This window comes from Canis aureus, chromosome 33 (genome assembly GCF_053574225.1).
Source record: "Canis aureus isolate CA01 chromosome 33, VMU_Caureus_v.1.0, whole genome shotgun sequence".
Classification (NCBI taxonomy): domain Eukaryota; kingdom Metazoa; phylum Chordata; class Mammalia; order Carnivora; family Canidae; genus Canis; species Canis aureus.
In genome coordinates, this window is record NC_135643.1 from 34,103,543 (window position 1) to 34,226,501 (window position 122,959).

Below are 122,959 nucleotides of genomic sequence, written 5' to 3' on the forward strand. Positions count from 1 at the left end.
GAGGTAATATCTCAGTGTGGTTTTGATTTGGATTTCCCTGATGATTAGGGGTGTTGATCATCTTCTCATGTACCTTTTGGCCATCTGTATGTCTTTGAAAAACTGTCTATTCAGATCTTCTGCCCATTTTTATTGGGTTGTTTGGGTTTTTTGCTTTTTGTTTTTTTGTTTTTTTTTGCTAATATGAGTTGTGTAAGTTCTTTATACATTAGCCCCTGATAAGAGGCTAATGTCCAAATTTGCAAATATTTTCTTCAATAAGTTGCCTTTTCACTGTGTTGATGGTTTCCATTGCTGTGCTGATTTACTTTGTACTTTAAACATCAGGTTTTAAATTATTTATTGACCTGTAGGAAAAACACAATTGATAATGTCAACTAAGAGGATTCTGTAACAATGGGAAAGCAAAGTAGGAACATTAATGTGAGCATCATGAGGCACTGCTGTGTTTAGTGAGTAATCATCAGTCATATAGCCCAGGTTTTCTCTCTGTGTCTTCCAGTAAATTCTTAATTGATTCAGAGGATTACTAGATATCTCTATTCCTTATTTTTCTTTCTTGCATAAATGTGGAAAAAATTATGGTCACCATCATGTTTGGTAAAATAGCTATCTAGTTGTTTTGTTCTTATATTTAAACCCATCAGTAGGAAGATTCACTCAGTATTCCCTTAACACATCTGAGTGTTTAATGATTCATTTGATTCAAGAGTGCAAGTAGCAATATGAGTTGTAGCTATCCTACGTATTTTAATTGATACTTTTAACTTTTGACTTTTAAGCTATGAAGCACCTAAATGACTTCAGAGTAATGAATAAATGATTTTTGCCTCCTGTTTTTAGTTGGAATATAGTGATACAATAAAGTATATCCTCAAGTCATAAAAAATGTTCATATTTATTTTCTAGTAGAAAAGTTTATTTTAAAATAGGTTAAAGTTTGATCTCTTTATAGGAACAATACAGTTGCATATACTTCTTTGTGTTAATGACTAAAAGAGGATACTATCACTGTATTATTAATTTCTCCTAATACATAATATAGTATCTATATGATTATGACCTCATGGTCATGATTTTTGTCTTTATGTAGGTCTTCTATGCTTAAGAAGAAAAATTCCCACTCCAAGACTACTGGTGTTAACCAACTGCTCTGCAAATTTGAGGTCTGGGTTAAAAGAGGAGACTATGGATGACATATACTCTAGAATGTATATCATATTATTCAGATAAGCAGAATAATACGTGGAAGTACCCTGAGTAAAATTGCACCCCATAAATCTGTAAGAACACACTGCCAGTTTTAAGAATGATCCATGTTTCATTTCAGGGGTAGTGTGCTTTACAATACAGATTACATACAGGTAGGTAGAGGCAATATGTGCAGTAGCATGGCTCCCAAACCTGGCTCATTGTTGAAATCTCTTGGCATAGCCCTTGCAACCAGTAAAATCAGAAGTTCTAAAAAAAAAAAAGAAGTTCTAGGATATATCCTCAGAATCCTATTTTAGAAATCTTTCTAGTATGGGAGCTACTACTGTATTGGCCAGAAGTCTAAGACTTGAAGTCTAAGAAGAGAAACTAAGGCTAAGTTTGTGGAGTCTCACTTTTCTCATCATTAAAAGGGGGGAAATAACCTGCTACGTAAATTAGAGTAAATCATATGTATAACCTGCTGTGTAGATTAGAGTAAATCATATGTATAACACCTGCCAAAAATTGCTACTCAGAAGATAATCACTATTTTAAAAATTGATGATAGATCTTATAGGGCAAGATGAACTTCAGTCAATTGAACAGGATTTGCCAAGTAGGACTAGACAAGAGTTCAGAAGCTAAGGGTTAAGAAATAATGACAAAGGAAAATAGTGCATGAGGAAGCAGATGAGCAATTCAGTGTGATGCGGGAAGCACCAAAGTGGGCTGCAGAAATAGCGTAGATTGGAGCCATGAAGAGAGTGAGAACCAAATTGCCAAATAATGTTGATGGATCAGATTGGAGAGACAACTAATCCAAAACCTAGGGAGATAGGCCCTGAACTCTAGCTCCAGGAACCAATGCAGAGACTGGGCACCAGGGATCAAAGTCCAAGGAGAACCAGCCACCTACATGAGTGTAGCACACAGTCTAGCATTAGGTTACTGTTGGAGCAGCCTTCTTAGATTTAGGGGATAGGAGCTGGCAGTGAGAAGTTCACAATTATGGATCATGGGTAAGCACAGGCAGTTGGACCATGGTGTCTATGATGTCACAATACTTCCCCATTTGCTTCCCATTCTGTGGATATGAAGAAACTGAACAAAAGAACATGGCAGTTGAAATCCTTCTCATATTTGAAAAGAACACGAAGAGATAGAAGAATATGATGCCACATTTTAGCTAATTAGCATAGTAGGTTTTCTTTCAATGCAATGGTTGGGAAAATGGGGTGGCTTTGGATCTGAGAGAGAAAGGCAAACACTTGCCTTGTGAGGAGAGCATGAACTGGAACATGGAGGTAGGAATGGCAGTGTCCTTTCAGAGAGAAAATTGGTCAACCGACAGTTACTAATAGATTGGAAGTGAAGGAAATGATTGAAAATAGAAAAATTAGAATATTATTGCTATCCTGATTTGGGAGTTGCACTTACTGAAATTTTACTAACTGAAATTTACTAACTGAACTGGCAGATCATAGGAGTATTATATATTAAATTATGCTTTTGTGTTCTTTCTATAATTTTTTGGTGAAGGAAATTTTTTGAGGTTTTGTTACATTGTTCATATGATTTTAACCCTGCTACTTAATTGTATTTCATTGTTGTTTACTCAAAGTGTTTAGGAATGCCATTTAAATGTTTAGCATGACCATTTAAATGCTTTCATAGAGTCTAGGAGCTCTTAGAGATTTGATTCTCTATTACTGCATATCAAAGATATTAATATGCTCCCACATTAAACATTATTTATATTAAATTGGTTTTCAATGCAGTTGAATAGTTTTATATAATGTACTGTTTTGTATACATCTTATTATCAATTAATAACTATGATTTTTTTCATACTTTTTAGCCAATGAGCTTTTTAAGGGTCTTGAAAATCTAGCAAGCCCAAGATGTTGTGCTCTTAATGATTTATGGAAAAATAATTAGTGTAGGAGTGAGATTATTTTACACATGTAGGATACTCTTAGAAAAAAAGTCTTAAGATTCATTATAAAAGAATATAAGAGAATGTTGATCTTTCAAATGTCCTATTTCTCAAAATAATAGGAATTAGTGATTAGTTTTTGGTTTATTTTACATTTATGTGGTTTCTCCCCTAAAGTATCTTGTAAACTTTTTAAAGGCACACTCTCCTTTTTAGACCATATTTTATCCTTAAGATCGGTCCAGTGATTTCTGCTTAGTAAGAGTTTTTAGATTAATTGTTCCTTCAGATCTAACTACCTCCTTTTTCAAAAAAATAAGTTTACTAAACTTTTGCTTATTATTGTAAGTAAAGTTCTTATGGTGGTGCCAACTGGCAGAAATCATGAAAACATGTTACCAATAGATTGATTGTGTAATATTTTAAGAATTTACTGCTGATTTTCTATGTTCTGGCCAACAGAAAAAATATTAAAAGGTCAGCATATGGGTTTTTGTATTAAAAATACCTCAAATTTTACAGTTTTGTATAATATTATTCAGTTTAATGCCAGCATTGAACAATATGTAAGAAAAGAACATCTGCCAATTCATAGACTTGCTAATAAAGTTCTGTTACAAATTAACTGGTTCATTTGTACGTATTTTCTTGTATGAAGACAATTTATCTTATAAACATGGTAAAACATAACATATATATATGTATATATATATATGCAAGATCTAATCTCAGTCTACTTTTTCTTTTCAACTAAGCAAATAGGCTATATAAATCAATTGGTGTTTTCAGGCACTGTGCCACATCTGAGCCTGAGAATTACCTTAGATCTGTAACTTGAGTGGAGGTGTGAAAACAAACCAGTTCACAGCAAGTCTATCGTGAAAAGATCACAGGGACCACTCATTTCATGATTCTGGGCAGATTCAAAAAAATCACTGAGGCTACAACATTGCGTCTTCCTTAGGGTCAACTGAAAAGACAGCATTTATAAAACAGTGGAAGAATGGAATGGGCAAAAAGGGCATAAATGTCCTAAATCATTATTATATAGCAGAACTGATTTTCATTTTGAAATGGAATTTTTTTCTATAACCAATTTGTTGTTTTATTTATTTTTTATTTTTTTAAAGATTTTATTTATTTATTCATGAGAGACAGAGGCAGAGAGAGAGGCAGAAACACAGGCAGAGGGAGAAGCAGGTTCCATGCAGGGAGCCTAATGCAGGACTCGATTCCAGGTCTCCAGGATCACGCCCTGGGCCAAAGGTGGCGCTAAATCGCTGAGCCACTTGGTCTGCCCTGTTATGTTGTTTTAAAGGAAAATTGTATTACCTGCTCAAATGTCATCCATTTGGAAAAATATAGAAAATATCTATAGATACCATTTATATATACCAGTAGGAGAGATTCATTCAAAATTCTATTCTATTATATGGCAAAATTTTATCCTACTATATTTAGGAGCAAGAGAACATTAAAATCATTTAATAGTTTTTGAACTGACAAAAACATATTATGACAAAACAAGCAAACACTTTCAACCAGATTAATTCATTAGAGATTCTTATATGCCTTTTTTTAAAATATATTTTTTTAATTTTTTTATTTATTTATGATAGTCACACACAGAGAGAGAGAGAGAGATCGAGAGAGGCAGAGACATAGGCAGAGGGAGAAGCAGGCTCCATGCACCGGGAGCCCGACGTGGGATTCTATCCCAGGTCTCCGGGATCACACCCTGGGCCAAAGGCAGGCACCAAACTGCTGCACTACCCAGGGATCCCTCTTATATGCCTTTATTCCTGACAAAGAAATACAAGCAAATGAATGTTATAAAGGAAGAAATAGAGCATTTTAATCATAGCTTTTGATATATTTCTTTAGTAGGTTTTGGTTACATCTAAATATTTCTCAATAGGAACAACATAATTCATTAGATTTTTGCCTGAGTATGTGCAAGAAAATATATATTTTTTTATTCCTTGGAGAAAAGGAAAAGAATGAAATAAAAAAATGCAAAAAGAAGCAAGAAAAAAGGTATCTGTGTGGTCTTATAGAATAATGTGATATAGAGGCCTGTGGAGAGAGAGATCCCTATGGACTTGAGAAAGTACTCCTTTCTCCTGAAAAGAGCTTAGTCTAAGTAAAATAAAGACATTCCCAAATATGGAGGCCACAGAGTAGGGTCCCAAAGTATATTTGTTGAGCTTAATTGAATAGCTTAAAATGTATTAGAATATCTGGTTCATGTTTTTATTTTTTTTTAAGTACAGTTAAAGAAATCTGTAGCTGCTGGTCTCCTTTTCCAAAGCCGCTGCCATGGAAACTACCACTTCCATGCAAGTATGACTGTTTTATTCTTATATACTTAGTGAAGTCTTTTGGCCATTTTCAACATGGTGGCTTTTCTTTCCTAAAGATTAAAGCCAAACCCAGACGTAAAAAGTCCTGTGATGAAAAACAAATGTTCGTCAACTACCCGGAATCAACGTTGAATTCTTCTGAGCAAAGGGGAAAGAATTTGAAACTAAGGACTGAAGAATTTTGCTAGACCACTATTTATGGTTGTTTATTTGTGTGCGGGTGCTCTGCTTTGTTGAAAGGAAGATTTCTTCTAGCTACAAGTTAGAATTTTCTAGCAGTAGGCTGGAAAGAATAATGGTAGGGAAGAAAATCTACATTGAAATTTTTCTTGGTAGCTAACTTTCCAGAAGAAGCATGATTTCAGTGAAGGCATTCTAGTCCTTAAGAAACCTTAATTCAGGTCTTAGAAACTTTTGTTAAATAGAGATAAAAATACTTAACCTTTCTTTCTGTGTAGCTATGAAGATTAAGTAAAATAGTATTTTTAAACTAATAATCATAATAATACTAAGAATAACTGTCATGTGCTGAATTGTATTCCTCTCACAATTCATATTTTGAAGCCCTAATCCCACTGCCTTAGAATGACTGTATTTGGAGATAGGGCCTTTAAAGAAGTAATTCAGTTGCGAAATGAGGCTATTAAGGTGGGCCTTAATTCTACTCAACTGGAGTCCTTATAAAAAGAGGAAATTTGGACTCAATAGAGAGACATCAAGCATGCTCCAACAAGAGGAAAGACCATGTGAGGACACTGAGAGAAGATAGCCACTTCAGACTAAACAGAGAGGCCTCAGGAAAAAAAAAATCAAACATGCCGATGCCTTTGTCTTGGACTCTGAGTCTCCAGAACAGTGAGAAAATACATGTCTGTGATATAAGCCACCCAGTCTGTGGTATTTTATTATGGCAGCCCCAGCAAGCTAATATAATAATGAACACAGACTGAGAATTTACTATGGTTTTTATAATTAGTACTATTTCTTGGGAGAACTGCTGAGTTAATCTGGAGAATGAATGAGGAGGATAAAGAGAGCATACTTCCACCTTTACCTATAACTTCCCAGAAGACCAGCTGCAGCTTACGCAATTTATTGTATCAGTATTATTATTGCAAGAACAAAGAGAAACCATCTCTGACAGTAACTGACAGGGTCCTTCACAGTTTATGTTGCTTAGTTCTGAATGGAATTGACTTAATTATCAAATGAAATATGTATATTTTATTAAAGTATTCACCATTTTCCCCATGGACATGTAAATACACAAGGGAAGTTCAGATTTTTTTTTTTCTTTCAAATATTGTGATATTTTGAGCATGGAGTGAATGAAAATGAGCATCCATTCCATAGGATATATTTGTTTAACATATTCTTGCAAGGCATCCTTTATACTGGCCTGACTTAGAAGGTTTACTACCCTTTGCTCCCTGTTTAAGTGTAGGTACAGTCAGTTTTACTTCCTTACATTTTGATATAAATTTCTCTATTCTCATGAATATGGATATGTTTATTCTTTCATTCTTGACAATCAGAAAGAAGTCTGAATCCTAATTCAAAATGCAAATTTAGTCAAAAAGGGGGAACCCACTAAATAAATGCACAATAGTATTATGATGCTCTAAGAATGCCATTAAAATTTCTATTGGTTAAGATTTCTGCACGTATATATATTTACATATGCATATATATCAATTACATATTAGAGATAAGCCATACTGTATGTTTATCTATTATCTATTTTCTATTGTATCCATTTTAACATAGGACATAGATATAGATTAGGTAATGATTAACTCTACAAAAATTAATTTAAATGATAATTCCTTCAATGAGGTCACACATATCTAAGGTTGCAGGTACCAACCTACATGTTGTTTTCACTGATCTTTTCCTTTAAAGATCAAGTAACATTACCATTTACTTTTTAGGCAGTTACTTCACTAATATCTTGGCTCACTTACCTAATAGAGCAAAGAGCAAGAATTGAGAAACCCAATGAAAGGCACATTGACTATAAACTGTGGTAATGCTAGAATTCCTTAAAAAATCAACCAAGTAAGGCTTAGTTATACACGTTACTAATGCCTAGGGACATCTTAAATTTGCAGTATGTGTACCCTAGTTTATCCGAACTTTAATTGAATAAGGCGTACTTTGTAATCTGCTTGTTTTGGTTGCTGTTAGTTTTTTCATGACCCTTCTAGTTTTTTTTCCATGGTCTATTAGTTTTTTATGTTTGTTAAAACACAGGTTTAATCTCAAAATTACATCATTTAAACCAAGGAACAGATGTCTTTCATAGAATATTCTAGTATACTAAAATTGTGGCAATTTTGTGTTGTCTCTACTGTGTAAAATAAATTTTGAAAAACCCCTAAATTCATTTTTTCCTTCTACTCCCATATATTTATTTTAAAATCAGCTATTGTTGCTTATATACCTGGGTAGGATAGTAATTTTTGTGTGTTAAAGAGTTGGAGAAAAAATTAAATATTTTTGGCTTGGGATTGGAATAAACTATTTGGAAATATAAATCAGTATAAACAAATATTTTAAGATCTTCTAGGTATTTAATGCATAATAGAATTGTAGTAGTATTTGTTGGATGAATAAATGAGCACTAATTTTAAATGTAACTATCATAATTTAGACAAATCCCAGATTTTCAGTTTATCATTTTTAAACAATCATATATGGGGCCTACCACATTTAAACATGTTTTGTCTGGTAGATTTTTTTTTCAATTAATAGCTTATTTGTAATATCGTGGTGAATGTAGCAGTTTGTTGAGAAAAAAAAAAGTTTCTCTTTTTTAAGATTTTTTTTTTATTTGGGAGAGAAAGACAGAGAAAGCATGGGGGTTGGAGGAGGAGACAAGAGAGAAGGAAAGAGAATCTTAAGCAGACTTCATGCTGAGTGCAGAGCTGGGCACAGGGGCTTGATTACATGACCCTGAGATCACCAACTGAGCAGAAACCAAGAGTCTCATGTTTAATTGACTGTGCCACCCAGGCATCTGAGAAAAAAGTTTTGAAAACTACTCAAAAGTAGTTGAGTCACACACTGTGACTTGTATCTACATTCCATATGAAAACAGATAAACTTCACTCTTATTGAAAATATTTGCCTTGAGGATCTAAGAACACTGGATCTGCCATTCTTGATCTGTTCATTCTGAGTCTACTAGCTAATGACAGTAATTGTGGTGGTCATATGGAAGAGTGTGTTTTTTCTTTCTTGACCCCATCCTCAAAAGTAGAAAACTAGGGGATCCCTGGGTGGCTCAGTGGTTTAGCGCCTGCCTTCGGCGCAGGGCATGGTCCTGGAGTCCCGGGATCAAGTCCCACATCAGTCTCCCTGCATGGAGCCTGCTTCTCCCTCTGCCTGTGTTTCTGCCTCTCCCTCTATCTGTGTCTCCAGTATTCCTGATGAACATGGATGCAAAAATTCTCAACAAGATACTAGCCAATAGGATACAACAATACATTAAGAAAATTATTCACCATGACCAAGTAGAATTTATTCCCGGGACACAAGGCTGGTTCAACACTCGTAACAATCAATGTGATTCATCATATCAGCAAGAGAAAAACCAAGAACCATATGATCCTCTCAATAGATGCAGAGAAAACATTTGACAAAATACAGCATCCATTCCTGATCAAAACTCTTCAGAGTGTAGGGATAGAGGGAACATTCCTCAACATCTTAAAAGCCATCTATGAAAAACCCACAGGAAATATGTCTCCCATGAATAAATAAAGTAAAATCTTAAAAAAAAATAAAGTAGAAAACTTGCTTCAAATTCCTTCCTTTCTCCATCTCTTCCTTCCTTTCTCTTTTTTCCTAGACAGCATATACGAATATCATTTTATAGATTCATCATTGTTATAAATACATACACAAAAACATTATTTATAAGAAATGTTTTGTTTTAATATATTGAAAGCTTTCTGATACAAACAATTGTTTCTTATTAATTTTGTTCCCTTTGTGTGTCTATTACAGGGTTCAGAATTAAAAGCAGATACTAATATCTGTTGAATGAATCACTGGCCTGAATATCCTTCTGAGATGAAGTATTCCATTATTAGCTGTATGTGGTAATGCTTAATTTGTTTTAAATTTATGCCTTCAAATTTTTAAGCATAATTCCCTAACCCAATATTCTAGAATTAGGTAACATACCCTATAAGTACTATTTATGTGTTTTTAGGAAATCCATAAATATTTGACTCTATCTGGAATTGATCATATTAAATTTCTTCTATTAAGAAAAATGGGCAAAGATTGAGTGTAGTTGTGGAAAAATAGAAATGCTATTTGTAGACCTTAATTTGCAGTTTGACAGATGTACATCCTAAGGATAAAATGTGGTACTGCACTTTATGAACATGTTAAATACTTGAAATAATAAGTTGCATATATATGCGACAATTCCTAGAGCTAGTTGATATGTGGTTAATTAATGAGAAGAATGGTGCAGATAGTAGTAAGTGCCCTAGGAGTTCAAATGCTATAGTCTGGAGAGGTAAGAAAATTTTCACTGAAGGAGGTGGGACTGAGAAAAGTTGTGAAAAATGCTTAGAAGCTGATGGGACGTTATATGGTTCAAATTCCTGGGAAGTTGCTACCAGCCTGGGAATACTATCAACTACCCCTAGCCTTGAAGCCATGGAGTCTTTGACTATCCATGGTCAAATTCTTTCGAGCCTTGTGGGACTCTTATCTAACAAGCTTCCATATCACTGAGGGTAGTGTTTCTGTTCAGATTAATAGTTCTCGTTGCCCTTCTTTCTCCAAGACATAGATCAACGCTATCATATGTCATATCCCTGTTTAGCTCAGTCATAACTAGAAATTTGATTACAAGACATTCATGTTCACAAAAACACAAAACTCCATGCTGGTCTGACCAGCTCTTAATTTTCCTCCTACTCCCATCCTATTTTCCTTTAAAACTTTTGTTCTTTATCAGAAAACTACCATATATGTTCGATCTCTTCTAGGAACATTCTTTATATTATTGTCTTATCCAAAAAACTGCCTGTCCCTTTATACTGTTAGCTTTAATGTGGGCCTCTCAAAATAAGGCTGCTTTGTTCTTTCTCATACTAAATGAGGTATAAGAGGTTGGGTTGGTGTCCTCTTTTATTTCTGTTTCCACTACTTCCTCTTTATTCCCCCTCCTTCAGACACCTACTACTGTTCTTGAGGTTCATGCCACTTGATTATATCCCTCCTCCATTTTTTTCTGTTATTCTTATCTATTTGCCTACCTACTAAAGCTCTTTTATTCAAGAGTATAGATTCCTAAATCCTGTGTATTTGTGACTTCAGTATCCACATAAATAAATCATTCAGAATGCTACCTTTTGGGTTTTTTGGTCTTATCTTCAAATTTCTTTTTATTTCTCTTGGACAGCCATTTTTATACTGTTTTTTGTTTTTTGTTTTTTGTTTTTTTCAGCCCAGAAAATATAACACTTCTGTAACCTTGGTTTTAAATATCTCGTTTTCCCATACCACCATCTATTTTTCTGACACTTTTATTCAAGTTTCTCTATTGTCACAATTCTTCAAATATATTAAGACTGTAGACTCTACCTACATCTTTTTAGTGGTCAATATATGTCAATATGTCAAAATACCTTATTGAAAAAAATAAAGTCAAATATTTTCCATATGGTTGGTTCATGGAATTTGTGAGAAGTGATATTTTTTCTTTTTTTTTAGTGCATAGTCATCAATTGTTAGATACCACTTATTTTGCTGATGCCTCACTTCTAACAAATGAAAATTTAGTTATACTATCTTTTAAATTGCATAAATAACTTTTAACAGTTATTACAGTAATCTTAAAATCTGTATAATTAAATAAAATCAGGGTGCCTGTGGCTCAGTCACATAAGCATCTGCCTTCAGCTCAGGTCATGAAGAGGGGAGGGGTTACGGGTAGAGTTCCTGGGATTGAACTCTGCCTCAGGCTCACCACTCAGCAGGGAGTCTGCTTCTCCTTCTCCCTCTGCCCTTCCTCCCATTCAAACTCTCCATTTCTCTCTCAAATAAATAAATTATTTTTAAAAAGTTGTAATTAGGGATGCCTAGGTGGCTCAGTGGTTGAGCGTCTGCCTTTGGCTCAGGGCGTAATCCCAATTTGGGAATCAAGTCCCACATCCAGCTCCCTGTAAGGAACCTACTTCTCCCTCTGCCTATGTCTCTGCCTCTCTCTCTCTCTGTGTCTCTCATGAATAAATAAATAAAATCTTTTTAAAAATTGTAATTATGTTTAGGAAAAGAAAATAAGAACCTAGAAACCTCTATACAGAAAAACAAAAAAGAATACTTTTAATATTGCATTTGTCCTGCTGAGCTCAATTATAATAATGTGTATGAAAATAAATTATATAATTTATACAAAATACAATAAACATTATTATTGCTATTATTTAGGTCAAGAAGAAATGCAAACTTAGGTAAATTAAAATAGAAGTTGAATAATTTAGCATATTAAATATATAAATCATATTTACTGGCATGGTTGTGTGTGTACGCATGCATGTGTATGTGTGTGGGGTGTGCGTTTGTGTACTGTTTATTTATTTATTTTAGAGAAAGAGAGAGCATCAGCAGGGGTAGGGCCAAAGGAAGAGAGAGAATCTTAAGCAGGCTCCACTCTAAGCTGGACTCAGGGCTCCATCTCAGGACTCTGAGGTCATGACCTGAACGAAAATCTAGTCAGACACTTAACCAACTGTGCCCGCCCCCCAGGCACCCTTTCTTTGCCTCTTAAATATAAATATACTTTTCCTAGGTGATCTCCTCATTTGGCATAGATATAAATTCAATACTTATTCTGATGACTCTCAAATGTTTATACTTATCCCTAGGTTCTTGAACTTGTATTTCGAACTACTTATCTGACACCACAATTCAATTCTTTATATACCTTTCAACATACCTATTATAAAAGCAGAAACTCATGATTTTCCAATTTTAGTGTATGTGCTGCTGAAGTGAGCACAGAAACTCATGATTTTCCACCCTAATCTCCTCCTTAAACTCCTCTCCTTTGTCACCCTAGCAAATGGCAGCAAAATCCATCTAGCTGTTTCTTGTGTTCCCAACCTTTCAGTAAATTCTGATTACTGTATCCTTACATTATTCTCCAAATCTGTTTACTCTCCATCTCCACTTTTTTTTTTTTTTTTTTTTTTTAATCTCAGTTCAGTTTACTATTCTTTCTTGCCTGGAAAATAGCTTACTAATTTGTTTCTTTAGGTCTGCTATTATCCCTTTCATATCATTCCCACAAAACAGCAAGTACGATTTTAAATTAAATCTGATTATACCATTCCTCTGCTTAAAACCCATCAATGTCTTCTAATTTTACTAAGAATATCAAGCAGCCTCATTTTCATGAGCCACAGATCACACACATTCCAGTCCCTGCCTACTTCTTTAAATCCATTGCAGGCCCCTCCTGAAATGGTTCACTATGTTGTTGATAGTCTTTCCTTTTAAAAGTTTAATGAGCCCATCGAGTTTTTTTCCAACCAGATTATTTGTAGTCCTTGTTGCTTCAGCATGGAAGTCTTCTTTTGGTAGGTTTCAATGTCAATGCCATTAAAGTTGCATTTTTGTCTTTCTTATTCATTGTTGATTTCCCAGAACCTAGAATGATACCTGTTACACTTTAGGTGTTCCATATGCATTGGTGAATTAAATGCATGATTACATTTCATCCCTAAGGTCTTCCCTTAGGGAAGTGAACTTAAAGTGATTCATTTCCTTTCCTCAGATGGGCTTTTCCTAAATACTGTTTTTAAGGTTCTTCCCCATCAAGATTAAATTGCACTTTATCCCTTATCGTTTGAATGATATCCCATACCATTTTAATTTCCTTCACAACAGTTTTTATAATCTGCAATTATCTTACTGACTTATTTCTTTGCTTATTGTCTACATCCATCAGTAAAATACAAAATCAGTGAGGGCATCTCCTGTTTTGTTTACACTGAAACTTTAATGCCCAAGACACTATCTGTACACATTAATCCTATATCATAAACCCCAGTAAATATTATGAAACAAAATTAACAAATAAATAAATGAACAAAATGAACAATATAGAAAAAATTCTGAGGAAAAAATTAGGGAAGGTGAAGTCAAAGTGATAAACAAAGCTTAGCAAGTAAATATAAATGATATGCTGTTTACCTTGTTAAGATTATTTTCTAAAAATGCCAAATTGCACAGGTTCTTTTTTTTTTTTTTTTTTTTTAATTTTTATTTATTTATGATAGTCACACACAGAGAGAGAGAGGCAGAGACACAGGCAGAGGGAGAAGCAGGCTCCATGCACCGGGAGCCTGACGTGGGATTCGATCCTGGGTCTTCAGGATCGTGCCCTGGGCCAAAGGCAGGTGCCAAACCGCTGCGCCACCCACGGATCCCTGCACAGGTTCTTATATTAACTCATCTGGAGAGTATAATTTGCTCTTCCCCTGTCTTTCTTCTCCTTGTTCTGAGCCAATTTCCTATCCATGACAAATGTTCCTCTAACCCCTGGTCATCTTGGTAGAATTTGTTTTGCAGTCTTTGATGTGGAAATTTTCAGTGGTTTTTGGAAATTTAAATAGCTTAGATTAGTCAGACAGTTTTCCTCTTGATAAGCCAGGAAGGTATTTCCCCTCTGAATTTTATCAAAATGTTTCATATGTTTGAACTTGATTCATAGCTGTCCCTATGGTTTCTATGGTTGTCAAACATTTCTACAAAAAATATTATCTACCATGGTTTTGAGTCTTTTGTGTAAGATATAATCCACTTATCAAGAAATGCACAAAATATGAATGTAGAGATCAATGATTATCCGCTTTCCAGATTAAGAAAAAGAAAATTACAAGCAATAAGAAAAATAGAAGGAAAATTACCAGCACTGCAGAGTACCTAACCCCTCAGCATTTCCTATTTCTATCCTTTCCCTCCTTCACTATAGTTTGGTTTGATTTAAAATTTATATAAATGGAATCATAAAATATGTATTTTTTGTGCCTGACTTGTTTCTCACAATGCTATGCCTCTAAGATTCACCTGTGTTGTTATGAGTAGTAATATTTTATTCTTTGTCATTGCTGGTTTTTGTTACGCTGGACAGAAGTATCACAATTTATCTCTTCCTTTCACCGTTGATGGAAATTGGATTTGTTTCCAGTTTTTAGCTCTTGTAAATAATGCTGAAAGTTCTCCTACATGCCTCTTGAGATACATGTGCAAGCATTTCTACTGGGAATATCTTAGTAATGGAACTGCTATCTTATAAGGAATGTTTGTGTGCAGTTTTAGAAGATACTACTGAATAGATTTATAAATTCTTGGTATCAATTTAACATTAGCCAACAGAATATGAGAATTAGTTGCTCCGTGCCCTTGCCATATCTTGGTACTAAAAGTCTTTTTGATTTTACCCATTCTAGTGGGTGTGCAATAGTGACTTATTATATTTTAATTTAATTTTCCTGATGATTAGTATGTTCCACAAATTTTCATAGGTTGTCATTTGACTCTGTCTCTTGACCTTTTTTTCAGTTATGTGTTTTATTCCTTATTAATTTCATATGTATGTTTCATTTGTCCTGCATATAAGCCGTTTCTCAGTCATATGTGTTGTAAATACATTTGCTCCTTTCTTTGACTTCTTTTTTAACTTTCTTGATGCCATTTTTTGATGAACACAATTCCTACATATTAAAGTGAACTGATTTATCACTTTATCCCTCGTTGTTAAAACTTTTTGCTTCCTGTGTAAGAAAGTTCTACTCAGCTCAAGATTGTGACTGTATGATTTTATATTCTTATCAAACTATGCTGATTTCCTTTTCATATTTATATCTACATTCTATTTGAAATTGTTTTTTTTGTGTGTGTGTGGTGTGAGGTAGGGGTTAAAATTCAATTTTTTTCCACAGAGTACCCAATTACACAAGTACCGTTTATGGAAAAGTCCATCCTTTCTCCGCTGTGCTATAGGGTCACTGTGACAAAAATCAAATGTGTATATTTATAGTCTCTCTGTTCTGTTCAATTGTCCTATTTTTCTATGCTTTGTGCCAATACAACATGGTGTAAGTTATTCCAGCTTTATAGTGTTTTGATTTCAGTAGAAAAAATTCCACCTTATTTTCCTTCAAAAGTGTTTTAACTATTCTTTTCTTTTAATACTGTTTTTTAAAGATTTTATTTATTTATTAATGAGAGAGAGAGAGAGCGGCAGAGGGAGAAGCAGGCTTCATGTAGGGAGCCCGATGTGGGACTCGATCCTGGATCTCCAGGATCAGGCCCTGAGCTGAAGATAGTGCTAAACAGCTGAGCCACCCGGGCTGCCCTATACTTTTTTTTTTAGAGCAGTTTAGGTTTACAACAAAATTGAGAGGAAAATAGGTTTCTCATATCATCCCACCCCACACATGCATAGCCCCTCGTGTTATCTACATCACTCACCAGAATAATATATATATATTTTATTTATTTATTTATTTATTTATTTATTTATTTAATTATTTATTTTACCAAGAATGAACTTAAAGTGATTCATTATAATCATCCAAAGTCCATAGTTTATCTTAAGGTTCACTCTTGGTGTTGTACATTCAGTCAGTTTGGACAAATGTATACTGACATACACTCATCATTATAATATTACACAGAGTATTTTCACTGTCTTAAGAATTCTTTATGCTCTGCCTACTAATCTATTCCTTCCCTTCCCCACCTTGGGAATCACTGATTCTTTTATTATCTCCATAGTTTTGTTATTCCAGAACGTCATATAGTTGAAATCATATAATATGTCACCTTCTCAGATTGGCTTTTTTCATTTAGTAATATGTATTTAAAATTCCTGCATGCCTTTTCATGGCTTGATAGCTCATTTATTTTTAGCACTGAATAATATTTTGTCATCTGGATACACCACAGTTTATCTACTGAAGGATAATCTTGGCTGCTTCCAAGTTTTCGTAATTATAAATAAATCTATTTTAAGTATCCATGTGCAAGTTTTTGTGTGGAGATATGTTTTTGACTCCTTTTGGGTAAAGAACAAGGAGAATGTATTTTCATTGCTTTATTGAGTGTGATTGAGATCCTAGGTTGGAAATAGGAGGAAAAAATTTAGCAAAGTAAATTTACCATTAAAGTTCAAAGAATGCCTGTAATTATTTTATTTGTGCAGGCTACCCCTTGCCATGCACACATCTCTAATTCTTGCACTGAATTTGAATGTTTAGATTAAGTATAAAAACAAGTCATATTTAAGTCTCTCTTTACCTTTGTCTACTTCAGAGTAAAGTTTCATTCTTCATTTTGTCTACTTCAGAGTAAAGTTTCATTCTTCATTTTTATCCAAACAATAAGTAACTTTTGACTGCTACCTATGACACAAGCATTATTCTACATGATGAAGATATAGCAATGACCAAAACAAAGTAAAATCCTTGCCTTCATGGAGTTCACATTCCAGGAGAAAATATGCCAATCTCATCAATAATGTTTTTTTATCAGAATATTTTTCCTGGGAACCCTGTACCTTATAGACTGGTGGGGCTTCAGTGCCAGGAAAAGTTTATGATACAGGGGATTGGGCCCCTCCTTCAGAGTCCAGGACCTGAGTTAATAATAAGACTAGATAGAACCTGAGGAGTCTGTCCTGTGTGAGTCTTCATTTTTACCATAAGGATTAACAAGACTAAATTCACAAGATTGTCAAGGGAATTAAATTAGATGATGCACGTGAAAAAATCATTTACAAATTTAAAAATTATATATATATTTATAAATCAACTTAGATCAACGTCTTTATAAAATTGACACTTTCAATATTATCATAGCATTTCTTTTCATTTTGTATATATTACTCAGCCATTAGAAATGACAAATACCCACCATTTGCTATCTTTTAAAATTTCTGTCCATGAAGATTAACAATTTTCTGTGTGGGGATATTGCACATATTTTGTACATTTATTTTGAGTATTTGTAATTTTTATGCTGTGCAAGTGGCATCTTTACATATTTTTAAAAATCATGTGGTTGTTTTTGAAACATAAATACAACTATTTCTTTATGGCTAAAAATCCCCTTTTTGAAAGTATAATTGTAGGCAAGTTTGGAACTATGTAAACAAGAAAGGTAATGCTGAATATATTGAGGATAAAATTCACATAGTTTTTTATGTTGTTTATGAATCATTCATTCATTCAAATATAATGACTACCTTTCATTTGCCATGAGAGTCAAGTGAGGATATAAAATAGTCCTGATATAATGTAATTATTTTGCAACAGAGGTATATATACAAAATACCCCCCCTCTATCTCTATCTCTATCTATATCTGTATCTATATATATAAATTATATATGTATCACTTTAAAGTATACATGCATATAAATCACTCAAGGGAGAAGCTGAAAAAAAATATCCTTAACTTTACATGGCCATATTTTTAAAATACAATCCATTTATCCACTATTTTCAAATTAGTGAAAAATACTTTAACTCCTTTTTGCATTTATGAGAAATTCTTCATTTATTTTTTAAACATTTTATTTTATTTTTTAAAATATTTTATTTATTTATTCATGAGAGACACAGAGAGAGAGAGAGAGAGAGAGAGAGGCAGAGAGAGAGGCAGGCTCCATGCAGGAAGCCTGACGTGGGACTCCATCCGGGGTCTCCAGGATCAGGTCCTGGGCCGAAGGCGGCGCTAAACCGCTGAGCCACCGGGCTGCCCCAAATTCTTCATTTATGCTGTACTATTAAACCTTGATTTCATTCTTTCCTGGTAATTCCTGGAAATTTCTGCTCCGCAGAGTATTTCCTGCATTCACAGGGACTTTTTAAATTTTTATTTTTTGCAAGAATTTTTGAAAGCTATCTTTTTACTTAGAGTTGAGAATCTTGAAGTGTCTCCTTGAAGATTCAGATTTTGTTTGTGTGGAAAAAGAAGAGAACAGGAAGAAGGAATCAACCTAATCCCATTGTGGAAAGGCTACTGTTTAATCTTCCTCTCCTCTTAAAAATAATAATGCAAATCCCCACACAAGCAAATTATTTTTTCACTTTGACCTTGAACGCATCATGTATTATCTATCACTCATTAACATTATTTGTCATCCTAGAACATTTTATAGTAACACTTACATTTGGTCAACTTCCTCTAGTAAAGATTTTATTATGTTTTTATCAAGATTGTTTTACTAATATGGCAGACACTGTGTCTACAAGTACAGAGATAGAATGCCTCAAACTTTTTTCTATAGGCACACAGGATGAAAGGCTGACCACCTCCATTCAGCCGAGAATTGATTTAGGAGAGGACTGTGTTGGAGTCTAAGGTATGGCTAAGTTCACTTCTGGTTTCAAACATCTCAAAAAGTAAGAATTCCAGTGTGCTGTTGTAGGCCTTTCTTGCTAGTGGGAATTTATTCTTTTTTTTTAATTGAAGCATAGTTGACACACAATATTACATTAGTTTCAGGTGTACAACATAGTGATTTGACAACTATGTATGTTATGCTATGCTCACCAGGTGTGTAGCTACCATCTGTCATCATGCAATGCTATTATAATACCACTGACTATGTTCCCTATTTTGTGCCTTTTATTTCTGTGAATTATTCATTTCATAACTGGAAGCCTGTGCCTCTGATTCCCCTTCACCCACTTGCCCATCCCCCATCCAACTCCCTGCTGGCAGTTAACCATTACTTTGTTCTCTGTATTTATGGGTATGTTTCTACTTTTTAAATTTGTGTTTTTTTTTTTTAATTCCACATGTAAGTGTAACTCCATGGTATTTTTCTTGCTCTATCTGACTTATTTCACTTAGCATAATACCCTCTGGGTCCATCCATGTTGTTTCAAATGGCAAGATCTCATTCCTTTTTATAGCTACGTAACATTCCATTGTGTATAGATATACACCACACACAAACACACACACACACACACACACCCCATATTTTCTTTTTCCTTTATCCATTCATCTCTCAGTGGATACCTAGTTCACTTCCCTACTTCAGCTATTGTAAATAATGCAGCAATGTACATAGAGATGCAAACACCTCTTTGAATTAGAGGTTTAGTTTTCTTTGGGTAAGTACCCAGTAGTGGAATAACTGGATCATTTGGTAATTCAATTTTTAATTTTTTGAGGAACCTCTATACTGTTTTCACAGTGGCTGCACCAATTTACATTCCCACCAACAGTGCATGAGTATTCCTTTTTCTCCACATCCTCACCAACACTTCTTATTTCTTGTCTTTTTGATATTAGCTATCATCTGACAGGTGGAAGGTAATCTCTTATTGTGGTTTTGATTTTCTTTTCCTTGATGATTAGTGCTGTTGAGCATCTTTTAATATATCTGTTGGCCATCTTTCTGCTGTCTTTGGAAAAACATCTTTTCAGTCTTCTGCCTATTTGATTTTTTTGGTGTTGAGTTGTATAAGTTCTTTACATATTTTGGAGATTAATCTCTTATTGGATATGCCATTTGCAAATATCTTCTCCCGTTGAGTACATTGACTTTTCACTTTTTTTATGGCCTCCTCTTCTGCGCAAAACCTTTTTATTTTGATGCAGGCACAATAGTTTATTTTTGATTTGGGTGGGGTTTTTTTGCCTGAGGAGTCATGTCTAGAAAAATGTTGTTAAGGCTAATATCAAAATGATAATTGCCATATTTTTTAGGAGTTTTATGATTCTTAAGTCTCACATTTAAGTCTTTAATCCATTTCTAGTTTATTTTTGTGTATGGCAAGAAACTGAAGGGTTTTGATGGATATAGTACAAAGAAAGTTTTATTCTTAAGTGAACTTACATTTTCTTGGATATATAGATAAGTAGTAATTGAGGTGAAAAACTCTCTTTTTTCCCCCCTTTATGCCGGGGGGTGGGGGAGATGTATGCCAATGCAGGTGTCTCTTTGCCACTGCTGTGCTATTGATAGGTTTGTTAACACAGTCTCACCAGGGACAAAGCATTTTGTACATGGAACAGAGATACTTTAATACTACTAGTTGAGTTTTCTGGGATTTCTAACACTTCCAGTTATATATAAAGGTATTTATCTGCCCTATGTAGGAATATTAATAGCAGTGGAATTAAACAACCATTGTTAGAATTTTTTTTTTTGAGAATATCTTTTGTTTTACTGAACTTCATTACAGAGGTTTCTTGCTTTATTGCCATTACTTTTTTAGGTTAATATATATTTGCACTCTGGTCAAAGGTAGCGAATGAGTTCCAAATTATATACAAACATCCAATGGGTAATATAAAGTATTTCAAGACAGCCTCTTGGGAAATGGTATTTACTGTTATAGACTATTTATATTCCCCCAAACTCATAGGTTGAAACCCCATCCTTTTTCTCTTATGTGATGGTATGAAGAGGTGGGTCCTTTGAGAAATAATTAAGATTAAATGAGGTCATGAAGGTGGAAAACTCATGAATGGATTAGTGCCTTTATAGAGTCATGACAGAGTTTGCTTCTTCTCTCTGTTCTCCACCATGTGAGAACACAGCAAAAAGCTGGTAGTCTATAATCCAGAAGAGGGCTCTCACCAGAACTCAAGCATACTGGCTACCTGATCTTGAACTTTCAGCCACCAGAACTGTGGGAAATAAACTACTTTTGTTTATAAGCTACCCAATACTTTTGTTATAGCAGCCTAAATGGACTAAGATATTTATTTGCCTTTTACTTAGCTATATTATGCCTGTTGTTATAAAACTGGGGAAAATATTCTTAATAAGTAATTCAGTGCATTTGAAGAGCAGTGTTATTTATCAGTTTCTTTTCATGTTTGAAATTGTCTTACATCTACCTTGATCAACATAAGTCAATGTTCTGTGGCCTAAGTATAGGCATAGTACACACCTGTTGTGGTATATACAGCAGGTGGGTCTGTACATGATGCAAGGTTCTATCTAGAAAGCTAAGAGTCATTGTGGATGTTTCCTCCAACCTCACACTACAGATGTGAACTGAAGTGAAGTGACTTGCCAAGGTCATGAGTATACTCAATGACAGTATACCCAAGCACAATATCATAAACACCAAAGTAATGTTTCTTCACAGTATCTTTGGTGTGAAGCTATAAAGAATTGCATAGGGGATGACAGGAGCAGATGACATTAATCTTTTTTTTAAATAATAAATTTATTTTTTATTGGTGTTCAATTTGCCAACATACAGAATAACACCCAGTGCTCATCCCGTCAAGTGCCCCCCTCAGTGCCCGTCACCCATTCACCCCCACCCCCGCCCTCCTCCCCTTCCATCACCCTTAGTTCGTTTCCCAGAGTTAGGAGTCTTCATGTTCTGAGATGACATTAATCTTGATGTAATTCTCTATTTATATGACAGTTGATTCCACTAAGAAATAAAGAGTGGTACCTGTATTATTATTAGAAGTTGTGTGATTTGTATTTCTTAAATACGTAGTTTTCCCCCCCTCATAATCAGGTACCTTTTACTGTCTAAGAATTGTAGAAATAAAGAGGAAAATGTACAATAACTTATAAAATAAGTGGTGATAATTTGGTAAAAATGTATCCTGTACTTCATTTAAGCATTACTCCATTAGATAACATATAAAAACAAGAGAAGTACAATAAACCATCTGGGTTGAGGACTGTAGGAGGAGACTTGGTTGGAAGCTTATACATTAAATGAAAATATTTGTACTAAAAGAGCTTGATTTTTGTATGCATGGTGGCAGGCAATTAGTTTCTTGGCTGTGCTAACTCATGTTTTTTAATTCAAAGCTAAATATCTGGCATTCAAAAGCACTCTTAAAAATGCAATATGTAGATGAGTCTACTTAGAATACAGCAAACTAAGGGCACTGGGTAAGTTATGAAAAATCTATGTTTGTGAACCACCCTGACTTCTTTCCCTGCCCAAAACTCCCTCCATCCTCTAATGTATTTCTGTAAGGGAATTATTTTCAAGCAATCATTTAATGAGGGGTTACTATGTGGTAGATATTGTACTAGGTGACTTATATAGATTATTACATTTAATTCTCAAAACAAACAAACAAACACAGAGAGAAAGTTGGTTGGACCTGCCATGAAGCCTTTTCTTGATGTAGAACCCACTTAGAACTGACAACTCAAACCTGGTATATGTTGTTCCATTATCTTTGTTAGATTAAAAAATAGGTTGAGTCAACAGCTATAAACTAGCAACTGGAGACTACAGTGATTTTTCATAATCCTCAATGGCAGATTAAGTTTGTGGTAATGCTCAGTCTCTAAGACCTATCAAACTTCTATACCAGCTAAACAGATTTTGAAATGGACATGTGGTATAAATAACTTCTCCTGTTAAAAATATTTTGTTATGGTGCTAATTTTTTCATTTGACCCAGGAATGTGGCATCACTTTTGAATTGCTGTACTTTGAGGAGGGTGGGGAGAGAAAGAGAGGAGGTGAAGCTTTACTGAAAGCAGAGAAAATAGCTATATGGAAAGGGCCATCTGACGGAAGTTGGGACCTTCAGTGAAGCAGGAGCCAATTCCCAGCATCCAACAGGGATGGACCTGGGAGGATATATACTGCCCTGAACTCATCCTCCTCTATCCTCCCAAAGTGCTGGTGCTTCCCACTGATCAAACCAACAAGAAGCCAGAGTGGGGGGATCCCTGGGTGGCTCAGTGGTTAAGCACCTGCCTTGGGCCCAGGGCCTAATCCTGGAGTCCTGGGATTGAGTCCCGCATCGGGCTCCCTGCGCAGAGCTTGCTTCTCCCTCTGCTTCTCTCTCTGCCTCTCTCTCTATCTCTCTCTCTCTCATGAATGAATGAATAGATAATCTTAAAAAAAAAAAATCCAGAGTGGGTGGCAGCTATGGGGGTATGCCACAGAAAACGGCCTCCTGGAGAACAAGCAGCAAAAAGAAAGATGGAGAGAGTATGATGAGTAGGAAAATTGATTAATGAAAATAGTCAAAATATAGGTCTTTTACAACTTAAGTACATTGCTGCTGGTTGTAAGAGGAAAATGAACAAAAGCTATAAAATTATCAAGTTTATAGGATCTCACAAATTTCTTTCAAACATGGATCTTATTCTATATTTTACTAACTCTATTCTTATATATCACTGGAAGCTCAGTTGAACTTCTGTCTCCAGTTTTGAATTCTTATAGTCTGAATCATCCCTTCCATTCTTTCAATTCTTTCTTTAAAGTGGGTCACTTGAAGTCCTTCATACAGCATGGCTACTTTTATAGCATTTAGGTTCAAAGAAACCAAAAAATAAATAAAATTAAAATACTCTGATTTGCAAGATTCTACTGGGTGAGTAAACATCATTCCACTGAAACTCTTCCTCATTAAAAAATGGCTCATGTCTGTCTTTTTTTCTCAAGCATTGACCAGGGAGTATTTCTGTTCTTTCCTTTGGTGGGATGAAAATAATTTAGAAGTACCTTATCTCAATCCCAGCCATTTTGCAAAAGAATTATATTTGCTTTTATTATTTTCTGTGTCATGTAATCAAATATGTACCCTCCCCACAGCAGCAACAGTTCTTTTTAAATCCATTGACTTGTTTCTACAATAGAGTACTTCTGACTAATTTTTTTTTTCATATCCGAAGTTGTGTATTTTACATTTACATGTTGAGAAGGAACTGGTGCCAACAAAATGGCTATGGAATGCAGATGTTGTTTTTGTTCAGTCTTGTGTTTCTGGGTGGGGTTGTTAGCCAATAGAGTTTGAAATACCAAAATCATATATCTGAAATCTAATGTATAATTATTTTGGAATCAGAAACAAGTTTTAAATGGTAAGTTAACTTGGGATTCCAAATATTTTAAGACACAATAAAATACTACCTCTTTAACCTTTCCATTTCAAAGAAAGCCCCTCACCAATCAAATGTTGTTTGCCTCACATTGAATTCTGAATAGTCCAGGGGAATTGACATTCCAAAAGAACTATAGTCCTAAAACTGGCAAGACTCCTCATTCTTTCCCAAATGTATATAAGATAGAATTTAGAAGTTTAACAACTAAATGGAAATGTAAAGGAAACTTTTTAAAACTTAGAACATTTATTTCCTCCTTCATTGTTTTGAGGATTTTGGACTACAAAAAAGAATGAAATCAGCCATGGTAAAACATCTGGTTGAGTTTTGCTGGTTTTTTATATTTTAAGCTTTCCAGCTTTTCTTATTTGAATGAATAATACTTAAGTGGGATAATTGTAACTGTTCATAATGCTGATCTTTCAAAAAAGAACATCACACTGTTTATGGAACCTTAGGAATGTGGGAAATTGTTTGTCCTTCAGTAAACTTGCTGAAACATTTCTGGTTAACATTGCCTACCCTAGCAGAAATGATGTGGTTTCTAAAGTGGATTTTCTAGATTTCAGTGATTCAGACTCTCTTCTCGACCATACTCCAAGTTCAAAGTGTCTGTCAGACCATGGAACTCTTGTCCAGTAAGTGCACCCCCTAAAGAAACGAATTTGGGCAAGGTCTGGCAGGATTGTAAATAAAACAGGAGTGAGTTACACTAAAATGGGCTCCCACGGGAATTAAATGCTTGCTTATCCCCTCAAGGAAAATCGCAATTATTAAATAAAATTTGGATTTGTTTTTTTAAGTGAAGAATATTCTTGTTTGATTTTATTACATAGGAGTTTGCTTTTACAAAATGTGGAACAAATGGAAAAATTCACTTACCATTAGGAGCAGTTTTTGCATATCTATTCCACGTGAAAAGTAAATAGATGATGAAGATAATTTCCATATTGCCAATAATGTGTATATTTTAGTGAAGATCAGTTGGTATTTTATTCTTTAGATAACAAAAGAGTACTTAAAAAAACTTTTTGTTATGCCAAATTTTAATTGTATAAATAAGTAGAGAGAATAGTATACTGAAATTCCATTACTCATTTACCAAGCTTTAACAACCTTGAGCAGAGAATTAATCTTTTCTATCATAGTTTAAGAAATTTTAAGACCTATGAGGTCCCCAAGGTATCAGCCCAATATTATGACAATAATTTACAGATGTAGCTTTTGAGGGCTAAAGAAATTAAGTTAGTTGACCAAAGTTATCTAGTGGCAGAGCCAAAAGTAGACCTCTGCTTCAAACTGACATTTTCGTAGTTTAAATTATAAAAACTTTTTTTTTTTGAATCCTGAGTTCTTAAGCTGGAAAGTGGGAATAATAATCATAACTCACTTTGTTGCTTTGAGTGAAAGCCATGTAAAGAGGCTAGGGCCAACCCTGGAAAGTAGTAGGTTTCTCTCTTCCTCCTCAGACTTAGTATCCTTGATCACACATGGTAAGAAGAACCACTCTATTCAGCCTTTGAGACCGCTATGAGATTAAAACCTTGGCTCTGGTGAAAAATCTCTATCAGAAATAATGGACTTCAGGGGAATAGTTGAAAAGCCAGATTTCTAAGCCCAGAAAAAAACAGAAACATTAAGGAATCACTAGGTCTCAGAGACAGGCTACCTGGAGTGTAAAGCCAAATCCCAAACAGCTATCTTCCACAGACTGACACTCAGACTGGGGCACTGTGTTGGTTTGTCAGAGGGGCCAGAAGCTCTGTGGTGGAATTATGGGTAGAGAAGAGCTGATGAAGTGAGTGACTAATACTGAAGGGGAGTATACATGCAAAAACAGAGGGGGTGAAAAAGAGGCTAAAATCAAGATCAGAGATCAATTTTTATTTCTCTCCTATGTATTTTTTAAAAACTGCTAACTAAAAGAGTTTTGGACTTTGATTATTGCCTTTTGTTTATGTATAAATTCCTTATGTATATGTTAGGTGGTGGTACATCTTCTTAAAAATTTAAAAACATATGGAAGCTAATACTGGCACAGGTTTGGAATCCTCACTGGGATTTTTATTCCAGGCCAGGGACCAAGGTTTCACTAAATGAGGCTTGCCTGAAACACTGAGATGCATACGTTGATCCGCTTTTACCTAAGTGTACAAGAAACAATTATCCATCGACTTCCTTTGAAGATAAGTTAGAGCTTTATGTTTCTGTTACAGAAATCCTCCTGCTTCTTTAAATATTACTTTTCTGGGTTTTTAATTTTTTAATTTTTATTTTTATGAAAGTGCTTATTAGGTAATAATCTGTTTGGCCTATTTTATGTCTTCAAATTATCTGATAGTATAAATATTGGATCACTTTTGGCCATTTTCTAACTCCACAAATAAAAAACATTACATTTTTAAAAATAATGTCACTCAATAAATCAAAATAACTTAAAATGTGACCAAATATTTTTGCTTAGTTCCTCCTGCTTTAACACATGTGTGTTTTATCAAATCTAAAATTCTGTAATAGTCCCTGGACATACATAAAGAATGCTTAATTTAGGCTGCTCTTTAGTCAATCGGTAGAAAAGATCTCACTATCAATGCAGTTTACGGTTTTAGAAATCCAAATCAGCATATAAACAATATCTCATTCAGAGCTGAGTCTTTTGCAGTACAGGAATACTTTAAATCAGACAACAACAGGACTTTTATGAGACTCAAACTATCTAAAGTGAAATTTCAACACTTGCAAAAATTATAAAAATTATAACCCTAATAGTTATAGTTCAAAATATACGTGAAACGATTGACAATCATGAACATATTTTTCTGGTGTAGGTATTCTGATTAGCCTCCTCTAATTGGAGAGTCACCTTAGGGAATTCCTCACAAAATGCTACATTTTGTTGGAATAGGACAACACATGAATCAAAGGACATGGATTCTATCAGTGCAGTTTAGCTGCACATTGCTCAGTCGCATCTGATGGGGGGAGACCTAGAGAAACACAAGTGGGTCAGGGATAGGAAAGTGAGGGTCAAGGATAGGAAGAGCATGCATGGTACATAGACAGACTTCACTTAATTCACGTTTGTGCCTTTGGCTGATCTTGTTAGGTTAGTAACATTTCCATGATTTCCTCTGTTCCTCAATTTGCTATTAAACAACCGTCGTAATCGAGACATTTATTCTAATGCTTAGTATGAACTTATTCTCGTATAAGTTTATATACTTTGCCATTTGCCTAACCTTAGGGGAACTGGTGAGCTACACATCACACTTAAAAACTTGCTTTCTATTCTTTTGATCCAATGCACTCACTTGCCTTACTCAACCTCATACCAAGACCAAATTAAAACTAAAAAAAAAAAAGATTTCTTTCGGCTACTGAACCACTTCCTAATAAGTACTGATGTTGAGGACAGGAGGTAAATTACATCACCATTTCTGTTTATTTTATTGTGCCGTTTCCAATGCAATATGCTTATTCATTCACGTTCAGTATGCCAAAAAGGAAGGGTGGTTCCATCTGTGAAAAACTGATAATCCAATCTCTTCTCAGACTAGATATTAATGAGTGAATGAAGATAATTCTGAATATTTATAACCACTGTATATTCTAGATTTTGACAGGTAGTTTGACTTAACACTTTCTAAATGACCAAGAAACCACTTGATGTATTAGAGTACTAAAAAGAGGAGAACTAAGAGTACCACTTTCAAAGAAAGCCACAGTACATGCTACTTCCATATGTCTTCCCCTACTCCACCCCTCGGGGAACAAATATTTGTCAGTCATTTCTAGTTTCACCAATTTAACATGGATGAATATGATGCCATTAAATGAGCATTTGTACACTGAAATACTATAATGTCATTTTATAATCTTAAATACTTAAAAATTCAACTCTAAAAATATGTAGAACAAAACTACTATCATTTTTCATTGATGTATTTCTAAATGTGTCATCTTTTTATCTTATTTTTTTAAGATTATATTTATTTCCTTAGAGAGTGACAGAGCGCCAGCAGGCAGGAGACCAAGAGAGAGAGAGAAAGAATCCCAAACAGGCTCCATGCTCAGTGTGGAGTCTGACACAGGGCTCAATCTCGTGACCTGAAATCATGATCTGAACTGAAATCAGGAGTTGGACTGTCAACAGACTGAGCCACCTGGACACCCCTAAGTGTGTCATCCTTTGAGAGAGCAACTAATAGATTTGGAAAATATATCGTTACTCTCTGTCCTTAACCTGCCTCCTCGAAGTATATTTGCATAAATGTGTATAAACAAATATGTCCATATACTAAATATAGTAAATATTCTATATTGTCAAGAAAATTTGGAGATTATTTTATGCTCTCAAGACAAAATATATTAAATATTTGAAATGGATTTTTAACATATGTGTAAATTTAGTGAAATCAGAGCTGAAAAGGACTTCATAGTGTAGGTAGAGTGAGTTCTGATCCTTCTTTGTCTAATAAGTAAAGTGTAGTGTTTCTATGGAAACTGCATTTGGAGAAAATAATTATTAAGTATTAAAATATCTATTGTATCACAATGTCAGTAGAATGATTTACTCTATAGTGATAGAAACACTTTAATATTTAAGAACTATTATGCATAGGATATATTTTATGGTTTGAAACTAAGTTTCAAGAGGAATCTTTTGTCATTAAAATGAATGGTAAACTCAATGCCCCTCCAAAAATCTATTATATATTATTTGTAAGGAAAATATTTGAGGGATCCCTGGGTGGCTCAGCGGTTTGGCGCCTGCCTTTGGCCCAGGGCACGATTCTGGAGACCCGGGATCGAATCCCACGTCGGGCTCCCGGTGCATGGAGCCTGCTTCTCCCTCTGCCTGTGTCTCTGCCTCTCTCTCTCTCTCTGTGTGACTATCATAAATAAATTAAAAAAAAAAGAAAATATTTGAACATATGTATAACATTGGTAGTACATTGTGAGAAAAAGTACCTTTGACCAAAATTGGCTGAGTGGTAACACCATACAAGAAACAAAACACAACAAAACATTACCACAAAAAAGACAATTTTTGATTAAGATAATTTTTATAGGTAATTTTTAACAGAATAAAATTGACATAGATGTTTTTATATAATTAAATTGTGTAGCATTTGGTCTTTCATTTAGTCAGATATTACCTATGCTCTGTTAAATTAATGAGATTATATTCATGAGGTACCATTGAAGTGCTCATGCAATATCTGTATCTTTTGTGGCACATCATGGAATATAAAGTAACTTTTTCAGAGTCAAAGCAACTGCATCTTTGCAGCCCTGCCCAAGCTTTTTATAGATCAGATTGCTTTTATGTCTGGGGTAGCCATGACTTCATATCAGACTTGAAGAAATGGGCTCTGGAGGGAAATGGGTAGCAAGTGACAGACATTTTTTTTTTCTTTTAAAATGTTTACCTCTCAAGGGTTGTCTAGATTTTTAAAAGTTGGGTGGAGTAGCATTAGCTGGCTGACAAAATGAGGAGAGGTTTGTTAACCAAAATTTGAAGGAGCCTTCCTTCCTAGGGTCTTTCACCAGTTTTGAGCTTTTAAGAAATCATTTTCATGTCAACTTTGTCCGAAGCCTTTAATATATAGTAACAATATACCAAACATCCCTTTATCTTTTTTTATATATTTTTTTTCTGCTTTATTGATAATGTGTTGGGAGAGGGGCTCTGCCAAATTCCATGAAGTATTGTCCCACTCAAAATAAAACTGACATCAAGGCATGTCACCACCCAAGCCTTTTAGGTTAAAAGGTTTCAAGCAAACCCTTATATTGTGACAAGAGACCCAACATGAATACCGATACTATGTGAGGCAACAATTCTCTGACTTAAAACATATCATCTGTCTTTGCTAAAGTAATTTTTAATGAATCACATGAGTTAGCAAGGCTTTATACCAAAATCACAAAACAAAACAAAGCAAAAATGACGTTAATCACTTATCTTCAGGAAGCTTACCTTGTAAAAATACGTAAGGAAGCTCAAAAAGTCTTCTTGATTTCTGAGTTGCAAGCTTTATTTTCTAGATCTGTGCCTCCTGATAAAGTGAGGTAGTTAGACTCTGCTGCTATTTGTATTTTAACTTGCAAAATAGAATATAATAAAAAAGCACATATCTCACTATTTTAAACAGTATATTATATATAGAAAATAAATCTGTTGGTATTAGAAAGTGCTGAAAAATATAAAGACAAATATATTAATTATCCAGGGTGTCCCAATTCAGAGGCAAAAACCTTTAATTTTTTTTTATATTATATGCACCATTATGTATCCTCCTTTTTTCCAGTTAACATTATGTTGTGAAGATGTTTTCATGTCATAATTTTAAGTGTATTTAAAAACTGGGTAATACTTCATTATATGTGTATTATCTTAACTTATCCGACCACCAATATATTATTAAATATTTGAATTGCTTCCGATTAGGGGTGGTTGGCTACTATGAAAAACACATTAGAATGCAGGCTATGTGAGGCAGTATCTGTATTTGTCTTGTTCTCTGCTTTAAACTTAGCACATAGAGCAGGGACCCAAATCATATTTAATAAATGAAAGAATGAACAAATACATAAACCTGAATCTCTCTTCTTGGAGGTTCTATAGAGAATAGATTTCTACCTCTCATGTTAAAATGAAGAAAGATGATATAAATTCATAGTATTTGCAACTCTAGGATAATGTCACTAACAGAGTGGAATAGTGCAGAATTTCTGCAAGATAAAATGTTGACAGGAATGAAGTGATGTTGAGACTCAACAAGGGTAAGAACTCACAGAGATAATTAAGAGGACACTATGATGTGGGAGTTTGCCAGATGGACTTTGGGAATAATTCCAAGGTCAGAGACTATAGAACCTGGGGAAAAGTAACTAATTGAATCCCACTCAATGTAGCTGATGACTACATTGGCACAGAGGTGATAATAGCACTCTGACGGCAGAATTCTGATAGGAAGTGTTCCAGAATGTGTGTGGAATCAGGTAAGCACATCTGGCCTCACACTGGAATCAACTTGAGGATTTGAATATTACTGAAGTCCAGCTTCCATGCCAGAAAATTCTGATTTAATGGTTTGGTGATGGCCTGAGTATTGGAACTTTTAAGTTTGATAATTATTGCTCTAAATAACTAATTTTGGGTTGTCAAGGGGCTATATAGCACCTCCACCTCAGAAACAACATGTCCACTTGGACATTGCATGTGGAAGGCTCTGGTAATCAGAAATGTATTTATTTCTAGTCTAAACCACCAGTGTTTATTTTATGAGTTTAAGAAACACATTCCAGCTATAAAATTATTTACTGTAGGCATATATTAAAAATTTTTTTTACAAAAATGAACAGAAAACCAAGAATCATTGAAGTCAACAAATGTCAATGAACAGAGTTAATAGAAGAAACAGAAGGTATTAAAATAAATAGAATATTCTTTGATAAGCATAACAGGACATACCATATCTATAAAATAAACCAAGAAACTAAAACACTTGCTTTGAAAAAAAATTACTAAAATGAAAAATGTGATTGCTTCAATTAAAAATACATCATCATTGGATAGATTAAATAACAGGAGAGTGGACACAAAGGAAGACTGAATTAGCAATTAGGAAGCTCATACCTGGGAAGTTTGTAGTCCATACAATGAAGAAGTGGAAAGTCTAGAGAAGTATTTAGAAATGTGAAGAATAGATACAGAAATTCCTGTGTTCATCTGAGGAAGGGCTTTCAAAAAAAGAGAACTAAAAAAAGAGAAAATTTTCAAAGAAATATAGGCAAAATATATCCCGGACTTGGAAAGAGAAATACATTTTTAGATTAAAAGGGCTCACCTAGTACCAGACGGTGTTAGATAGGCCTCCACATGAAGATAACCCGAGTAAAGTTTCAGAATTTTAAACCTAAAGAGAAAATCCTGAAAGTAATGAGAAAAACAAAGAAATAAATGATTATGTAAGATGCCCTTAAAATTTTTAAAGAAAATTCTTTTAAACTAAAATTCTTTATTATGCCAAAGAACTAAACTCTGACTGCAAAATAAAAATGTTTTCACATCAAGGCAAAACCATGAAAGGAGAGGAGGAATTTCCTATATTGAAAAAGATAGCAAGGGGATCCCTGGGTGGTGCAGCGGTTTGGTGCCTGCCTTTGGCCCAGGGCGCGATCCTGGAGACCCGGAATCGAGTCCCATGTCGGGCTCCGGGTGCATGGACCCGCTTCTCCCTCTGCTTGTGTCTCTCTCTCTCTCTCTCTCTCTGTGTGTGACTATCATAAATAAATAAAAATTTAAAAAAAGATAGCAAGTATGAAGATAATGTAGAAGAAATTGATCTTTATTCTTCTACTATAATTTCAAATTTAATATACTGTAAAAAATTCTAGAATTTGACAAATCAACAACTGTAGAAGGAGCTCTTAGCATACGTCCCTGGACTATGGCTCACTTCCCATGTTTGTGTCTGTTTCTTGAATTTCAGAAATTGTTTAATATATCTTTTCTATTGGTGACTCCAATATCATCTTCTATGCTCTTCACTATTAAGAATTGTTTCCCCTCTGAAAATTAACTTACTGTCTTATAATGTGCTCTCAAGAGGGAAGAAGTCTTGACCTAAAACTGAGAATTTTAGATATCTTAATCAGAACACCTGCATTAACTTAAGTACATCTGTGATTACTATCTGGCCAGAGCTCAGATTGTCACCTGCTCCTTGTATTCTTGTGTTACTCTGCTGCCTAATTTCAATATTTTGCTCTCAGAAGATGATGATTATCTTCCTGCATGGTACAACTCGTAGCCCTCATGATGTTGATGATTTTATTTTGGTAAATATTTCTTAATATGATGATAGTACTTTCCTTTGATTCATAATGCAATTTCACAATATAAAAAATAGACCAACGGTTATTACTGCACATCTTTCTATAAAGTTGAACATGCTATAGTGTTATTGGCACTTTTGAATGTAGAGGTTATGAGTGTAGTCATAGTGATGAGTAATGCTTTTAGATACGTTGGAAGATCAACTATTTTTGGTTTTTATTCTGTTATATCAACAATGAAACAAAGCCTTATGCTAATATTTAATCACGAGATTATCACAAATTTTTGACAAGAAGTCGTATTATGAGAGTTCATTCCTCAGGAATGGTGTTTTCTCAAGCATTTATAAGATGTTCAAATCTCTCTACACATATTAACTAATGTATAAATATTGAATGCTTTCTATAACATGTCCCATGTGAACTATTTTACTGATAGCCTCAAACAACCTTGTAGAGAAGGTGCAGTCATTATCCCCTCATCTCAGATGAGGAAACAGAGGCTTAAGGATATTGGGTAGCAAAGATGGAACATTAACCCAGGCCTAGTAGTCTGTGATCTTGATTTTATTGCCTCTTTGAAACTGAATGTATTGCCTGTTTTATATGTCTGATTAGAAACTTCTCAGTGAGGCTACTGTTGAAAAGCTATAAAGAAGCTGCTAAGAACTTTCCTAAGAATCCCATGTAAGTTTCAGTTTGTAGGCAACTATATTCATGAATCATCACCCAGATTCCAGTCCCCTTTTGAAATCTTCTTTGGTACTCCACAACATCAAAACAATTACCAAATTCTGTATTTAATATGTGTCCTCCATATAAGACAGATTTTGTTAACAGAGGGAGGAATAGGGGTGCTTGGGTGGCTCAGTCGGTTAAGCATCCACACACAAAAGAGGGAGAAATGGATAAAATTTGCCAGTGAAATTGATGTAGAGAGAAAGAGAATGGGCAGCCTGGGTGGCTCAGCGGTTTAGCGCCTGCCTTCGGCCGAGGGCGTGACCCAGGCGACCTGGGCTCGAGTCCCACGTCGGGCTCCCTGCATGGAGCCTGCTTCTCCCTCTGCCTGTGTCTCTGCCTCTCTCTCTCTCTCACATGAAAAATAAATTAAAAAATTAAAAAAAATAATTTGAGAGAAAGAGAAGATTCATAAATAACTTAAGGATTATGAAATTGAACTGGTGAAATTTTCATTTATTAATTTGAGAAAAGCTTTGGAGGAACATTTTTTAATGGGAAGATGAAAATTTCAATTTCGGACATATTAAGTTTGAGAAGTCTACTTGATATTCAAGTAGAAGGTGATAGATAGCCAAATAGAGGGATAAAGTAGGCAGTTACATATAAAATTATATCATTTAGTGACTAAATCTTGACTAAGGATGTGAATGTAAAAGTTGTCAGCATGTATGTAGTATGTAAATCCATTAGGCTAGATGAGATCAGATCAGTAAAGAGTGAGAACAAATAGAGAAGAGGTTCAGCATGAGCTCCAGGACACTCCAACACTTGGATAAGGAGAAATCAGCAAAGGAGATACAGGAAGCGACCAATATAATGGGAAGACAGCCAGGAGAGACAGCTGTCTCAGGAGAGATGAGGAGATGGTGTTTCAAGGATGAAGGAGATTTACTGGTTCAGTGCCTCTGATGAGTCATATAAGGTGAGGATTGAGAATTGACTACTGGAATTAGAAACACAGAGATTTTCAACCTTTAAAAGACCAATTTTGTTGGAGATAACAAAAGCTTGGGTTCAAAGGATAAGGTAATAGGAAGTATTCCAAAGGCAGAAAAAAACACGTGCAAAGAAGATGGGAGAATTAGACAGTTCAAGGAGACAGGAAGTAGCTTCCTCTCTAAATAAGAATTAATAGGCGATTCCTGGCCATTGAAGACTCATTACCTGACTTAGGTGGTTGGGGTGTATACATCTATATATGAATGAATGAATGTGTGTGTGTGAATATGGACCATTTCAAGTTTAAAAGCTGGACAGTAACGTGTCCAAAACTATATTTTAAAGAAATTAAGGTGACTTCAATATCAGTAATGAATTTAGTAGACATAATGATCTCTAAGGTGGTAGGGTCCTGAATTTTAAAAAAGTAAAGGTAAGTTTAGCTTAACTTACCATTTGTAATTATTTCATTAGATTTTCACCCATACAAGTAGAATTGACACAAAACAGTCTTGAAAAACATAGGTAGGGGAAATAAAAGTTGGAAGTAAATGTTTTAAGCAGGGAATTAAAAAATCAGATCAAAGGCTTAGCTTTAATGCTAGTTCATTTTATAAAATCTCAAAAATGTATATAAAGCATTCATTTTGAAATTCTTGAGAAAAAAATCCTACTTCATAATTTATGGCATATATGTTTACTAGTTTATGTAATATAAAAGTAGATATTTAACTACAAAAAATGTTTCATATATGGGCTGGGGAAATTGCTATGAGGTATCTATTCATTAAAATATATTTGTGTTTGTATTTTCATGGTTTATAAAGAACTAATGAGGAATAGATTTTTAATAGTCCTTGTACATTTGACGCAGCTGTCATGGGGCTATGCAATAATTGTGTATTCATATATAATCAGTGATGTAATCACTTGATGTATATATTAATGTTTGCTAACTTATGCCCAGAAACTGGTGAGATTATAAACTGATTTTCCAGGATCATAATAATAGTGAATGGAACATTGGATATACTGTCAGGGAAATTGGACCTGGTTAGCAATTCTAGGTCTCAGTTTCATTACATCAGAAAAGTAATATTTATTGTCTGCTTTATAAGATGGAAGGAAATAACAAAGACAAAACATTTATAGATTTTCTTACAACGTGTCATTCATATTTAGTTACTATTTAATTAACTATTTAATGTTAATAAAATATACATTACATATATAAATTCCTTTTAATTAATACTTTTTTAGTATTGTAAATTGTATCAAGAACATGTATATTAAAGTGTGAATATGTATGTGGAGGTTTAAAAAAGAAAAGTGGCATAAGAAAGGATAATTTGGAATCTCATTTTTATTGTTTCATCAGATGTATTGGATTTAATAACAGTAATGTGAAACTCAAGCTAGGTTTGAGCTGCTAAAGTATTTCATAAGCAGTCTTATGACCAAATTCAGAAGTCAAATGTCATTTAGCTGTAGAAAACAAGCTTCATTTTCTAGAAGAGAAATAATTGATCTTTTTTCAAATGACTAATAATAAATATTAATTTTTCCTTATATGTTTGTCAGATTTTTTCCCCACCCTATGTGTCATGACTTAAATTCTGTAATTTCTGCCACATTTGGGTCCGTATTTTCACTCTCTCACAAAGTTGTAATGTCTAATTGTTTGCTTGCTAATTCCTACACTTCCCTGTGCTTGCGTTCCACTCACTTGTTCTTGATTCATATTATCTAAGTAAGAAAATCAGTTTTTAATTTGCCCACTACTTTATGTGTCTATCCTTCATACACTGTAGACACATTGAAAGAGAATTTATCCTTTTGGCCCATGATGGGTGCTCTTTTCCAAGAAGACGTATGAATACATCTACTTTAAAAAGAAAAAGTCATGAAAAAGACCATCCACCTTTGGGAATAAAGTACAGGGCAGTTATTTGTGTTATAATTCTCGGGCAGCCCCGGTGGCGCAGTGGTTTGGTGCTGCCTGCAGCCCGGGGTGTGATCCTGGAGATCCGGCATCCTGGAGATCCGGGATCCCAGAGATCCGGGATCGAGTCCCACATCTGGCTCCCTGTGTGGAGCCTGCTTCTCCCTCTGCCTGTGTCTCTGCCTCTCTCTCTCTCTCTCTCTTTCTCTCTCTGTCTCAATAAATAAATAAAATCTTTAAAAAAATTTAAGAAGATAATTATGAGTCTCTTGCATTTTCTGCATGTCTATGAGCTTTGGAGGATAGAGACGGTGTCTCCCTCTTGAGTAGAAGGCTGGTGTGTTTATTTATTTATTTTTATATTTTTAAAAGATTTTATTTATTTATCCACGAGGAACACAGAGAGATGCAGAGAGAGGCAGAGACACAGGCAGCGGGAGAAGCAGGCTGCATGCAGGGAGCCTGACGTGGGACTCGATCCAGGGACTCCAGGATCATGCTCCAGGCTGAAGGCGGAGCTAAACCGCTGAGCCGCCTGGCATGCCCAGGCTGGTGTGTTTACAGCTTATCATAAAAGATTCAGGTTCCTTGAACTAAAGATTTATCTCTTATCATGTAAATCACTGCATAATCAGGTATGACTTGGCCCTACTTTTCCATCTGTGAAAATTGGGGCTCACCGAAGCTGCAAAAATATGCTGATAGTCTAGCTACTTGTGTGCTAAGACTACATGTTTGTGTTCCCTAAAAATTGAAATGTTAAAAAAAAAAATTGAAATGTTGAAATCTAATCCCCAGTATGATGGTGTTGGGAGGTGGGGTCTTTAGGAGGGTCAAATTCTCATGAATGAAGTTAGTGTCTTATAAATGACCCCTCAGAAAACCCCCTCACTCCTTCCATTTGAGGACACAAGAAGACAGCTGTCTATGAAACAGGAAGCGAGTCGCCACCTGAATCTGCTTTGATCTTGAACTTCTCAGCCTCCAGAACTGTAAGAGATAAATTTCTATTGTTTATATGCCTCCCAGTTCATGGTATTTTTGTTATAGCAGCCTGAACTAAGACTAAGACACTGTGGGATGAGTAATAAACCCCTTTGTCTCAAACTGGTAAGTTAGCTTACAACTGGAATAAAATCTCATGGCCTTCAGAGTTTTTGGCAGTTTTGGCAGTGGTAAAGATGGGATGCTAATAGACACATGGCTTTCTAGAACAAGAATGAGGATCATGTGTGCCAATTAATGAAATACGAATAATCCATAGGAATAGTAGCAAATGTTTTGGCCAAGTTGAATGATCAGGTGGGCAATAAATACTCTACTGGCTGTTAATGAGAAAGAATTGAGGAAGTTGATTGCACACCTCATTTCATCTTGCTTGTTGTAACAACTACTTCCTACTCCTTTAGGTAGGAAGACTTCTGCATTATCATGGTCTCAGTTCTACTCTATTGTAAAAAATAGTTTAAAGATTTTTCATGGGTAAGCAGAAGGTTCTGCTGCTATCATGGTCAATATTATGTCTTAATTTAGCTATACCATGGTATCTAGCTTTTGACTAACTACCAGTCCAGATGTTGTAGTGAAGGTATTTTTTAGATGCAATTAACACTTAAATTAGGAAACTTCGAGTAAAGCAAATCGCCCTCTATAATATGAGTGGGCCTCATCTAGTCATTTGAAGGCCTTAAGAGAAAAGATTGAGGTCCCCCAGGGGGGAAGGAATTCAACCTTCACAAGCCTTTGGGTTCAAGACTGCAATGTCATCTCTTCCCTAGGTCTCTAGCCTACCTATCTGTGCTGCAGATTTCAGACTTGCCATCCTTCACAATTGCAGGAGCCAATTTCTTAAAATAACCCCCACCTCCCTGTCCCTCATACTTTTTGGTTCTGTTCTTCTGGAGATTCCTAATATAGCCCCTTCCAGACAAGTTAGAAGATATGAGCCTATATTGAATGCAACAGGAGGGAAATTTGTGGCATCTATTGTCAGAAGTCTGGCAAATCCTTATAACTAGTTGAGTCACTGGGAGATGAGGGTCAGGTGTGTAATGCTCATCAAAGAAGAATGGCAAGAGATGGGCTGTGTTATGACAGTGGATCATGCCAAATTTAGACCCATTCAGAGATAATAGTTCTCAGAAATTTGGGGGGTTTTTTGCAGTGGGTTGTGGCTGCTATAAGGAAGTTTCAGTGTTCTCAGTAATAGTTCTAGGAGATAGATAAATTCTCATTAGAAATCATAAATAAGGATTTGAGTAGTATATGGCAATTGAGTCTCCATCTCATCCTGTTTCATGTTGGGAGGGACATCCAAATTCAACCTATGGGGTCTTGGCAAGTTCCACAGTGGTCATAGGAAACTAATGTGACCTCATAGAATTTGTCCTATGCAGCCAACTTAGTGCTCTATTGCTGTAGATCGTATCTGACTGAACAGTAGTAGTTAATGTGCTATATGCTTACCCCTCTATATCATAAATGCCTGAAAGGAGTCTTCCAATCAGTAAGAACTACATATAGAGAATGTTAATACCTTTGGGGCCCCACAACCTGTTTGTTCCTATGAGCTAAATGTTTCTGTGACTGATTATTATGATACTTTCATTATTTTGCCTCTTGGAAATGGGTGACAGCCTTCATTCATAAGCATTCTTTGGGTTGTATTTATATTTGTCACTTCTATGACACAGCTATCTGGTAAACTTCTTCCAGAAAGCACCTATTGCTTGCTACTGTGGTCTTATAGAAATTGAATGCTAGTCTATTGAGGCTTTATGACTTTCTGAGCTGATAGTCTCACTTTGGGATGGGTAAACTAGATTCTGACTAACAAGGTGGAAAGGGCTCAATATACATCTCTTGTCAAATGGAAATGGAATAACCAAAAACAGTTGGTCTAGCTCCAATGGCATCTCATCTTTATGTTAAAAAGTAACAGCTATTCCTTTTTTTAAAAAAAAAATTATTTATTTGAAAGAGAGTGTGTATGGGTGCCCTAGTGAGCATAGGGGGAGGGGCAGAAGGGGAAGGAGAATCCCAAGTTGGCTCCTCACTAAGTATGGAGCCCGACATGGGGGGCTTGATCTCATGACTCTGAAATCATGACCGGAGTGGAAACCAAGAGTAGGATGTTCAAACTACTCCACTACCCAAGCATCCCAATAACTATTCCTTTAGGAGAAAACTTCTACTTAGACTCTTGAAGTAACATTGCTGGCTTAATGGGGCCTCAATTCACAGAGGTTCCCCTAACTGCCGGAGCTTGGTTCACTAATGTTTAAGCTAAGTGGTAAACTGTACTGACCTCTTTAAAAATTGGCTTAAAAAATATTCTGATTTTATCTCTTACCTCCTTCTGGTCCACATATCTGTAAAGTAGCTTGATTACTGAATGTGAAAGGTATTATTATCTTCTCTTGCATGGTTCCTGGGCATATTCAATTGAATTGTGTACCCTACAGTCAATGACTGGTGTCTTTAAAAGAGAAAATAAAGGGAAATTGGACACAGAAAGACAAAGAGGGAAGCTGGCCATATGAAGATGGAGGTGGAGATTGGAATTATGCTGCTACAAGCCAAAATGTGCCAGGAGCCAAAAGAAGCTGGGAAAGGAAGAAAGGGTTTTCCCCAGATACTTCAGAGGAAGAATGACCTTGCTGACCTCTTGATTTCAGACTTCAACCTCCAGAACCATGAGAGAATAAATTTCTGCTCTTCTAATCCAACGAGTTTGTAATAATACATACTCCTTGATATAATGGCAGACTTAGAAAACTAATACACCGAGTAATGATCAGGAGGGTTCTATAAGCCAATTTTGAAAATTTGGAATTCCAAACTGATCTTCCCTGGACATGATGCTTCTTTCTTTCCTTTACTTACAATCCCAAATTGGCCTGATTGATATACTTTCCAGGTACAGCTTAGCCGAAAAGCTAGTGTATTCAAACTTAATGCTGGTTCAGCCATCTGCATTGTCCCATGGGACTGACATGGTCCTCAGTCATAAAAAGAATGACTACTTGTTGAATATGCCTGCTGGCTGAATTCTTTTCCAGAGATCCATGAGGGACAAAACAAAGGATGTAATGGGTCTGTGTAAGTTCTACAAGAAAGCTCTTAGTTCTCTTGCTCTTGAACCAGATATGATTAGGGAATAATGGGGAAAATTAAAGTTATAGCTACTGGAACAGGGCACATCAATTTTGTCTCAGTAGAGGGAAAAGAATAATTTTAACACCTGGAAATGGAGTTCCTCAGACCCTGGAAGGTACAAGAGAGGGCAGAACACAAAAAATCTTTTTCTTTTAGCATCAGCCCTGGAGACTTTCTTATGGAAGAGAAACAACCTAGAGTGGCAAATGGTTGCAATAATATTTAACTTATTGGTAAGGCTACCATCTTCTGCCAGACAGCTCTGACTACAATTTGATCATCATTCCCCTTACTCTTACTAAGAAGCCTGTTGGAAATAGAATGGCGTGGCCCTAGTTCCCACATCTTTCATGCAAAATATTTTTTTTTAATTTTTTTTAAAATTTATTTATGATAGTCTCACACACACACACAGAGAGAGAGAGAGAGAGAGAGGCAGAGGCACAGGCAGAGGGAGAAGCAGGCTCCATGCACCGGGAGCCCGATGTGGGATTCGATCCCGGGTCTCCAGGATCGCGCCCTGGGCCAAAGGCAGGCGCCAAACCGCTGCGCCACCCAGGGATCCCCTAGAAAGAAAATGTTAAAAAAAAAAAAAAAGAAAGAAAGAAAATGTTTACAATTGTTAGGCCCTACACCATTTGGGGGAGCACAGGTTGATAGAACCTCTAATGTAGCCTGATGGTTAGCGATGGACCTTAGGGTTTCCAATTCAGTTCAAGTAACTGAGTCCAGTCCTTTTGTCTGGAAGGATTACATAAGGTCGGTCAGCCTGTTCAGTCATTTTGCCCTTCACCACCAGCAGAGTCAGATTTGTGTGCTGTCCAGAATGACTGAACAACAGCCACAGGAGTGGGGCTAGGCCTGACATTCATGGATGATGATAAATATTTTGCATGAGGGATCCCTGGGTGGCGCAGCGGTTTGGCGCCTGCTTCTCCTTCTGCCTATGTCTCTGTCTCTGTCTCTCTCTCTGTGTGACTATCATAAATAAATAAAGATTTAAAAAAAAAAAAAAAAAACATTTTCTTTCTAGGGGCACCATGTGTGTGTCTCCAAACTAAACTTCTTGTGTGGAACTCAGGCATTCATTTATCTCTTTCCTGGACACATAGCTAATTATACCTTTGAAGCTATCATCTGAGACTTTCTAGCACTTAAAGAAACCTCATCAGTAGATCAGGTGATTTTCAGATGATGTGGGGTTCTTTCCAAAATGCAGCTACCCTCACTTTCTCAGGGGAGTTTCCTGGAAAGTAAACTGACTCATTATATACATATACCTTGTTGGCAGTAATCCCTGTAATTTAAGTCACCCAGTTAGAAAAAGTACTGAGATTATAAGTGATATCATACAGTATTTGTCTTTCTCTGTCTGACTTATTTCATTTAGGATAATGTTTTCAAAGTCCATCCATGTTGTTATAAATGGCAAGATTTCCTTCTTTTTCATGGTTGAATAATTTCATATATATATTCTTATGTATATAAAGATATATATGAATAATGTATATATTATATATTATATTATATTATATAAGTACAATTGTATTTAATTATACATAAATTACACATAGTGTAGTTTAATGATACATAAATTACATATACATATTAATATTAAAATATACGAATAATGTATATATCATATATTTATATTAAAATATATCAATACAATTATATTTAATTATACATAAATTACACATAATGTAATTTAATTATACATAAATTACATTTACGTATTAATGTTACATATTATACACATATATTATGATCTATAATTATAATCAATATAATTAATAATATAAATAACATTATATTATAGTAATTAATATACCTATATAGTTATATTTATATAATATTAAAGTATTTTATATATTATAACAAGTGTAATGCATATACCACATCTTCTTTATCCATTCATCCTTTGATGGATGTTTACATTGTTCCATATCTTGGCTGTTGTGGACAACAATGTAATGAACACGGGATTGCAGATATGTCTCTGAAATGGTGATATCATTTTCTCCTTTGGATATAGACCCAGAAGTGGGATTACTAGATCATATGGTAGTTCGAATTTGCTCTCATCCTGTGATAGTAGCTCTAATTAAATGTTCTATGGAACAATTAAATGGATTTTGTTCCACCTTCTAGAGGTCAGATTTATCAGAGTGGTGAATGGAATGCATACTCGTGAAAAGATTCACCAGAAGTTAAGATGACGTAGAAGTGAGGGGTGGATATTGTTGGGAGACCTTATGGCTGTCTCATGTTTCTGCATATCTTATGAGCAGAGGCACTGCCTAACCATCGTTCTGGACATCTTTACGAGAATGTTTGTATAGGCACGGCCTTGGAAGACAGAGATATTGTCTTCATATAAAGCAGAGAGCAGACTAACTAACAGCTCATAGTGAAAGATTTGAGTTCCCTAAGTTCAGGATTCTCTTTTGCATTGAATCCCAGTGTGTGCAGTTGTTAAATACTCTTCCTATAGCTCTCTGGAGATTGGGACTCTAAGAACTGCTATGAAATATGCTCATGCTGGTGCCTCCTATAGTATCTTGAGTAATCAAGTCTTTGTTGCTGACCCAGGAGGCTCACATCTTCTGCTAGCATCCATGAAACTGTGGCAGGCTAACCTTTTAGCTTACAAGCAGGGTAAACTCTCACACTCCTCAAAATAGTTGACAATTGGAGAAAAAGTCCTCACATCCAGACTCCCATCTATTATCATCTCCTTTCTGCCTAAAGGATTTCATATGTACATAAAATACATGAAATAATAATTAAATTATAAAAGAATATATACAGGGATTATCAAGTAATAAAATTATATAATTTATATATAACATAATAAAATTATATAACATATAATTTTATAGTGCAGGTCTACTATTAGGCTTTTTACATATGGAAATACCTTTATTTTATTTTTTTAGAAATTATTTTTATCAAGTATGCATTTTGGTTGAATTTTTTTTTCTCTCAATATTTTAAAGATACTGCTCTTCTGTTTTCTGTCTTGGTCTGTTCTGACATGAAATGTTTAGTTATTTATTCCTCTGTAAATGATGTATCTCTTTTTTCCCTCTGGCTGCTGTTTTCAGACTTCTTTTTATGTCTTTTTAAAGGCAATTTGATTTTGATATGCCTTGGTATGGTTTTCTTAACATTTTGTGTTTGAGACTTTTTTGGCTTCTTTACATCTGTGGATTTTGCTTTCATTTAATTTTAAAAATATTTGGCTATTACTTCTTCATGTATTTTTACCCTATCTTCACCCCCCTCTTTCTGGGGCTTGAATTACATGTATATTAGGCCACTTTAAGTTGTCCCACAGCTCACTGCTCTTTTCATGTTTTTTTTTTTTCAGTTTTTTTCTCTCTGTATTTATTTCGAATAGTTTCCATTGCTATGTCTTAAAGTTTACTAATTATTTCTTCTGTCATGTCAAATATGCTGTTAATCCCATGCAGTGTATTTTTCTTTCAGATATAGTCTTTCTATCCTTTACACTTTTGAGTCTTTTTTTTTATATCTTCCATGTCTCTACTTAATGTGCTCTCTACCCTTACTCTTTTACTCTTGAAATCATAAAAAGTCATAATAATTTATGTCCTAACCTATTATCATGTATCTGTCATCTCTGTTATTTTTTAGAGTGTGTCTATTGATAGAGTTTTGTTTTTTCCTCATATGGGTTTGTTTTCCTGATTCAAATCATACCTGATAATTTTGGAATGGATGGCAGACCCCGAATTTTCCCTTGTTGGATGTTTTGAACTTTGATCTGGCATTAGTTTTGGTGGAAACAGTTTGATCTTCTTGAGGTTTTCTTTCTTCCTTTTTTATGCTGAGACCAAGAGCAACCTTTATTCTAAAGCTAAATTTGCTATACTATTTAAGTACTTTACTTGATGCCCTGTGAATTACAAAGCTTTCCCAATCTGACTAGTGAAAATATAAACCATTCCTGGCCCAATATGAGTTTTAAGGATTATTCTTTTTGGTAGTTCTTTCCCTGACATTAGGTGGTTTCCTCATGTACATATATGCTCTTCAGAGACTCCTCTGCAGCTCTCTCTCTCTCTCTCTCTCTCTCCCTCTTCCTCTGTGTGTGTGTGCGCGTGCACGCAACTGTCTCTCCAGTATTATGCCTCTCAAATGCCAGCGTGGCCTTTCTGAACTCCAGACTCTGTCTCCTCCTCTCAGGGGTCTTTGGGATCTGCTTGGATTTCCACTCCATAGGCTGCCACTCAAAACTCTGTAGTCAATAACTGAAGTAATTATGAATGTTGGTTTCATTTGTTTCTTCTTTTCCACTGATCACTGTCTTGCACTGCCTAAAAAATATTTCTTTCTTATTTTGTCCAGTTCTTTCACTGTTTCTGGCAGGAGGAAAAATCTGCTCCCTGTTAATCCATCTTGGCTAGAAGAAGTAACAAAACAATACAAAAACTTGTATTAAGGATTTTCTGTTCTTCAAAAGTTGCTTTCTGGCTTTCTAGCCACTGCACTTTCCTTGGCTTACTTCTCTAAGGATGTTCAGTTTCTGTTCTTCTCTCTTTTTAAAGGCCTTCTCCTTTTGTTTTGGCTCTGTCCCCCCCCCCCCCCCCCCCGGCCCCTAAATCCTAGTTCTAGCTCTTCTAGCTGGTATGCAGGCATTCAGAATCCCAGTTCCCCAGTTCTACTCTTAAAACAGGTTGTTTTCAAGCAAAGACAATTCCTTTCCTAAGAATTATTAGGCCAACTGTTAAGAAAAAAAAAATTCTACTTCATAAGCCAGTAAACAGTCAACCTGCCTTCCTTCCTATCTCCCTTCCTTCTTTGCATTTTTCTTTTTTATTTGCTTTTTAAAATATTTAAAATATGAGAGAGTAGAAGATTGTGATGCACTTAAACAGATGGAGAAACCCAGGAATGAAGTAACAGAGAAGGAATCACTTGTTCATCTTCCTATTGAGTTCAAACACTTCATGACTGAAGTTGATTCTATGCTCACCTTGTGTGCAAAAAGTCTTTTCCCTACAGTTATCTCTTCTTTTTTTTCCCATCAGAACAGAAATATAATATACAATCTTTCAGCTTAAAAAGGGCCCTCTTTTTTGGCCATGCGCCTTTAGTTTACTGTCGTATTTTATTGGTCCACTTTACAGCAAAACTCCATGACAGACTTGCCCAAACTCACTCTCCCACTTCTCCTCCTGTTGTCTCTTGGGCTCACTCTTAATCACTCAAAAACAAAAACAAAAGCAAAAATTTCACTTATATATACACACAAAACAAAACCACATATAAAAGCTGATCTTCAATCCCATGATTGTCCTCTCTGCTATGGATTGAATTTTTCCCCTTCAAATTTGCGTGTTAAAGTCCTAATCTCCAGTAGCTCAGAATGTGACTGTATTTGGAAATAGGGACCTCTATAGGTAATGTGGTCCTTAGGGTTGGCACTAATCCAATATGGCTGGTGACTGGTATCCTTGTAAGGAGAGGAGTATAGGACACAGGCACACACAGAGGAAAGCTCATGTGAAGACACAGTGAGTAGGTGGCTCTCTACAAGCCAAAGAGACAGGTCCTCAGAAGAAGCCAACCCTGCTGATGCCTTGATCTTGGACTTACAGCCTACAGAGTTAGGAGAAAATAAATTTCTGTTATTTTAGCCAGAAGGCTGTGTTACTTTGCTATAGTGACCCTAGAAAACATATATACCCTTTTTCACACTGCTTAATTATACTTGCCTTCTGTTAACACTCTAAGCAAGTTTCTGCTCAGATCATTTATATTCCTTTTTTCCTGGAATGTTTTGTTTCCAGATAGCTTGCCCCACAGCATATTTTCTAGATACACAGAGCTTACTCATTTTAGTCAGGTGTCTGCTTAGATGCCACCTTTCAAAGAAGACTTCTTTGATTCTCACAACACTGTACTCTTTGTCTTCTCTTTTAGATTGCTTCTACCACTTATCTCCACTAATATTATATACTTTTTTTTTCTGTGTCCCCTTACTTGAATGCAATTTCTACTAGAGCAGGGACTCTGTCTTGTTCATAATGTACATCCAATTTCTAAAAGAGTTTCTTGCATATATTTAGTACCCAGTAAAATTTACTGAGCATTGAAAGAATGAATAAACAAGCTTTTTTTTTTTGTCATAGAGAGGGAAAATAGATATTTAAGGATGTAGAACTGAAGTTTTTCCCCCCTCCTAAAGCTCATGTGTGTACATAAGAACATTGACTTAATATACTATTTCATCCAGTATAAGATGAAATAAATATGTGTTACTTGGTTCTATTATGAGTTGGAGAGATTAACATCAGTGTCTGTAGTCAAAAAACAGGCCACAGATGAGAAGAAAGCAGGCAACAGAAACCGATTCTAAACTCTGTTGGTTTCTTTGTTTATTTAGTTGTGCCCTGTATTCCATCTCATATAATATATTCAGAAAGTGGCTGTTTTCTTTTTTCCCCCAGCTTTATTGAGATATAATTGACATATAACACTATGTAAGTTTAAGGTGTAAACTTATTGATTTTATACACTTATATATACAGCAAAAAATGATTATCACCATAGCATTAGCTAGCACCTGTATCATGTCATGTAATTACCATTTCATTTTTGTGGTAAGAACATTTGAGATATACTATCTTAGCAATTTTCAAGTATATTATACAATATTATTAACTATAATCACCATGTTGCACCTTAGATCCTCAGAACTTACTCATCTTATTACTGGAAGTTTGTGTCCTATGACCATCATCTCCCCATTTCCCCTACTCCTGAATTTCTGATAACCATCATTCTACTTTCTATTTCTATGAGTTTAGCTTTTTTAGATTGCACATATAAGTGAGATCACATAGTATTCGTCTTTTTCTTGCCGGCTTACTTCACTTAGCATAATGCCATCCATTTTATCACAAATAGCAGGATTTCCTTATTTTTTTCATGGCTTGATAATATTCCATTGGATATATTCATACCACGTGTATCCTTCATCCATTGATAGACACTTAGGTTGCTTTCATATCTTCCCTGTTATGAATAATGCTTCAATGAACATGGGAGTAGAGATCTTTTTGATATTCAGCTTTTATTTCTTTGGATATATCATTAGTGGGATTGCTGGATTATATGGTAGGTCTATTTTTGATTTTTTAAGAAATCTCCATACTGCCTTCTTCATTGGCTCTACCAGTTTACATTCCCATCAACAGTGCACAAGGGTTCCCTATTGTCCACATCCTCTCCAACACTTGTAATCTTGTCTTTTCATTGACAGCCATTCTAACAGGTATGAAGAAGCAATATGTCATGATTTTGATTTGCATTTCCTTGATAATTGTAATATTGAACATCTTTTTATGTATCTGTCAGACGTTTTGATATCTCCTCTGGGAAAATGCCTACTCACTTCCTCTGCCCATCTTAAAAATCAGATTTTGTTTCACTACTGAGCCGTATGCGTTTTTTGTATACTTTGGATATTAATTCTTTATCAGATATAAATAGCAGCCTCCTGTTCTAGACCTTATGGACTGACTGGTCTTTCTGACTTTCAGTGGGTGGGGGCATGCTGGAGTGTATTGTGACCCAGGGATGTCTTTTCAGCTCAAGCCACTGGGGTCCACAGCATCTACAACTTCATGGTCCTTGGTGAGTGCTGCGCTGGGGTTCGGGGTGGGGGTGGGGACTGTGTGTCTATAGTGTCCCCAAGGTCTGTTGAAGCTCCTAGGGGCACCTGCACTTCCAATGGCGAGGGCTCAGGGCAGGTGGTGGCCGTCGCCCTAAGTGGCGGGAGGCACACACGCAGTGGCAGGAGTCAGCTGCAGGTGCTTCTGCAGTGGAAGACACCAGGTGCGGGCACAGACGTAGGGGTGTGGGCCAGAACCCGCGGCAAAGGTTGGGACCGGCCAGGGGCGCACTCGGAGCTACAGGCACCCCGCTGTTCCCGGTGCTGGCAGCCGCGGAGGGGGAGCGCGGGCCGGGCAGCGCCGTCAGCCGGGCCGCGGGGGCGGGAGCCTGCGCCTGAGCCGCGGGGCCAGCGGGCGGGTCCGGCGCGGGTCCGAGCCCCGGGGCGGAGGCGGGGGCAGCAGCCGGGGCGGACGCGGCTGACGTCGGCCAACGCGGTCACCTGCGGGCCGAGGCCGCTCAGATGCGCGGGGGTCCGTGGCCGCCGTGTGGCCCCCGGTACCCTGCGGTGCACAACGCGGAGCGGCCCGCGGAAGAGCTCCCTGAGGGCCTGTCCTGCTCGCGGCCCCGCGGGTCGTTCCCGCTCTCCCGTGCCCCCGGCGGTCTCTGCAGGCCTCGGCCTCGCGCCTGGGGCGAAATCCGGGCGGCACCTTCCGTCCCGAGGGGCCGGGCGGCGGGTTGCTCCCTCCCAGCTCGCCCTTCGCCCGGGAGGACGGATCTTCTCCCCGCAAGGGCTTCTTCGGGCGCCGGGTTGGTCCCGGGATGACGCAGGCCACGAGGCTCCCCTCCTCCTCTTTGCGTGTGGCCCCGCGCAGGCTCTTAGTTCCCCCGCGTTTCCGAAGCCTCCACGTGGGCTCCAGACCCCTCGGAGACTGTGGTGGTTGTGGGCGTCCGTGTCGTCGCTGACACCTGCGGGGACGGCACTGGGGTGTCCCAGGCACCACCTCGCTCTGATCCTCCCTAGACGCGACGCTGTTCGAAAGGAAACTCGTGGGAATAGATGAACGAATTTAGTTTTCTTTCAAATTTCTTTTTGAATATTTCTCTGAGAAAGCCATCAAACCATTATCTGCTCATTGGCACTGACCATAGTCCGAACTGTTGGACTAATGGCCAGTTTGTAGCATTGTAAACACTCAGATTCTGGTCTGTTGTGGTGGTTGTTTTAATTCACCAAAGCCACCTAAATTAAAATGATTATTCCTAAATCTGAAACACATTTTTTTTTACACCGTATTCAATAAGAATATGTGTTTAGTGGCACTGAGATCACTCATTTAAAATGTATTGAATTTTTTTCTCTTTCATAATTGCCAATTTTAAAACTTTGCATTTTTAATTTTTTAATTTTGAAATTAAATTTTTTTTAAAAAGATTTTATTTATTTATTCATGAGAGATACACACAGAGAGAGAGAGGCAGAGACACAGGCAGAGGGAGAAGCAAGCTCCAAGCAGAGAGCCTGACGCTGGACTTGATCTTGAGACTCCAGGATCACGCCCTGGTCTGAAGGTGGCACTGAACCGCTGAGCCACTCGGGCTGCCCTTAGAATTAAAAATTTTTAATTGAAACTCTTAATATAACCTCCATAGTCAATAAAGAGTACTTAGGAGGGATGCAACAGTCTTTTGCCCAGAAGTGACAGGCAAGGAGACAAAATTTTACTGGAACTTAATTTTTTTTTAAATTTATTTATGATAGTCACAGAGAGAGAGAGAGAGAGGCAGAGACACAGGCAGAGGAAGAAGCAGGCTCCATGCACCGGGAGCCCGATGTGGGATTCGATCCCGGGTCTCCAGGATCGCGCCCTGGGCCAAAGGCAGGCACCAAACCACTGCGCCACCCAGGGATCCCGGAACTTAATATTTATAGAGCTCTGTACACAGGCTCCCATATTTTGACCTCATGACAAGTAAAATAAGGGTGATTACCCCTAATTTACAGGTAAGAACTTGTATTAAATCAGTTTCGTAGTATTACATAGCTAGAAAAAATAAGCTCCATTTTTCTGCACTGAGTCAGTAAATATGCATTACTTTTATTTGGAGAAAGATACTATAATATTTTTTTGAAATTGTTCTCAGTAACCAATCTTTGTTTATGATAATATACACTACCTTATTTTTTGGAAATGATGAAAAACAAATCTATGGATAAGAATTATTTTAAACTAGTTTTTTTTATTTATTTGTTTCTAATATGTTACCTCTCAAAATTTTTTCCAAAGGTCTGAAAAGAATGATAATTTGTCTGGATTCTGTTGTAAGCTATACTGAATCGAAAGTATAATCAGGGATCCCTGGGTGGCACAGTGGTTTGGCGCCTGCCTTTGGCCCAGGGCACGATCCTGGAGACCCAGGATCGAATCCCACATCGGGCTCCCAGTGCATGGAGCCTGCTTCTCCCTCTGCCTGTGTCACTGCCTCTCTCTCTCTCTCTCTCTCTGTGACTACCATAAATAAACTTTAAAAAATTAAAAAAAAAAAGAAAGAAAGAAAGTATAATCAATGAAATAATAGAAGAGGGAGATTTTAAGTATAAAATAGCATTTTAGAGTTGATATCATAAAAGAGCTTATTAGACCAAATGGAGATTCTAATACATTTTTTATTAAAGAATTTATTTTAAGTTATATTTTGAAAAAAAAAATGTTCTGAACTATCCCTTAGAGATCATCATTTTCAATAATTGACTTTTAAGACACAATTTGCTGCAAATTGTTCTGTTGTCTTTTAACCACTTTCTCACATCTTATTTGCTCTCTTTCCCTATAATCCTCTCATGGCTCTACCCTAGCAATTGTCTCTTATCTTTGGACTCAGAAAGCTCAACAGCTCCCAGGTCATCTATCATTAAGCAGGTCTTACAATGGTTTCTTTTTGTTGCTTTAAAAATGAAGGGACAATGAAAGGGTAGGAAAAAAAAAACCCTTCATAAAAAAATGCATTTCCTTTTTTCAGTGGTCCAAATTCCATGAACTATTACTCAATTTTGTCATAAACCACTTGTTTCATATTGTACTATGTAATGTTTTATTTGCATAATCCTCTGGAGTGTACTTGCTTTTCATATTTTCTCTATTCCTTTAGGTGAATCCTCCAACTTTTCATTTTTCTTCTGTTTCTAGGGCTCTGCATTCATTTTCACGTTTCATTAGTTGTTAATTTCAAAATGCAATTAGAAAGAATTCCTCTGAGGATAGCAGGCAATAATTGGCATCTTTCTCTTCTATCTTTATTAAAGAGCTTGGGGAGATGCTTTTTAACTAAAAATGTTTGGAACAAAGGCCAAAGAGAAAATGCCTAGACAAATTATTGGTATTTTGGCATTAGTATAGCATATGCATGGGTCATTAAATAAATCATTCCCCTGCATTTGTCTTTTAGGTTGGTTTAACAGAAATAAACCCAGTTGAAAGTCAAGATTTTGATCTCTAAAAGTAAAAACACATGTTTTGGGGTCTCTTAGTTAACAAAAACCATATTATTTCACTCTGTGCTTCAACTTCAGCATTGAGTAGTGTATATGGAACATGACAGGTTAAGTCCCCTGTACACCAAAGAACCAGGAGAGTTTTATAGAAATATGTAGGAAACGTCTTTAAAGTACTCTACACCAGAATTATTATACAACTTCATAATGCCTATGAGATGTATCCCTGTGTGTCAAGGTATGGTAGCTTATAATTACCAACATTTTGATTTCAGAAGGGCAAATTATCCTGGCAAGAAATGAAGTAGAAAATTTATAAGTCATGGAGGTCTTTATGAGCATGTAAAAGTAGCTTACCAGGGAAACTCCTGGTGGCCTTATGAATAATTAAAGGGAAACTTAAAACCAGAAGGATCCTGACTTTTAACAACTGATTAAATGTTATTTCAAAATAATGGATAATCATTGTCAGCCAAAATTTTCTAGCTCACAGTTCTGTGGTGAAAAATTCTTCATGGCCAGTGATTCTGTAAGGAGAATGGAAGAGTAAGAGAAGTCCTGGCCATTCACATGGGGCAGATAGCATAAGTGTGCTCCAGAGAAGAAGAGAGAGTTAGGGATTATGTCACATGGTGACACTTCCAACTTCAATATCAGTTTGACACACTGATTCACTATTATGTACTAAGTATTGGAAATTTGCAGGAGTGGTTAAGAATGAGTACTCTGGTGTAGACTTGCTTGTATTCAAACCCTAACCCTAACTTTTACTACTTCATAGCTATGTGACCTTGGGCAATTAATCATATCATCTTTGTTCCAGTTTTCATATCTGTAAAATGGGGTCATAAGACTATCTACCTCATAGTTGCAAGCAGTGAAGGAGGGAATTGATGTAAACCACTTAAAACAGTCTGGTACATAGAAAGTACTTAATAAATTTAGCTCTATTACATTGAAATACAATATTGATCTAAATCTAAATATAGATCTAAATATGATTCATTACTGCAATTTCAGTTCGTGTTTTCTTGAACAGTTTTTTTGTGTAGATTTGGTATGATTAGCCAATGTGCTCTTTGACTTGATACCTCATACATTTGAACTTCAATGAGGAATAAGGGTAAAATGTGCCATAGAGTTATGCAGAAAGCTTAATTTCCCCTGGAGACACAGATAGGACCTCTTGTTGGTTGGATCTATCTGAGTCATGGAGGCGGGCATTGGATCAGGAGACAAAAGATGTGAATTCTGGTTGTTAACTCTGTCAGTAACTAAGTTTTGCTTAGGACAAGGAATAAGATTTAATTTTACTGCATGATCATTATGGCCATGATAAGCTATGATAAGCTCTTATTCTAAAACCTCTGTCAAGACACATATGATGCTCTGTTTGTAAACTTCAGCCCAGTGGTAACAGTAATAGCCTTTCATAAATATAATTTTTAATGCTAATACAGTATAAATTTTCAAAGTTTTTTAAAAAACCATTTTACAATAATTATACTTTAAGCAATCATATTAGATTAATTTATCTGTGGCAATTCAGCTATTAATACTATACTCTTAAAATTTCCCCATCATCATTAAGTTTCAAGTAGAAGTGATAATTTTGTATCAATTCATTCACCCAATGCTTTAATTTTTTTATTCTTTTCCCCTGCCCCCTCTCTTCCATGTTAATTCAACATTGAATGTACACTGTGGGTCATGGTTCTTGACCCACATATTATCTTTGATTTTTCACAACAGTGCTTAATCCATACATGAATATAAGAAGTAAACAAAACATCAAAGGTAACATTAAAACAAGAAAGAAGAAGACATCGCACACATTTTAAATAAGTAATCTTGGATTGTGAACATGAAAGGAACTTTAAATTTCTGTAAGGAAGGAAAAAGGCAATATTTTTCAGAAAGAAAAACAGAGATTAATAATTTCTTGCCCTTATAAATTCTAATCACGTTGCTTTCTCTACCATTTAAGGTTATAAAACAAGAGTCCATTAAAAGTTACTGACAAGATCTTATTAAAAATTGACACAGGACATAGGCATTTCATGGCTGGCACCTACACTGCTCTTAATTTTGTTTCCCTCTGAAGAATGTACGAGGAGGAAAGCTTTATTGAATGAAATCTAGGCCAAGCAAACATATGGCAATGGGATTTCTTTTAGATGAAGTAATTTTAAACTGAGATTTCTCAGAGAAGAATTTTTTTCCCTGCAGACTTTTATAACAGTATCCTTAAAATCTGGTCATGACAAACTGGAGAAAATGATCTTTAAAATCTGAGAATATGCTTAATTCTCTTCTCTGAAATCAATTCTGGGAAGATATCCATATCATTTTGAAATAGCAAACAGATTTGTCTGGTGGAATTTTGCCAGGAAAGAAGTAATGTAGACATGTTATGCTCTATTGTGGAAACATGAAGCATCCCCCTCTGCTAATGATTCATGAACAGGAAGATGAGGCATTCTTGTAGCTATTACCTCCCCTCCTAAGCTGAAATATCATGCTGTTTACATCACTGCATACATGTTCACATTGGTTCAAATGTGTTGTCATTGTGTATTATTAGGCACAATGGTTAGAGTCCTATTCGAAACAACAGCAAAAAAACAAAACACCATTATGTCACAGGGCACTAAGTGTTATAGCTATTACTTCAGTCTAGCCAAACTCCCACATTAATATACCTTGGTAATATCATATCACAATTATCATAAAATTGCCTCTTAAAAGAATATGGTCACTGTGTTCATTTTAAGTTACTAAACAAGGCACCTTGTTTATTATCTCTTAATCTTTCAAACAATCCCAAAATGTATATATTATACCCATTTTACATACGAGGAAACTGCAACGCACAGAGGTTAAGCAATGTGTCCAAAGTCACACAGCGAACAGTTAGGATTCAAACTTGAGTAAACTTTAATACAGGTTAATAGCAATAAAAGAAGGCTTATTAGAGGAAGTAGTTTATCAACTATGTTTTGAAACTACTCATGATTTGTTGGGAAAAATATATGACTCATGTGTGAAATAATGTGGCAACCAAAAAGGGCCATTAGGGCATAAGATGAGGGGGAACTATGTAGAGGCAGCCTGGAGAGATAGTAAAGAATGTGGAGAAAAATCCTATGTCATTCAAATAATACAATGACTGCCTAGAAAGGAAACAGTTAATTAGTATCATGCTTTAATGCAATTCTTTGGGAGAAAAAAAAATCTCTAAAATTTTTGGAGAAAGCTATTATTTGAAGATTACCTGTCATTTATTGGAGGAGGGGTGCAATTAAAAGGCATTCTCAGGAATGTGTGAAATGAGAGCATCATTCCTTTAGTCTCCCTGAAAAGAAAAAAAAAAAGGAAAGCATTGAAAAACTATGCCAACTGAGAAATAATTTTTAAAAAGAGCTCAAGAGGTAAACAGACTCCATGCTGAGCTGAGCACAGAGCCCAGTGTGAGGCTCCATCTCAGGACCTCAAGATCATGACCTGAGCTGAAACCAAGAATCAGATGTCAACCTACTGAGCCACCGAGGTGCCCCAAAGATGTGGTATATATTCATATACAATGGAATATTACTCAGCCAGCAGAAAGGATGAATACCTACTATTTACATCAATGCGGATTGAGCCGGAAGATATTATGCTGAGTGAAATAAGTCAATTGGAGAAAGGCAATTATCATATGGTTTTGTTCATATGTGGAATATAAGAAATAGTGAAAGGGACCATAAGGGAAAGGAGGGAACCTGAGTGGGGAAAAATTAGAGGGGAAGACAACCTATGAGAGACTCCTAACTCTGGGAAACAAACAAAAGATTGCAGAAGGGGAGGTGAGTGGGAGGATGGGGTAACTGGGTGCCGGGCACTTGATGGGGTGAGCACTGGGTGTTATTCTCTACGCTGGCAAATTGAATTTAAAAAAAATCTCGAGGCAGCCCTAGTGGCTCAGTGGTTTAGCGCCACCTTCAGCCCAGGGTGTGATCCTAGAGACCTGGGATCAAGTCCCACGTCGGGCTCCCTGCATGGAGCCTGCTTCTCTCTCTGCCTCTCTCTGCCTCTCTCTCTCTCTCTCTCTCCCTCTCTCTCTCTCTGTCTCTCATGAATAAATAAATAAAATCTTTAAAAAAAAAAGCTCAAGATTAGGAAAGGTGTAGCATAATAATAATAATAATAAAATAATAATATAATAAGACCAGTGAAAGTTAAAAGTTATTTATAGGTTGTTAATATTTTTATAAAATAATGAAGCTATCAAATGGTTTAAAAGTAAAGGTAAATAATGTTAAGTAATAATTAAATCTGAAGCTAAATTCTTGGATTACTGCAACAAAACAACAACAAAAGAAGTATGAGGCTGGTGATTGGGATAGAATAAAGTTTTTATCTTAAAATGGAGGAGTGGGTAGTTATTTTTTCTATATTAATAAAGTTGAAGAAATATGCATTCACATTTTACAAAGATATGAAGATAACTATTAAGAAGGTAAAAAAGGTAACGAACATCTGAATCAATAGAGAAATAGCGTGAGCTAATAAACCATATTTAATACTTGAAGATAAAAACAAAAATTAAGTAAAAAATAACAAATGCCAAGGAAATATAAAATAAAATTGCAAATAAGCACATAATAAATATAATGTAATAAATATGATTGAATTCAAAATATTATTGAAATAAATAAATTACAAAATAATTCAGTGACATACTGTTTATGAGATATGCAGAATAAAATATTAAACTAAGAGAAAATTAAAATTAATATTGCAAGTATTACCCGGTCTTTGAAAGCATAAAGAAATCAAGAGCAGAAGTATTAGTGACAGATGATATAAGAATTCAGGGCAAAAAGTATTAAAAATGTCAAAGAGAATTTTACATACTTGAAAACATCCAGTCTACAATTAAAATATAGATATCACATATGCACTATGTGAAAAAGAATGTCAGACTCCCTCCCCCACACCACATACAAAAATTAACTCAAAATAAATAAAAAACTTAAGTCCAAGAGCTACAATTATAAAATTCTCAGAATAAAATTTAGGTGTAAATCTTAAAAAAAATATATCACAAACATTCATGTTCCAAAAGCCATAGTCTCAAAATACGTAATGTAAAATGATTAAAAGTTTTAAAATGTAAAAGAGAGGGAGAAATTACAAGCAAATAAAGTAAAATATTTTTAGCCAGAGTAGTTTTTCAGGTCAGGGAGGCCAAAAAAGATAAATTATTTGCATAATGTCATAAATAATTTCATATTGCAATTATTCTCCCCTTAGGTCCTCTTCAGCTACTAGTCACTGACTCTCTTTTTCAACACAGTCCTCACACATTTTCTATGGCTCCTTTTCCAGACCTCTGAATCACTCTAACATAATTCAGAGTTTTATCTGGGCTTCTGTGCCTGTACTTTCACACCCATCACCTAGAACTATCTTTAAGTATGTGAAATGCTAGTCAAAAAAAGATCCACCAGTTATTATTCTAGTCCATGCTCTTAAAAAAGAGGAAGGGGTGAGGTGAGTTAAATATGAAATATATAAAGGTTATATTTTCTAGTTATAAAGGTGCTTAGTAACTATGATTTGTATGGGGTCAAAGTACAATGCAAACCCAATGGTAGTGAACATGAAGTAATTCACTTCTGTAAAACTTCGGATACTGTTCTAGATTATGGACAGGAATTGTAAACAGTATTTACTACAGCAAAAAAAAATATAGTTGTGTTCATTTTATAAGTCTAGTATTTCATTTATTTTTCAGCTTCCATTCCTATTATGAATGGATTCTTTCTTAAATAGATATTTTAACACCCACTTTCCAAGACCTTTTGCTGTTGAATGATGAACCAATATAAAAATATCAAGCACAGTCTGACCATAAACACAGAGGATTGGCATTACATTGTCTGGTTCCTTAAAACCTAGAACAAGAAGCATACTTTTCAGTACCAGCTGAATGAGGTAGAAGTGATGTGAGACCAGCAGAAAAAGAACTAGATCAATTCAGAATACTTTAAGTTTAAAAATGTCATGAGTCCTAGGTAAGGAGAGGCTATATCCTGATATAAGAATTGCACTTTGTATATTCTTTATAGTTCTTCTATACATAACCACAGATAGGTAAATTATATATAATTTTTAATATAGATTGTAAGTTCAACAGATTTTAAGCATTTGTTTTTCGGTAGCAAGATGAACTGAGAGGACCTTTTCTGACTAACAGGGCAGCAGTTCTGCTGCTGAGAGAGGAAAACTAGGTTAATAGCACTCCTTAAAGAACACTCTTAATGAGGCTTTTTGTTAGGTTTCCATTTTCTGCCTCATTTCATAAACAAAAACAATGAAGAAGTTTCCAAGATCAGTTATTTCATAGTCAAGAAAAACTAACTGGATAGTCATGTTTGTGAAGGAGCATAATCTCTCCTTATGCGTAGTACCTGGCTGCTGCCTGGGCCTGGCGTTAAAGTGAGTGCAGTTATAGTCTTCAGGCTCTGAAAGCTCAATTCATCCATCCTTCCTGACACTAGAGCTGTCACATATTCTCCAAGGCCTTGACTAGAAACTCCAAGCAGAATAAATCACAACAAAGTTTCAAAGTCTGAGTTTAGTTTTTCTCACACTGTAGGAAAATAACTGATTTTATTTTATTTATTTTTTTAATAACTGATTTTAGAGTGATTTTAGAAGATACTAACACGAATGGTTCATTTGCTGCATACTGGGTTAGGCAGTTTATAAAAACTACCTGTTTTTATTCTGTATAGGTAAAGGATCCATTACACAGTCATTCCCTTGGAGAATTTCAAGTTTATAACATTTAAGGTTTTTTTTTAAGTGTAATTTCTTCACTTATAAAAGGTTGTGAATTATTACAATAAAGAAAAGCATGGACATTGGAAGAAAAATTGTTTTTAATTCTGGAAAAACTTGATTTTGCTTGATAGACTGGATAAAATTCATATGATACCAATACAGATATGATATACCTACATTGTCTGATAAAGGAATGTCAGGAAAGATGCCAGATATAAATTGCAATTTAACTTGATATAAAACATTTGATTTTGTAAGAGAACAGTGCAGTTGAATTAGTCAATACAAAGAGCTTTTATTTTAAAATCATTAGTTCTAGTTTTTCTCCACAATACTTATATTTTTTCTCCCAAGTGATTTTGCAGTTAAGATGGTACATATTCAAGGATACTTTATTCTTGAATTTGCTTGTTTCCCTATTTATATACAAGGAAAAGTAGTTGGGTGTATGTATATCTGCTTCTAGTTATGTTGAAATTCTTTACTCTTTTTCAGTTTCACCATCAAATAAAAGAAAGCTTTGCATATACAATTTTACTGTGACTCTTTCATGTTACTAGTTGTTTGTTGTGTTAATTCCTCTGCTAGTTTAAAACCACCTCCAATATAACCAACCAAAGCATACTTCTCTTAAAATTTAGAAAGTGGCATTTAAATGGCAAATCTTTCTTTTTTTCTTTTTTTTTTTTAATTTTTTTTTAATTTTTATTTATTTATGATAGTCACAGAGAGAGAGAGAGAGAGAGGCAGAGACACAGGCAGAGGGAGAAGCAGGCTCCATGCACCGGGAGCCCGACGTGGGATTCGATCCCGGGTCTCCAGGATTGTGCCCAGGGCCAAAGGCAGGCGCCAAACCGCTGCGCCACCCAGGGATCCCTAAATGGCAAATCTTTCAACTAGCATCTATTAAGTTTAATGTGGCCCTCAGTAACTGTTCAATGGTGTAACCATCTTCTAATATATATTTTACTAGCATGCCATAATATATAAAACCCAGAGGACTAGAAGGAATTTATAGTGAAATAGCATGAAATTAACTTGATAAGGCTTTCCATTCTTCTTCAATATTTTTTTTTTTTTCATTTTAAACACTGGTGACTCTGTCTCAACACTATGGAGTAATAGAAGTCTTTTTTTTTGTTCTGCTTAAATAATGTCCTGATACAGATTCTTCTGAGGAAATGTATATATCTGTGCCTGACTCTGTATAGTATGCTCAGGAAATGTAGGAAAAAAATTCCTTATATTATTGACTAAAATTTACATATTTTAGGTTGACAATTACATAGAACTTTTAAATATTTATTATTTTTTTCCTGTAAAGAAGACTACTGATATTAGAGAGAAATATCTTTAAGAATTCTTTATTTGGTTTCAAAAAAGCTTAGATATTTTAATTTTGATGCTTTTAAAATCCTATCATAAAGCAAATGAAAAAGGAATAACTCTATTTGCAAAGTAAACATCTGTATATTTGGTAAACTGTAAATGTGACATATATAACTTTATATAAGGAGCTAATTGTTCTCCAAATAATGCACATTATTTCCTTAATCATTTAATCTGAAAAAAGAACTAGCTCAGAATCAGAGTTTAATTAATATATTTTTAAAGATTTTATTTATTTATTTGAGAGAGCACAAAGCATGAGCAGGAGGAGGGGCAGAGGGAGAGGGAGTAACAGACTCTTCCTGAGCAGGGAGCCCTATGGAGACCTAAGCAGGGCTTGATCCCAGGACCCCTGGATCATGACCTGAGCAGAAGACAGATGCTTAATGGACTGAGCCACCCAGGCACCCCCCAGGATTTAATTTAGAGAGAGGAAAAGAAAATTCTCAGTGATGAAGTAATTTGTAGACACTCCCTAATTGCTACATAAAAAAAAATGAAATTTATGAATGCATGATTTAGTTTTGTGAAATATTTTAATTTTAAATTAAAAAAGCTTTTAAATTTTAAAAGCTTTAGCTTTTAAATTCACTTCTCCCTAATTGTGTAAAAACTTAAAAAGCAAATGATTAACAATTACAAAATTGCAATCTGATTAGGAATTGAGAAAACTGAGGCACATAGTAATTTCAGTACTACATTTGAACAGATAAGGAAAGGCAAGGAGAATGAAAAAAAAAAATCAACCAAAAATATAATCTTGGAAAAAAAATACAAAAGTACAGATTTTCAAAATCACCAGTCTTTCACCATTCAGAAATAGCCTCTATCATTCTAGCATCTTTCTGAATATTCACAAAGGACAGCTGATCTAATAATAGCATCATAAGGCATATATATTTGGGTTTTCTGAGCAAATAAAATAATTTTTTTGAATGTCAGTAAAAATTGTTTTCTAATATTCTAATTTTTCATAGTATTATGATAATTGATCCTCTAATGCAGATATTTGAGTTCCTTTGGAATTATAAACAATGTATAGATGAATAACTTATAGAGTATATATATATATATTTTTTTTTAACACTTTTCCCAAGGTCCTGGGATCCCCACTTCTCCTTTTCCTCCACTCCCATCCTCTGCTTTGCCCAAACTGTGATCATAGCAATTTGCTTGTTACTTCTAGTTACTTCATTATTTTTCTGTTAAAATATTTTACAAACTATATAGGAAAGCCAGTTTTATCGCCAGCATGGTAGTGAAGTTAGGTTAATTTAGGGTTAACTGCTTTCTGAAGAGTTCTTAGGTGGATTACCAGGAGGATACACTGATATCACAAAGTAGTATATTGAGTAATGCCATAGGGCAGTGAGTAAAGTAACTTCTGGGAATCTGTAGGTGTTAATTACCTAGACAGTTTGTGTTATGATACAAGTAAAAATGTGGATCAAGCAAGGTATGCACATTGTTTTCTCACTGTGTCAGGGTGTTAATTTGTTCTGTCTACAGCATTCTAGCTAGAGAAAAATTCTATACTATACAATGGATGATTCTCTCTGGAGAAGCATGGTATGTAGGTAGGAGCAGAAGGCCTATCCTGGAAAAAATTCAATCCCTGTACAAAGAAAATAACCAAAGCCATTAGCAGCTGAACTCATAAACTGTAATAAAATGATTAAATGTAACAAAGCTGTAGCAATTATCATATCAATTTACCCATAAACTTTTCTGATCCTTTTCACATACATCATTCCAGCAAAATACCCAGATGTAGTAATTACAGGAAATCTCCACGTCTGTTGGCAAAAACTCAGAAGACTTTGGCCCATTGAAAGTCTTACTGCATTAGCAGAAGTTGTGTAAATGGGCCATTCTATAGGTATAAGGCAAGACCTGTTGGCTTTGGTTCAGTTTTTAAGTGACTCTAAGGGAAATTTCATACTAGGTTTTATTGACTATGAGTTTCTAGTTCTCTTTAACCAGAACACATGATTTTTATAAAATGCAATGCTTAAGATATGTAATTATGCATTATCCAACTGCAAAACAGGAGTTGATACCTTTGCTTAACATAGAGATAAAAGCTGACACTTTTTCAATTGAGAATAGTTTCAAATTTATAAAAAAATAAAAATTTTGCAGATAATATCATGAAAAAACTGTTGCTCAGAAAATAACATCATACCATTTAATATTTTAAAAATTATTTTTAATATTAGCATTCAACTGTTAATTAATTGGCATATATTTGGCATCTAAGATTCTGTAATTAAATTAAGTCTGGATGCTTAGCTGCTCAGTGTCTCAGTAAACAGTTAAACAGCAATAGAAAACTGTACTCAATGTGAAAACTACTCCATATAAAGCAAAAATTACACAAATGTTAGTATTTGGCCTTGTACTGCTATTAAATAGCCCTTTAAAATGCAAACTCCTATCTAGGTTAGAAAAACTTTATTTTTTATTTTTTTTCCTGTTTACTATCTTTATTTTTTGGCAGTTTTACATTTCATAAGTGTTTTAACAACTTTTTTTCCTTTAAGGAGGAATCTGAGAAAGGGAGTTAAAATATGCATTTATTTTCATATTATAATCAACATCATCAATAGTACTAAAGGCATAAAGAGAACATAACACTAAAATGGAAAAACTTACAATGGATATAAATTTGAGATAGTGATATATATTCATGTAATGCTTGGATATCAGTTAGAGTATTAAATGGAAAACACTAAGTATTAGAAACAGAAGTAATTTAATGTAGGTGATTACTTACATAGGTGATAAAGAATTAATAAGTCATCAGGCTGGGGAGGCAACTCAGAATTTAATAACTGCAGGATGCCATCATCCCTGGGCTGGAGTGGCAAAGAGAAGTAGTTTTACCAAAGCTCAGAGCACAGGGTCACCAGTGATAAAATGCAGTCATAATAGGTCTATCAGTTGAATTGGCAGTTTAAGAGAGTAAAAATGTACTGGGAATGCCACTTGTGGCCCAGAGGTGGAAATAGAGCTGGCTGGCTGTCTCTTTATTCCCACTTACCAATGACCCACTAGTGCTGAATCAGAACTAGCTAGAAGCCAAGAGACATAGAAGCCTAGAAGAACAATTGGCAGGACTTGGTCCTTTCCACCCCTACAGCAACCTAACCCCTAAGACACAAAAGCAAGCAAGGAAAGCAGCAAGGTGGAAGGATTTCACTGCAAACAGACCCTGGAAAGGTCAAGATTATTAATTAAACAATATAATTTGTGAGCCAAAGACAAATGTTTTGTGTATTTCTCATGTATTAACTCTTTATTAATACTTGAACATTCTGAATAGGGATCCCTGGGTGGCGCAGCGGTTTAGCGCCTGCCTTTGGCCCAGGGCGCGATCCTGGAGACCTGCGGTCGAATCCCACGTCGGGCTCCCGGTGCATGGAGCCTGCTTCTCCCTCTGCCTGTGTCTCTGCCTCTCTCTCTCTCTCTGTGTGACTATCAAAAATAAATAAAAGAAAAATTAAAAAAAAAACATTCTGAATATAGTATACAAGTTCTAGGAAATCCAATTTTTTTCCTACAGACAACTTAAACAAATTGAAAATATGTCTTACCAAATATGTAGAGAAAAAATAGTAAATTTCATCTTTTAAAAAATTTTATAATACCATCTAAACTTTTTAATGGCAATGTGATCTACTTTTCTTGTTTGAAGAGAAAAAAATTCTCTAAAATGGAAGGTCAAGTGCAAAGGACCAAGGATAGACATTTGTTTTTGCTGCTACATTAAAAAAGAAGCTATGAGGGAAGTCATAGCTCTACTATGCAGATACTATAGAAATCCAGCTGAATGATGCAGGTCCTCTTTGATCTGGCAGGTGTCATAACCAGAAAAAAGGGCAATGGAGTCAGATGTCTCTTGACAGAGAGGCTGGACAGCAAAGAAGTTGGGAATCAGAGTTAGAAATTAGTGCAGCAGCTTCACTAAAAAGAGAAATGTGTTTTGAGTCTGAGTTGCCTTTCAAAGGCTCTGGCTTCTTCCTGAAGCTCCCAGGCTCACTTAACTAAGGAAGTGAAATTTTATCAACCAACCTCCAGTTGAAGCTTCATACCTGAGAATAGGGTTCTAATAGCAATCATGTGGTCATTGAATGGTTCTGAGAGCCCTCTGTCTGTTTATGGCCCACATCTGGCCTGGATAAATCATTCTCTATTCTTGGATGTCAACAGAGGAAGAGCATATTCCAACAAGTTGAGGTCTATGGGAATACTCTTCAACATTGAAAGGAATATAATATAGAAGATGTGGAAAAAACAGACTTAAAAAAAAAAGATTTACTACAGGAAAATTAAAATACATTTTACAACCTTTCTGCATTGAGCTAGTAAAATAATTCAAGGAATCAGACTTTGTGAAAGGAGCAAAAAAACTATTCATTAATATGAAAGATGGAAATAAAAAGGATGAAAAAAAAGAAATAAAAAGGATGCTGAGAGATAAGAAAATATTGTAATTTTTATTTTTTTATTTTTATTTTTTAATATTGTAATTTTTAGTAGCAAACTAAAAATTAATAGAATTGAAATGTGCATAAAACCTACAGAACAGAATAAATATTACATAGAATTGTATCAGTGATGTAATAAGCAAACTGGATAGATCTCCTGAAACAAAATGGAGTATGGTAGAAGGAAAATGGTAAGAAAGATTATTATGGATCAAGAAGGCTTAATTTAGTGATCTAATATAAGAAAAAATGTATTTATGAATAAGAAACAAAACAAATATAAAACTCAGCAATGTAAAATACAATAAAAGGAATATATTCTGAAATAAGGAATGTTAAACCATCTGAATATGATTTAAAATTTTTCCTTATTTACCAAGAAAAATTAATTTAAAAAATACCTTAGACATATTGTGGTAAATTTTTTTTCAAAAATATGGAATAATTAATCAAGCACTCAAGACATTTAGGTACAAGAATTTAGCTTTGCTATGTCTTTGTGTCTATTCTAATGCCTCTCATTGCGCCTGTCATCCCCATCTTGTAGATGAAGACAGTGAAATTAGAAAGATTAAATAATTTTCTTAAAATCCTATATCATTTGCTCCACTAATATTACATTGGAAGGATTGATAATGTTAAGTAAGTTAAAGTCATGATTCTTGACAAGAAAATGTGTATTTTATATTAAGTACTCTATGAGTTGAGATTGATTACCAAAATATATGAAGGAAAGTAATCATGGATATGTGAGAAATAAGTGAGTCTCTGGGTTCAGCTGAAGTACCATCATGCTCTACAGAAAGCAACTCATTTTGAGGATCAATGTCAAGGAGGCTGAGCTGCTGGAACCTATTCCTGATGAATTCATGGCTTAATTAGTAGGAAGAAATAAAAACTTGGATTGTGAAACAGTATATTAAATAGTACACAAAAATTTATAATAAAAAACAATTGTCCCATGCCCTTCTCCTCCTAACTCCTGATTCACATATCCAGAATAATACTTTTAAGCATTTTTATTTCAGTTCTTCTGGCACATGCACTTTTTCTTCCCAAATAGAGTTGTATATACCACTCTTTAAAAATAACACTGTTTTTCAAATTTAAGCAGGTTGTCAATTATTTTGAAACCGTTAAACTAATATCTTTCTTTATTCCTTCTTTTTTCTCCCATAGCAATTCTATTGTCATAGTTAAAGAAGAAAGTCAAATGGAATATGGAGAATATGATGTAGAGGAAGTGCTTGCCAGATAAGAAGTAGAGTAAATGAAAACCCTTTGCAGTCAGTGGATTGTGGGAAAGAGAAGTGGGAAAGAAGCAGTAAAATCACCTATATGCACACTTGCCCTAACTCTCCACCATTGGGGAAAGAGGACGGAGGACTGTGTGGCTGAGGGAAAGCCAAAGACAGTGAGGTCTGCGGAAATGTATTCTTGCACAAACACAGCAGGGCACACATGGGGGTTCAGTGTGGTTATGGAGAGAAAGGGTGTAATTTATGACTTTGTGATATAGAATCAATTCACAAGTTCCTGTCTTGTGGGGACAGGGAAGTAGCTGAGATGAAAACCAGCTGGCCTGCTATGGGGGCTGCAAGGAGGAGATTTGAAATGTTTGGATGTGTGAACTAAGCCAAGGGCCAGAGGGAGACTTTACTGAGACCTGGAGGAATGGGCTGCTGGAAAGAGCCAAAGTGGGGTTAAGTCAAAAAAGAAGTTCATCGGCCTCAAGGGAGCCAAGAGAACAAAACACAATTCTTCATTGCAAATGTTAGCAGAGGAAGCCTGTAGGGTATCCAGGCACATTAAGGAATAACCCTAAGGGGGCCAGAGGACCGATGGGAATACAGTACAGGAGCTCACATAGCCCTCTCCTACTTATATTTGATATCAAGTTCAGGTAGGAGAGAAGGAAAGTATATGAGGGGGAAGAAATTTTGCAGACAAGGCATTTACCTAGAATAAGCTGAATTATAACAACAACAACAACAACAACACAACAGTTTAAACTGGAAACAACAGATTTAACAGGAGCTTTGTCAGAAAGATTAGACCAGTTTTAGAAAAAACAACTACCTTATTTTTGTACTGCTGAGTGGTAGTGAGTTTATATTTCCATACAAATTATATATTCAATCTTCTATTTATTATTCAGTGTCTTTCTCTTTCTCAGTCTGAAAGATGAAAATATTTTTTTTTGTTTTTCTCTACATCTTTCCTTCTTTTTCTACCTCCCAACAGCTGTCTCCTGTACTTTTACATATATGTGGTCAAAGTGGGAAAAAAATTGCCATCTATTTTATAACCATAAGTTTCACAGCTTTTCTTAAAAGTTGATTCTAAAAGCAGAAAATTTGAGAGTCATCTTCTTGCATTATTGCTTGGGCTGTTTCATGCCCTTAATTGAAGGCCATTGAATTCCTTTTCCAATTTGAATAGTTTCTTTATATATGGATTCTGATTATCTTATATTCTTTTTCTTTCCTGGAGCTTTAAAGTGATTGCTCTCTAGACTTGTTGAACACTGGAAATGCTGGGACTTCCCTTTACTGCTTCCCTTTATTGGTTAGATCCTTTGTTTCCTATTTTAGGTTTACATCCTCATTTTTTTCCAGAGTAAGTCCTTAAATAATTACTCAGGTAAGAGATAAATATTCAAATACTTTGCGGGTCTAATGATATCTCTATTTTACTTATATATTTAATAATGATATCTTTATTTTACCTACATATTTAGTAATGATGTTAATGGAGACAGAATTCTGGGATAGAGCTTTTTCTACATTTTTGAAGGCATTGCTTCATTGTGTTCTACCTGCAGTAGGTCAGTTGGACAGTAAGATGCCAGTGTTTTTCTTATTGCTTTGAACATAATGTGTTTTTGTCTTTTTAGATGATGTCATTCTTTTTTAAAACTTGAGATATATTGATTATGCATATGTATTGATAATTGATATATAACATTAGTTTCACATAATTCAATATTTGTATATATTGCAAAATTATCATACCATGACAATAAGTCTAATTAAAACTGATCACCATGTGTTGTTACAATTTTTTTGTGTGTGATTGGAACTTTTAAGATATACTCTCAGCAATTTCAAATATATAATACAGTTTTGTCAACTATAGTCACCCATGACTTACTTATTTTATAACTGGAAGTTTGTACATTTTGACCCCCTTCATCCATTTCACCCAACCACCCTCCCTGCCTCCTAAGGATGATTTTATTCTTGAGATAGTTAAATTTCATACTGCTATGTCCAATTATGGGTCAGCTTCCACATGTCCTACTATTGCAAGGTAGTCCCTTTTAATCCAAATGGTTATTTTTTCTTCTGCTGGGGAAATTCTATTTTATTTTTCAAATGATTTTATCTTCTCAATTTGATGGGTTTTGGCGGGGGTTGTTTTATTTTCTGTTGTTGCATCTCGTAGATTTGTCTTCTGGATTTCTTATGTTTTTTCCTCACATTTTTTATCTCTTAATTTTATTTCCACTTTCTTGGAGCTTTCCTAAACTCTTTTACTTATTTTGAATTGTGACAATCATATATGTTTAATATCCATCATTATATTTAATAGCTCCAAAAAGAAAACTACCCAAATGCTTGTCACCAATAAGATAAAGCCACACAGTAGAATGAAGTGGGATTCAGTGGAATGAATGCAACCTTATGGATAAATTTCAGGAATATCATGTTGTATAAAAGAAACCAGGCACAAAAGAGCATATATAGTATAATTCCAATTATGTGAAGCTAAAAGAAACAAACAAATGGAGATAAACTAACAAACAGAAGTAGCTGTTAGAAGTCAGAATATTAAAAACAAAGAAGTCAGAATATTAATCACCTTTGGAGGAGAGAATAAGGACTAGAAGGAGCAGAAAGGTCTCTGCTGTCAGGGTTCTCAGTTTCCATATATGGTTACTAATTACACCAATGGATACAGTTTGTGAAATTTATTAAGCTGTGTACTTTCCTGTACCTATACTACACCTGAATAAAGAGTTCAAAAGAGCAATAATAAATTGGTAAAAATAATATTGGCAATATACCTTACACAAAATATTAATTAACAAAGAGAGCTCTTCAAAATGTAGAAAAAGATAAATACTCCACTTAATATGTAAAAAGAACAAAAATTTTAAAAATTATATATGAATATACACAAGTAATTAATATTTACAAAATGTTAAATGTCATTGGTAAGTAAACAAGTGCAAAGTAAAATGGATATGGCATATATCATAAACTAGTAGGAGTAAAATGAGAGAAGTGCTCCATGTCAGTAAAGTTTCTGAAACCTGAACACTCTGAAATATTGGACAGGGGATTAATACTGGTAGAGAGTCTCTTAAGGATGAATTGGCCATAACAACAATAACAGAAAACAATAAAAGTGGGTACTCTGTGGTTTGCTATTAAGCCCTAAGAGTTGATCCTTAAGAATTTTGATTATGGATGCTCATAAATATTCCATTACATCAATTATTTATCAAAGCCTGATTTATCAGAGCTAAAAAATTTACCAACTAAGCTTAACAATAAGAGATGGGCTAATCAATTTGTGTTAAAATTTTACAATGGTATTTTATCTAGTGCAGCCTTTAAAAATGGTCTGTGGATAAATATTTCATTATACTCAAAGATGTTAATAATACATTATCAAGAAAAAAATTCCCAAACTAGATAAATCTGTTTCTTTTTTAAATGTACTTTTTGTGTACTTTTTCTCCCTGAGAGGAGAATGGAATGGAACTCATCAAAATATGGAATTCTATCACTTGCAGGTAAGCTATGTTTAATTTTCTTAGTTTATTTTCTGAATTTTTATACTTGTAGGTAAACTATAAGTAAGTTTACTTAGTTTATTTTCTGGATTTTCACATGTTTCTGTAATCAGCAAAAAAGTATTTGTCATTTTTATTTAATTAATTTGTTTATTTGTTTATTTATTTAAGAGAGAACCCTGAGTGCCCTGGGGGGTAGGGGAGGGACAGAGGAAAAGAGAGTCCTAAGCAGACTCCCCACTGAGTGTGGAGTGCATGATGGGCTCAATCTCAGAATGCTAAGATCACGACCATGAGGAGAAACTGAGAGTTAGACACTTAACGGACTGTGTCACCCAGTCACCCATGTATTTGTCATTTTTAAAAGATAAAAGATATTCTGGAAATATTGATATTTTGTTTTATAAGATAAGTTTCTCAGATTCACAGAACTTTCATTTTTGCCTTTCTGTGACAAAGTATCATGATCCTTTTCCTTTATGCAATTTCTACTGCTACTAACCACATCATTTTAATTTTCATATGCTAGAGAGTTATTTTTATTCCATTCATATTTAAGTAATTAAGTTTTTAGAAAAACAAGTAAAGAAAAAATCTTGTCTCATGTACAGGGAGTGAGTCAAATTATATAATTCTAGCATAAAGCAATGAGGAGACATTAATTTTGGGTGTCTCTGCCATTTAAGCAAGAACCATAAGTACTCCATTCAATTTGTAACCTTGGTACAGAGGCCAGATACAACATCAACTAATTATCTTCAGGTTACAGAAAAGCAGGACTGAGACTGACCAGGTTTTAGGCTTCTGCATCTTTCTTTGAATGATTTAGGATCTAACCAGTGGCATATGTCAGGCCCTAAAGGGAATGACATTCCTAGCTAAAAGCTGAAGACTTAGTTATATAATCTTGGAAACAGTAGAAAGTGTAATATTGAAAGTTCAGTTTATAATTGCAAGTCTAATTTTCTTTAGAATTTTTGCAGCACTACATTTCACTTAATTTTCCATTCATATGCAATAAAATCACTGATGTAAAACAGTTGTGCTATTGCACAGATCCTTTTAAAAGTATATTTTGCAGGTGCTTAAAAACAAGGATAGGGTTGCCTAGGTGGCTCAGCAGTTGAGCATCTTCCTTTGGCTCAGGTCATGATCCCGGGGTCCTAGGATCGAATCCTGCATCAGGCTCCCTGCCTGGAGCCTGCTTTTCCCTCTGCCTATGTCTCTACCATTCTCTGTGTGTTTGTCATGAATAAATAAATAAAATCTTAAAAACAAAACAAAACAAGGATAGTCTTTTGCACAAGGCAAGAAAGTACAGGGAGTAATATTGATAAAGGCATTTCTTAGAAATGTCTTTATATTCCAAGATAGCAGTTAAGCCAATCAACTATATGGAGTTTTCTCTGAGTTGTCTGTTTTTCCTTTTAATTGTGATAAGTGCAATGATTACATAAATATAGTCCAATTTACCTTAGCTTTAAAATAGTTAAATTCAATCTACATTTGTATAGCAGGTATGACTCTCAGGCCATGCAATGTTTTACTTAAATTAATTTTTAATTACTTAAATTAATTTTTATGTTCATCTCCTATTTTGCCAGCTGGCAAAAATTTAATCTTAGTTCAGGTTCATCCACGCTTTGGCCTGGACTTCCATTAAGTTCCAGGAGGTTTACAGAGGTGGCCGTTGGAGGGGAGGATGTCTGTTACTTAGTGTCCTCTCTATCCTTGTGGCAGCGGCAGTTTTATCCTCATTACCATTTTGTCTTTAGTTACTGGTCTCTGTAAGTAGCTACTGGGTCATCCTTTATCCCAAGCACTATGCCTTGCCAGTCGTCCAGCTTACTTCCGTTCCTTCCCTGTACTGTTTAAGGATTCAGGAAACTATGGATCTGACTAAGGTTATCACTTTGGTGACTGTGCTGGGATATACAGAATCATATTGTTCCTTGTGTATGGGAAACTGTCTCCCACATCTCCACATTTTTGTTTGTAGGAGCCAACTTGAGACTAATCTATAAGACCCCCTTACAGAGTTTTGAACATATTAAAGAATGGCACTCCCTTTGGTCAGATGAGCTGTGAAAGCAAAAATACACTTTTGTAGATGTGCTTCTTGCAGGTGGGTATAGCACCACCTTAGGCACATGGCTTGCTATGTTGAATGTGAGCTGAATTTCAATCTCTTTATCTCCCAAGTGCCATGATTCAAAGTACATTTTTTAAATGCCCAGTGGCTACCCCTTATGCAATATCTAATTGTTTATAAAACAGCTGTTTAGGCATCTACCAATATACCCAGCAGTACAATCATCATACCTGTATTTCTCAATTATACCTAGAAGGCAATTGTTCTATTATTGTTAAATGCCTTGCTTAAGCCACAAAGCACGGTATATTTGCCATCACCCATATCTAAATGTACAATACTCTGGGTTTTTTTTAAAGATTTTATTTATTTATTCATGCGAGACATACAGAGAGAGGCTGAGATATAGAGGGAGAAGCAGGCTCCTTGCAGGGATCCTGATGCACGACTTGATCCCCGGGATCACACCCCCAGCTGAAGGCAGCCGCTCAACCACTGAGCCATCCAGGTGTCCCACAATACTCTTTTATAAAGTGAAAGTACTTTTCCATGACTTTTGGTAGTGATTCATTACTATTTCTCATTATCATTGGTAGGTTTCATAAGTACTCACAAATGATCTTTAGTCTTCTAAAATTTGCCTTAATTATAGTGTCTTGCATACTTTTTTAAAAAAGATTTTATTTATTTATCTGACAGAGCAAGATAGCACAGCAGGGGAGCAGCAGAGAGAGAGAGGGAGAATCATGCTCCCTGCTCAACAGCCCTGACAAGGGGCTGGATCCCAGGACTCTGGGATCAGGATCTGAGCCGAAGACAGATGCTTAACCAACTGAGCCACCTAGGTGCCCCAGTGTCTTGCATACTAATACAGTATTTCTAGGGAGAATTTTTCTCTCCTTACTGCCATCTCTGAAAGTAAACTTTTATAGCCCTTCTGATATATAAGCTATTATAATAGATATTATTTGCTAAATGTATTTAAAATATCAATATGTCATTTCTGAGTATATAGGGTTTGGGGAATGGAGTTAGGGAAGGAAAATTATGTATCATTAAATGTCTATGCTATTTTAGGCATATGTTATTATATTTGTTTTTTCCCACCTAATTCATGTGCTAGATATTATTTTTATTCTCATTTTATGGGTAAGAAAATCTATGCTGAGAGGTAATACATCCAAAGACAAAGATGTACCTTATTCCAAAGTCAGTGCTATTTCAGTTCATTAATAGTGCTCTACTTTAGTGTATAAATACCAATTTATTAAGAATCAGTTTCTTGGGTCCTTATCTCTAGAGATAGTCCCCTAGATTCAAAAGGGGACACCAGGATCTGATTTTTAACAAGCAATCCAGGTGATTTTGATGCAGCCAGGTCTATAGGTCATAATATGAATAATTGTATCAAAACATATGTCCTCAGAAAGTGACAATCCCATATGGGACCACCAGTGCATACAAAATTCCAATAAAGGTAAACTGAGCTTATTCTATAATGTTGTACAACGTACTCCCTTATCATAAAACAAATTTGAATCTGGAAGACATTTAATCTGAGTATTAAAAGTTGGCTCTGAAAAAAAAAAAGTTGGCTTTGGAGATGCCTGGGTGGCTCAGTAGGTTAAGCCTCTCACTCTTGATTTTGGCTCAGATCATGATCTCAGGGTTGTGTGATAGAGCCTCACATGGGGCTCTGCACTCAGCAAGGAGTCTGCTTGAGATTCTCTCCCTCTCCTTCTCCCCCTCACTCTGTTCCGCCTGTGCTGTCTCCCTCTCTCTCTCTCAATTAAATAAACCTTAAAAAAAATTGGCTTTGATGTAACAGGAGGATGTGATCCTAAAAGGATCATGAGTATATGCACAAGGACAGTAGCAGATAAATGAAGTTCAGCATGGCTAGAGATTATGGTGTAGCATAAGAGGTATATCAGATGATAACTTTTGCGGTTAGACTATGCTTAGGTCACACACCCAAAATTCATCTGTGAAAAAATTATCCTATTTTTTTATAATGTGAATTATCTCCATTTTTTTGAAGAATAGTTGTGATATAGAATAGATCTAGGTTTTAGATGATAAAAAATAAAAGGCATTAGAAAGAATGAATGGGACAGGGGTTATAATCCACTTTAGAAAAAGCTCTGGTTTTAGATCAACAAATGTATGTATAATAAGTATCTGAGAGAATAAAAAGTGAGTAGATTGAAAGTGTCAAATCTTAAAATGTTTTTATGTTAAAATTGGCTGGATATGTTGATTGACAATATTAGCTGAAAAGGGACATATATTTCTTTATCACTAAATCTAGATGAATGGAAATGTGGTAGTACCATGAACTCTGAAAGGAAACATACACAGATTATCACAATGACCAAGTCGAAATGTTGTGGTCTTCAACTTGTGATATGGGTAAATTAAGAAGTGGTGAAATTACCAGACAGTAATGATCAAGAGCTGTAAATCAGATACTGTCTATGTTACTTTGGAGGTTTGGATCCTACTGAGTAACCTAAATTATCTAAGTGTCTTGGTGCTGAGCATGTATAGAGAAAAAATGTAATAAAAAACTAAATATTTGCTATTAAAGAAAAGGCGAGCAGATCCCAGTTTATTTGGAGTTCAGATCATTTCACAAGTCTTTAAGATTTCTCATTACAGTCCTCCAAGCAGTGCTCTTCCCTGAAGAGTAATATTTAAAGTCTATGATTATTAGGGTTCAGATATTCTTCAGTGCAAAGTCTCTATGGTATCATTTTTTTAAGGAGGAAATTTTCACTTTCAATGTGTATTAACAGGCTCCGTTAAGGCTGAAACACAAGAAGTTTCAGAGAGAACCTTCTGACATATATATCATGTGCTTACAATAAAAGTAATTATAAGGTTTAGGTACTATATTCTCTTTGCCAAAATGAAACCTATCTGGAAAGAGCTAAATGGACACCTCAGCATGTAAACCCCTTGTTTGATCTGTGTAGCTTGCTTTGATAATGATACAAAATGATTATAGTAACAGAAATCATACTTTAGTTAAAGGTGTATTTGCCATTACAAAGGAGTATTTGTATTTGAGTCAACAAATATGTGGCTGAATGAAAATTGGGGCATATCAGGTCTCAATCTGGAAGAATCCAAGGGAGAAAATTTAACTTGTTCAGGGTTATTCTAGAAAGCATAATACCACAATATATGTTATTGAATTAATAATTTGCTTTGGATTAAATATTCCACAATTTAATACACTCTCTTTCTTTTCTTTTTTTAAATAACTTCAGACTTATAAAATAATTGTGAAAAAATGACAGATTTTATATATACCCTTACATTAGCTTCCTCTAATGTTAAAATTTTAATCACAGAATAATTATTATTAATATTGGTACAATATTATTAACTATGCTGCAGAAAACATTCAAATTTCAACATTTTTTCTTCCTAATATCCTTTTTTCATATCAGAGTCTAATCTAAAATTCCACACTACATTTACTTGTTATGTTTCCATACTCTCCAGCCTGTGAGTCTGTGAAAGCTCCTCAGTTTTTTCTTGTTTCATACCTTGATATTTTGGATGAATATGTGCGTTATTTTGTAGGATGTCTTTCAATTTGACTTTATTTGATGTTTTCTCATTAGATTGAGACCGTACAATTTTGGTAAGAATACTCCAGGAATAATGTTATGTCCATTTGTCTCACTGTGTCTTATCAAAAGCACATTGGGGTGATACATTTTATTTACTGGCAATGTTAACCTAGATCATTTGATTAAGGAGGTAAGCTACTGGCTGTCTTCAGTGTCACTATTCTTTTCCTTGTAATTGATAACTATCTTGAGGGAGACACTCGAAGACTATGCAAATATCCTGTTTTTCTTCAAACTTTGTCCACTAATTTTAACATTTATTTTTGCTGCAAAAGTTACTGTAATGTTAGTAATTGACCATCTGAATAAAAAGGTACATTTCCCCTAGTAATGGCATTTAAATGAGAAATGTAAACTCAAATCAGTCAGCAGTTTGTTTTTTATAGACTTACTGTAGCTGATATCTACAGATTAATAATCTCAATTATACATCCTGAAAGAGGTATGGGATATGAAATAATGAAATAAAATTTAATTCTATCTCTGTATTTTCCACATGATTGAAACTTCACTTCCATTCTGAATTCTTTGAGTGAAGCAGAAACAACCTGATGTTTTGGTACCTGGTACGATTTGCAATGAACTATTCAGGCTTCTTAATTCGGGTGAATATGGCAGATGGAGGTCAGCATCACTACATCCCTAATGTAAAGGTAATTTTAGAGGCATTTTGACCCTAAGTATTCCCAAATTACCCAGGTCCAGAAGTTGCCAATTGAAGTATTTAATTCTAATCTCCTTTCTATTTTAGTCTTACTATTATTATTCATCAGTTTTTACTTCTGTTACATATCCCAGTTTGGTTGTCTGATTAATTTTATAGGTTTTAGACCTCTGAATATCTGAGATACAATAGCACTAACCCTTCTTCTCCTTCCTCTTCCTTCTTTTAACTTTATCTTGTTCTTATTGGCATGGAATCCCAAAGTAACAGGGATTACTAAAAGTCCTAAAAGAATTTCAGTTTTCTAAAGAAGAAGAAGGAGAAGGAGAAGGAGAAGGAGAAGAAGAAGAGGGAGGGGGAGGAGGATAGGAAGAAGAATTATTCCATTTTTTTATAACAAACTTAACATATTTATATAACATATTTGATTCTAAGGCAAAAGTTTTTTTTATTTTTTACATTTTGGTTCCATTATAATTAACATAAATATTACTTTCAAGTATACAGTATAGTGATTCAACAATTCCATATATCATCTAGTGTTCATCATGAAAATTATGCTCCTTAATCCCCATGACCAAAAAAAATAAAAAATAATTATACATACATGTATACATGTAATAATTATACAATAAAAAAAATCCCCATGACCTATTTCACCCATCTCCTCACCCACCTCCCACTGGTAATCATCAGTTTGTTCTCTATAATTAAGAGTCCGTTTCTTGACTTGTCTCTCTTTTTACTCTTGCTCATTTGCTTTTTAAAAATTCCACATATGAGTAAAATCGTATAGTATTTGTCTTTCTCTGATTGACTTATTTCACTTAACATTATACGCTGTAGCTTCATCCCTGTCTTTACAAATGACAAGATTTCATTCATTTTTATGGCTGAGTAATATTCCATTGTATACCAACTCTTCTTTTTCCATTCATCTGTTTATGAACCCTTGGACTGCTTCTGTAATTTGGCTATTTATATATAAGATATATAAGTATATATTATAAACATCAAGATGCATGTATCCCTTTGAATTAGTATTTTTTTTTTTTTTGTATTCTTTAGGTAAATAACTAGTAGTACAATTGTTGGGTCATATGTTTCTTTTTTTTTTTTTTTTTTTTTTTTTTTTTTTAATTTTTATTTACTTATGATAGGCACACAGTGAGAGAGAGAGAGGCAGAGACACAGGCAGAGGGAGAAGCAGGCTCCATGCACCAGGAGCCCAACGTGGGATTCGATCCTGGGTCTCCAGGATCGTGCCCTGGGCCAAAGGCAGGCGCTAAACCACTGCGCCACCCAGGGACCCCATATGTTTCTTTTTTTGAGGAATTTCCATACTGTTTTCCACAGTGGCTGCACCACTTTGCATTTACTACCAACAGTGCAAGAGAGTTTCTTTTTCTTCACATCCTTGCCAACACTTGTTGCTTCTTGTGTGTTTTATTTTAGCCATTTTGACAGCTGTGAGGTGATAACTTAGTGTAGTTTTTATTTGCATTTCTTTGAAAATGAGTGATGTTGGGCATCTCTTTTCATGTGACTATCTGAATGTCTTCTTTGAAGAAATGTCTTCATTTCTCCTGCACATTTTCAATAGGAATATTTGTTTTTTTGTGGGTGTTGTTTTCTTTAAGTTCTTTATATATTTTGAATACTAACTCTTTTTGGATATGCCATTTACAAATATCTTCTCCCATTCAGTAGGTTGCCTCTAGTTTTGCTACTTCCTTTGCTGTGCAGAAGCTTTTTATTTTCATGAAGTCCCAATATTTTATTTTTGCTTGTATTTCCCTTGCCTCAGGAGACATATCTAGAAAAATGTTTCTATGGCTGATATTAGACACATTACTGCCTATGCTCCTTTCTAGGATTTTTATGGTTTCAGGTCTCACATTTAGGTCTTTCATCCATTTTGAATTTATTTTTATTTATGGTGAAAGAACATGGTCCAATTTCATTTTTTTTTTTTTTTTTTTGCATGTTACTGTCCAGTTTTCCCAATACCATTTGTTGAAGAGACTATCTTTTTCTCATCGGATATTCTTCCCTGCTTTGTAGAAGATTCATTGACCATATACTTGTAAGTTTATTTCTGCATTTTCTGTTCTATTCTATTGATCTGTCTCTATTTTTGTGCCAGTACCATACTGTTTTGATTACTACAGCTTTGTAATATAACTTGAATTCTGAATTGTGTTCCCTCCCACTTTGCTTTTCTTTTTCAAAATTGCTTTGGCCTTTCAGGGTCTTTTGTGGTTCCATATAAATCTTAAGATTTTTGTTCTAGTTCTGTGAAAAATACTGTTGGTATTTTGATAGAGATTGCATTAAATTTGTAGGTTCCTTTGGGTAGTATAGACATTTAAATAATATTTGTTCTTCCAATCCATGAACATGGAACTTCTTGTGTCATCTTCAGTTTCTTTCATCAATGTTTATACTTTTCAGAGTAGAAGTCTTTCACTTCTTTGGTTAAGTAATTTGTAGGTATTTTATTTTTGGTACAATTGTAAATGGGGCTATTTTCTTAATTTCTCTTTCTGTTACTTTATTATTAGCATATGGAAATGCAACAGATTTCTGCACATTAATTTTGTATCCTATAGCTTTAGTGAATTCATTTATCAGTTCTAGCAGTTTTTGGTGGAGTCTTTAAGGTTTTCTATATATAGTATCATGTTTTCTGCAAATAGTGAAAGTTTTACTTCTTCCTTACCAAGAATTATGCCTTGCCTTTATTTTTGTTGCCTAATTACTGTGGCTAAGACTGCCAGTACTATGTTAAATAACAGTGGTGAGAGTAGACATGCTTGTCATGTTCCTGACCTTAGAGGAAAGCTCTTGGTTTTTCTCTCATTGGGTATGATGTTCACTGCGGGCAGTATTTGGTCCCTAGCCTGAATGTGGTGAATTCTAACTGGATGTGCTCTGGTCTGCTTGTGAAATTAGATTTGTCACTACTGCTGCTGAACCAAAGCTCTGTGAAACTCCTGGGCCCGGAGATAAAGCTTTTGCAGGGGTTTGGGCTGGTCTTTTTGATGAGGAGATCTGCCACACTGTGACTGAGGCAAGTGTGACTGAGAAGAGCCATTCCACCAGTGCGTGAGGGGTGGGGCTTGGTGTAAGCAAGTTAGGTAGCAGTGTCTGTGATGCTCTGGTTCCCACTGGTGGCCCTATGCTTATGCTGAGGAGTGAGGGAAGGAAATGGCACTAGCCAGTTCCTTTGTTCCTGGACAGGTCTCTCCATGAATGCTGCCTCTCTGGGACATGCTCAAGATGAGCAAATAACCTCCCCACAATGTCTCAGGTGCTCTTCAGATCACTGTTTCCACAATGTATGTTTGTGGGCCATTTTGTCTGCCTTCTCTCTAAAAATAGCCCCATTGTCCCAGGCTTTCCCCAAGCCAAGCCCACTGAATTTAAAAATCCAGGCTTTAAGCTCCACTGGTTGCAAGAACTCATGAAATTCGGCTCCTCTCACTTCCCAAGCTGATTTATATGGGATTCATCTTTTCCTGTGTCACCTCCCCTGTGTACTAGTCTATCTCTTGCCCTTCTCTATGACTGCAGTGACCATATCCATTTCTGTCCTAAACCATGTCTCTCTACTTCCTACTTTAATGTGGCCTCTTCTCTACCTTTAGTTGTACAGTTTGTTCTGCCAGTCTTTAGGTCAATTAAGGTATTGAATGATTAGATAGTTCTCTAGTTGTATTTGTGGATTGAGGGGAGCCTAGGGTCTTTCTACTTGAATACCTTCTTCCCTCTCCAGGCTGGAAAATTTTTCTTAAGTAAAAAAAAAACAATGTAACTGCATGATTGCTAGAATTTGTGTCTTTTTGGTTTATAAAAGATTTATCTTAAATACCTGAATAATCCCTGAAACATTGTAAGTTCTCAATAAGTATTTGTTAAATAAATGAATGAAATATCATGTTATAATTCCTTATTTTTAAAACAGAAATTAAACTACCTAGATTCTTCAGACAAAAGAGGACGTGTGTGTGTGTGTGTGTGTATAGACACATAAACCCATTCATGAGCACTTCTGTTATATAAAACCGTAAGTGAAATAAAAGCTACCTAACATGCAGAAAAGCAAAATGCTGAACTGATAGCCCTATTTTGCCTATAAATGTTTAATTCTTCCATTATCCTATGAAAATACGGAGTCTCTGTGAGCTTAAACCTTTAAATCCCCATTTCTTTTGGTCCCGCATCTTACTTGGTAATTTTGCGGTTAGGAATCAACTTCTTTTCTTCTCATTGCAGAGGTTGTAGGTGCAGAGTAGAGGGGAATGTACTTTGAAATTTTCATTCTGACTTCAACATTGTTGCAAACTTTCCTAAGCCAATTTGGGTGCCTACAATTTTAAGCTTTTTTCCATAGATAAACATTAGCCACCAAAGGAGTTTGAAGGGATTGAGAATCAAGCCACTCCCCATTGCTATAGGTTATAATAAAGGTAAATCTCAGATGGAACTGGAGAGTATTATGCTGAGTGAAATAAGTCAATTGGAGAAGGACAAACATTTTATGGTCTCATTCATTTGGGGAATATAAATAATAGTGAAAGGAAATAAAGGGGAAAGGAGGAAAAATAAGTGGGAAATCTAAGAAAGGGAGACAGTACATGAAAGACTCCTAACTCTGGGAAACGGACTAGGGTGGTGGAAGGGGAGGTGGGTGGGGGTGGGGGTGACTGAGTGGCGGGCACTGAGGTGGGCACTTGACGGGATGAGCGCTGGGTGTTATTCTGTATGTTGGCAAATTGAACACCAATAAAAAATAAATTTATTATTAAAAAAATAAAAAATTAAAAAAATCTCACAAACAGTGACTAAACATTTATTGGTAAGCAAACACAAAAACAGTTTATTTACCTCTTCTGTAAGTATCAGCTCTCTAGTCAGTTAGGTATTTGAAAATCAACTTACAGTAAAGCTCACTAGAAATAAAAGCCAAAATTCCAAATGATGCTTTCATCCTTATAGCTGAGTACCAGGCAACCAAACTCCTGTTTGTGGATAAGCAAAGACTTGTTTAGAAATTTAGATAACATCTTATTGAAGTTTTGTACTTTTTCCATGCTGGTGAGGCAAAGTCTAAAATTGTTTTGTTGATTCATATTAACACCCTTCATTTACCAGTGAACATTCAGCAGGCTTTTTATAAGGCCATAAGTTTTACCAATAAAATGCCCTTAATCTTTACAATGCAATATTTGGTGCCAGCCAAGATACAAAAGCAAAAAGAGCTGCAGCAATCTTCCACAAAGTACAATAGACTTTCTGATAGAACACTTACAGACCATATTTGGACTGAATTTTTCCTCTTAAAATATCTTTTTACTTTCAGATAACTTCAGACTTAATAAAGACTGAAAAAACAGTATAAAGAATCCCTGTATGTCTTTTACCCAGATCTTCCAAATGCTGATATTTTACCACATTTTCTTATCATTCTCTATAATATATATACATAATTATCTAAACCTTGCTATTATGATTCTCCTTACCTAGATTCTTCAAATTTGACCAGTTGTGTTACTAATGAACTTAATAGCAAAAGGGAAAAAAAATGTTCTTACATTTAGTATTTATTTTCATTTCCTTTCACCAGGGTTATATCTAGGTTTTACATTTAGTATTTATCTTGGTTTTCTTTTACCAGGGTTATTTCTAGGTCTTTCCTTGTCTTTTATAATCTTGCCATTTTGAAGAGTACTAACTATTAATTTGTGGACTGCCCCTCAGTTTATGTTTGTCTGATGTGTCCTCATGATTAGGTTCAGATTATGCATTTTTGGTATATTGATATTGTGATATTGTTTCCTTTTCAATGCATTATATCAGGAATTAATCTTGTGGTGTCTGTCCGGTGTTTCCATTGTAAAATTATTATTTTTCCTTTTGTAGTTAATATGTGTCTTGTAGCTAGATGATTTGAGCCCATAAAAATGTCTTGCTTCTCATAAAATTTCAGTTGTTAATTTTAACATCTATGGTTAATTTTTGAAGAAAACAATTATTATTAAGATGTTTGCCAAATGATTTTTTTAAATATTTTTTAATAATGAATTTATTTTTTATTGGTGTTCAATTTGCCAACATACAGAATAACACCCAGTGCTCATCCCGTCAAGTGCCCCCCTCAGTGCCCGCCACCCAGTCACCCCACCCCCCCTTCCACCACCTCTAGTCCGTTTCCCAGAGTTAAGAGTTTTCCATGTTCTGTCTCCCTTTCTTATATTTCCTACCCATTTCTTCTCTCTTCCCCTCTATTCCCTTTCACTATTATTTATATTCCCCAAATGAATGAGACCATATGTTTGTCCTTCTCTGATTGACTTATTTCACTCAGCATAATACCATCCGGTTCCATCCACGTCGAAGCAAATGGTGGGTATTTGTCATTTCTAATGGCTGAGTAATATTCCATTGTAATAAACCACATCTTCTTTATCCATTCATCTTTCGATGGACACCAAGGCTCCTTCCACAGTTTGGCTATTATTGTAGACATTGCTGCTAGAAACATGGGGGTACAGGTATCCCGGCGTTTCATTGCATCTGTATCTTTGGGGTAAATCCCCAGCAGTGCAATTGCTGGGTCGTAGGGCAGGTCTATTTTTAACTCTTTGAGGAACCTCCACACAGTTTTCCAGAGTGGCTGCACCAGTTCACATTCCCACCAACAGTGTATGAGGGTTCCCTTTTCTCCGCATCCTCTCCAACATTTGTGGTTTCCTGCCTTGTTAATGTTCCCCATTCTCACTGGTGTGAGGTGGTATCTCATTGTGGTTTTGATTTGTATTTCCCTGATGGCAAGTGATGCAGAGCATTTTCTCATGTGCCTGTTGGCCATGTCTGTCTTCCTCTGTGAGATTTCTGTTCATGTTTTTTGCCCATTTCATGATTGGATTGTTTGTTTCTTTGCTGTTGGCCAATGATTTTCTAATCCTTTATTCTTTCTACTGAAAGAACATTCTCTCCTCCCTATTAAATTGTTCATTTCATATTTACTTTTATAAGTATGGATTTGTGGCCCTTATTTTGTTCTATGGATTACATAATCTGTTACTATCACCATTCATTTTGATGTATAAATTTTTGGACTGTGTATTTGGATTCGAATGCCCTTAGTTTCTCAGTAGACTGTACATGTCTCAGTAGACTGTACATGTACATTGAGGATTAGAATGTTCCAGGAGCATAGCTTGATCTAACAAACCCCTTTCCCAACACACATGCACACACACACAATATCACACTATATATGCTGAAGAATTTTCATGTGAAATAAAGACATTGTAATAAATATTAGAGCCATTCCAGGTGAACAAATTAAAGTTGAAATATAGTTGGTAAGCAAACACAAAAACAGTTTTATTTACCTCCAAATAAGAACCACAAAGTCTGAAAGCTATAAATAAGCATTTTTAAAATGCATTGCAGGACAATTGTTAGGTCCAAAACAAATTCAGAGAAGGCTTATTATTTGATATATCACTTATTGAGGCACATAATTGCATTGGCATTTTTAAAAACAAGCATCCACCTTAGTATGTTTGTTTAATTTTTTAGGAAAAAAATTTAGTTTGAATCAGCCTAAGGTCGAAAACACATGAATACTTTTTTGAAGTTAACCTTTTGCTGGTTTCATTTCTGGTGATTTAAGGAAAGTACTGGGACTTGAAATTTCCTGTTATTGTTCCTAAATTAGTTATTCAAAAACTAAAATAATTGCTGTTTGTTAACTCAAACTGACCTTGGGAAAATTAAAACTTCTAACAGGCCCATATCGAATATGGCTGGAATGTAGATGTTTACATATTTACTTCCGTTATAAATGTTTTCATTGTGTATCTAAATTTTATAGTTACAAAAATATTTGCAATGATCAAGCTTCATTTTTTCTGATTATTATTATTTCATAAACTATTGTTCTCATAAACCAAAAATTTTATAGAAGATCATGAACTCAACATATGGACAAAAATAAAGGCCAATGATAACCTTCTATTTTGGGACTTTATAGGTAATTCACATAAGAATAAGGTCAATTAAGATTTAAATTAAAGGAAGGTATAGCATTTCCAAGGCAGTCAAAAATGCTTTGGGGTATCCTCAAACACCATAATCTTAATTTTATCGTAATTCTAATTTTTTTCAGTGGACTATTAATTACTTTTTAGGGAAAAAGTAAAACGAAGAGGAAAGAATAATGGCAATGCATAATTTTTCATAGTGCTTTACACCTCCAGGCTGGTTATTTGTTTTTATTTATTTATTTATTTTTCTGATCACATATATTTATTTATTCTTTTTTTATTTTTTCTTGAAGTTTGACTTGCCAAAATATAGTATAACACCCAGTGCTCATCCCATCAAGTGCCCTCCTCAGTGCTTGTCACCCAGTTACCTAATTCCCCTGCCCACCTCCCTCTCGTTTATTTTCATAGTTTCAATTCATTCTAACCATTATCTTATGAATAAGGAAGGGGTCATTATCCCTGTGTTTCAAGTGAGGAAGTTTAATTTCCAAGATAATTTGCCCATGATTATTTAAATGAGTTCACTGTATTGGAAATGGAACTGAAACCTAGGTAATTTTACTTCATAACCTGACTTCTCCACTTAACCATGCTTTGCTTTGTGAAAATGTGAAATGTGATGGAAAGAACACTCAGAAACTGAGTTGTCATCCTAGCTCTGCCACATTCTACATGTGACTTTGAAGAAGTAACTTCCTCCCTACCATCAGTTTTCTGAGATTGTATTTCTATGTATTAGCAATGAACAATTTGAAATTAAAATTAAAATAAAGAACACCATTTACAATAGCATCATATTATGATATACTTACAGATAAATCTGACAAAAGATTTGAGACATACACACTTAAAATTGAAAGTACTGGCGAGAGATTTAAAGTTCTAAATAAACAGATATACCACATCCACAGATGTACAACACAGAGTTATCACCATGTCAGTTCCTTCCAAATTAATTATAAATTCAACTTAATCCCAATAGGCTTTTGTTTTGTTTTGTTTTAGTAGAAATTGACAAATTGATTCTAAAATCACCTGGGAATCGAAAGGACCTACAATAGCCAAAAGAATTTTTTTATGGGGGAATGAGAAATTACAAGACATGAGGGAACTTTTGGAGTTGATGAAAATATTCAATACTTTGCAGCAGTGGTTTCATGGGATGTATATGTATATGCAAATTTGTCACATTGGACAAGTTAAATGTGTAGAATTTATTCTACATCAACTAAACATTAAGAAAACTTATAAAAGATAAATTCACTGAGTGTATTTCATTCTTTACATCTTCAGTTTAAAATATCTACCATTTTGAAACATTCCATTTTATTTCTCATGAATTTGGCTTGTTAATGCCTCATTACTTGAACCTTTAAAGCTACTTAATGTTATTTCAGGGTGGATTTCAAAAGCTGAAGGAATAGTTTAGTCAGACCCTTTTACTATTAAGTCTTGGCTTACTTCCTGAAAACCTAGCTAAATTATTACTAAAAACTAAAAGGACTTACAGTGGCCATTTAAAATATTTAAAAACATGTTTCATTAAATCCCTTACTTATGTGCCCATTTGCTTTCTAAGTGCAAAAAGCACATATAAAGTATTCAGTAATATTATTGTTCAAAGATAGTCTCTTCAAAATAAACTTCCAAAAATAATAAGATAGCCTGAAAGAGTTATAATAATAATATTAAGAAAATATAAAGATTTTTTTGTTTTGTTTTCTATGTTAACTTTCAACATTAGCTAATTTTAATTCATTAGCAGCAGGGCACATTTGAAATGCAGTAATTCTTGAGGCATGAAAGTAAATATTTTTTAATTCCATGCCAGTACCTTCACATAATGATGCCTGTCTTGAAACTATAAACGTTTTAAAGTGGGTAGTTAAATACTGCCTGGCCAGGGAGCTGTGTCATTCCAGATAGCACCACATATCTTCTCTTGGTATTCGTAACTTAAAGTCTTGTTTTCCTGTGTAAAAAATTTGAAAAGAGGCCAGAACTTTGTTAATTATAAAACACATACATCTTTAAACTTATCTTAAAAGGTGGAGCCTTATATTCTGGTTATTTTGGATGAAGGTATCAAATATTAACAAACATATACATTTGTACTTAGTAACAAACATGTTCACTTCTTTGACACCCTCTGTAATCACTACAGAGTACATAAGAGGCCACAAAAAAGATTAATTTTGTTAATAGAGATATCACAGCAATCTACCAGATCTATTAATGTTTTCATTAAAAGAATCAAATGCAATCTATTTAAAGATCTCAAAGTATGTATGTGAGGTTGCTAAGCCATAAGATAGGAAAACCTAGATGGGAGTGGTTTAGTCAATAATCTTATTTTTTTAAAGATTTTATTTATTTATTCATGAGAGACAGAGGCAGAGACACAGAGACACAGGCAGAGGGAGAAGCAGGCTCCATGCAGGGAGCCTGATGTGGGACTCGATCCCAGGTCTCCAGGATCACACCCTGGGCTGAAGGCGGCGCTAAACCACTGAGCCACCCCGGCTGCCCTAGTCAATAATCTTAGACTAGTCACTTCATCAGCCTCTGGCAAGGTTATACTTTGGAAGACAATTCCAACTGGAAAGCTTGAAAGAAGACTATGGACAAGTTAGGGACTTTTGGACTTGAAGAATGACAACCGCTGAGCCACCCAAGTGTCCCTCAAACATTAATTTAAAAAATAAAAAAGTAAGAGTAACTACATTAATATGAGATAAAGTATATATGGCATTCCTAATTAGTATGCACCAAACTGTAGAGCTTTAAGACACCTGAAGCAAAAACATAGATCTGAAAGATTAAGAAATCCACAACTATAGTTGGGAAACCAGAGAAATAATAGTAAATCAACTGGGCTATAGATAATTGAATAACACCATCAACGGGACACTTGGGTGGCTCAGCAGTTGAGCTCCTGGCTTAGACCCAGGGCATGATCCTGGAGTCCTGGGATCAAGTCCTGCATCGGGCTCCCTGTGTGGAGCCTGCTTCTCTCTCTGCCTATGTCTCTGCCTCTCTCTCTGTGTGTCTTTCATGAGTATATAAATAAAATCTTAAAAAAAAAAAAAAAACACCATCAATAGGATACCATCAACAGTTATAGAACACTACACCAAACAAAAATTAAATTGAGGTGCCAATGGAACTTTCACTACAATCCAAATCCTGGGCCATAAAACAAATTTAACATATTTAAAGGAACTGAAATCAAAGAGAATAAGTTTTCTAGTGATAATAGAATCAACTTAGAAATCAATGATAAAGACAACAGAAAAATCTCCATACACTTGAAAGTAAGCAACACTGTTTTAAATAATCTATGTGTCAAACAGGAAATCTAACACTAAAGAAACATGCAAAATATATTTTCTATATATATCTCCTCTAGCAAGAGAAACAAAAAAATTAATCTATTAGGACTACATTAAAGTAGAAAGCTTCTGCACAGTGAAGGAAACCATCAACAAAACAAAAAGGCAATCTACTAAATGGGAAAAGATATTTGCAAATGATATATCCAACAAGAGTTTAATATTTGAAATATAGAAAAAAACCTCAAAAAACCTAACATCAAAAAACAAACAATCCAATTTAAAAAATGGGCAGAGGACCTGAACAGATGTTTTTCCAAAGAAGTCATGCAGATGGCCAACAGACATTTGAAAAGATGCTCAACATCACTAATCATCAGGGAAATGCAAATAAAACCACAGTGAGATATCACCTTACATCTGTCAGAATAGCTAATTAGTCTCAAAAAGACAAAAGGGGTGTCTGGGTGGCATGGTCCATTAAGTGTTTGATTCTTGGTTTCAGCTCAGGTCTGATCTCAGGGTCATGAAATCAAGGCATACATCAGGCTCCCTCCTCAGCAGAGTTTGCTTGATTTCTCTCTCCCTCTTCTTTTGCCTTCCACCCTTTGCTCTCTCTCTCTCTCTCTCTCTCACTGAAATATATAAATAAATCTTTAAAAAAGAGAGACAAGATATAAAGGTTGGCAAAGATGTGGAGAAAAAGGAACTCTCATGCATTGTTGGTGGAAATATAAATTGGTGCAGCCACTGTGGAAAATAATATGGAGGTTCCTTAAAACATTAAAAATAGAATTACCATATGATCCAGTAATTCTACTACTGGATATTTACTCAAAGAAGATGAAAACACTAATTCAAAAAGACATATGCCCTCCTACATTTATTGCAACATTACTTACAAGAGCCAAAATATGGAAGCAACCTGTGTCCATCCATAAATGAATGGATAAAGAAGATGTGTTACATATATGATGGAATTAATATCAGCCATAAAAAAGAATGAGATCTTGCATTTGCCGTACCATGGATGGACCTAGAGGTTATGATACTAAGTGATATAAGGCAGTCAGAGGAAGATGAATACTATATGATTTCACTCATATGTGGAATTTAAGAAGTAAAATACATGAAACAAAGAAAGGAAAAAAAGGGACAAGCAAAAACAAGACTTAAATACAGACAACCAACTGGTTGTTGCCAGAAGGGAGAGGGTTGGGGCGATACATGAAATAGAAAAAGGAGACTAAGAGTAAATTTATCTTGATAAGCACTGAGAGGGACGCATGAATGGCTCAGCAGTTGAACAACAGCCTTCAGCTCGGGTTGTGATCCCAGGATCCTGGGATCAAATCCCACATCTGGCTCCCTGCAGGGAGCCTGCTTCTCCCTCTTCCTATGTCTCTGCCTCTCTCTGTGTCACTCATAAATAAATAAATAAAATCTTTAAAAAAAAAAAAAGAAAAAGAAAAAGCAATGAGCAATGTATGGGATTGTTGAATCGTTATATTTTACACCTGAAATTGAACTGATTGATTCAACTGTGATTAATACACGCATATTAAAATTTGTGGGCTGCAGCTAAAGCAGTGCTGAAAGGGAAATTTATAACACCAAATGCTTACATTAAAACATTGGAAAGATTTCAAATCAATAATTTCTTGCTTTAACAAGCTAGAAAAAGAAAAGAAAAATCAAAACAAGAAGAAGGAAAAACATTAAAAAGATAATTATAAAAATAAAGAACATTGAAAACAGGAAAATGACAGAGAACTTTAATGAAATCTAAAGCTAGTTCTCAAAAAATAAGTCAGTGACTGATAAATCTCTACAAAGATTCACAAAGATAAATGTTGGGTTTTTAATATTCATCTTCATTTATTTTATCCTGAATGTATGCACATGGAGAGTTTCGGGTCAGAGAGTTTTTATTAAACACCTTTAGCAAATAATAAGCCTTTTTTGTTTTTCTCACCATTCCTGATTCTTTACTGTAGTGTTTATCCTTAGGTCAATGTGATAAGAGTCAGGTAAATTGTCTTACTTGATTAGCTGGATACTTCCACAGGGAGAAAAGGCAGAGTGATTTTTTTTTTTTTTAATTGCTTAATACAGGGAAAGGAGAAAGCTGTCCACCTCCCTTTGGAGTGTCCCTTCTTACTACAGCTCTTTGGTATGTAAATTAAAATATTTTCCGAAGTCAATTAATCCCATTTGTCTCAGAACTATAGATGTTTCTGTTTCCAACCTCATTCCTCCTTGAAATGTAAATACTGAACGGGATAGGTTACAGAATTTCTTACACTGTGGAACTTAACCTAATAATCTAGTCCATTGGCTTTCTCCATAAAACAAAAGACATTTTTTTATACTCACTGATCACTGTAATTAAGAAGGCAAATGGATACAAATATCATTGTTATAAAATGCAAAACATATCAGAAGGCTAATTCCTTTTGGAAGAACACTGAAAAATCTAGGAAAGTTTTATTTCCACACCTAAGATGAAAGAAAACACAAGTAGCTATGTCAGAAATGAAACAGGATAGCAGAACAAATCCTATAGCCATTAAAAAGATAAGGGAATATTACAAATAACTTTTTGCTTATAAATTTGACAGTTTATAAGAAATAGACCAATTCCTCAAAAACCACAAACTACCAAATCTCAGCCAAGATTAATTGAAAACCTGAATAGTTTTATAACTATTAAGGATGTTGAATTTATAATTTAAAGCTATTGACAAGAAATATATAGGCCCAAGTGGTTTTAATGGAAAATTTTAGCAAACGTTCAAAGAATTATTAAAATATTATGCAACATCTTCCAGAAAATGGAACTGGAGGAAACACTTTCTAACTTCCAATTTTATAAGGCAAGTATTGCCTTGGCAACAAAAGATACTGTGCATATGTGAATGGACCTGCATGCATACAAACCAAACCATAAATCAATATCTCTTATTAAAATATATGTAAAAATGCTCAATAAAATTTTAGTAATTGGAGGTGACAGATTGAGGAATAACAGAGTGAAATCCTGTACAAATCCCTTCCTCCACAAAAGCAACAGGACATTTGCAAAAAACATCAACAAAAAATTTTCCAAATTCTGAATATTAACAAGGTTAACAACTATCTGTGGAGAATTTATTCAGGAAGAGTGAACCTTGGTATCAAATTAGTGGCATTTCATTTTGCCCAATTTCCATCCTTTTCTCTCCCTCTCCAGTTCTATAATAGCCTTGAAAACCAACAAGCTCATTTCCTGATTTGTCACATTTTATTGAAAATGTTTATTTTTTGCCATCAAAAAAATTACAAGACATACAAAGAAACAAGAAAGTATGGCCCATACACAGGGGAGAAAAAGTGGTCAATACAAACTGTCCCTAAGGAAGCCCGCATGTTCAACTCACTAGACGAAGACTATAAATGAGCTATCAAAGAACCAAAGGAAAGTATAACGATGTCTCCCCAAATAGAGAATATCAATAAAGAGGTAGATATATATTTAAAAAACAAATAGATGATGTGGATGAAAGTATAGCTGAAATGAAAAAGTTACTGGAGATGCCCAAAAAAGATTTGAACAGACAGAGGAAAGAATCAGTGAAATAGAAGATAAAGCAATTGGGATTATTTAGTCTGGGGAACAGGAAGATAAATGAATAAAGAAAAAGATCAGAGACTCAAAGACATGTGCACCATCAAGCATACCAACAAAAGTATAGTGGGAGTCCCAGAAGAAGAGAGAAAAAGATTCAAAAAGAATATTTGAATATCATGGTTGATCATTTTCCAAATTTGATGAACAAAATTCATCTGCACATGCAAAAAGCTCTATGAACTCCAGTAGAACAATCTCAAAATTATCCTCCCCTAAAGACATCATAAACTGTTGAAAGCCAAAAATAAAGGTAGAGTATTGAAAGCAGCCAGAGAAGTGTGGCTTATCACATACAAAACCTCAGTAAGATCAACAGCTGTTTTATGATCAGAAATCGTGAAGTCTGGAAAGCAGGGGGATAACCCATTTAAATTACTGAAAGTTGTGGTGATTATATGAAGCTACGTATGTGATAAAATTCTAGACAGCTACACACACAGGCATACACAACTGCATATACAGCTGGTAAAATATGAATAAGTTTTATGGTTTATGCAACCCTGTCAGTTTCCTGGTTTTGATACTGTATTATAGCTATGAGCAATGTTAACAGTTATAAAATGCATGATGTTCAAGTTTATGTTTCCCAATAATCTTAGTTATCTATCTTTTGTTAATTTTTTCAGATGATTGCTGAGTCTACAGACTTCCTTTTATTCCTAAAATTTATTCTCTATCCACTGTTTAAGTTCTATATCATTTTCAATATATGATGCCTAGTTTTGGAATATTCTGATGTGCCCTGCTCACCTTAGCAATATTTGAATATCATGTTAAATTAAAACACTTTGGATCTCATTGACTAGTCTTAGCAGCAAGGAAAGTTGCAAGAAAAACTGCAGTTTTGTTTAAAGCTTTTGTTGTTTACAGTATCTTAGGAAAAGTTTGATTTACACTGTGACTTGAAAAAATACATTATTGCTTTTGGAGATTTTGAGAATACCTTTATTGATCAGCATGGTCAAACTATAAGAATGCCATGGACTATTCTTGCTTATAAGATTTTCTCCAAAGACCAACAAACCCAAGATGATAAAACGTCCCCTAAATCCTAGGCTACAAATGTACTTGATAGTACTCAAATCATATGTAATGTAGAATGAAACAGATTATAGTTAGTAATATTCAATCAGGAAAAAATTAAAAAATTGAAGTGTTTAGAGAAATCTTTCTAGTGCCTTTCCCCTTGTGGCATCAAAAATTCTTTTTCTTCCTTACATATATCTGAGCTTCAGTTTAGACTGTCAGTTTTTTTAGAAATCCTGATGAAATGGCTATTGTGGTAAATAAAATTTAAGATTTTCAGCATGGGGTGCCGGTGGCTCAGTGGTTAAACATCTGCCTTTGGTTCAGGTCAAGTCCCCGCATCAGGCTCCCCTCAGGACCCTACTTCTTGCTCTGCCTATGTCTCTGCCTCACTCTGTGTGTCTTTCATGAATAAATAAATAAAATATTAAAAAGCAACAGCAAAAAAAAGATTTTCAGTATCAGAAAATGACAGGAGAAAAAGCCAAAAGTGGTCATTTCTGGAATATTAATGAAGAAAATCCAGTATAGACATACAGTTTTCTGAAGAAAGTTTTTAGAGCAAATTTTTTTTAATTTTTTATTTTTATTTATTTATTTTTTTTAATTTAAAAAAATTTTTTTTATTTATGATAGTCACAGATTGAGAGAGAGAGAGAGAGGTAGAGACACAGGCAGAGGGAGAAGCAGGCTCCATGCACCGGGAGCCCAACGTGGGATTCGATCCTGGATCTCCAGGATCGCGCCCTGGGCCAAAGGCAGGCGCCAAACCACTGTGCCACCCAGGGATCCCTTATTTATTTATTTTTATTGGAGAACATCCTGCTAAAAGATGAAAGGGTCAACCAGGAAATTAGAGAAGAATTAAAAAGATTCATGAAAACTAATGAGAAAGAAGAGCAAATGTTTTATTTCACATTATTTTTTTCCTCTGGTTCTGATTTAATTTGTCCTCTGACCACTTCAGTATAATCAACAAAATGATATAGTCATTTCTAGTGAATCCAGTCATTTCTAGTGAATCCAGACTTAGGATAAGATTCATGAACTTTAATAGGTGGTCCTTACAGGAAGTCAATTATGGAGAAGTTTGTGGTTGGAATCTAGTTTCAGTGAGCACAAGGGTTTGTTTCAGTCTTAAAACAAAGATGGGCTTTTATGCACAGAAAAATCTTGACAACTAAGACTGCATTTTCAGTAGGATGTGTGTAAAATATGACTCCTTAAGAAGGAAAAGAAAAACACTTGTTATGGGTTTTTCTCTGCCAGGATGTCATTTTGTTACAGCTTGAGAATATGATTAGAGTTCCATTTATTAAAGGCATAAGCAACAAAATATCTTTTTAAGTGCCACCATGAGGGTTAGGTTCTTTACAAAGTGTATTAAATAATATAGATGTTGCCTTTCAGTAGGAGATATCCCATCATGTCACACAGTAAAATTGTCCCATTTTTTCTTTGTAGTTGAATTCAGTGAAGGCCAGATTCGTTAGAAAATTTAGATATACCACTAATAATATTACATCTACAGAGCACATCTTACTGTATTGAACAACTGACATATTTTTGATTCTATAATTTTATGTCAATGATTAGGAAGCTTTCCTTGTATTTACTTTTGTTTTTATTATCTGTTTTGAAGAACATCTCTCCGCCACTCTTACCCTATTTTCTCATTGAAAAAGTTCGGTGGAAAGAGCATTGGCCTCCACACTCCCTTTATTTTGAAAATGTATATATCAGATATTTAGAATTAGTTTAATAATAAATATGATTTGTGGTACACTATCATCCCTGAGCCATGCATGGCTACATTTAAATTTTTAATAATATAGTTAACATTCATGAATGTTGGATAAGCCTGACAATAACATACATTTATTGAGATATTCCTCTTCTTGAGTAAATTCAAGTTCATTTAGAGTTTTCTTTAAAAATAAAAATGTACAGGACAGCACTCAACACTAGTAACTATCCAGCCCCAACTGTCAACAGTGAGAAGGCAAGAAAATCTATTCTAGACCAGGACTTCTCTAACGGCAATGTGCACACAAACCAACCAACAGGTCCTGGTGGTCCCAGAGATTCTGAAAATCTTACAAGCTCCTGGGTCATGTTGATGCTATAGATCCTAGACTGTGGACCACTCTATTAATAGCAAAGTTATGGTCCTGTGATAAAGTTGTTAATTTTAAGTCTTCTGAATCAAAATTGTAGTTTTATTTTTTTAATTATTTTCTTTCTGAGACTGGTAATTTTATTTTTATTTATATTTTATTTTTTTAAGAGTTTAAAAAATGTTTATCATTGAAGTATAGTTCACAATGTTATGTTAGTTTTAGGTATACAACTTAATGATTTAGTAATTATATACATTACTCAGTGTTCACCATGAAAAGGATAGTTGCAATCTGTCAGCATACAATGTGATTACATTGTTATGACTATATTCCCTATGCTATTCTTTTCATCTTTGTGATTTATGTATTTATAACTGGAAGTTTGTACCTCTTAGTGTGCCTCACCTATTTTGCCCATCCCTCCATCCACCTCCCCTCTGACAACCACCAGTTTGTTCTCTGTATTTTAGAGTCTGTTTTTTATTTGTTTGTTCATCTGTTTTGTTTTTAGATTCCTCATGTAAGTGGAATTATATAATATTTATCTTTCTCTGAGATATTTCACTTAGCATAATATCCTCTTGGTCCATCAGTGTCACAAAAGGCAAGTTTTCATTTATTTTCATGCTTAAGTAGTAATAATAAACCATTGTATACATATACCACATCTTCTTTTCATTCATCTATCAATAGGCACTTGGGTTGCTTCCATATTTTAGCAATTGTAAATAATGCTGCAATAAACATAAGGGTGCATATATCTTTTCAAATTAATGTTTTTGTTTTGAGTAGTAGATACCCAGTAGTGGAATTATTAGATCATATGGTACCTCTATTTTTAATTTTTTGAGGACACTTCATGCTATTTTTCAAGGGGCTATACCAATTTACATTCCCACCAACAATGGACAAATGTTCCCTTTCCTCCACATCCTCACCGATATTTGTTATTTCTTATCTTTTTGTTACTTAGCCATTCTGACTGATGTGAGTTGATATTCCGTTGTTAACATTTCCCTGGTGATGAGTGATGTTGAACATCTTTTCATGTGTCTGTCTTCTTTGGAAAATATCTATTCAGATTTTCTGCCCATTTTTAATTGGATGTTTTTGGGCTTGACTTGTTTAAAATCTTTATATATCTTGGATATTAGCTCCTTCTTAGATATATATAATTTGCAAATATCTTCTCCCACTCACTTGATTGCCTTTTTGGTTTGTTAATGGTTTCCTTTGCTGTGCAAAACCCTTTTATTTTCATGTAGTACTAACAATTTATTTTTTCTTTTGTTTCTCTTGCCTGCAGATACATTTCCATAAATAGGTTGCTAAGGCCAGTGTCTAACAGAACAGATTATTGCCTGTGTTTTCTTTAAGGAATTTTATGGTTTCAGGTCTCATCTCTATGTATTTATTCCATTTTGACTTTATTTTTATGCATGGTGTAAGAAAATGGTCCAGTTTCAAACTTTTGCATTTAGCTGTCCTGTTTTTCCAACACCGCTTATTGAAGGTATTCTTTTCCTCATTGTATATTCTTGTCTCCTTTGTCGTAGATTGATTGACCATATGTGCATGGGTTTATTTCTGGGCTCTATTCTGTCCCATTTCTCTATGTGTCTATTTTGGTGCCAGTACCATTTTGTTTTGATTACTATAGCTTTGTTGCATATCTTGAAATGTGGGATTGTGATACCTCCAGCTTTGTTCCTCAAGTTTAGTAACAGTTTTTATTATTAATTCATGCTAAATTTTATTAAATTTACTTTATTAAATTTCTATGAATTTTTTCTTTCTATTGAAATAATCAGCAATGTCATTTATATATTAGTACTATATATTATTATATATTATTCCTATGTTAGATATTTACATATAAGATGTTAACCCATCCTTACATTACTAGAAGAAATCCTACCTGGTCATGTATGATTCTCATAGATGCAACTCAAATATACTACTTGATTTAGAGCTTTTTTACCTATAGTATTCATGAGAATACTTCTCATGGTATTCATGAGAAGAACCTACAATTTTCTTTGTTAAATTTTGCATTAAGATTTTACAGGTATGAAATATATTCTCTTTTTTTCCATTGCCTAGAAGAGTTTCCACTAGATTGTAATGATCTGTTTCATGAAAATTTGGTTGAACTCACTTGTAAATCATTTGAGACTATTATTTTCTTATAGGATGATTTTAAGCTATGGTTTCAATAGAGTCTTCATTATTCTTTTATTTTGGACTCAGTTTTGGTAAGTTACGTTTTTAAATAATTTATCCAATGTAACTAAGTTTTAAAATTAATCTCATAAATGTATTGATATTTTTATTACATCTTTAATATTTGTTTTATTTCTAATATCTTCTCCATATTATTCAAAATGTTATTTATATATATTTTTTCTCTCTTCACCTTTATCAGTTTTGATAGAGGCTTGTGGTTTATCTTTTTGAACAACCAAAATTTCACTTTTTGAGACTCACTTCTGTTTCACCAATATTTGCTTTTATCTTTAATAATTTTTCTATCTACTTTGTATGTTTAGTTTATTAATTATTGGCATTTGTTAGTTTATTTTGTAATTATTTGCGATAAACAGTATTTAAATACTGTTCTTGCTGTAGCTTCAAATTTTGCCATATAGTTTTTTCATGATCATGCAGTTTTCATTCTGTTATCTTTGAAGAGTTACTTAGAAAGTATGCTCTTTCCATTTCCAAATATGAAGACACTTTTATTTGTATTTTTATTAACTGCTACCTTGATTATGTTGCAGTCAAATAATATTGTCTATATGATACCTATTCCATAATCCTGAGGTAACTACTTTTCCTTTAAAAAGCTGTGTTTTAGTCTTGTCCCCTGATTGGCAAATTTGCCAATTTCTCCTCATAAGTCTATTAATTTTGATTTTATAAATTCTGAGATTTTTATTAGGTACAGTATACTTATAGTTATTATAATTTTTAATAAACTGAAATTTTCATTTTCATGAAGCAATCACATCTATAATATTAGGTTTTCCCTTAAAATTGAATTTGTCTGATAATTAGATGATTATACCAGATTTGTTTTGAATAGTGTGTACCTACCTTCGGTTTTCTTACTTTTAGCTTTTATGTCCTTAAGTGTCACTTGAGTCTCTTCTAACTGAACTGTAGCTGGAAATTTTTTTTAAGATTTTATTTAATTATTTGACAGAGAGAGAGAACTGCAGGGGGAGGTGCAGAGGGAGAGAGAGAAACAGATGCCCCACTGAGCAGGAAACCAGATGTGAAGCTGGATCCCAGAATCCCAGGATTGTGACCTAAGCTGAAATAGACACTCAAACCACTGAGCCACCCAGGCGTCCTGTTGCTGGAAATTTAACAGCCATCCACAGTTCCTATTTTGTAATGGATAAGTTTAGTGCATTTACTTATGCTGATTGTGATTGCAGATATTTTGGACTTATTTCTGACTTGTTTACTTTTCATTTCAGTTTGTCCCTCTTCTACAAAATTTCTTTTCTCCTTTTTTTTCTTTGCTATTATTATATTTATGTTTATATCTGCATCTAGGAAAACAAGAATGATAAAATATTTTTGGTATGTTTCAGGATTCTATGAACCCCCTCCCACTTCAATAATGTTAGTATCATTTGGAATTTTAATTCTGGGTTATTTGAAATTCCTTTTGTCTTTTCCTTCCTCCCTCTTTTCCATCTTCCCTTCTTTCCTTCCTTCTTCCCTCCCTTTCTTTCCTTCCTTCCTTTTTTCCTTCTTTCCTTTTCTTCATAATTGTTTTTGTTTGTTTTAGATAGTGACAGATTTCCCAATTATATTTTTATCACTATTACTACCTTTCCCTAAGTATTGCAGCATTTCTTAGATATTTTTTTCTCTTCTTATTGGTACAGTTCCTCAGAAACCATTTTAAATGTTCTTTTCAAATGGCAAATTTTCAAAGAATTTAAATGTCTGAAAATATTTTTATTTATCTTCTCATTTGACTGACACTTTGCAGAATGTGAAATTGTGGTTTCAAGGGTCTCTTCATTTAATAGTTAACATATTTCCTCACTGTAGTCTTATGCTCTAGGTGCTCTTCATGGAGTTAATCTAATGTTAATCTAGTTCTTGTTCTCTGGTAGTTGTTTTTCTCTTTTGGTCTTGAATTTTTTAGAATCTTCTTTACTGTATTTGATATTTGTCTTAGTCTATTCAGGCTGCTATAACAAAATACAAACTGGATAGTTTGTAAACAACAGAAATTTATTCCTCACAGTTTGGGATGCTAGGAAGTCCAAGATCATAATGCCAGAATGGTCACATTCTGGTGAAGTCCCTTTTCTTGATTCATGGCTTGCACCTTCTCTCTGAATCCTCACATGATGGAAGGGGCTACAGGTCTCTCTGGAACCTCTTTTATAAGGCACTAATTCCATTCATGAGGGTTCTGTCCTCATAACTTAAGTATCTCCCAAAGGCCCCATCCACTAATATCATTACTTGGAAGTTTAGGATTTCAACATACGAATTTTGGGGAGACAAACTGTCAAACCATAGTGATGTTTTAAAATTTTTTGAAATAGGGTCACTTGGCTGGCTCAGTAGGTAGAGCATGCAACTCTTGATCTCAGGGTCATGAATGAGTTCAGGCCGCATATTCAGCATGAAGACTACTTAAGAAAAAAAAATTCTGGACTAGTTCTATGTGTGTTTTTTTCTTATACCATCTGTTTGGCAATCTATTCATTTATTCAACAAATATGTATTAAACACCTACTCTATCTAGTCATTGTTCTGTATTTAAAATAGATCTATAAACAAAACAGCCCTATATATCTTTCACTTGTTGAACTTATAATTTGATTGAGAGGAAAGATGTTGAGGAGTAGTGATCGAAAATAAACATAATAAATAAGTATAGTATATAGTTTGTTACACAGTATTAAGGTTAAAGTAGTCTGAAATTGTTGGAGGGACCAGATTACAATTTAAATACAGTGATCAGGGTAGGCTTCATGGAATAGGTAACATTTGAACAAGATTTGAACAAAGTAAGAGAGTAAGCCGTGGGATGATGGGAAAGAGAGTTCTGGATAATGAGAACAACTTGTGAAGAACTAAATTCATACTTTATTCAGTTTGCCTTGGTTTTTACCTAATGTTCTTTTTCTGTTCTGAGATACCTTCCAGGTTACCACAACACATCTACTCAACACTTAAAATTACTTAGGCTTCTCTGGATGTGACAGTTTCTTAGGCTTTCCTTGTTTTGATAAATTAAATAATTTCAAGGAGTCTAGGTCAGGTATTTAGTAGAATGTTCCTCAGTTGGAACTTTTCTGATGTCTATCTTATGGTTAGATTTAGGTTATTTGTTTGGGGAATATGACCACAGAAATAAAGTCCATTTTTATATCACATTAATGATACATTGTATCCACATGACTTACCACTATTGCTTTCGATCTTGATCACCTGGCTGAAGTACTGATTATCAGGTCTATTAACTGTAAAGTTATTCTTTTTCTCTCTCATAACCAAGCTGTACCCTTTGCTAGGAAGTCACTGTGCATAGCCCACATCTAAAGAATAGAAGTTATGTTCCACCTGATATTATTGTTATGTCTCACCTGTTCCATCTTTCCTGAGGGCAAATATCTGCATAAATTGCTTGGGATTCTTCTGAAATCTATTTCTTCTACTTTATTTGTTTATTCAAATATTTATATCAGTGTGGACTCCTAAATCTTTTTCACTTTAGATTATAAGTCAATACTACATTAAATTTTTTGTTATGAAAAAAAAAATAATGTATTGAATTCTAACTTTGGCTATTGAGAACTCTTCCAGTTGGCTCCTTTGTCCCTTTGACAGGCCTCCATTGTTGTGTTTAATTTTTTTTTTAAGATTTTATTTATTTATTCATGGGTGACACAGAGAGAGAGAGAGAGAGAGAGAGAGAAAGAGTGGCAGAGACACAGGCAGAGGGAGAAGCAGGCTCCATGCAGGAAGCCCGACATGGGACTTGTTCCCGGGTCTCCAGGATCAAGCCTGGACCAAAGGTGGCGCTAAACCCCTGAGCCACCGGGGCTGCCCTGTTGTGTTTAATTTGAATACTTCCTTACTTTCTGGCACTATAAGATGCTTCAAGTTCATTTTGTGTGTTTCTTGCCCCAGTTCTAGAATCAGCCATTTCTCCATGGGACCCTTGTTTGTTTTATTGGGGAATGGTTTAGAAACCAAATCTGGATACTATATGTAAAAATTTTGACTTTTATCAGACTGGCAGAGGGTTTTGAGAGAAGAGTGATATATTATGATTTATAATTTGAAAAGTTTCCTGTGACTAATGTCTTAGACTAGATTATAGGAAGGAAAGAGTGGAAGGTATTAGGAGGCTATTTGGCTTATTAGGAGGCTATGACAGTTATCCAGACCGAGGTGATAGCTTGAATTAAGGTTGTAGTAATGGGAGCAATGAGAAGTTGTTGATTGTAACCCTTACTTGAACACAGTTTATCCTCATTATTTTTTCAAAGATTTCTTCCTTTTTTCAAGAAATAATCCTCCTTATAGGACTTTATTACGCAGATATAAGCATATCTATATCTGTTCTACTGCGTAACTATTACATTTTCATTTTTTGTCCTTTTCTACCATTTTATGGGTGAAATTTTTTACTCCAATCTTCTAACTTACTAGCTCATTCTTTAACCATATACATTTTTACTCATTCTATTTAATTTTGTTTTTTATTTTGCCAATTATATTTTACATCCTAAACATTGCTACTATTAAATTTCTGTTACCTTATTGCCCATCTCCATCCTTTTTAAATATTTTTCCTTAATAATCATCATTTAATGTACTAGATACTTTTTCTTATTTTTCTCACTTATTGTCTGTCTACCACTAGAATAGAATATAAATTCCAAACAGACTGGGATTTTTGTTTTTCTTTTTTCATTGCTCTCTATCCCCTGAATTTATCATAGTACCTGAAACATAGTTAAGAGTTCAATAGATAGTTTTTGAATGAGTGAATTGTTAGAGTAGATGGCATAGATAATCTCATACTTGAGAGAGGGAAGATATGCCAATTTCATTGAGGGGATTTATGCTACCTCTAGTTTTAGAGAAGTATATAATTTATTTATTGGGCTACCCTAGTGACTATTGTTATACTATGTGCTTAGTCTTGGGCAAAGCACCTTTGGAATATGACTTTTAACTGTTGTTCAGATATACCCACATCTGAGAAAGGAAATATAAAGAGTTTATGTCAAATGGAAAGTATAGTCAAAGATGTGATATTCTCAAGTAGTCTGTGTTTGACAATCCCTAGGATTATATAATTATATCTGTGGCTTGATCATTTTCTAAAATAGAAACAGAGTTATTTAGTCTCTAAACTAGGTGCCATTTAGGCAAACTGAATGGAAAAGCACCTCTTTTATTGAGTCTTCCTTCTGTCACTGATTGCGTTTTTTCATTTAATAGCTTCCATGTTATTTTTTAAAACAATAACAATTTCCCTTTTCTCTTTGTTTTGTCTGTAACAAGACTTCATTAGTTAAGAGGAAAAGAACTACTAACAAGAATGACTTCTTTTCTTTTGGAAGACTTCCTACACTGTAAAGTCTTGTTGTCTTGATTCCCCATCCCAACTTCTGTTACAGAGAAAAGACATCCTTTCAGAATATTTTTACAAAATCTGAGGGCTGCAAAACACCACTTTGCATAAGACAGCTTATGTTATGCTGGCATATCTGTTTCATTTGCATACACACGCACAAAGGGGCACACAAATATGTATAAATCTACATCTATATACATTTAATGTAAAAACAGACTTTTATAATGTGGTTTACTCAAAAGTTAAAGCAAGGTGTGCCTCTCCTTACATATGTGTTTGTTGTTTTTTCTGCATTATCTCCATTTTTTATTGATTGCCAATTTCTTTTCCTTTGCCTTTGCAGTCCTAAAGATTGATGCCATTTTGGGGTCTAATTACCCAAGCTGTTCTCAATTACATTTTCAATGTATTTTTTCTGAAATGCCTGCAGCTTATGGCACTGCCCCAAATTGCTTGTTCTGCTGAGGTGCTTGCTCAGCACATCTTCTTTCCGCAATCATGTCACCTTCGATGAAGTCTCACTTTCCCTATAGTCATTTTTATTTGCATTTACATATGTCAGCCAAATCCTGTCCTTTTGTACTTGGCATTTTAATTAAGGTTTCTTTACCATGAAGCTACCATAATTTATAGGAAATTGGTTAGAAAATGCAAAGAAGAAATCAATATGAAGACATTTTAATATATCATCTAATTACTTTTCCTTTTTCAACTCTTTCTTATTAAAGTGCATAGATAATGTTTTTCAATCTAAAAGTGTTATTTTGTTTCATAGTAACTGGGTCTTCCCAGAGAGTATTTCTTAATTAAATGATACGTTTAAAATTTCTTTTATTAAAAAATGGTTGTAGTAATGGAACAACTGAATTCCCATCTCCTCAAAGGGACAGTTAAATTAATCTTTAGGTACATATCATAGACAGTGTTTAAGAATATTGGCCAAAAATTTACATGTACTAGAATACATAGCTAGTATAAGTTTAGCTTTTAGTTTCTGGAAGCCATTGTTTGATCCCATTTGTCATGGAGAATAGTGCATGCAGGTTATGGTTATAAGAACTGAAAACTCTTTAGAGGACTCACTCAGAAAATGATATATCAAACAAACAAATATATGTAAAGGTACAGAAAAATTCAATAGCAAAATCAATAAGCTTATGTATGCATTTGTGTGTATTCATGGATACATATAAATTTATCTTTTTAATCAATAAATACCAAAGTCATGTTCATTCCAAACATGTATAGAATATTTATAAATATTGACAATATGCTAGTTTTTCAGAAAAGCTCCAATAATTTTAAAAACCCCAATATTATACAGGCTAATTTCCTAACCAAAATGTAATGTGATTAAAAATCAGTAATAAATGGTTAGCTATAAAAAAAATCTTTAGTATAAACTGAAAAACCCAAAACTCTTAGAAAGATACACACTAAGACTATGCAAAAATGTTCACTACACTGTTATTGGGTCAACAGATAAAAATAGAATAATGTCTGTAGTACAATAATCTTCGTGTATTTCCAAAGCCATGTATAAGACATTATATATTTTTTTAGAATAAATATTTTTTTCTTTTCAAATTTTTATTTAAATTCTAGTTAGTTAACATACAGTGCAATATTGGTTTCAGGAGTCAAATTCAATGACTCATCACTTACAACACCCAGTGCTCATCATAACAAGTACCCTCCTTGATACCCATCAACCATCTAGCCCATCCCCCACCCGCTTCCTTCCATCAACCCTCAGTTTTTTCTCCGTTGTTAAGAGTATCTTATGGTTTGTTTCCCTCTCTTTTTTTCCTGCTTCCCATAGGTTCAATCTGTTTTATTTCTTAAATTCTACACATGAGTGAAATCATAGGGTATTTGTCTCTCTCTGACTGACTTACTTCACTTAACATAATAACTCTAGCTCTACCCATGTCATTGAAAATGACAAGATTTCATTATTTTTGATGACTCAGTAATATTCCATTTTATATATGTGCATATATGTGTGTGTGTGTATAAATATACACATATACCACCTCTTTATTCATTCATCAGTGAATGGACATTTGGGCTCTTTTCATAGTTTAGCTATTGTTGATAATGCTGCTATAAACATTGGGGTACATGCACCCCTTCGAATCTGTATTTTTGTTACCTTTGGGTAAATACCTACTAGTACATTTGTTGGATTGCAGCGTACTTTTATTTATAAGTTTTTGAGAAACCTCTATATTGTTTTCTAGAGTGGCTGCACCAGAATAAACATATTTAAATAAATAAGTAGCTGATTAGAAATTGTATGAGTTAAGAGACAGGCTAAACTGCTATGATAAAGGGACTTCAATATACAGAGACTCAAATTAAATGAAAGTTTGTCTCTTAAATAAAAACCCAGAGGTAAGTAGTCACATATTGATGCAGTGGCTTTACCATTAATACTTGGTTTCCAGAGTCCCCATATGTGAATCTTTGCAGATGTTAGACAACTTGTCACTCTTCCAGCAGAACCCTTCAGCATGTTTATTCTTATGAAGCTGCTTATAAATCTGAATGCCTGTAATGTGTTGTAATGATTGAATGACTGTCAGTATTGACTAACCAAGTATAACTGTTCTATTTTTTCTCTCTTATGAAAGCCAACATAACAAAGACACATTTTTACCTGCAAAGCTTTAGAGTTTATGAGGCAATTTTAGTGTATATTGACTCATTTCATTAAATTTGAGAACATCAATGTGAAGTATGCATAATGCATAATTCATAATGTAAACTCTAAAAAAAATCTGCTTAGAGTTACTAAAATTCAGTATATTTCTTATTCGAAGAGTATCTTATAATACTACTTAAGCTTGGTCAATCAAAAACTTCATCCTCTAGCTAAAATGAGTCTTCTTCCTGGCATTGATATTTGTCTTCAGACAACAGAAGACACGTTGGGTGGAATTAAAAATCCACCATTGCTGTCAAAGACATGTCAAAGTGAAATTCTCCTTCTAAAGGCAAAATTCTGTCTTGCGGGGGATCCCTGGGTGGCGCAGCGGTTTGGCACCTGCCTTTGGCCCAGGGCACGATCCTGGAGACCCGGGATCGAATCCCACGTCGGGCTCCCGGTGCATGGAGCCTGCTTCTCCCTCTGCCTATGTCTCTGCCTCTCTCTCTCTGTGACTATCATAAATTAAAAAAAAGAAAAAAAAAAATTCTGTCTTGCTGATAGCGCAATTCCTAACGTGTCATGGTGTAAATAGTACAGTGCCTGGCATCAAGTCCGCATGGACTCTATCAGCTCACTAATCAGTCAGTCATTTGATGATTCTATGTCTCATCAGTGTGAAGGACATAGCAGTTTGGTGGTAGTACATGTTCTGTCTCTGTCTGGTATTTAGGCATCTTATTACTATGTTATAAGGACACAAGGGAAAAAGTTAAAAAAATATATAGTAAATTAATACTCAAAGAATAGCTCAAGAGGACATGTTTACAAATTTGTAAAAGTTATTTACGAGACAGGGAGAATATTTGCATGCATCATTGCATTTAATGTGTTCTGTTTAGGTTATTTAATTTACTTGGTTTTTTCCTTGGAGAGCAATCCAAGACTAACTGGCATTGACCCTGAATGGTCATGATTAATAGCACAAAATAGTTCACTTTCTTTTCTGTTAGAATATTTTTGATAAATGGGTTGCCTTGATCATATGATATGGACCTTACTTTTCAATCTTCTCAATCATGATGCTACCTCTGAACAAAATTGAGATTTATTGGTGATCCTCCAATCAGGTGAATACAGCAATAAAATAAAGATGACCAATATAGACCAAAACCAAAAGTATAGAGACCAAAAGAAATAAGACAAACTTTTCTTTGATGCATTTCTTTCCAAATATGGGAGAAAATTCTTGATATTCTCTAAGTGGCTTTGTAATGATTTTTTTTCTCAATAAAAGACTTCATCATAACACATGTTTGAATTATTTTTTCTTCACTGAGGAGTGTGCTATTTTGCATCTTAGAATGGAGAGCAATGCAAAAGTAATAGGATCACTGGCTTTTGTCTGTTGCTACTTTCTTGACAAGGCACATTGCTCTAATAATATAAAGGTGCTTGAAACCTGAAGTAGGCCACTGTGCAGGCCATAGACTCATGTGGGCAGCCTCAGGGGTGTACTTACCAGAAAACTTTTGTCAAATCTGTTAAACCTGAGCACAGCCTAATGGTGTAGCCATTAGTGGCAGGATGACCTGATTGTTTGCTGGGCTTTTCCTGCGAACAGTTTGTGAAGACATTGAAAAGAGAAAATACTAAATATGGAAAAGTATCTAGACTGGATGATTTAGGGTGTAACCTCTGTCTTTCACATAAATGTTGGGTTAGGTGCAATAGATAATGTGAACAGTGAGACTTTTGCTTCTGGTAATATTCTTTCTATTTCTGTAAGAGAAACAACTCCTCCCTGGCTCCCTGCTCAGGCCAGAGCCCTAGAGGTGAAAGAGGACTTTAATGTCTCTGTACCTAGTACTAGACTTATATGAAAGTGGTACTTTAAGTGCTTATCTTAAATATGTTTGTGCCAAATGGAATAATTAACAAATGTGTCAATTTACTTGTACTTAAATTGTTAAAGATTGAAGTTTTCTGCATGAATGTTTTTTTCCAGAGATCTGGAAATGCACTCACTGAAGATCCTTATGTTTTCTTTAATATTTGTTAATGACAGCTTACGACAATGCTTTCTTTGATCATTGCCTTTTAAAAATTGGAAATGAGCTCTTCTCCATGTTTCAGTATGTTATAATCCAGGTGATGGCAGGATGGGATGGCCAGAGGTCTAAGGTCAGACTGACCCGTCAGGGTAGAATGAGTATTGTTGCCAGTAGCGGGAGAAGGCAAAGGGACATGGAAATCAGTGATGAGCCACAGTAAACAGCCTACTAATGATAGAGAAACCACATCAAGCTAACCTGGCAGGAAGCAGTAGTTTGAAATCCAGGTAGATGAGACTGTGGCAGCAGGGAGTTCTGGCCAGAAAGGATAGGAATTTGGCCACAGAGAGGGATCAAGCCTGGAAAACTAGAGAATGAGGCAGGGTCTCAGAGGATCTGGATCGCTGAACATGGGTCAAGTGGAACATAAGACTAAATCCTCATGGAAAGGTAAGAATGGAATTAAAAAGTTAGGGTGGCTTCTCAGATCCCTATTAAGCAAATAAGGATCAACAAAATGATATATTCCAGAAATTTGGAAAATATTGAAGCTATAGGCAATAGTTGAGAATTTGAAACAGCAAAGGGTTAGAGTTGATAAGCCAGTCACTCCATGGATGAACTACATGAAATTCCTCATTCTATGGGGATATGAACCTATTTCCAGAGGTTATTCCCTCCCTCTCTTTCATCATCCCTCCCTCCCTCCCTCCCTCTTTCTTTCTTTTTACTTTCTTTTCTTTCTTTATTTCTTTCTTCTTTCTTCCTTCCTTCCTTCCTTCCATCCCTCCTTCCTTCCTTCCTTCCTTCCTTCCTTCCTTCCTTTCTTTCTTTCTTTCTTTCTTTCTTTCTTTCTTTCTTTCTCTTTCTTTCTTTCTTTCTTTCTTTCTTTCTTTCTTTCTTTCTTCTTTCTTTTCTTTCTTTCTTTCTTTTCTTCTTCTCTTTCTTTCTTTCTTTCTTTCTTTCTTTTTTCTTTCTCTTTCTTCTTTCATTTCTTTCTTTCTCTCTCTTTCACCTATCTATTCATTTATCTATCATCTGGCTATCTATAAAGTACTATGTCTCATTTCTCCCAGAGTTCCATACTTTTTAAAAAAATTTGCCCCCCTGATTAGTTTCCAGGAGAGTCTTTTTTCACATCTTGCATTGTCACTTTTCACCTATCCCTGAGCAGTTGTGTCTGTTTTGAAGTGTTATCTCCCGCTTTCTCATTTGTGTCTTCTAGTTTGTTGTAGGTAGGAAAACCAGATGACCAAGCTCTGTTGACCTATTGACAGGAGACAATTTGGGAAGAATTCAGTGGCTCTTCACATACGCAGAGATCTCTTAATTTGGAAGATGCAGCAAGGACATTGTTATTCTTATAACTTTGCAGGAAAATTATCTTAGTTGCAAAAAGAAATCTTAGAAAGATCATGCCACAGAGCTCCTGTATTTAGTTTATAGATGAGTCTCTCAGGCATCTATCCAGATTTTATTAATATTTACATTTTACTGTCCAAAGATATTCCTTGATTCAAGAACAAATACACCCCTTGACATAGGTCAGAATTGGTGCAGGGAGAGAGAGGCAATTACTCTAACCTAAATATTTTATAAAGAAAATTCCTTCCTATGTGTTTAATATGTAGCCTAATATTAAACACATTATATCATTTAATTATCTATACAAGTTTTTACTTTGAATCAGCAATGAATGTTATTTTGAAGTTGGGAATGATAACACAAAGTTATCCAAAAGGCATTCTTTGTTGCTTATATCTTACAAGTCTTTATATTCTTGCCAATAATAGACAGAAATAACAGTGGCGATGATGATTCACAGGAGTAGAAATATGAGCACAGGGAAGTATACAATTAAGCAGTTGAAACTATACTATTTACAGGTTTGCATCTTTCCAGTCATTTTATTGGCTTTCTCATCTTTTCCAGTTTTTCTCACTTCTGTTGTCTGCTTTGCTCTTAGTCATTTTATCCCTTCTTATGTTTTTGTATTTTTTATTTCCAATTTTCTCTGTCTTCTTTCTTTCAAATAATGTGTTTCTTTTAAATGTGCTTTGTCATTATTTTATCTTATCCCATTCTACCTCTTTTATATTACATTTTAGTTGCTTTTTGATTGTATCTTTTCAAAAACTGCATCAAGGATCAAATAAAACAAAACTCAGCAGTAATTCAAAACTGGAAATATTATATTAAAACTGCTAGCCTCAAGGAGATATTTTACATAAATATGTGTTGCAACCTGACCTCAAAGTCAGGCAGCTGGGCATGTTGCCTGGCTGAGGGAGTCAGAGATTTGGAGGAAGAGAAGATTTTATGACTTTTTTCATCTGTAGGCATATGCTTATGTTCTTTCAGATCAGAGATAGCAATGGGAAAGTAAATATCAGACCATTAAGAGTGGGCTGATAAAATTGTCGGAAGTTTGGTGAGGTTTTAAAACATATATTTATCTGTATCCTATCCGTGATGCTACTTGCTATCTTTAGCAATTAATATTTAGTTATAGGCACATTTAAATCCCCAGCATATCGGTCCTGCTTGTACTTATGTAACTACCCTCATGCTGCCAGTCAAACCTAAGATTTCTTCGTGGATCAGAAAAAATCTTTAGTACAAAACATGTTGAAATCACAAACTAAACTTTGATTGCAGAAAAAGTAGCAGGAGAGTATTTCAAATTACTAAAATTGGACTTAAAAAGAAGATTAAAATTAGTGGCTAAAATAATTTCCTTCATGTTCTCATTAAGAAAGGATTACTACCTCATCTGTCCAAAATACCTATTAAAAAATATCAGCTATGCTGCTGACAAAAATGTTAGCAGCAGTGGCTCCAACCACCTCCTACACATTCTCATGCATCCTGGACACTGCTTTGCTTTCCTGTCTTCATAGCACATAACACTCTGCAAAGAAAACAAAGGGACTGCACGTGATGAAGGTATGATACACACATAAAGAAGGCAATGAGGATGCCTGGGCTTAGAAAGTTGGTTACATAGAGACTTCCTTCTCATGTTGACATTAAAAATGTGTAAATCAAGTGGCAACAGATCCTGTATTCCTTCTGGCATTGAGTACCTATGTGAACCTTAGCAAAGTCTTTTATCTATTAAAATGAGGTGACTGTAACACTAAATTGCAAAAGTTCCTTTTAAATGTAACATTCTGTGATTCAGATGCAATAGGTAGAATAGCCAAATTAAAGATAGAGAATTATTATCTTTCTTGTTTGTTTATTTATTTATTTATTTATTTATTTATTTATTTAAGGGGGGGAGGGACAGAGGGAAAGGGAGAGAGAGGATCTTAAGCAGACTCCATGCCCATCATAAAGCCCAACATGATAAAAAAAAATAAAAAATAAAAAAAATAAAAAAAATAAAAAATAAAAATAAAAAAAAAAAAATAAATAAATAAATAAATAAATAAAAAATAAAGCCCAACATGAGGCTCAATCTCAGGATGCTGAGATCATGACTTGAGCCAAAATCAAGAGCCAGACACTCAACCAACTGAGTCACCCAGGCACCTCGGCTGTTACCTTCTTTAAAACAATTTTTTTGAACCTTTTTAAAAAGTCAACTAGTAGAGTTCCACTTCCTGAATGGTGACATTAGGAACCCTGTGGATCAGACCCTAGGGAAATAACTATAATTGATAAAAATTATAAAAAAAAAAAAACCAACCAATTAAAATCTCTTGAAATTGTCTTAAGCAAATACAGCAAATGAGGAAACATTTATTTGAAAAAAAATGTGCCAAATCTTAGTAAAAAGAATGTCTGTGACACATGAGCCATGACCTACTGCTTTCCTGCTCACCCCCTCCAGGTGGGTGTGGCCAACTAGATTAGGCTTCAGGTGTTCTCAGTTCTAACCAAGAGACACAGTATCTTACCTGGAGGAGTTGGCTGCCAGCATTTCTCATTCCCTCTGACACCAAGGTGAAGAGGCAAAATTCTGAAAAAAATGTAACCAAGAGGCTAGTGGTTCATTTCTTTCATTCCCTCCCCATGCATGGAATGGAGGCTCTACCCCAAGTGAGGCAGGCCCAGGTTACTGGGACTTTGATTGTCCGCAGCCCAGGTCACTCATAGGGTGGTTTCATGCTGGGAAAGGCAAGTCCAGAAGAACAAATGCAAAGGACACTATCCAGAAAGGGAAAAGACAACCCACACAATTTGAGAAAATACTTGCAAATCATATTTCTGTTAAAGGACTAGTGTATAGAATGTTTAAAGAACTCTTTTATCTCTACAAAAAAACAATATAATTTAAAAATGGGCAAAAAAATCTGAATAGATATGTCGCCAAAGATTTATGAATGTCCAAAAAAGCATATGAACCAATTCTTAACATCATTAGCCATTAGAGAAATGTGAATTAAAACCACATAACATTTTACATGGATAATAGCGATTGTTTTCAAGTTTATGGAGAAATTGGAACCCTTCTACACTCCAGTGGGAATGTAAAATGGGTGCAGCCACTTTAGAGAATACTCTGGCAGTTCCTCAGAAGTTTAAAAATGGAATACCATATGACCCAGCAATTTTGTGTCTAGATATATACCCAAGATAAATGAAAACATATGTTCACACAAAATCTTGTACAAAAATGTGCCTAGTGGCATTATTCATAATTCCTAAAAAGTGGAAACCACTCAAGTGTCCATCAACTGATGAATAGGTAAATAGACTATGGTTGTATTCATGCAATGAAACATTGTCATTAATAAAAAGAAATATCAAGTAAAAGAAATGCAGTATTGACACATGCTACCCTACAACATGGATGAACCTCAAAAACATATAAAAAGTCAATCATAAAAGACAACAAAATACTACACCATTTTAATGGAATGTGCAGAATAGCCACATCTATAGAGACAGAAAGTTGCCTAGGGCTGAGGGAGCTGAGTTGGGATGAAATGGAGGAGTGACTGTAATAGATGCAAGTTTCTTGGGGTTATGAAAATATTGATTGCTTTGAAGTTGCACAACTCCCTGAATATACTAAAAACTTTAAATAGTTAACAGTATGGTATATGAATTCTATCTTTAAAAAGTTTTTGAAAAAATGTTCTTGTAAAAATATCACTTTGTACTTTGACTAATGTGCTATGATTATATTTTTTCCATTTTGTTACTTGACTTTGTACTTAGTTTATAATGCTGCTAACATATAGAATTTTTATCTACCTAAAATTATCAATAATTTTCCTTATGGCTTTTGTGTATCGTGTCTTATTTAAAAAAGGAATTCCTTAATTCAAGATTGCATTAAAGTTTCCTCATTTTTTTGTTTTAGTACTTTTGTGGGTTTTTTGTTTGTTCATTTAAATTATTATTCTATCTGAAATTTTTTAAAAAATTGTTTTCCCCCAGGGCTTCTGGCTGGTTCAGTTGGAAGAGTATCTGACTCTTAATTACTTAAATAAATAAAACTTACGAAATAAATAAAAATCTTTCTCCCTAATTGGCAGGGCCACCTTTATCATACACCAACTGTTGGCATTTCTATTAGGGCTATTTCTAAAAATTCACCATCTAATCATAAAAGTACTTCATATCTAATGACTGTCACCACCAAATGTGTTTTCATAACTACTAAGTATTGTCATAAATTACCTCTAACATTTCAGAATTTTTATGGTTTTTCTTGAATGGTTTTTTCACTGTAAACTTTTTAATCAGTTAAACTAGTTTCAAAAAATGGATATTGAATACTCTGTTATTTTTATTGGAGTCATATAAAATGTGCAGATTACAGTTTAGAAGTCTTTAAAATACTGAGTAATAATATGCAATAAGAAACTATCTATTTGGGCACCTGGATGGCTCAGTCATTTGGGTGTCTGACTCTTGGTTTCCATGAAGGTCATGATCTCAGGGCCCTGAAAAGGAGCCTTGAGTAGGGCTCCACACTCAGTAGGGGTCTGCTTCAGATTCTCTCTCTCCCTCTCTCTCCCCTCTGCTCTTCTCCTTGCTCATGTTCTCTCTCTCTCTCTCTCTCTCAAATAAATAAGATCTCTTAAAAAAAAAGTCTATTCAAGTCTTTTATGTCTGAGTCTTAAAGTTATCTGCATTTAGAATTGCCATATTGCTTGTTAAGTTTATTTCTAGGTTCTGTTTATTTTTCTTGTTTTTTGTTTTTTGGTGGCTTATAAATGAGATTTCCCCCCATTTTTTCTGTGTAGTTATTTGTAAATAGAGAAGCTGGACTTCTATATATTAATAACTAGATAATCTTTTTCTAGTAACTTTAGTTGATCCTCTTGGATTTTCTAGTTATGAAAATAAACATTTTATTTATTCTGTTCAATTTTTATGCATTTTTCCCTTTCACATCTCTAGTTGTATTGGCTAGTACTTCTAGAAAAAATAACTAAAAAATTCTTGAAAAGAAAAAAAAAATTCTAGCAGAGATGGCCAATCTTATGTTATACTTTAATGAAAATACTTTTAGTGTTCATCCAGTAAGCATAATATCAATTTGTTTTAAAGACATATATTTTATTTCTTTAAGGAAGTATCCATCTATACCACAATTTCATTAAGAAATTCTAACAGGAATTAAGATAGTTGCATTTTCTCAGTCTTTGTGACATCAAGAAACCTGGTCCTATGTTTTTGTTTTTGTTTTTTTCTTTGACCTATTTATCAATTGTAAGCAACAGATATTACTCTAGCTAGTATAAGCAGCAGAAAAGGATTTCACACCAGATATTTCATGGCTTTCAAAATCTTTTAAAGAGCTAGAGTTTCTGGCTCAAGGTTGAGATTCCAAGTAAGGTCTCATCTCTTTGTATCATACTTGCTGCCCTCAGCTGGAAAGCAGCTGCCAATGCCTTTTAACTGAAGGTGAATCGGGAAACTGGTATCCCTTGGTCCACAAAGTTCTACTTCAAACTATAGCACAAATCCCCATTCTCTGCCTCTCTTCTTGTTTAACTAGGTTCCAAATTCAAGCCTCAAAAATCTCATTTGCATGCTTGATTAGTAGAACCAAAAATCACACCTGTTTCATAGGTTCAAGTGTGCCTGGGAAATGCAGATTTTAGACTCTCAGCCTCTGAAGTACAAGGAAAGCATACCCCAAAGAGAGCTTAAGTGGCTATTGAGAGAGGCAGTCTACAAAACCTGCCACACTATTAATATAGTGAATTATATTAAGAGAGCTTTGTAATATCATAATAGTTTTCATTTCTAGAATGAATCCAAGATCATATTATCTTTCTACTCTCCAAGTCAAAGGTATAGGCCAATATTTTGCATTAATATTAGTAAATGTGATTTTTTTCTTCTTTCTTTGCTGTTTCATCTAGTTTTGTGATCAATGTTATAGTTAATTCGTAGACAGCATTTGGAAGCTTTCCTTCTGACATATTCTGGAACATTTTAGATAATTGGAGTTACTTGTTCCTTGAAAGTGTAATGGACTTCACTTGTGAACTATCTCATCTCTATGATTTTTACAGAACAGCTCTGTTATTTTTCTCATTCGACAAATGTTAGATAATATTCAGTGTCTATTTCTTTTGTAGTCAATTTTCTAAGGAAAGGGGCATCTACTTTCTTCCAGGTTGTCAAATTTAATTAAATATATTTGAGCAAACTATCTTACTATTTTAATTTTTCCTATCTATAATAATTTCTTCACATGTATGTCTCTGTGTTTTGTATCTTTTCTTTTTTTCAATTAGGTTAGATATGGGCTTAATTTTTTTTTTCTTTTTTTGCTTGCTTGCTTGTTTTTCTCAAAGAAGTATTTTGCGATTGATTTATTCTTTTTTTCCCCTAAATTCATTTTGTTTCTTTAGGTTTTATTTTTTTAACTTTTTCTATTTGTGTGTGTGTGTGTGTGTTGAATGATTAACTCACTTAGTGACTTTCTTTTCTGCTACAATTAGCACCTAAATCCACAGATTTTTTTCTCTATATGTTATTATTATGATTTTTTTTTATATTTTATGTTTTCAGGATGGTTGGCTATTTCAGTTACTTTCTTTATGAATCAAAATAAAAATACTGTCCAGGCAAAAGATGTTTTTGGTATTTTCTTTTTTTTATTTCCTATTTGTATTAATTTATGATCAGATAATTTTATATCATTAATCATTTTATAATAAATTTATATTTTCTTCGAATGATATAGAGTCAGATTTTAAAATACTACATAAGAACTTGAAAGAAAGGTATGTTCTTTGTTTTCAGAATATAGAGGTTAATGTATCTTTTTGATCCACTCTGTTATGTTATTTAGACTTCCTGTTTGCTCTTAAAAAAAATCTATTTGATTATTTAGTGGCTGAAAAAGGTGAGTTAAAATATCTCATTGTTCTTAATCCTTCATTTTCAGTTGCATTTCCTGAAGTGTTTGCTTTATATATTGACATCCTATTTAATCATATGATAAATATATACAATCTTCTTTGTAAAGGTTACCATTTACAATTAATGATATTGTTGTGTCTCATATATTTTTGCTTTAGTTTCTACCCTAATATTAATATCCCAACCTTTTTTTATTGCATTTATTTTTTACATTGAGAATAAAAATGGTAATTTTATTTTCGATTCTTGTGGGTCACTTGTTTTAATTTTTGCCTCCTGTACACAGGTTACTATTGGCTTTTGCTTTTAGATCCAATCTAGTTGTATTAACAGAGTAATTTATCCTTTTTATACTACTTGATATGATAAGTATTTTTCGTTGATCTTAACTTATTATGTGCTCCTTTTTCTTGATAAAAGTGAAAGAACATATAAGAACAGATTTAATTGCATCTTTATTAAACTGCAAGAGTGGAGAGATTTTTCATCTTTCTTCTTTGTTATTCTGATTACCTTATTTGTCTTTAACTTTCTCAGGGCATCCCAGGTGGCTCAGCAGTTTAGCGCTGCCTTTGGCTCAGAATGCGGTCCTGGAGTCCTCCAATGGAGTCCCACCTCCCTGCATGGAGCCTGCTTCTTCCTCTGCCTGTGTCTCTGCCTCTCTCTCTCTCTCTCTCTCTGTGTGTGTGTGTGTGTCTCATGAATAAGTAAAATCTTAAAAATAAATAAATAAATAAATAAATAAATAACTTTCTCAATACAGTCAATACAGGATAAAACTGATCCGACCCCAGAGAGCCCTGAGCCAGAACGCCAGACTGCACCAGACTGCCATAAAGAAGAATCACCCCAGAAAGGTCTCCTGCCTTCGCAGGGTAGGAGATGGAGAAAATGTGGGGTCTGATGTTGTTGAAGAAGAAGGTGTGAGGTAGCAAATGTGACAGGCCCTGGTGGAGCTCCAGTGCAAGGCAGTAAATATGCAGCAGACCTAACCATATAGATGCCACCCACGTTGCAGAGGTCCTCCACGCAATTAGCAGCAGAATGACCAGAAGAGTGAGAGGAGAAAAGAGGGGAAAAGAGGGGAAAAGAGGGGAAAAGACGGAGACGGAGGGATTGGAAAGTGCTCCTGCAGGCCTGGCCCAACAGGTGGGCCCTGCGGCAGGCCACGGTTCCCACCTTCCTCCTGCGGAGACCCCCTGGGCGTCAACGCCCCTGTGCGGGGAGGTGATGGAAGGTGCTGACCCCCAGGTGCAGGAGAACACGGTAGACCAGTGAGAGGGAGTATGCACCACGATTCCCTCGGGGTCCTCCTCACCGAGACAGCCAGATGGCAATGCGGAAGGTAAGGAAAATCAAGGTGAGACCAAGGTCAGCGGCCGCCACAACTTCAATTACCAACGCAAACGCCCAGAAAACCTGCAAGACGGCAACAAAGAGATGAAAGCAGCGGATCCCCCAGCTGAGAACCGGAGGCTCCCTGGGCGAGCTGGGCGGGCTTACCATCTCCACCATCGGCCGGTTTAGTCTTCCCCAGGAAGAAATTAAGATGAAATTCCAGCAATAAGAAGCGAACAAAAGATTGGAGTTGAAGACCTTAAGTGCTTACTTTTTGCCCACGATAAATAGAACTGCCTGCATTATCTATGAAGCATGGGGTTTATTATTTTTACCTAAAGATGTCTCTTTTTGGTAATGATATATGTGTGGGGTTTTTTTTTAAGCCTGGTTTTTCTGTTTTTTGTTTGTTTGTTTTGTTTTGTTTTGTTTTTTTCTCAGAGAATTTGGCCCAGGACCTTGCCAGGACTGTTTATTTACAGGGAGGGCTATGAGCCTGGGATGCCTTCAGGGCTGCATGCCAAAGGTGGGTCCAGGACCTTAGCTCCAGCTCAGTTACTCTGGGCTTCTTGCTTCACTTGCCCCAGAAAGGCTGAGGCCAAGGGCCAGGTACCCTGAAGGAGTCTGCTTCACCCAGGCATGATGTGTTTGACAGTCTTCGTAATTGATACAGCCATTGGCATCCTCTTGCGGCCAACATCAGCTCCACTTCAACCTCGGTCATCTTCTCTCCCAGGGTGGCAAGGACATGGCAGAGCTCAGCACCCATGACTGTCCCATAGTTCTCCTTGTCAAACACACGCAGCCTCTCCCCAAAGTCTCAATATACCTTTAAAGGTTTTTAAATTGTTTCATATCCGGTCCAGTTGAGATTTTTAAGAACCTCATTTTTAATTTGAAATAAAAGTTTACAACTTGAGTTTTTCAAAAAAAAAAAAAATCAACAAATGGCAAGCGCTCGTTAATTGTGAAGGCCAAGAAAATTAAGGCCATTCCACTTTAAGTTAAGCGTTATCACAAGTACAGCCATCCCAGGCCCCTGTGAATAATAGCTGAACTTTACCTTACTTCAGTTACAGGAAGAAAACAGCTTACAGCTTAATGTTCTAGAAAGCCCCATATTAGAATAAAAACAGAGCCCAAGCCAAGGGCAGGAAGCCCCTATTAGAATAAGAACAGAGCTCAATGCCCTTGAAGGCCCCATATCAAAATGTAAACAGAACTTGAGGAATTGCTCCACCCCTTCTGGAGGTCCCCTAGACCAGTCCTTAAAACTAAGCTGAAACCCACCTCGGGGTCCAAGTCCCTGCTCCCCTGTGTCAGGTATACTTGGACCCAAGCTGGAGCTTGTAAATAAACTCTCGTGTGTTTGCATCGGTGTTGGCTCTTTGGTGGTTTCTCGGATTCGCAATCTTGGGCACAACAAATAAAGTTCTTAAATAATTTTTAAAAATACAGGATAAAACTGGCTTTGAATGTTAATAAGTGGTTTCTTTTTTTTTTTTTTTAATGTTTTACCTATCTATGCACATTTCATTAGGATTAGGGAAGAATCTGATTTCATCCCTCCATTCTCAGAAATCTGAACCTTATAATTTTTCATTTTTCATGTTCCAAACTTGTTAAGATATGACTAATATATAGACTACTTCTAATTTGTCAATATTATAGGTAATGCTAAGTTGAATATCTTTGTACCTATATTCTGATGTAATTATGCAAACATTTCTGTAGATAAAAACCTGGAGGTGTAATTTTGAGACTTTTTATATAAATTTGCACTCTACTAACATAGATGAGAATGATTGTTTCCCCATAGTCTAATCAACAGCAAATATTTTCAATATTTTAAATCACATTTTACACATGATCAGTGTAAAATGTTATTTTGTTTCTATCTGTTTCTCTTATTGAAAGTTTGTATGTGTATACTTGTTATGTTGTCTGTTTTTATTTTTTCTGTGAATTTTTTTCTTTAGTAAGTTGACTTTAAGCCAGACTTCTCAATTAAAAATTACCTGTGTTTTAAGCTAGAGGTATCACAATTCCAGATTTCAAGATATACTACAAAGCTATACTAGCTATACTAGTAATCAAAACAGTATGGTACTGACACAAAAATAGATGCATAGATCATTGGACAGAGAGCCCAGAAATAAATTCATGATTTTTTTAGTCCTATGTTTATTTATTCTTTTTTCTATTTTAGGTTTTTATTTAAATTCCAGTTAGTTAACATACAGTATAATATTAGTTCAGGTGTAGAATTTAAGTGATTCATCATTTACATACAACACTAGATGCTCATCACAAGTGCCCTTCTTAATACCCTTCACCCATTTAGCCCATCCTCCTTCCCACCTGCCCTCCAGTAACCATATTCTCTATAGTTAAGAGTCTGTTTCTTGGTTTTCCTCTCTCTTTACACTCACCTCCATGTGCATTCGTTTTGTTTCTTAAATTCCATATATGAGTGAAACCATATGGTATTGTCTTTCTCTAACTGACTTATTTCATTTGGCATAATAAATTCTATCTCCATCCACATCGTTGCAAATGACAAGATTTCATTCTTTTGATGGCTGAGTAATATTACATTGTGTGCATGTGTTTGTGTGTGTGTGTGTGATGTATATGTAGTATATATAAGAAGATATGGTATATACACATACACACATGCACACACATACATACATCTTCTTTATCCATTCATCAGTTGATGGACATTGGGCTCTTTCCATTATTTGGTTTCTGTTGATAATGGCTGCTATAAACATTAGGGTATTTTTGTATCCTTTCAAATCAGTATTTTTGTGTCCTTTGGGTGAATATCTAGTAGCACAATTGCTGGACTGTAGGATTGTCCTATTTTTTACTTTTTAGGAAATTCCATACTGTTTTCCGGAATGGCTGCACAAGTTTGCATTCCCACCAACACTATAAGAGGTTTCCCCTTTCTCTACATCCTCACCAACACCTGTTGTTTCCTGTTAAACCCATTATTTTATGGTCAATTAATCTATGACAAAGGTGGCAAGAATATATAATGGGGAAAAGACAATCTCTTCAATAAATGGTGCTGGAAAAACTGGTCAGCTACATGTAAAAGAATGAAACTTTTATACCTTTTAACCACCTTTAACATCATGGACAAAATAAACTCAAACTGGATTAAAGACCTGAAACTGTAAAATTCTTAGAAGAGACTATAGGTAGTAACTCCTCTGACATTGACTGTGGAACATTTTTCTAAATGTTGTGTCCTAAGGCAAGGAAAACAAAAGCAAAAATAAACTATTGGGATTAGATCAAAATAAAAAGTTTTTGTATAGCAAAGGAAACCATCAACAAGATGAAAAGGCAACCTAAGGAATGGGAGAAGATATATGCAAATAATATATCTAATAAGAGGTTAATATCCAACATATATAAAGAACTTCTACAACTCAAAATCAAAAAAAGACAATCCAACTGAAAAATAGGCAGAGACATTTTTCCAAAGAAGGCATGCAGAAGGCCAACAAATAATCAAAGGGAGAGGAGGGGCAGAGGAAGTGCCAAGGAGAGAAATAGGGGGAGGGGTAGAAGGAGAAAATCTTTAAGCAGACTCCCTTCTGAGCAGAGATTTCCCCAACAGGGCTCCATCCAAGGACCAGTGAGATCATGACCTGAACCGAAACCAAGATTTAGAGGCTTACTTGATTGAGCCACCCAGGTGCCCCAAGAGATTGTTTCAACATATGTAAAAATATCAACTAAAACTAGGAAATAAAAATACAAAGGTGAATGTCCCAAGAAGTAATAATCTCAGGGCAATGAATAAAATGATACCAGCAAGGAATACCATCTTCTTTATCATGTCACTCTAGTAGCTGCCAATATGCTAGAAAGTTATGAACCACCATAGAAGGAGCTTAGTATTTTAGCAGCTGTCAGACATGTTTCAAGATACTTGGCATAAAGGATTACTAACACAAAACAAAACAAACAAACAAAAAAAACAAAATAAAACAAAACAATCCTACCTATACTAGAGGTGGAAAAAAAACAAGAAATTCACCAACTAGAGGCAAAGCAAGGAGATGGAGGAGCTCTTTAGAAGCAATGTCGGCCATCTCAAGGCATTTATCACTGCTTCATGCTTTGCACAGTAATCCCATCTACAAAGTTCTGCTGCATGGTGGGCCTGCCCTTTGAAATTGAAGGGGAGATAACCTTGTTGTCTAGGCCCTGTGCACTCTAGGCCAGTGGTCTCTTCCTCCTCTTCCTCCTCTTCTTCCTCTTCTTCCTCATCTTTCTCCTTTCTTCTTTCTTCTTCTCCTTCTTCTTTCTTCTTTCTTCTTTCTTCTTTCTTCTTCTTCTTCTTCTTCTTCTTCTTCTTCTTCTTCTTCTTCTTCTTCTTTTTCTTCTTCTTCTTCTTTCTTCTTCTTCTTCCTTTCAAATATTATTTACTCTCAACATGGGGCTTGAACTCATTACCAAGAGATTGGGTCATGAAGAATTGCATGCTCTACCAACTGAGCCAGACAGGCATCCCTTTTCCATTTTCTTGAAGACAGCTTGTAGGTGACTACATTCTCCTCTCTCCCTGCCACATGAGGACACAAAAGGCAACATATATAAGCCAGAGCCATCACCAGAAACCATCATGCTGGCACCTTTCTGCCTCTAGAACTGAGTAAAGATGTCTTTGTTGTTTAAGCTGCCCTGTCTGGTATTTTGCTATGGGAGCCTGAACAGATTGAGACAGCCTGATAGAAATCTTTTCCCTGATTAATTTTCTCTTTGCTGAACTTTATTAATTAGAATTATTATAACGTTGGTATAACTTTAGCTTCCTTGCATATCCTCAAATTTTGTCTTTTGGTTATATTAGAATGAAAAATTGCTAGGAAATCATTCTTGGGTTATGGTGATTTTCTGTGAAAATCTGGATTTGTTTTAGTTTACATGAGAAACTTTTATTCTCTTTCTCCTGTATCTAATCTATTCTATCTATAGCCTTATAAAAATTTCTCTTCACATCTGTTATTCAGAAAATTTTCTAGCTACCTCTTTGTAAATTAATTCTATTTTAAACTCAGTGAATCTATTTAAAATTTTTAAATCTTTCTATCATGTGGGGAAGTTTTCTTCCATTATCTAATTTGATTATTTCTTTTTGCCCTCTCTCTTTTTAAGAAGCCCTAGATTAGTTCCATATCACTTAACTTTTCATTTGTGCATTCTTTTATTTTTGCTGTGTATCTTCCTTTGACCTTCTCAGGACATAATTTGGTTTACAGCAGGTTTGAGTTTCATTATTAAAACTTAAAATGTTTGCAACCATATTTTCTATTTCCTAACACTCTATTTATTTTGTAGTTCTCTGTGTTGTTGTGCTATGTTGTAAAACCTTAAGAATTTACATTAGAGTTCATTTGAGATTATCTTCTGTTTTACCAGCTAAATATATATTCAGTGAAAACCACTTTTTTGAACACCTGGCTCGATGTAACTCCTTAAAATGTGTACATTCTTAGGATCAATAATATTTCTCTGTCTACTCATGTGTTTGGATGAAAGCCCCCTCGAATATATTTTAGTCATTGTTTCAGGGTTTCTAGGGAAACTGACTTGTAATTATTTGAGATATAGTTTGTATTTCATTGCTGTTTGGCAAGCAACAACTATGCCAACTCAGTTGAAATTAGATGTTTAGGATTTTTGCTTTGCATGCCTTTTAGTATAAGAGGGTGAGAGATAGCCTTCTTCCAGCTGCATTGAAAGGCAGCAGTTGATTTCAATAGTCAATTTCTACTAAATTGTGGTTAACTATATCCTAACTGTTGGAATTTTATCACAACTATACATTTAAGGGAAAGTCCTTTTTTTTTTAAAGATTTATTTATTTATTCATGAGAGACACAGAGAGAGAGGGGGGCAGAGGCAGAGACACAGGCAGAGAGAGAAGCAGGCTCCATGCAGGGAGCCCGATGTGGGACTCGATCCCTTGACTCCAGGATCATACCCTGGGCAAAAGGCAGGCACTAAACCACTGAGCTACCCAGGGATCCCCTAGGGGAAAGTCCTTTAAAGGCCCTTACCCATTGAAAAGAAAATGGTGTACCCTCTGTCCTCCCCCACACTAAATGTAATCCACAATAAAAAAAATAATATGCGTGAGAAAATCCAACCATGTTATGATCTTCACATTATACTTTAAAGTATATCATCAAATACTATTATATTTTAACTTTACCATAGTTTCTGCCTTATTATTGCCATTAGCACTTGCTTGTCTGATTGAGGAATAATCTAATACCATATACATTGTGAGCACGTTGGGTGGTTCATCTGTATGCGTTAAAGGAATCCATCTACCATTCTGAGCTAGAATGCACTTGTGACTGTGAGATCAGAAGTCTTTGTTCAGATGCCATCAGGAAAGAAGATTTCCTCCCAGGCCACTGGACCTGAGTCCTCTTATGGGCAGGGACATTTTGTGACCAAGGATATTCTGATGCTGACATCTTACTGGCATTGACTGACCTATTTTCTCTGGAATGGAAGCTTTATAATATGTTGGAAGCCCCATCACTTTCCTGGAATAGGTTTTACTCAAAATACAAGTTGAGCTGTCTCTGACCAAAATAAGGAAAGAAAGGAAGTATTCTTAGGCAACCATTTCC

At 34.9% G+C, this 122,959-nt stretch overlaps 1 long non-coding RNA gene across 6 annotated transcripts; it reads left to right on the forward strand.

Annotated features, from left to right (window-relative positions):
• Positions 1-638: 638 nt before the first annotated feature.
• LOC144303996 (uncharacterized) lies at positions 639-118,833 on the forward strand. Of its 6 annotated transcripts, none has more exons than XR_013370965.1 (6): positions 639-2,498; positions 5,404-5,473; positions 9,505-9,592; positions 18,820-18,894; positions 37,757-37,842; positions 40,315-40,745. It is a non-coding gene; the product is annotated as an uncharacterized LOC144303996 (long non-coding RNA). The 6 variants fall into 6 exon arrangements; XR_013370964.1 differs by lacking the exon at positions 40,315-40,745 and adding an exon at positions 115,488-118,833 and having other exon boundaries at positions 640-2,498; XR_013370967.1 differs by lacking the exons at positions 37,757-37,842; positions 40,315-40,745 and adding an exon at positions 115,488-118,833 and having other exon boundaries at positions 647-2,498; positions 9,505-9,599.
• The last annotated feature ends 4,126 nt before the right edge of the window (positions 118,834-122,959 follow it).